General features: G+C 41.6%; 7 protein-coding genes across 7 annotated transcripts; 3 read left to right on the top strand and 4 right to left on the bottom strand.

The window, feature by feature from the left end:
• Window positions 1-8,785: 8,785 nt before the first annotated feature.
• On the bottom strand, window positions 8,786-21,030 carry sccpdhb (saccharopine dehydrogenase b). Its single transcript, XM_080453429.1, has 12 exons — window positions 20,761-21,030; window positions 18,481-18,593; window positions 18,121-18,201; window positions 17,723-17,852; window positions 17,422-17,471; window positions 16,976-17,106; window positions 15,113-15,230; window positions 13,408-13,527; window positions 12,770-12,826; window positions 12,277-12,388; window positions 10,709-10,790; window positions 8,786-10,521 (listed from the first exon to the last, which is right to left on the bottom strand). The coding sequence occupies exons 1-12, from the start codon at window positions 20,954-20,956 to the stop codon at window positions 10,422-10,424; spliced, it is 1,290 nt and encodes a 429-aa protein (XP_080309555.1). The 5' UTR covers window positions 20,957-21,030; the 3' UTR covers window positions 8,786-10,421.
• Window positions 21,031-23,967: 2,937 nt separating this feature from the next.
• Window positions 23,968-29,969, bottom strand: LOC308103774 (cytosolic 5'-nucleotidase 1A-like). Its single transcript, XM_080453933.1, has 6 exons — window positions 29,777-29,969; window positions 29,088-29,255; window positions 27,772-27,901; window positions 27,240-27,362; window positions 26,470-26,654; window positions 23,968-25,506 (listed from the first exon to the last, which is right to left on the bottom strand). The coding sequence occupies exons 1-6, from the start codon at window positions 29,879-29,881 to the stop codon at window positions 25,141-25,143; spliced, it is 1,077 nt and encodes a 358-aa protein (XP_080310059.1). The 5' UTR covers window positions 29,882-29,969; the 3' UTR covers window positions 23,968-25,140.
• A 13,325-nt stretch (window positions 29,970-43,294) lies between these two features.
• syt14b (synaptotagmin XIVb) lies at window positions 43,295-51,205 on the top strand (the record flags this gene model as incomplete). The annotated part of the gene is made up of 8 exons (XM_080453047.1): window positions 43,295-43,990; window positions 44,697-44,817; window positions 45,364-45,480; window positions 46,951-47,198; window positions 47,707-48,144; window positions 48,716-48,893; window positions 50,388-50,444; window positions 50,886-51,205. The coding sequence occupies 8 exons, from the start codon at window positions 43,295-43,297 to the stop codon at window positions 51,203-51,205; spliced, it is 2,175 nt and encodes a 724-aa protein (XP_080309173.1).
• A 2,365-nt stretch (window positions 51,206-53,570) lies between these two features.
• Window positions 53,571-87,245, bottom strand: extl3 (exostosin-like glycosyltransferase 3). The gene is made up of 6 exons (XM_080452459.1): window positions 87,058-87,245; window positions 61,945-64,554; window positions 60,901-61,028; window positions 58,258-58,402; window positions 57,695-57,823; window positions 53,571-56,781 (listed from the first exon to the last, which is right to left on the bottom strand). Exons 2-6 carry the CDS (start codon window positions 64,084-64,086, stop codon window positions 56,572-56,574), a joined length of 2,754 nt encoding a protein of 917 aa, XP_080308585.1. The 5' UTR covers window positions 64,087-64,554; window positions 87,058-87,245; the 3' UTR covers window positions 53,571-56,571.
• Window positions 87,246-89,558: 2,313 nt separating this feature from the next.
• On the top strand, window positions 89,559-99,241 carry riox1 (ribosomal oxygenase 1). The gene is made up of 15 exons (XM_080452465.1): window positions 89,559-89,687; window positions 90,896-91,045; window positions 91,927-92,066; window positions 92,703-92,802; window positions 93,059-93,172; window positions 93,608-93,714; window positions 94,598-94,705; window positions 95,110-95,144; window positions 96,450-96,628; window positions 97,148-97,252; window positions 97,357-97,498; window positions 97,841-97,961; window positions 98,182-98,281; window positions 98,373-98,456; window positions 98,580-99,241. Exons 1-15 carry the CDS (start codon window positions 89,598-89,600, stop codon window positions 98,637-98,639), a joined length of 1,635 nt encoding a protein of 544 aa, XP_080308591.1. The 5' UTR covers window positions 89,559-89,597; the 3' UTR covers window positions 98,640-99,241.
• A 58-nt stretch (window positions 99,242-99,299) lies between these two features.
• Window positions 99,300-101,635, bottom strand: ndufb1 (NADH:ubiquinone oxidoreductase subunit B1). The gene is made up of 3 exons (XM_080453129.1): window positions 101,569-101,635; window positions 100,172-100,317; window positions 99,300-99,482 (listed from the first exon to the last, which is right to left on the bottom strand). Exons 2-3 carry the CDS (start codon window positions 100,309-100,311, stop codon window positions 99,446-99,448), a joined length of 177 nt encoding a protein of 58 aa, XP_080309255.1. The 5' UTR covers window positions 100,312-100,317; window positions 101,569-101,635; the 3' UTR covers window positions 99,300-99,445.
• A 970-nt stretch (window positions 101,636-102,605) lies between these two features.
• cpsf2 (cleavage and polyadenylation specific factor 2) lies at window positions 102,606-117,226 on the top strand. Its single transcript, XM_080453761.1, has 15 exons — window positions 102,606-102,744; window positions 103,574-103,739; window positions 104,582-104,741; window positions 104,855-104,960; window positions 105,052-105,181; window positions 105,284-105,399; window positions 105,974-106,161; window positions 106,825-107,115; window positions 108,094-108,194; window positions 108,589-108,795; window positions 110,048-110,200; window positions 111,499-111,721; window positions 111,818-112,147; window positions 114,631-114,765; window positions 116,721-117,226. Exons 2-15 carry the CDS (start codon window positions 103,591-103,593, stop codon window positions 116,811-116,813), a joined length of 2,382 nt encoding a protein of 793 aa, XP_080309887.1. The 5' UTR covers window positions 102,606-102,744; window positions 103,574-103,590; the 3' UTR covers window positions 116,814-117,226.
• The last annotated feature ends 7,038 nt before the right edge of the window (window positions 117,227-124,264 follow it).

Raw genomic sequence — 124,264 nt, 5'->3', positions numbered from 1 at the left:
TCACACCGATAATGTGGCGTGTTGGTCCATTGCATTACTTATTCTCAACTGGTTTCCCACTGGGACCAGATAATTGTGCATTGTGTTTTATGAAGTCATAGATTAAGCACTCCCACTATTGAAAAGAGACGAATACATAGTTTAAGATAAGGCTACAGTATAACTGTTTCATTGAGTAATAATAAAAGGCTCTTTAAATGCAATCTTGGAATTGTATTAGTGTAGTGGAATTACATTTTTAATCTATATAGACAATCAACACGATGAGATTTAGTTATCTTGGTATACAGTCAGTACATAAATATTTACTAAAGGTATTACTTAGACATTGGGAATAATTATACATTTGTTTTAGAATTTTCTTTTAAATGGAATCAGAAAAAACTTCTTTAGCATTTGATCGAGTTTCTCCATCACTCTCCATCACTCCATAAAAATAGATAAATCTGTGGATGACCTCGTAATTGAGATACCTTGTCTGTCCTCCACACTGACTCAAATTCTGATTGTGTTGACAACAACGCACGCACGCGCACACGCACACGCACACGCACACGCACACGCACACACAGTCCAGTACAATCTATCATAGTTTATCAGTATGCTGGAGCAGTGTAAAGGAACAGGCCGAGCTTGTATATTAGGCTTCCTCAGCTACTGTCTTCTCCACTGGGACCAACATAGAACTAGTAGAGCTGTAGCACCATCCATACCTATAGCATCTGGCCTCATGCTACTGTTTGAGGCATTCTGCATAAAAAGGCTTTGGATATACTAGCAACATGGTGCTGTAGTTTGCTATGAATTTTATAAAATTATGGTATTATGGTCTTCCACCCCTACCCTACAATCCCTATTCCGGGTATGTCATAAAATAATAGGCAAACATTCAGCAATAATAACATTCAGCAATGATAACATTCAGCAAAAATAGTACCGTGGCTATTTTCGGAAAGAGATTTGGTGTAAAGGGAAAAAAGGAGGGGACCAAGTATAGACCACTGGGGAACCCCTGTCAATTAAGTATATACTGTAGTAGGGATTAAGTGGTTAAAGTCATACAAGTCAATATACATCTAAATTATACAGTTTGCACTACTCACTGTATTGTAAGGTGCTCTGCATAAAGGTGTCGACTGTAAAACATGCTTTTGTTAAACAGAATTACTTTTGTATCTATTCTGTTTATATTATGAAGGAACAGATTTAGGTTTCTGTGAGTATTCACTGCCCTGTCCAATAACAACAAAGCCTGTTCTCTATCTGTACAGTATATACACATCATAATGGCGCAGACATTCGATAAATTCATTCTGAAAGATCTACTATACATTATTCATTTATGTCTAGAGATAACAGCTGTATCTTTCTAAGTATGGATCTGTATGTGTTGCTTGTCAGTGTAGTGTAAATAGAGGATCATCATGATAAATGATGTGATATATGGATCAGTGCATCGACTTGAGTACTCACCGATACACGATCCAACATGTTACGGAGTATCAGAGCCATTTCCGATACTGGAATAAGCATTGCGATGTTTCAATCAGTATATTGTCTGAATTTCTACAACTGACAGTTTTGTGCTGTGGAGCTAAGCTGTTTTCATGATGCTGTTATTTATGGCATGTAAATTAAAACATTCTGCCATTTCCCCATCAACTACGGGTAAAGAAAACAACTAACTATGATTTGAGGTATTCATTCAGCAAAATGACAATCTTAAAAGACAAAACAAAAATCTTTTAGAATATAAGTTGAGGAATAGTGTGTTATTGTGCCATCACTGTTGCATTATAATTTCGGTACTTCGGGGGGTTCCAAAAGGTCTTGAGGACCAAAATCTTCCAGCGTTGATTAACTAGAGCCAACTTGCCTCAGAGGAGGCCAGTGCTACTGCATGAGACAATTCTGTAGCAAAGAGTGCGAGGGAGCCATTGGTGCAAACAAGTGCTGCAATACCATGCAATCACCAAACATCTCTCCCTATCGCCCTCTCCTCCCATTTACTGTTCTATAGTTCTCTTGCTCTCCCCTACTTAACTCTATCTTTCTCTCTATCTTTCACCATCTCTCTCTCTCACACACACACACACACACACACACACACACACACACACACACACACACACACACACACACACACACACACACACACACACACACACACACACACACACACACACACACACACACACACACACACACACACACACAGTAATAAATTATTCAGCAGGATAACAAATAAAAAACACTACTTGAAGCTGAGGATAGGATATTATGGGAATACTACAGATGTATCCTGTTCTTCTGTGTTATCATCACATCATCTCCTCTCATTACAACCTGTGTCTGTGGAGACGTATTGTGTTCATGCCATCTGTTTGGTCTGTCCGTACACTATATCTTCTCAACTGTCCAAAACAGAGCCATGAAATCTGAATCATCAGTTAACAGTTACCAAAGCATTTCAAACACACACACATACACACACACAGTTAATATAATATTCTGCAGATAAGTGGTGATTGGTGACATGACCCCCATCAGTCACATGCATGTGACTGACTGAAACACACACGCACGCACGCACACACACACACACACACACACACACACACACACACACACACACACACACACACACACACACACACACACACACACACACACACACACACACACACACACACACACACACACACACACACACACACACACACACACACACACACACACACACACGATCTATGAAATGGGTGTATTTGTCAGGGTATGTATACAAGTAAGACGCGCGAACGCGGTAAGCGAACGCAAAAAAAGAAAAAAAAGAATGAAAAAAAATATTTAAAAAAAAGTAACCAATAAATTTTTTTTTTTTTTTTTTTTTAAATCTGCGTTAAAAGGAGCATCTTAGAAAAATACAAATTCACAAAAAAAAAACTTGGAATGTTTTTGAACAATTCAACAAAGTGTTTGAAGTGCCTGTTTCACCCACTTCCGGGGGGCGGAGCCAAAATCCGAGCCCGATGTATTTGTTCGTAGACCCCCACTTAGGGGGGGTAGAAAAAGTTTGGGAGCGATTCGGGCACTTTTCATTTAACATGGGGTTTGAATGGGGAGTTTTTAGGAGCCTTCTCCGGGGCGTGGCTTCCGGGGGAAGGGGCGGGCTTAAACGCAACCTTGACAGGTGTGTTCAGTTTTCAAAGACCTTTCATTTGATGTATGGTACGTGTAAATTGGACATTTACTTATCTCAGAGGAGCTGCACACAGGCAGTGCACACAGAGAGACAGACAGAGACACAACCCAAGCAGGGTTACATAGTAAGCTCCACTTGGTCGGAGGCGCGGCTTCGCCGCGCCTCCTCCCGCGTTCGCAAACATCTGTAGGCCATTATCTATGACCATGTGTTGAGGACAGTAGATAAGGAAGTGAAACTGCATCAATTTGATTGCTCAGACGGAGAAGGGGAGAGGGGGGGGGGACACCAGAGTATTAGTGCACTATCAGCATATTTATGTACATGCTAATGACTTTCTTAATTCCCTGTCTTAATAATCCTTGCTAATGCCGTATGTGTATTGAGTCCACTATGTGAATTATTATAAGCCAGATATCTCTGTCTCACTGCTCTACAATATAATTTTATTTTATTTAATCAGGGATGGTCTACAAAGCCCAGTGGATGCAGCAACATCCTGCTTCACACATACAGTCCCACCTGACCCCAGGTTAGACTGAATAATGTACTTCCTTTACCTTTTAACCTAATTTCTAACCTAATTTTGATCTCATCTTAGTTGTATTATTTTTATTCATAATATTTGATTCCATTACAATCCAGAATAATCTCTATTATTATCTTGTTGTATATTGACTTGCCGACCATGCCACACCACGCTGTAGGCACCTGTATGTGAATGACAAATAAATCCTTATTGGTTCTTGATTTTCTCTCATTAAAAGCTGCAAGCTGCAGAGTAAAACCAGTGTTCAATTATGTCTGAGGGTGTAACCAAGTGGATGGTCCATTTGGTTACGCTTGTACACACTCAGAGTTACTACTGGATACATAAATATTGAGGATTTTACTAGGTGCTATTGATAATCTGAAAAGCCCATTTCTTTAGCCAGTCCACCCAGGAGGACATCCAGGTACGTGCAGAGGCTCTGGCAGGTGAGGTTTTATTATTTAATATTTTTTAAGGACACACATGGCAAACTACTGATCTTGATTAGAGTCAAGATTAGAATTACAGTCCCTGCCAGGTCTATTGTTGCCATCTGCTTGAGAAGTCCAACTTGAGTTGAACCAACAACCTTCTGAACACAAAGCAGGGTTTTTAACCATTAAGACTTTTCCCTAGGCTAACCTAATAATGGAAAGGAGTATTTTCTGGTCCCTGGGGGAGTGGAAATTGCTATGACAGCTTCACCCAGAAGGTGGCTGCTCAAATGAGCACACAGGGGGGGGAGCTGTTGTCTTGCTCAGGGACACTTCAACACAGGCAGTAGATTGGATGAATCCCAGGCAGCCTCTCTACCCACTCAGCTGAGAACCAAATCAATGTAGCATAGGTTCAGGTAGTGCAGATTTATAGTAGACAAACTAATAGAGAACTGGCAATAATGTGAAAATGTGAAATTTGCAGAAATGGCAACAGCGGTGTGTGTGTGTGTGTGTGTGTGTGTGTGTGTGTGTGTGTGTGTGTGTGTGTGTGTGTGTGTGTGTGTGTGTGTGTGTGTGTGTGTGTGTGTGTGTGTGTGTGTGTGTGTGTGTGTGTGTGTGTGTGTGCGTGCGCGCGTGGTGTGTGTGTGTGTGTGTGTTCGCACATGCGCGTGCGTGTTTACCTCCCACTTTAGTCTTTCATTTCTTTACTCACCTATTTTGTCAGTTCCTTCCCTATCTGTATTACAACCCACACTCTCTGCTTGTCTGCTCTCTTTCCAGCGCTCAGTTCCATTGTTATTAGTCTGCTCTCCCCATCCATCCTCCAGACACTGCTGCTTTCACTTTCTCCACTCACCAGCCCTCCCTCTCATTCTCTCTCTCTCTCTAGTGCTTACTTGTGTCTGCTGTCTGCCTCTCTCTATTGCTGACACAGTCTGGAAGCCAATTTGTTAAGAGTCAGCATATGACGCCTGGAGGAATAACACCCTCCCGCCATAAGTACACACACACACACACACACACACACACACACACACACACACACACACACACACACACACACACACACACACACACACACACACACACACACACACACACACACACACACACACACACACACACACACACACACACACACACACACAGCCACATGCCCAATCACACAAGCGAATGAACAAAACTCAATTAACAAAACAAATTCTCTCTCTCTCTCACTCACACATAATTAATAACAAGCTAGGCTTGCATCCATTGTAAATGCATTCATACTGTATTCATACTCCCTCCTCAGCCCACGGCTTAGATCACACCACTCAGAATCTGACTCAATGGCTATTCATGTGTGTGTGGGGGGGGGGGGTGTATTTGCGTGTCCATTGGATATGTGTGTGTGTGTGTGTGTGTGTGTGTGTGTGTGTGTGTGTATTCTCATGTTAAGTACTCAACAGCATCTCTGGGTTCACATGCTCTTCCACGCAGGCTCAGGTGAACAGACCTAGTGTCTGCACACACTAACATGTATGTATGTATGCTACTGTGTGCTGGTCTCTACGTGCAAAAGGCACTTTCCTCTACTATGCTGGTTATATATCATGTTATTCCAACTTAGTGAGGGAGGGGCAGAAAGAGAAGGAGGAAAGGAGAGAGAGAGAGAGAGAGAGAGAGAGAGAGAGAGAGAGAGAGAGAGAGAGAGAGAGAGAGAGAGAGAGAGAAGGGGGGAGGGAAGGAATCTTATGTAAGGCTATGCTCTGTTATGTGAACATGAAGCAAGCTCATCCACACTGGAAAACTCTTGAGTGTAAATGCACCTTTACATGTCCATTTTTGCACTCTCAGAGTTGAATTAACCCTCTGGACTTTTGCAATGGAGAGAGGAGAAAACAGCACCGTGCCACATACACCGAATGAAGGAGAGGACAGAGAATGAGAATGAGAATGAGAATGAGAATGAGAGCGAGAGAAACATACACACATGATAAAATAACTACAGCGGGAGGATGGTCAACCGATCAAAAGAAGACAGAGAGGGCCAAAAAGAGAGGGATGAACAGAACTGAGAGGCAGGGGAGAGAGAAACAGAGGATGCTTAATGGAGATAAAGGAGATGAGTGGAGGGAGTGATGGATATCGAGGGTGGGGGAGAGAGAGGGCTGTCAGGGGGCTCGCTCTGCAGCCGACTCTAAATATCCTGTGATGCGCTGACCTACGGGGCGGACTTTGTTTACTGGACTGGGTCAGTGGGGAAAGGAGACTCACGAGGAGGAGGGGGGGACGCCAAAAGATAGAGGAGGGAGGGAGCGAGGAAGAGAGGGAGAGAGTAAGGGAGCATGGCGGAGGAGAGGGCAGGTGAGTGGGGTGCGTGTGCGTGTGCGTGTGCGTGTGTCTGTGTGTGCGTGAATAACGGCACACCCACAATGGTGTGCGAGAAGACAAGGCGCAGGGTAGCAGAGAGGGGTGGGGCTGCTCCCTCCTACGCACAGGGAAACCACTGCAATCTCTCCCTTCCTCTTCCTCAGTCTCTCTGGGTTCTGTCTCCCTCCCAGCACCATCTGTCTCGCTCTCTCTCTCTCCCTCTTCCCATGTTTTTCCACTCCTCATAAGCTCTCTCCTTGTCATTCTCAGGTACAAACACTCCGGGAAAAAACGCCCCCCTTGAAGAGCTTATCCACATGCATGTACTCGAGAGCCACTTAACATAGAAACTCCCCCACTGTCATTTTCTGTAAACAAACCTGTTCTCGTTGCGCACACACCGAGCTTGAGCCAGGTTACTACAGGTGAACCATGTTGCTTAAATCTAAGGAATTGTACTGAGTGTCAAGTGTTTGTCAAACATTTCTGATGCCTGTAGCTGTAGGGTGCAAAACATAATTTCCTGACGGATGAATAAAATAATCTATCAGGTCTGCGTGTGCATGTGACGTACGTGTGTGTTATTGTGGCATTTTCACCCCTTGGGAGCCGTTTTATTGGAGCGGTGGTGACAACTGGGGGAGGGGAAACAACTAAGATACATAGAATGCAGGGTGGATTGAGAGGGGGGGGGAGAACAAACAAAGGGAGGACTGAGTCACAATGGGATAAAGAGGGAGGGAAAGAGAGATTACAGCCGCCAGGTATTTCTAACCTTGGCCTCCTATTTACAGATTCACAGAGCCAAAGTGTCTGCTAACCCCTGATAACCTTGCTGTGATCACCTTGCCTGTTTGTTCTAGCTTGAAACGTGTATGGATGGTTCTTTAATTAGGGCTAAACAAGGCCTCTTACAGGCTGATGACCTCTACTGTCATCCTCATCTGTGCCATAAACATGGGCTAAGCAGCTATGTCAACAGTGACACTTGGTGGTGGAAATGAGGTACTGCAGCACATAGTTATATAGCAGGCATTATCTGCTTTCATTGGTTTGACAAACTACTACATCTTCGAGTGGAAAGATAATTATTAACATTATATGTTTTCACTCATGTAGAAATGTAGTCATAGTAGGGTTAGGATTAGGGTCCCCCCCCCAGGAGTAGATGTAATTTCCAGTATTCTGGTGGATTTTGGGAGTTTGACACTTTTATCAGGCTTTACTTACATAGGATCCATTAAAAAGTTAAAAGTAGCAATAAAAGAGCCATATTTAATAATAACATTTTGCTGGGGACCCCCTGGAACCCCCCCAAGGACCCCTGGGGGTCCCCGGACCCACTTTGAGAACCAATGCTTAACGCTTTTTGAAAGTCCTGAAAAAAAAAACAAGACTCGCGCAACAAAAATCGGCAAGACACACCATCTCCGGTTTACTTCCCGTATCTGCATAGTCTCGTGTCTCGCGTAGCTATCTGCGTGAAGTGGGCGGACGCCTTTTTAGGAGACCGGAAGCAGGTTGGCGTCCGCCCACTTCACGCAGATAGCTATGCGAGACACGAGACTATGCAGATACGGGAAGTAAACCGGAGATGGTGTCTTGCCAAATTATGTTGCGCGAGTCTTGTTTTTTTGTTTGTCGATCTGATGTTTTTGCTATTTTAAAATGTTTATACTGAAAAGTAACAGTTTGGGCCATAATGAGGTTTCCGCCTGATAGACAATATATTAATATTTATATTGTACATGCAAAATTGCTGCTATACGAAAACGTATTTTTATTTTCATTTGTAATAAAATGTCACTGACATCACAAGGTATTCTTCATTTTACGTATGGTCCAGTATATTATTAATTCATATCAGTCACTGTATTCCAGTGGGGCAAGGCAGCCTACTGTAAGTCTACAAAATATATAAAACATAACCTTAACCCTTAACAGTAGGATAAAATCAATATGGTAACGTCTTATGAAAATGAGCCATGCGGTCGAATGTAAACAAATCGCTAGTGCAGTCTGGGTCTGTTATGACCATCATGGATGAACTTCAACCTGGTGTTTGCACTTTCTCCATTTTTTACCCGTTCATTCACCTACAGTACATAAACGTTCGGATTTCAAATATAAAGGTTGCTGGACAATATATAGAGGATGAAATGCATAATTTATTAAATAATATAAAGGTAATATCGAATACATTGTAAAAAATGTGAAAAAGAGACATGACGCTTTATTAGCAAGACAGTCTTTTATTATATTATTCCTCATTTTGCTGGTTTCCCCTGAAACCCCTTTACTGTTACAGAGTAGAACTGCCTTAGAATCTCTGCTGATGATGTGGCCATAGCTGAATGGTTAGAGAGCCTATCCGGCAAACCATAAATCCCAAGTTCGATCCCAGGCCTCAACAAAGTGTCAAAGTGTCCCTAAACAAGACCGTTAAAAGAATAGTCCACCCAAAAAATACTTATTTTCTATCAATTACACACTCCATGAAGCCTTGAATTCATGGAGATTTTTTTTGTTTTTGTGTCAAATAACAGGAGTCTCCTGGTGAAAACAGGAGAGTTGGCAGGTATGATCACACTCACTGTTCTAAAATGGACAGTTTACTTTAGTAGGTCAGTTTTGTTTTATTCTTCTGAAAAAGGTTTAATCGCCATAATGTGATAAAATTCCATGTGGGACAAAACAATTACATAACAAATGGTATATTAATGTTTGTAGTAGCACCACTATTTTTGATTAAACTAGTAAAAATGAATGAAGTGGTTACACTACAACAAAAATAACCTGCTGCTGTGAAATCTCTGTATTATGCTCTTGTCAATAAAATCCATAACCTTTGTGGATTTTCGTTTTACATTTTTAAGTTAAATTAAAATGACTGTCCAGACAGTATAATGCTATGACTGAAAGCACACTTTACTTCCTGGACAGATTTGATGGTACCTGTGGGGTAACCAAGGGCTTGTTGAAGTGGTGAATGTATCATACCATCTGACTCTGCTGCAGGATAGATATACTGTATGTAGGGTAGAGGGTATTATCCAAAGTCCAACACCGTGTTAAGTAAGGCATAATGAACAGCGAAGCGGTCATTATAGAGAAATTAATCCTGGTTGATGCAAGACCCCAACATGAAGTAGGGGGCAAGCACACTAAAGGACGCTTATTACACAGCTACTAGAAATAAATGTATTTACACAAAAGGTACAACAAAAACAATTGTATTGATTTAAAAATGATTAAATTGTTTCTGGTAGAGATCCGTTCAGCACAACATGGCCAGCTCCCGAAACATACGTAGATCAAACTATCAATCTAGGCAGTGCTGATCAAATATTTGTAAGTATTGCCCATTTCTGGCCTCAAATATTTTCAGAAGCATACTTTGGTGTACCGTTTAGATGTCAAATGTGATTGTTACTTGGGCACCCTGCTGGATATGGCGGTGCAAAAACCAGTCTGTTGATCAGAATGACGTTCATAGCAGCAGTCTGCTATCAAGAAATAACAGACCATAGAATGGCCTGGCGTGACTGACCAAACAGAATCGATTATTCAACCAAGCCCTGTAATAATGCAGGATAAATTCAGGGTGGAGGGACTTCAACAATGGTTACCACTGTACAAAATACCAGCATTGTATCGATACAAAGGCTCGACACTTCAACAATGACCACCACTGTACGCAATAAAAATAATAGAGGACAGATGGAGAGTTGGGTTGACTTCTACAATGGCCCACCTACCTTTATATTCAGTGCTAATGCAGACAATGCTGAGAGAGGTGAGGGGCAGGGGGATATTTTGGCAATCATACAGTGGTGCTAATGCAAGATGGATGCAGGGCGGTGGGACTTCTAAAATGGTTGCCGCTGGAGGCCTATGGGTAGCTCCTGACTGAGAACTTAATGCCGTGGTTATTGAGGCGGTCGATGAGGCTGGTTTTACAGAACGCAGCACCTGGAGTATACACTCCTCCCCTGTAAATGGTGAAAGAGAGAAAGAGAGAGAGACAGAGAGATGAGAGAGGGTAAGAAAGACAGGAAGAGAAACAGTCTCCCAATTCCTGGCAAATGCTGATAAAGATGTACTGTAAAAGTGTGTGCGGTATGAAAAGCTAGCAGACTAAGAGTGTCAGACAGAAAGACTTCAAGACAGTCATCTAACCTTCTTGGGAGTGAATGCACTTCATTCAACAAGGTCACGGCTGCCTGGACCATAGCCGTTGGTGTGGCAACATAGCCAGGCTCTGTCAGCAAAGACCAATACAAGCAAAGAATTACAGAAAGACACTTGAAGGACTTGTTTAGCCCATTGCCTATGTCTCTCAATACACTTGACATTATTAGTGCCAACCACTTTCCAAAGCATACCATCATTTGTTTGAGATTCAAGGAAGCCACATTGGATGCCATACATTTCAGTACAATATGAAAAGCAACTTGCAGACACTTGAAACTTTCTTCAGATAGGTAATACAACACAAAATTGTGTAATAGCAGTTAGGTTTAATCAAATCATGTCAATTATCAGTGCTTCTCGAATATTTGATTAATCCAAAAAGTAATTAATAGTAAAATCACTAAGAAAACTAGAAAAAGTGCTCCTCGGAGCACAGGTCTCCGCCAGGTCATGTAGGTTATTGTGGCCTCCTGGTGGCGCTATAATAGGCCAATGTGAAAAGGGTGCCATTTCTTCTTAGGCCTTGCACGGCAATCGGACACTGCATTCATGATTTGAGGCATTTTGATCAAAACATTTGTTTTGCTAAATTAGACCTGCTGGTGGCGCTATAACAGGCCAATGTTAAAAGGGTGGCATTTGCTCCTCAACATAGTGTGAATGTGCGTGAAAAGTTAGACCGCAATCGGATGCTGCGTTCATGATTTGTGGCATTTTGTTCAAAACAAGCCACTACTGCAAACTTTAGATGTGAAACTTAGCCAATGAGGATGGAATATGAAAAATAAAACACATCCGTCTTGATCACATGACTATAGAGATCATGTGTACCGATTGGCGTGAAATTTGGATAAAATCGGAAGGAGTAATATTTAAAAAATTGTTTTACATAAGTCGGTCTCCTGGTGGCGCTATAAAAGGCAAATGTGAAAAATGCAGGGCAAAGGTTTTTCCTTGACCTCTAGGGAGTGCGCTTACAAAGTTTTACACAGATCGGTGCAGTTATAGGTAAAAACACGAATCGGCCTGTTATAGCGCCACCATGAGGCTGATTTGAACATTTTCAAGTGGCATTTCTTCCTCGGCATAGTGGAAATATGCGTGCAAAATTTCAAGGAAATGTCATGCTGTGTTCATGATTTGAGGCATTTTGTTCAAAACGGAGCACTCCTGCAAACTTTGGAAGCCATTTTTAGCCAATCAGGATGGAATATGAAAAATCTGAAAGACCTGTTTCGTTTAATGACTACAGAGATACTGTGTACGGATTTGCAGGATGTTTGGACAAAATCTGTATGTGAAATCCCATGTGAAAAATTTGGGGCAGAGGTTCTGCTGTGGCATCCAGGGAGTGTGTGTGCACAGTTTCACTGCGAGCAAGCCAACGGTGCCGGAGATTAGCTGTACACAGACAGAATGACGGACACACGGACGGACAGACGGACGGACGGACGGACGGACAGGGGGCAAAACATACTCTCTCGCCATGCCTTTCGGCCTGGCGGAGACAATAATAGATAGTTGCAGCACTACAGGGTGTGGCTCTTTTTTACCTGCTCCTATGACCTGAGTGCAGATCTTGGCGTTGGGGTGACCCTGTGAGGTGTCTTGTCCCTCTGAGTAGCCCTCGCCAAAAAACGTCAGGCTGAAACACGTGTCCTCCATCTGAAAGAGAGATAAGCAAGAGAGATAAGCAAGGAAGGAGACCAAAAGGACGGGAGGCTTTCAGTGAGGAAGTAAGTCCGCCAATGAGTGTGAGGAGATGAGATGAGATATACTTTATCAATCGCCGAAGGGCAATTGAGGCGTTACAGCAGCATAATGTGATAAAATAAGTACAAAGACAAACAAAAACACATCAGACACACATGGACATAATCACGGATGAAAAAGGCCGACACAGAACCACATGCATTTAGTAACAGGGAGAGAGTTCTCATGCATTGTACATGTGCCTTTGTTACTTGAATGAGTGACTGAGTTTCAAACAGGCAAAGAAAACACAATATATCCAGAACAAAACTCTGAAGTAGTATGCATTCTGACCTGCTTCATCGTTGGACCAGTCTTGGAAAACAAGCCAAAGGAGAAGAACGATGGAAACTGTGGACCCAAATAACAACGTATTACCGCACAGTACAATCTTGAGTGTTCATTTAACAGTAATAACCGACCCTAACAGGTCTCAGAGTAAAATATTAAGATTTTACTGTGCATTTTACTTACAGTTACTTATTATGTAATTAAAATTACTCATTATTACATAGTTATTAACTGCTTATAACATATAATCAAACCTTTTATCAGCAAAACTGAACATAAAAATAATTCAATCTACTTTAATTTACAAAAGTTTATAATTCCATAATGTAAAATTGTATAGCATGTTGGTATGTCCATGCAAATACTTGCAGTACTGATATATTCCACCGTTTACGCCTATAGGCGAAACGTAATCTAAAAATCTACATGTAACCTAGCGTTCATGCAGGCATTACATTACAATTCTTTATGCGTTTCCCTTTTACAAATATTTTACTGTCCTCAAGCCACCACCAATCTCAAGGGTTTCAGATGAGCTGCCTCCTTCTAGTCAGCATGTTGGAATATACCGTATTTCATGGCAATAGTAGTGAAATGCCTGTGATAAGGGGATGACATGGTGAGTTATAACTTATGCCTACCATAGTGAGGAGTTTCCTGCCCAGGCTGAATTTGACCATGAGCCAAAAGATCAGACCTCCGCTGAAAATTTTAACAAGTGCGAACAGCCCACCAACGCCAACATAGGCACTGTACTGAACCTGGAGAGGAGAGGAGAGGAGGGAGGGAGGGAGGAAGATGGGAGGGGATGAGGAGAGGTATGGGAAGAGGAGGGAAAGATGAGGGAGGCAACAGAGATGGTTTCAGAGTAATAGGGAAAGTGGGAATTGGATGAAGGAATGATGGGACACAGGAGGAAATAAAATAGAGAGAGGGGAAGAGCAAAGGAGATAAGAGAGGAAATGGGTAGGTGGAAGGGAGTAGAAGGGGAAAGGGGGAGGAAGTGAAACAAGAGAGGAAATAGAGAAGCAAAGAGAAAGGAGAAAGAGGGAGGGAGAGGGAAATAGTAGAAAGGAAACAAAAAAGGAAGTAATTGGGGAGACAGAGATAGAGAGATGAGACTTCAAACAAAATAATGAACAGTGGAGAAGTGATGACTCACTACATGTGACTCATCATATTTCCACTCCACTGGTCTAAACAACGCAATCACAAGGTTTCATTAAGGCCAGTTTCCTCTAGATGACAATAAAGTACTGACAGCAGCTGGAATAGCTGACCTAGTCTCTCTCTCACACACACACACAAACTTGAATAACACCAAACCGTACAGGGCAGAACGGTGAGAACAAGACGATAGGCTGAGGAAGATGGAGGAGAGTTAAGGTGTGGGTGTGTGTGTGTGTGTGTGTGTGTGTGTGTGTGTGTGTGTGTGTGTGTGTGTGTGTGTGTGTGTGTGTGTGTGTGTGTGTGTGTGTGTGTGTGTGTGTGTGTGTGAGAAATAGACAGACAGATTACAGACATGACCACAGCCAGTTGGATAAATTCTGCTTAAGTTACAACTTCTCCTAAAAACTGCATAGGTTTGACTGTCAGCTCCACTGGATAAGGAGTGTTATAATATGAAAAAACAGGAACGTTAATATGATAAAAATGTATTCAATTGATCACTTGAACCCTAGCGTCCCTATCCTGGGGTGAACATTCAGCAACAATAGCAGATCTTCAAGCTCACACAACGCGTTTTGAGCTTGTAGATTGTCTATTTACGGAAAAGGGGAGGAGACCAAGCATAGAGTCCCGAGGGACCCCGGTCAACGAAGTATAAAAGATTTAAGTGGGACTGTATGTGATAAAACAAATTATCACCTGGAATTCCTCATAAACCTTGTTATCTAGCGCCAGGCAGGCGTATCATCCCATGTCAGTATGCCTTGTTTGGATAAACTCACACAATGACAAATGCCAGGGTGATCATCTATACGGGATATATTTAAAATTAGATCATATTTTTTATTTAAAAAAAATTGGCTTAAGGGAGGACCGGCCGGCCGGCGAAGCCCTGACATCATTGACTCAAGACATGACCATAAACAAACCTGATATACTAATGACATCAGCGATCTCCATATATGGGCATAAAAGGACACAGGTAGACAGAAAGATACAGAGATCTCCATATATGGGCACAAAAGGGACACAGACGCATAGCGGCCCGAACTTTAGATGTGAGGGGCGCGTAGCGGCCCGAACCTCTAGTATTATTTCATATCATTTGAGATGTTTTGCAAATGTTCTGCAACAAATACAGAGCAAAAGCTGTGTTGTACTGTTATAGGGTCTTACTGGTGAATGGTCTTCTTCTTCATAAAGATACCGCTGGGTTCTCTTAACAACAGAGGGGTCGGAGCCCATGAAAGGGATGGCATACTGATGAATCTCCTTGCTGAAGAACACAGAGCCCCTGGACACACACACACACACACACACACACACACACAAGAAGTCAAGACACCTCTAGACGTAATCATTCCACCCCTTGGCTTACAGCGTGAACACAGCACTGTTCAGCACTAGCTCATTTCATCCACTGATAGTCTTTTAAATCCGCTCTACAACTACTGAACAGTTTCCAATAAAATCTCATTACTCTGAATGGGAACCAGTTCACCAGACAATGATAGCCTGCAAATTGCTGGTTTCTGCAGGAAACCAGCAATTTGCAGGTGTCCTTAAGATTAACATTGTGTAAAGCACCTTTGTTACAAAGTGCTTTACACATGAAGCAGAATACACATGTGGAAACAACAAAAGACAGTTAAATATGATAAATAAATAAAAATTAGGAGGAGTTAGTACTAAAAGCTAATCTATATGTGAGTTTTAAGCAGGGATTTAAAACAAGGTATCGACTCAGCGAGCCTATTCTGCAGGGGCAGGGCATTCTTAAGTGTAGGGGATCTGATAGCAAAAGCCTGGTCGCCTTTAATCTTTAACCTGCACTTTGGAATACTTAGAAGTGCTTTGGCTAACGATCTAAAACTACACGTTTGCACATAGGGGGAGAGCAAATCAGAGATGTAAGACGTAGCGAGACCTGACCTGGCTTTGTACGTCATGAGAAAAATGTTAAATCAATTCTGAAAGTGATTGGCAGCCAGCCCAGCGTAGGGAAGCTAAAATGGGAAACATGATCAAATAGTTTGGACCCAGTTTAAAGGTTAGCTGCAGCATTCTGAACTAATTGGATGAACAAACTTTTTTGTAAGGCAAGAGTACACAGAGTTGCAGTACTACTCAGGCGTGAAAAGATAAACGCATTAACCTTTGTCAGATCAGGGATGGACAGGAATGACTTGATTTTAGAAATGAAAGGATTGAATGACGTTCTTGACATGGTGTTGAAGGTTAAGGTCGGGGTCAAAAGTGTTTTTTAATGGTAGGCTTAAGATTTGAGGATATTGGGCCGAGGTCCTTTTCTATTTGGGCACTGGCGAGAGGAGGGCCAAACACTAAAACCTCTGATTTCATGTCTGGTGCATGAAAACTAAATGATGCTTGCCCACGTTTATTTTTGGTTTTAGGGACAGAAAGCAGACCTTTCCCAGATGACTTGAGAGATCTGGATGGTTCATGATATTGTACAAGAGCAGAAATGTATTTTGGCCAAAAAACATTCAAAGCTTTATAGACCAACAGTAGCATTTTGAAATCAATTCTTTGACACACAGGGAGCTAGTGTAAGTACTGTATTAAAAAGTGATATGCTCCACTTTCTTGGTATTAGTAAGGACTCGAGCAGCAGCGTTCTGAATCAACTGCAGTCATGTGATTTTTTTAGGGAGACCTGTAAAGACACTGTTACAGTAGTGAAGCCTATTGAATATGAATGCATGGACAAGTTTTTCTAGATCCTAGTGAGACATAAGTCATTTAACCTGTACTGTATTTTTTCAGTAGGCTGACTTTGTGATTGTGTTAATGTAGCTGTTTAAATTCTGGTCTGAGTCAATGACTACACCAAGGTTTTTTGACTTGGCTAGAGGTTTTTAACAGGCAGGGTTTGCGCCGCAGGTGCATTTGTATTATCATTGGAACACCCCTTACCCCTATACCTGCCAAGCCTTGACAGACCAATTAAAATGTCATCACTCCAAATAGGAGTGAACTTGTCAGACAGTAACCCCACTCTGAGACCTATTACAGCACCTCTTTTTAACTCTGGCTCCCACCACAGGCATGGGTTTGTGGCCAAACTTCTTCCTCAGTTGGCGTAGAGAGTGGCTGTCTGAGAAGCCGTAGATGGCAGACTGCCAGGTGGCATCGTGGCCAACGCCGCCCTGCAAGGAACGGAAGGACACCAGCGCTGACTTCACCTCAGTTCCCATTCAATTCAATTGCTCTTCTCTAACAAGAACAGTGAAGAATGACAGGAATGAGATGCAACATGAGCCATGGACTGGGCTGATGCCACAAACAGCCTGAGATACCAAGATGATACCGAGATGTACCAAGCATTAAAAACCTCTGCTTTGAGAGGACTGTCATACCTTAACACGTTTATCAAGGTTTACGTACATAATTTTAAACTTTTAACACTTTCCTCTTCTGGAAACACTTTATTCTTGAAGTCAGGAAAAGATAAGATAGTCTACCTCAGGTCCAGTGGTAACGGTGAAGAAGCTCTCCACTGCTGTCAGTGTTCCTGAAAACATACGTATGTACCTAAACTTAAATTAAGTAAAAAAAAATTATTTTCTTCTTTTTTATGGTTTGTTTTACAGTTTATTACATTTCTGACAGGACTGAAATACAGCAAAGTGTTTAACTATTCATTGTGTTCAATGAATAAGTATTATTATTATTATTATTAATAATAATAGCAACAATAATAATAATCTATTCATACATGATTTAGATCTTGTTTCTATACCAGGTGAGCTGAGCGTTGCGTACCTTTGAATTGCTTCTGGGTATAGAGAATGCCCATGTCTGCTGGGATGGAGTCAAACCCGCAACTGCCAATCACATACACCCCCTTGTCCAAGGCCTTACTGTGATACACCAGCTGCATACGCTCCAGAAACTGTGGAGGAAGGACACACACGTTCATTAATATTTGCATGCATGAACGCACACACACACACAAGCGTGCACACTTAAAAACAAATTAACATGTGCATTCAAGTGTACAAGGGCATGCACACAGAGGCACACACAGCATTGAACACACACACACACACTCGCTGCAGTCGTTTTTAGTGACTCAGCACTAAAACAAATATCAATCCATAAAAAGCACATTAACAACAACGGTAACAGTCATAAAAGGTGGCATTTAAATTACAACCTACCTGAGGTTCCCCACTGATGTCTATGCAGTGAGCTCCATTCTCAATGCAGGCTTTCACCACAGGCTCTCCATAAAATCTGTACTGAAAAGGGACAAAAGGGACACAGTCAGAAATACACACGCACGCCTTTTGTGTGTGTGTGTGTGTGTGTGTGTGTGTGTGTGTGTGTGTGTGTGTGTGTGTGTGTGTGTGTGTGTGTGTGTGTGTGTGTGTTTGATTCATACGTTAGTCAAAAATAAACAATAAAACCTATATGTGAGAGTCACTTTATTCAGGACCTATTCAGAACTTGTTGTCATGACATTGACTCTGATGAAAAGCCCTCCACATCACCACACAGAGACTAAATACATTACTTACTGGTCCCACACAGTTGAGAATGACCTGCCCTTGTTGACACATCATGCCCATTGATTCTTCATTGGACACATCTGCAACAAGTATTTCGATGTCTGTCCGCAACTCTGGCATAGCTAGAAACAGAGATTGGTTAAAGGTTCGATGACATTCATTTTCACTTTTTTAATTTGTTATGTTTTTTTTGGGGTTTTATGACCTCAATTACACCCAAAAAATCTGAACTTTGAACATTCAGTGGATTTTCTGTGGTCTGGGGTTTTCTGAATAATTAGGCTGAAAAGTAATCTGAGCTTGGCCCTTCGACAGTGAGGTCACAGTCGATTAATCCCGCCCACTCTCCTCCTCGCCCCTCCCCTCCCCTATCCTTTCCTTTGGGGGGGGCGGAGCAGAGGCGATGATTGACAGGCAAAATCCCTCACCAGCGACACCCGCAGGCAAAGATTTCTTTTTTCATTGCAGTTGAAAAGGCTTTAGAAATGTGAGACAAAAACACCTACAGTGAATCACTGGAGTGGAATTTTCAGTTAAAACTTTTTGTACACGTTTGAAGGACCAGGACAAAGACTCTGAATGTGGTGTAAACATGAATGTCATGATACCTTTAATATGGATTAATCTACGGATGAATCTCTCAAATTATATTGATTAATCTACAGTGGATATATATATATATATATATATATATATATATATATATATATATATATATATATATATATATATATATATATATATATATATATATACATACCCTACCCTACCCTACCCTACCCTAACCCTAAACTGAGGGAGCATGCATGACCCTGTTAGCCTTGGATCAAGACAGATGTATTTTATCGAGTCTGACTTGATCGATAGATATGCAAATGTGAAAATCTATGATTGTCTTGATCCAAGGCTAGTGTGTAGTTAGTTAGTAGACATGCACATACTGCACACTTGAGGTCAATTAATACGGGACATGTTTTTTATCCATTCAAAGATCATGCTCTAAAAACTGTCCTGGCAAAACAGCAATAACTCTCAAACCACAGCAAAGCCAGCGGAGAATGACAGATTTGACACTGATTTTGTTATTTCCAGTGGTGTAAAGTAACTAATTACATGTACTCAAGTACTGTACTTAAGTACGATTTTGAGGTACTTTTACTTTACTGGAGTATTTCCAATTTTCAGTACTTTTACTTCTACTCCACTACATCTCAGATGAGGCAAATATTGTACTTTTACTACACTACAATTATTTGAAAACTTTAGTTACTAGTCACTTTGTAGATTTTGATTATTATTACAAAACATACATTGCACATTCAGCCCATATACATTTCGGCCATCTGCATTGTGAGCTTTTATGTAGATCTGCTATTTTCTAAAGATTTTTATACATTTGAAAACTTGTGATGGGACATTCTGCATAATGAGTACTTTCTACTTTTTGGTACTTCATTTTGATGCCAACACTTTTGTACTTTTTACTCAAGTACATTTTGAATTCCGGACTTTACTCTAATACTCAGAGTATTTATATATTGCAGTATTGATACTTTAACTTAAGTAAAAAATGTGAGTACCCTACTTTTTCCACCACTGGCAATAACGCTCAAACCACAGCAAAGCCAGCTGAGAATGACATGATCTGACATAGCCCTGAAACATGACTGTCATATCATCATGACAGTCATGGAACCACTTGTTCCTGGTTTGAGAATATTTTACATTTACAACCGCTACATCTACATAAACGTTCAGATGTCAAATATAAAGTGCTTACCCCCAAGCCACGGATGTAACAAGTTAAAGCGGCCCGGTCTAAGTACCCGTATCTTCGGTATTGTTCAATAAAAAACATTTTAAGCCAATCAGCGGCCATTTTCATTTAAAAATAAAAAACATTATAATGTATCAGAGTGTAATACACCTTCCAACCAATAGGGGCAGAGCTGAAAGCATATGGAGAAAATTCGGAGAAAATGGCCACCGATCGGATTAAAATGCTTTTTATTGAACAAAACTTAAGATACGTGTGCTTAGACCAGGCCGCTTTAACTTGTTACATCAGTGGCTTGGGGGTAAGCACTTTATATTTGAAATCTGAACGTTTATTTAGATGTAGCGGTTGTAAATGTAACATATTCTCAAACCAGGAACAAGTGGTTCCATGACGCTTGTGACAGACGAGCGTCATGTGAACCATGGCTAGATCTGACACTGGGACTGATTACGTTATTTCACAGACGGCAAACAAACAACAAAAGCTGCACGCTGTCCAGCAGAACATACACAGCCTCCCGGCAGCTTGGTTCAACACTCCTTCCAGCCGCTCGCGGCTCCTCCCGGCCACGGCCCACTGGAACGACCCACTGGAACCTTCGGCTGCGCATCGGGCGACCTCTTCCACCACAAACTGTCCGGTGAACCCAGAGGCACCGAATATTATAATGTCGTACGGTCTGTTAGAGGTTACTACAGTCGCCATTGTGTTGTCGTGAAGCGGTTACGGCTTATTACAGGACCCGCTGGCGCCTGCGGTGCTGGTTACTATTATGTTACTACGCAGCACTCAAACGTGCCCTTCAGACAGGGAACTGCCATGCGTCTTCCGTGCATATCAAAACCCTCGCCCTAAAACACAGTCAACCGCGGGGCAAATCCGGCGACCTCGGAACGATCCCCAGACAGACTCCCCACCTGCTATTCCTAAACGTAACCTCAGTAGGCCTAAGCTATGGCTAAACTAAACCTAACCTTATTCCTAAACGTAACCTCAGTAAAACGGTGCCAAAACCTAACCTTATTCCTAAACTTAACCTCAGTAAAACTATGCCTAACCCTAAACTTATTTCTAACCTTATCCTCAGTAAAAAACAAATACAAGAACCACGAAAACATGGGGTGAACGTGTTTTGGGGCGAGTCTTTCGGTTACCTCCTCCGTGCGTAGTTTGCTTTCACACATTGACACACCCCTTTTATCAGTGGCGGAAAAAGTACTCAAATGTTTTACTTAAGTAAAAGTATCAATATTGCAATGTAGAAATGCTCTGTTGCAAACTAAAAGACCGGAATTAAAAATTTACTTGAGTAAAAGTACAAAACTATTGGTATCTAAATGTACAAGTACAAAAAGTAGAAAGTAGTAAGGCTTCTCATGAATGTCCCATTTCACAAGTTTTCAAATGTATAAAAATCTTTGAAAAATAGCAGATCTACAAGCTCACAAGGCGTAGCATCATGATGCATTGTGAAGTGGTTCATGACATGTATGTTTTGTAATAATAATCCAAATCTACAAAGTAACGAGTAGGCTAACTAAAGTTTTAAATAATTGTAGTGTAGTAAAGGTGCAATATTTAGTAAAAGTACTGAAAATTTTAGATACCCCAGTAAAGTAAAAAAAATACCTCAAAATTGTACTTAAGTACAGTACTTGAGTAAATGTACTTAGTTACTTTACACCACTGCCTTTCATTTGGTGCTTTTCCGAAAGTAGACAGTCACCGGCATCGGTAAACTTTTACATCTACTATTACAACTTCATATAATTATCTAATTAATGCTGTAATAAGACACCACTTTAGCGTTTCTCTAGATACGCAGGAAGATGTTGCGCAGCTATGAAACAGAACGCAGCCATGTCTGACTGCAGCAAAACTGCTATGGTGAATTGCATGTGAATGCCTCTTGATTTGTGGTGAAGTGAGACATCTGGTGGTCAGGTTTAAGTATTGCATTTTGAGAAAGGGTGGCTTTAATGTGGATGCTGATGCATTCAATTAACTGTACCTCAGGTCACCGAAGGTTGGCCTTTTTTAAGCATTTCATCAATAGTGGATCGGCTGGAATTAAATTCGGTGCAGGCAAGTATAATACTTTTTATTCAAAGTTGATACTACAATGATAATTGTATTTAATTGTTTTAATCTCCAGCAATTAACTATTTTAGTTCTAGCAAAGACTTTATTCAATTTGCAGCACTCAATGTTCACCAAAACAAAAGTGAATATCTCTGAACACATAGATACTTATGACTTAAGGTTTAAGCGGTTAAGATACATAGACAGAGCTTTGTTGTGTCTAAGAAAATGCACCAGGACATTCTGTCAGAGCAGCAAGACAGGACAGGACAGGAGCAAGAACAGGATCAATCTAAGCTCACATTAAAAACCTCACTGGCAGGTGAGTCAGTGGTAGGAAACAGCAGTAATAATAACACAGAAATGTGTGTGGGGACTCGGGAGGAATCAATTGGCGAACAATGAAATTGTGGAGAAAAAGGGTGTAGAAAGCAAAAATAAAGCAAAATAAACACCAGAATTCTGAATTGATTGCATGCATTTGACTGCAAATGACAGCTCACCAAAAAAGAATTGTTCTCACACAGAAACACCCGCCTATCTAGTACGTCAAGAAGAACAAGTCCCACAATTCTATTTGAAACAGGTCTGGCAGAAAAGCACACTCACTCCCAAATACATGAGCAATCAGCTGCAGAAGTGTTAGACAAAAAGACACAATGACCAGGAAATCATTTTCATGGCCTGAGTGATATCACTGTGCATAACTGGTGTGCCAGTATATAACGTGAGCATGTGAGTGTATGTGTATTTCACTTTCTTACTTTGTATTGTGAAATGATAATAAAGATATGGGAATGAATGTGAGGATGATTGTGCAAATGTCTAGCTGGGATGCATTGGCAGTGGATTTAACTCATGGTCCTGCTCAGAGGTTGTGCTGAAATACACCATGATGGACTGAGTTAGGTCCATAGACTGTAGCCTCTATGTCTTGGGAGTAGAAAGGAGGTAATTATTATGTAATGCAGGTCTTCGCTCATAGATTTTTCTCATATTCCTTCTCTCAGCTGGGTGTCACTCAACTCGATCTCTGTGGCGGGTGAAAACATTGTGGCAGAGGCAATACTTGGGGGACAAGGGGTGAGTCCAGATCAAAAATCTGAAATAACTTTAAAAAAAACACATACCAAGTCAGTGAATGGCTCACATATCATGGCATCACAGTATGCTAATCCCCATGTAAACATTTATTGCTTCAAATGCCTGTACAATTTACATAAAACCCTAAAATCATTCAAAACTAGTGGGTTTAAGATTCACCTTGGTGAGATTCAATGCAGAAAGTATTCATTATATATTGTTTATTCATATGAATCCTCTTCAATTATACCATAAATGTATCTTAAATTACAAAAGATTAAAGGAGCCTTGGCCATTCCCATGTGGATCCTGACCGTAGATCCACATGATTAGATCTTTTTTAGAATTTCCTTTGTTATTGCAGGTGCAACAAAATTGAAATCCCAATCTCCCAATCAGTCCACTTCTAATTAGAAGAAATAGAAAATAAAGAAATTTACAAATCCATTAGCTTATTATGGAAAGATGCTAGGAAGAGTCTAACAACACTTATATGCTGTACAGTTGCAATGTAATATGGCATTTTGACCATTCCAGTAGTAATGTCAGTCTTGTGTTCAACAAATACAAAATTTTAATATAAAAAGTACAGTTTGTGCACATTAGCTTCTAGTCTAAAATGCCAGTAAGTAAAACAGCAGTACAGAAACAGCAGTTCTCCAAATGCAGCAAAGGCTTTCTTTGTATTATTTCTATGTAACATACAGTCATAGCAGGTTATTCAGAATGGAGAATTAAAACCAGACTTGTTGAATTTGGCTGCTGATTAAATTGTTGATTCTATAAGAATGTACACATTTCATGTGTACGTTTGAATGTACTTCCTTCCTATGAAGCACAATGAATTACCTTGCGAAAGAAATGTGCTGTGCAAACACATTGTGACAATTCAGACTTGATCTGTCGAAAAACTTTTTTTTCTACTTCTACATAGGATCCAGGCCACTGTTGATAACAATTCTGGTAATATGTTTAGGATTCACTGCTGTGTCATACAGAACTAAATAATAATAATAAACGTTATTGTATTTGTATAACATACAAAACATGCAGCTCAAAGTACTGTTACGTTTAAATAGAAACATACTGTAGAAGCAAATAAGAAAAACTAAGTGCTTTTCATAAGAAAAGTAAATAAAAATGACTAAAATATAAAAAAACATAAACTACCTTACAAATGTGAGAAATTGTGCTGTAGAAAGGCTAGGTTAAAAATACGTTTTTAAATGTTTAAAGATTTCAACAGAGCCTGCCTCTCTAAAACTTTAGGTAAGGTGTTGAAGAAAGCTGCATCCTAAATTAATTTTGGCTAGGATTATACATACTGTATCTAGCAAGCCTGCAGTAGAGGATCACTTTGTTTATATGATACTTAAAACTCAAATAAGGGTTGTTGCTTCTAGTTTGATCATGGGAATCAGGTTGCCATGTATTTTAAAGAGCACGTCCCTTTTTGCTTTGGTGCGAATAAAAGGTTAACACTGTATACATTTAGTAAATGTCAAGTAAACATGTAAATATGTTACAGTGTCATTATGTGTTAAAAACCCAAGTGACCCTGTGTAAAGTATGAACTGTTATATGTCCATAATGGACTGCAAACTGGATTCTATGCAGTGTCTCTCAAGTCAATAAAGTAACAAAGTAAACCATAAATTATCTTCCACCCTTAAAAAAGGAATTATAGTGTACATCAAAACATGTTCAGGTGATACAGTGTAAGATCACTTCTCTTTCTGTGGCTGCTCAATGAGTTTCCCCTTGTGGTACTTCTGTCCAATCCCATACGGCACGTGTGCAGCGATGGTGCCCAGCTCATTGGCCCCCTCAACGTGGAACATTTGGTCGTCGAAAAATATGTGGGGTTTTATCTTCTCTAAGAGGGGTCCCTTGGGGGCCCCAGCCAGGAAGAGAGCTTCGTCGATCTCTAGGCCCCAGCTCCTTAGTGTTTTCAGAACGCGGGCCCCTGAGCTGGCTGCACTGCGGGCTGTGACCAGGAAAGTGCGGATGGGACAGGTCAAACGCTCATCCTTGGCATAGAACTTCTTCTGGAGTTTCCCCAGGGCCTCCAGAAAACACTTCAGGGGACCCTGAAAGAGTCGACACAACCGTATGCCTAAAATGCTTTTGATGAACAGTTTCTTAACACATTGATTGCCTAGATCGAATATAGGCGTTCTTTTGGGGGGAAATTCCACAAGGGGCGACCTAACACAGCTTTGGAATGATCGATCGTCTCTCAGAGAAGAAAAAAAACACACCCTGTGTGAAGTGGGCGGTGTCTTGCTAGCTAATCACAATACTGAATGGAGTCAACCAATCATGTACAAAAGATAAATACATTTATTGAAACACTCTTTATGATGGACGAAACCATAACTTGAAAAAAAATCACAGCGCAGGATAATTCTACAAATTTCCTGGGCCCAGATCACAGCGCAGGAAAATGTACATTTTTCCAAATCTCACTTATAGGGGCGGTTTCACCGCCCAAAAATGTGGCTGTGACATCATTCCAAAAAACGTCACTTCCACCCGCCCCAATGATGGGATTTTCAGAAAAACGGCTGTATCTCAGTTTATTTTTCTTTCATTGAAAACCACCCGTTTTCAGCGGACCAAAGCTCCAAAATGGCGCCGCGGATCGCGGTTCGAAACTTGCCGTTCCCATGGATACACAGATCCTTCCGCCTAATCACAGGAACCTTTTTTTGTTTTGTTTTTTTACACAATGTCGGTTCCACAGAGTTTCAAATATCATCGGATTTAGGTAATTATACGCCGGCACGGGGATAGAAAACTATGTTTAATATCTTGGCAATCAATGTGTTAATAAAGCACTTTATAGAGTGACAGAGGTAAACAAGTGAGAAACACAATCACAGTTCATGATATGTAGCCAGAGCTTGTGTGTAACTAACTATCGAGATTGAATGTAAGGTAGGATGATTATGCACACCTTTGGCTTATCTGCAATTATGTCTTGTGTTTATTAAAGTTTATAATATAGGTCTTCCCTGTTCCCATGTTAGTCAATCAGGCTTATCGGTTACCTTTGCAAGTGCTTTGTTCTCGAATTGCTTCTCATGCTCAAAGAACTTGTCCAAGCCGCCTTGTTTCACAATGATCTCAGACTCATCCGAGAAGAGCACAGCATCTCCGTCAAATGCCACTCTCAGCTGGGTATCACTCAAATCAACCTCTTTGTTGGCTGAAAACATTGTGGCAGCAGCAATGCCTGCGGGGACAGGGGTTGACAGGTGGAGGGATGGCAGGGTGTCAGTTAAAAAGTCTATTTTTAGTTTACAATTTAGGCATTTAGCAGACGCTCTTATCTAGAGTGACTTACAAGTGCAAGATCAGAGTAAATAAACCCTGGTCAACTGACAGGGTAAATGGCCAAGTAAGTAGAGTGCAAAAAAAAACACTTGATGCTTCAAAGTAACTAGGATACCAGGTAAACACATAGCATCTGTCTAAACAAAAGGCTATCTAAATAGCATTCTTTGCATTTGTGGTCAGGCAAACAGAATATGCCAATAACATAATGTGAACAAGCAACAGGCATATACTGACAACTTACAAGACTACATATCAGGAATGTTCCATGGTGTTTTTGTGAAATGTAAGCAAGATTTGTCACATTTGATAACATTCTCAACACTTTACCAGCAATATTTTAAGCATTACTTATTGAAGTTTATGCCACTTCGTAATCCAAAGTATGTTCTCACCAATAGAAACAATGGAACCAAAAACATCTTCAACTGACACGTCTAAGTGAGAGAAAACGGGATGTAAATCTAACTGCATCATTGCCTACCCTCTTCAATTGCCTCTGCGACTTTCTCAGAGTCCTTGGAGAGGTAAAGGTTGGTCATGTAAGCCTTCAGGTAGCCAATGGGACTCTGCCCTCCAGTCATGCAGAATCTCTCTATGGTCAAATCTGATGGAACAAAGACAATTTGTAAATTTAAAGGAGTAGTTCACCCAAATAAATACTTATTTTCTATCAATTGCACACCCCATGAAGCCTTGAATCCATGGATTTATTTTTGTTTTTGTCGCATTCCTAAGCTAATAATTTGATTCCCGTCTCCTACCGGCTCATGTATCCGGTAGGAGACACAAAGTAGATTATTTGTGTCTCCTACCAGAAATACACCCGGTCATCAAATTATTGGCTTAGGAATGCCACAAAACCCCCCAAAAATCCCTGCATTCAAGGCTTCATGGGGTGTGCAATTGATAGAAAATAAGTATAATATTTTTTGTGTGAACTCCTCCTTTAACATTAAATATACTGCATAGAAAAGTGAACAAGTCCTCTGTGGCTGTTTGGGGATTCAACCTACTGTAATGATTAATGCTGTTTATGAGTCGGACTCCAACTTGGGCATGGTTGTTAGTCATCAGGACGATGTCAAACAACTCCTCACTCTCTGGGTAGAGTTCCCTCAGCCTGGTGTTGACCGTCATCAATGCCTAACAACACAGAAGTTCACATAAATTGTAAATGATGATGCAACAAGTAGGAACTTGTGTCAGACGGCTCAGCCATTCTTGGCATATTACCACACTTGAAATAGGGCACACCTTTCTTTCAGTAATTCCACTGCACACAAGATGTAAAAATAAAGAAACTTTGAACCTTGAACTTAACCTGTTTTCGATATGGTAGGTGGCTGATGTGGAATGCTGTCCATGCAAGTTCCCAGGGTTGGGTCAGATTACTTTGAATTATAGTCAGTTACTGAACACAAATTACATGAGAATTTGTGGTAATTGGTAACGTAATCCCTTGGATTACTTTTTAAAATCCAATCTGAATACTTTGGGATTACTGCTAAATCAAACATTGAAAATATCACACCTTATACTAAAAAATGAATGCAGTTTGAGTTACCTTTCAAACATTTGAGTTTCACAAATATAAAATGTTCTCTTCAAACAGAACAGTTTCACTACAAATAAAACATCTCAGGTGTGGCCTGAGCTTTCAGTGTGGAGGTTGAAATGTGCCATATTTTAAAGACATAATCAAACATGTAATGAAGCTTCCATTACAATGTAACTATAATCTAATTACCAATTTTTCCTCATGTAATGGGTCTATGATTAGTTACTAATCATCTGAATAGATTAAGATTCAAGAGAGGTAGCCTATTATGCAATCCGGGTTAAATGTAGTGAATTACTACCCAACCCTGCCAGAGTGTTCCAAGGGCTTTTAGGCTTAAAGGGGTAGTTCACCCCCAAAATAACTTTTTTTCTATGGATTACTCACCCCATGGAGCCTTGAATTCATGGATATTTTTTTGTTTTAGTCGCATTCCTTCCTTTATTATTTGATTATAATAAATTTGTCCCCATTGATTCCGGTAGGAGACACAAATGCATTTGTGTCTCCTACCGGAATCAATGGGGACAAATTTATTATAATGAAATTATTGGCTTAGGAATGTGACAAAAACTAAAAAATATCTATGAATTCAAGGCTCCATGGGGTGAGTAATCAATAGAAAAAAAGTCATTTTGGGGGTGAACTACCCCTTTAATTACACTTTTTCATAGCAGAGGGGTGATGATGTGAATGTCTCATGTAGGTGGTGAGTGCAAGCACCAACTGTACATTCACTGACAGTAACATGTTAACAGTGCTTATATCTACCTTGACAAATGGAAAAGAAACTCCTGGCATCAGAGGCTCGTTTTCGTGCTCCACCTGATGGGCCACGTACTTCTCCAGTCCTTGTTCCTCATAGATCTTCCTCTCTGCCACCATGTTGAACAAGGTGCGGGAGGAGACGGCTATAGTGACAGCATATTTGGGTTTGGGCTGCCCATGATGACATATGTCAAGGAAAGAAAAGAAGTGTTGCTTTAAATCCCCCACATGCAGTAAAGTAAGTTACTAAGTACATTTACAGTAAATACACAAGTAGTAATCCACTACTCCACTACAATTATTTGAAAACTTAAGTTGCTAGTTACTTTACAGCTTTAGATGATCACAAAACATACATTAACCACTTCAGGACTTCGGCCATTTGAAAATAGCCTATCTACAAGCTCACAATGCTTCGCTATGAGATGCATTGTGAGCTTGTAGATCTGCTATTTTGAAAAGATTTGTATACATTTTGAACTTGTGAAATGGGACATTCTGCACAATGAGTACTTTTACACAAAATGTACTTGTAACAGAGTATTTCTACATTGCAGCATCAGCATGGATACTTTTACTGGAGTAAAGTACTTCTTCCATCACTGCCCAGTGCCCACATATGTTAGCAGTTTTTAGCAGTTTAACAAGCATTTCAACACATTGCAATCCCACCTACAGCAGCCTGTACTTACAGGTCTGGGTGTTTTCGTTTTGAGGTTATCAAAGAAGGCTTTGGCCGCGGCCCAGTCTTTTTCCTCCCCATTGTCATCATTTGCTTCTGTCTTGATTTCACTCATTCTTGCAGATCCTAAAAAAGGCGTAAAATCTACAGTCAGAATCAGTTGAGAATCCTCCGAGGAAACTTTGCGGAAATGTGGTGAGGAGCAGTGTTGCCAGGTTTTGAGAGAAAACCAAGCAACCAGGTCTATGAAAACAAGCCAAAAAGAAGCGACAACTGGACACATGAGCACAATTAAACCTACTATATTGGCTATTTTCAAACAAAACTTGACATGAAAACCACTGGTTTGAACAACGTTTAGGAAAAAAGCCCAAATAAGCAACTAAACTTTAGAAACAAGCCCCAAAAAAACGCAACCCGCAACTACCAATATTTACAAACGACTTTATATAAAAACAAGCCCAAAGTTGCTTATAATAAGTGGACATGGCAACACTAGTGAGGAGAGGAAGGGAAGTAAATGGGCGTGTCTTCTAGTCATGACGCACGCAACTATTGGGAGGCAACCAGAGCGTCACTAATCTCTCAAGAACAGATTCTGCTCTGCGTTTACAAACAGCAGAGGGCGCTGTTTTTCATTCTCATCTTGGCTCTGGGTTCCCAGATTGGAGCGTCACAAACAGTGATGGAAGAAAGTACTCACATTGTTTTACTTAAGTAAAAGTATCAATACTGCAATGTAGAAATACTCTGTTACAAGTAAAAAGTCCGTAATTCAAAATTGACTTGAGTTAAAGTACAAAAGTATTAGCATCAAAATGTAGAACGTAAAGTACTCCATTATGCAGAATGTCCCATTTCACAAGTTTTCAAATGTATAAAAGTCTTTTGAAAATAGCAGATCTACAAGATCAACTTGTAGATCAAGCTCAGCTCAGCTTGTTGATCGGCTATTTTCAAATGGCCGAAATGTATATAAGGCTGAATTGGGTAATGTATGTTTTGTAATAATAATCAAAATCTAAAAAGTAACTAAGAGCTAAAGTTTTCAAATAATATAGTAGTGGAGTAAAAGTACAATATTTGCCTCTGAGATATAGTGGAGTAGAAGTAAAAGTACTGAAAATTGGAAACACTCCAGTAAAGTAAAAAAATAAATCAAAATGATACTTAACTACAGTACTTGAGTAAATGTACTTAGTTACTCTCCACCTCTGCTCCACATAGGCATGACCCAGGAAGAAAGGGTCAACTTTCAGGAGATTTTGGCCCTGGTGGGTCCTTTGTGCGGGCCCATGAGAAAATACTCTCTCTATACATACAGTAAAGAAGCTTTATTTGGGTAAAACAAAATAATTTCGTTTTTGAAAACAAGGCAGGCGTGCGTGTGCTGATAGAAGCAACCGGAGTGAGTTGCATATACTGATATAGGGTGGGGAATCAGATATATATTTCAGACTGAGCTCACTTCCCACCTGGGCCCAGTTCACTTACATCTATCAGGAGTACCATTTAAATAAATTATTAAAGAATCTATAATTTTTTTATTTGACTTCATTACATCCAGTATTATTGCTTTTTCTTATTATCTTGTTGTATTGTTGTGTTGGCATTCTATTCAGAAGGTCCCACCAAGCATTTTGCTGGTTGTACATGTGTATGAGTGACAAATAACACCCTTTTGATTTATTGGCATGGGTTAAAGGTGGGTAAGTGATTTGCAATTATTCAAATAATTGCAAAATGGGTCTATGTTCTGATAGTGCTCGTTACTATAGAGTGTCCTGTCCATATAAAGAGTCTCCATGTCTCTCCAGCTCTTTATAAAACAGAAAATGTATTTTGTAGTTTTTTTTTTTTTTTTTTTAGTTTCATTTCCAATTTTATTCAATCAGGATAGAGAACTCAATCAGGATACAGATTAAACAAGTGAAATTGGAAGTGATGACACTAAGAAATGAGCATGCAAAATTGGAACTGAAAACTATACAAATTAAGCTTAAAAATTGGTACTTTCTCCTGATTGGCTGAGATTTTGACACCTACCGAAAAATGTATTTTCTGTTTATTAAAGAGCTGGAGAGACGGGGAGACTCCTGTTACTGAACAAACACTCTATAGCAATGATTACTATCAGAATATAGTATTTTAACCTTTTAAAAAAATACTTTTTGTTTTAACCAAAAAATATCACTTACCCTACCTTTAATCTGTAGGAAGCATTAAGTTAATTAGTCCTCCAGTTGCTTGATAAATGACACTTCTTGCACACAGGCTTAGTTCTTGCAAGATGTCCATAGCATGGGATGCATCCCATTCTAGTTTGTATATGATGATTATGATTATTAGTAGTGTTATTTTAGTGTAGAATGTATAATCAGTGGTTCTCAGAGTGGGGTCCAGCCCAGGGACCCCCAGGGGTAATGCTGCTGACATGCTGCTGACAAATGGACAGTAAAGAAAAGAAAGACACAAATGAACGTAACAAATGTAATTATTGTGCACATACACCAAAGGTCAAAAATAATAACTAGTGCACATTCAAGAGCATTTCACTGTGTAACTGTACATGTGAGAAATAATAAAACCTTGAAACCATGAAAAAAATTCTATTATTCACATCTTTAGTAGGCTACAAAAAGGTTTCATATTACCGTGGTTTAAAATTATATAAAATCAAACAATATTTCAAAATTCTCATCTGTCCTGCAATCTTATTGTACACAGGCACACATGATGATGATGATGATGATGATGATGATGATGATGATGATGATGATATTATTATGGTTAGTTTTATTAGTAGTCTATAACAGTAGCCTACTCATAGGCTATACGTTTGGATTTTAATATTGTATTTATTTATGTATTTATTTTCACATAATGGGTACAACTTAAAATAATATATAATTAAATGAAGTGGAGAAATAAATAAAAAAATCACAATTCTCAACAAATCTGGATCGAAGCCCATACCTGGCTGCGCCCCTGCACTGGCACTGGAATGATCGCTTCCTACCGTCTTCCCCTCGGATTGGTAGATTCCAGAGGAGCAGAACATCATGGCGATTGATGGTAAGTACACTGTGCTCACATGTGTTCTGTATGGGACTCTATAACTTGCATAGGACAGAAAAAGAATGCTTTAAGCCTTATGTTGTTGTTTTTTGACGCACCACACATTCGCCAGCTATATATAAAACACGCCGTGACTATAGGCTACTGTATAGATGCACACGGCAGTGTTTCGGTGCTGCTGGGATAGTAGATCCTTAAGTGTGCTATCCTATTTCTTTTTCAAGACTTTAAAAAAAATAGCAGATCTACAAGCTTGTAGCCCCGCAGGAAGTGTCCTGCTATGAGCTTGTATATCTGCTATTATGCTAAATAATGGTTATAGCTCAAATCGAAAATGACACAGATGCCTGGATTAATAGGGTAAAGAAATGTTTCAAAAATAAATACCAAAAAATGGCTCAAAAATATACTTAGGAGAAAACCGAGTAAATCGATGAAAATATGTATTATGTATGAGGTCCAAAATATATTTTTGACTTTATTGATTTGCTGTTTAAAAAATATATATTTTCTTAACATTGCCTTAACATGTGAAATATAGCTGCACTGTGGTGGTGCGGTGCGGGGTTGTTTATGTGCCCTCCACGGTGACGGGACGCGCGCGTGCTCCTCTCAGCTGATGCGCGTGGTGCTGAAGTGGACAGCGACACTATTAAAGCAGCGTGCCTTTCATGTGGCATGCAGCGCGGATTATGTCAGGCTGTCAGCCTTCACTATGGGAGAGAAATAGCCTTGGATCAAGACTATCATAGATGTATTTTATCGAGTCTGACTTTTACTTTCGTATTCTACGGTAGTCTTGGCCTGCACCCCCCAGTGCGTCCTGCACGTTCACCAGTAAAGCCCGTACTTCTCCGTACATGTGCAAAAACATATACATAAGGTGCTAACCCGGTTGCCCAAAATATTAACTCGCGCTTTGGAGTCTTTGTGCAATGTATTAGTCGTATTTTTCAATAGATATGTGGTTTAATCCCGTCTGTGGCGGATTCTGTCGGAAGTTCCATGTACTCTTCAATGGGTGGTAGTGACGGGGCGCATCCGGTGAAAGCCGGTATTACACTCAATGTAAACAGGAAGTAAACGAGAGGGGAATGGCGTTCGGCCACAGACGTGATTAAAACACATATCTATTGAAACATATGGACTAATACATTACACAAAGACTCCGAAGCGCGAGTTAACATTTGGGGCAACAGGGTAAGCACCTTATACACATCGTATTGTTGTATTACGGGCTTTACTGGTGAAAGTGCAGGACGCACTGGGGGGTGCAAGCCAAGACAATCGTAGTAGATGCGAAAGTAAAAGTCAGACTCGATAAAAATACATCTATGATAGTCTTGATCCAAGGCTAGGTAATAATAATAGCCTAATAGGCTAGGCTACAATAATATAAATGTAATAATTGCGGCTGTCGATGAGACAGTAACCATCATGCCCGTGTTTTGAGGATGTCAGGCGATGCGATCACGTGTGCTTAATTTATAAGCCATCTCCATCGCCCGAGGGTGTCGCGTGCCAAAAAGGATGCAAAGCTTGTTTGCTTGTAGATCTGTTCTTTGTTTTATTGCCAAGCGACACCGTCGTACTACAGGGTATAATACATTTTTGGCTTCAACCATCAGGCACGCTGCTCGGTATAGTGACACCGTCACTGATGCCGTCACACCTGACAGGGAATCAGGCTGGACAACCAGGGTTGCCATGTCCACTTATTCTAAGCAAACTTGAGCTTCTTTTTCAGTAAAGTTACTTGTAAAATTGGTAGTGGCGGGATGCGTTTTTTTGGGCTTGTGTAGTTGTAGTATAGTTGCTTATTTGGGCTTGTTTCATAATGTTGTTTAAACCAGTGGTTCTCAAACATGTTCATGACAAGGACCCCCAAATTAATGTGTATTTGTCCACGGACCCCCATCTGACAATATTGTTTGTGCCTGGGACCCCAGTACCAGATTTGTGTTGTTAAAATGTTTCAAAAAATATTCCACACTTTTCACATTTTCTTCCAGATTCTTTTGAAAATAGCAAATCTACAAGCTCACAACACAACGTGTTGCGATGTGACGCATTGTGAGCTTGTAGATTGGATATTTTCAAAGGGCTCATGTAGCCTAGTCGCTTCTTTTGGGCTTGTTTTCATAGACCTGGTTGCTTATTTCTCTCGCAAAACCTGGCAACACTGTAAACGGCCCGCAGCTAAAAATGGCCCGGTGCTGGTGATGATGGGAGAGATACAGTACACCGCCAAAGCGCTGGCAGGACAGGTGTACTTAAAAATGAGGTTATAATAACCTATTTTGTGCTACAGTAGTTGTATCTTCTCTTGTAGTCTTTAACTCCTGGCTGCAGAGAAACAAAGGATGTTTGAGTAGTAAAAATAATAATGATAATAATGATGATGATAATAATAATAATGGATTATGTTTATAATGCACTTTACACCTGAAACAAATTTTCAAGTGCTACAGAGTAAAATATTTGCATAAATCACAAAACTATAAAGAAAGAGAAGTTAAAAAAAAGAGAAGTTATCTATTTTTAAACTAGAGCAAGTAAGTAGGCCTAGCTTAACCACTTAAGCTCCAAATGGTTGAGCAGAGTCCCTCAGGGTTCTATGTTAGTGTATTTTCAGTTTTCTGTTATTGTGGGGAAAGCTTTAGCTGAAAATAGTCGATCGGCAAGCTCACAACATGTCGCAGTGCGTTGTGAGCTTGTCGATCTGCTATTTTCAGCAAGCTTGTCGATCTGCTATTTTCAGCGAAAGCTTTCCCCACAATACGGATGATGGGGTTTAAGTGGTTAACATGTGTTTATGGAGTTTGAAAAAAAATATTATTATTGTTTAGGCGTGAACATCTGTCTAGTAATTTGTATCTCAGTATGACCCTCTGTGTTTTCTATGCTCGTCTGACTCTGCTGTGAAGTATACTTTCACGTTCACAGAAGCCATAGTTCACAGTGGTGTATTTGGACCAATGGATCTCAAAGTGTAGTCCTTGAGGGGGTTCCAGGGGGTTCCCAGCTAAATGATTGATAGTTCATCTTCACCACTATTACATGTAAAGTAAATACAACTTCAGAATGGCAATTTTTTTAAATCAGAGTTTCAATGTTATCAACATACCTACATGCACTGCAGTACACATAGACAGTAAAGGACCAAATGACAGACCATGTCGGACCAAATCATGTCTAAAAACAAAGCTTTTCTATTTTCTTACATTGGGGTAGGCCTACCAGAGATAAAAGGGGTCCGTATAGCCTAATGTATATCAAATTGGGGGTCTTTGAATTTAAAAAGTTGAGAATCACTAGACAACTTCACTTCAGACATTTCTGAAAATGGAATGGAAGTAGAATATGCTTCTGTCTCAGGTTGTGATTTTTATCGAAAACATAACAATTGGTAATGTTGTGCCAACTGTATTTATTTATTTATTGTGTGCAGTACTTTATGTGCATGTGCCTGTGTCTGTGCATGTGTGCATGCGTGTGTGTGTGTGTGTGTGTGTGTGTGTGTGTGTGTGTGTGTGTGTGTGTGTGTGTGTGTGTGTGTGTGTGTGTGTGCGTGTGTCATGAAATGTTGACGTTTGTTTCGTCAACATTTTGTTTCTTAGACAGATTACATGTGTACTGGTCACATGGTGCTATATCTTACGCCTCTGTGGACATAGTGGTTTGTGCTAAATATAGTGTTTTGTTCTAAATGCACATGCAATCTACACTCAAATACTCTGCACTTGTCTTATTCAAATTTTATATTTATTATGTAACACTACCATGCCTGGAAAATTAAAGAAACATCTGAATTGTCAGTTAGCTCAGTTGGCTCAAGCTAATTAGGTTGACATCTGCCAGCACTGGCATCTGTCATATCCCCTTGCCTTCTGGGGACGGAACATATGGACAGAACACAGGAAACAATAGAGTTTACATCTGACCCTCAACCTTTCACCCTTTTACCTCAGGAGGGGGGAGGAGCTGTGGCGTGAATGAGCTCATCTGTGCCAGACGAGGTGAGGCGTGTGTGTGTGTGTGAGATCGGGTTGGTGTGTGTGTGTGTGTGTGTGTGTGTGTGTGTGTGCGCGCGTGTTACTCATATTCATTAGTAAGTCTGTAATGTTTGTTGACCTGTTTGACCACTTACTTGGCTGTACACATGTCCATTTGAAAGCTTAAGCATGGTCACATCCCAAAGCACATTATTCACCATCCTTAGTTCCTTGCCGCTCCATGCGCACTGAAGTGTGGTGCACACAGCACAGACACTGTTTCTATGGTTATTGACTTCAGAAAATGCAATGTCTGAGTGTGAATTATGCATGCCATATCAAGTTTTAGTACACTTTGCCAAGAGGAGGGCAGCAGTGTGGTCATGATTTATTCAGAGTGGGGCTTTTGTTTCTCATATGCCATAGGGCCATATGTAAGCAAGACTTTAAGATTACACACCTATGTTTTAACTAAACATGCACTGCAAACCCTGGGTGATTTCAATAGACTTTGGTCAAAAGAAATATTTAATCAAATAGAATATGTCACTGCATAGTTCACAGTGTTCTCCCCATTAGTGTCTCAACAGGCTGGAAAGATGGCTGAAACGTGACTAGGCCAGTGGTTATTGGAGAGACGTTAATTTGAAATAGGACGTTTACATAGCCCGAGCGTCAATTTATTTCAAGTGATTAATTAATGTGTTGTTTTCAGAGTCAGTGGTCAAGCAGTCAGTTTAATCAACTCATCGTGGTTATTACCTGGTTTTACTTCTTACTGTATTGTATTTGTCAGCATGTTATTATAGGTGTGGTTCCCAGTTTTCAAACATTTTGACTTGACAAAGATCCAAGTTGGATCAAAACGTCACTATTTAACTGTTTTGGCAGTTTGACACAAAATGTCTTTACTTAAGTAAAAGTATCAATACTGCAATGTAGAAACACTCTGTTTTCAATTAAAAGTTTGGTCATCAAAATGTACTTGAGGAAAAGTAAAAAAATATTGGTATCAAAATATACTTAAAGTACCAAAAGTAAAAGTACCAAAAGTAAAAGTACTCATTATGCAGGATGTCCCGTTTCACAAGGTATCATTATGTATAAAATGTATTAAAATCTTTTGAAAATAGCAGATCTACAAGCTCACAACACGTCGCATCACTATGCGTTGTGAGCTTATAGATAGGCTTTTTTCAAATAGCCAAAGTTTAAATAGGGCTGAAGTGGTTATAATGTATGTTTTGTAATAATAATTAAAATCTGCAAAGTAACTAGTAACTAAAGTTTTCAAATAATTGCAGTGGAGTAAAAAGTACAATATTTGCCTCTGAGATGTAGAGGAGTAGAAGGAGTAGAAGTATTGAAAATTGGAAACACTCCAGTAAAGTAAACTTACCTCAAAATTGTACTTAAGTACATTACCTGAGTACATGTATGTACTTAGTTACTTTACACCACTGGTAGGTCTTTACACCTTTCATTACCTGGAGAAAAAAACTAACTAAACCTCAGATTCCGGTATGAGTACTGAGGTCCACTTCAGTAACTCAATCTGCTGTAACTAAACCAGATTAATCTACTCTCTCTCTCTCTCTCTCACACACGCACACGCACACGCACGCGCGCACACACACACACACACACACACACACACACACACACACACACACACACACACACACACACACACACACACACACACACACACACACACACACACACACACACACACACACACACACACACACACACACACACACACACACACACACACACACACACACACACACACACACACACACAGAGAGAGAGGTGTGAGAGATGGAGAAAGATAGAGAGAGAGTGAAGACAGAGGTAGTACATGCTGATCTGCTCTGCTGTTTCGAGTCTTTAGTTTTGACACACATCTTAGGTCACTTAGCCTATCAACGTGGTTGTTATGAATCGATGTGACTTCACGGGTCACCACTAATCCTCAGTGAGTTGCTAGGCAGCGAGGATAGGCTCTGAAAGGCAGGCAAGCTACTGTTCCCCTCGATGGTGTGCACGAGGGACGGATCCACTTACCAAAGATATCTACATTATTCATGTGCAGTTGACAAGTACAGAACAGGGCCATGGGCCATGCATGAGTTGTCACCACCTTTTGAGAAAACAGGGTCATAAGCTACAATACTTATTTGGACATGAGGCTACGCGCCCCCATTGGTTCATTCAACGGAGCTGTCACCTGTGAGATTTGAAAGGTAACCATAGTTGTATCAGTTGAACCGCTGGACTGGATTAAGCACAGAAGGGATTTATTGCAGGCCAAGTTACCATTTTGTTTTTTGTTCTTCCCCTATGATGGAGTTATACCTGGTAATGTGCTAGTAGTGTATTCTCTGCACTTGTGTTTTTTGGGGGAATGGAGATCTATAAAAGAGAACGGTCATGCAAAGATTGGGTAAGTTTTTCCTTACACATCTGCATTCATCATTTTTTACATTGTGCAGCAGACAGCTCTAGTTGTTGGACTCTGGCTGTCTTCTCTGCATGCTATCGTGTCGAGAACAGCCTGTCCTCAAGAATAAGTTCAGGCTATATTCAGCATGGGCAGGTTAGATAAAGTATACATTCTCCATTCTGGCTTTGTTAGCCTCCTGGGGCCTGAGTGTTTGTGTGGTGGAGCAGCCTGGCATACGAATGGTCCACCAATGACCTATAATAATGGTTGAGTTCACATCTATTTGTAGGATTAGGAAAAACTACCACCTAACAACATTAATGCTGCTTACTGTATATTGTAGCTGTTGGGACTTTTTCACACCATATTTTGGGGACTTGCATGGCTGGTAAAATGTTGCATGAGGTAACATTTTAACCGTACCCTATTAACCACTGTGGCTGGTAGTTTCAAGTTTCCCTGTGGTTGTTGTGTGGTTCACTTGATCTGATCGGTCTAGTGTACTGTCGTCTTAACACTGTCTTGCTGATGGTTTTATTGTCTTGCATCGCAGTTAGATACAGGTCCTCTGCGACACTAATAAAAATAGCGCATCAGCAACGCTGGGCTGCATATTTACATGAAGTATTGCTGGCCTACTTAGAGGGCTGTAGATTACATCTGTTATGTCTTTGAAGTGAAACAAGGAAAAGAAGGAAAGAACCTAGCAATGTTAATGTTGCAGGATATCTAATTCTATTCCCCAAATATAGGATAGGTGTTTTATTCCAATATTAGCAAAATAATATAATAATATTATACATATACTTATACACACATACTATATATATATATATATATATATATATATATATATATATATAGTATACTGTATATACATTATTTAAATTACATACTTATTACAGTTGATGTGAACATAAAACGTCATAAAATGCAAAACATAAAGACGTAATTGAAATAACCTAGCGTCTTGCAGAACTACGCTGTAAAAATAAAGATTTTCTTTTTCTTTCTTTCCTATGATGAAACCCATCATATTCACTGTCATCTCTAATGCTCAACCTTCCCCATCTCCCTTCTTCTTCTTCTCTCTCGATCCTTCTCTTCAGTCTCTCCCGAGCTCCTCGGCGTCCTCTCCTCTATCGCCGTCTTCATGGCGCTGATGGCTCTCTGTTTTCTTTACTTCAGCAACAAACTGTCTGTGGAGAGAACCAGCGATCTGTCTCGTCTCGATGGCCATAAGGACCAGCCAGGTAAAAACATGTGTGTTCAGTTCACCACCACAGCCCATACTGTATATGTGCAGGCACACGTTAAAGGGAAACTTAGCCGATTGTAACCTGATTGTAACCAATCAGAATCTGTTTTATGAAATCTGTAATCTGTTTATTTTAGTCTGAATATATATCTATTTATTGGCCCAGTATTTTCACCTGCAAGGGATTTGACTTGGTCTAGGCACATAACAAAAAAATATATACTGTAGCAGATGAGAAAAAAAGAAAAAAAATAATATAAAAAAAGAAAGAAAGAAAAGAAGTATAAAATGGAAGTAAAAATAAGTATTAAAGTAACAATAGGAATATAATCCGTATAGTGCGGTCAGACCAAGTGCGAGCAGTGTGAACAGTATGGGAAGTGTATGTGATGACATAGCACACACACACACACACACACACACACACACACACACACACACACACACACACACACACACACACACACACACACACACACACAACTGCTGTACTGCCCTATATTGCAAAAGAAATGCGCAATGTTGTTCTACAATATTCTACATCATTATTGTGTATAATAGATATAGCTCATATTGGACATATTAAATATTATAGAATAGATTGCACTTGGTGTGTGCATGAGTGCAAATAGCAAGAATCCTAAATTCTGTGTTTGGGGGCTGCCAACACACAAAACAGTGGCAAGTGTTATGTCAGATTTGCACATATCCTGTTCACAATAGAACGATAGGATTCAGGTTCAAAATCGGCAAAGAAGCCCTTTAAAGGAATAGTTCACCCAAAACATTACTTATTTTTTAATAAACCGGAGACTCCGCCGGTCATCAAGTTATTGGCATTGGAATGTGACAAAAACGGAAAAAATATCCATTAATTCAAGGCTTCATGGGGTGTGTAATTGACAGGAAATAAGTAATTTTTTGGGTGAACTATACTCGTTTAAGCTAATTTCATTTAAAGGAGAATTCCGGACATTTTAAGTGTTATCTTTGATGTGTCGTTACTCACCTACCGACGTAAACAGTGGCATTGTTTATTTCCAGATATTCCCCTGTCGTCATATTTTCAACCTCCTCCGTTGTCATAATGGGAGCGCGTGTCATAGGGAAATTCGTCTATTATAACCGATGCAAAGTTATTTTTTTCTCTACTACTACTCATTGTGGAGTCTGATGATAGTCAAACATGCAGTGAAAGTTCCTGAGAGGCTACCGCTAATGACGAACGAGCTAACGCTAGTTGCTTGTTTCTCAACATGGCAACACCAAGTTGCCAGGTTCTGGGAGAGAAACAAGCAACTAGCGTTAGCTCGTTCGTCATTAGCGGTAGCCTCTCAGGAACTTTCACTGCATGTTTGACTATCATCAGACTCCACAATGAGTAGTAGTAGAGAAAAAAATAACTTTGCATCGGTTATAATAGACGAATTTCCCTATGACACGCGCTCCCATTATGACAACGGAGGAGGTTGAAAATATGACGACAGGGGAATATCTGGAAATAAACAATGCCACTGTTTACGTCGGTAGGTGAGTAACGACACATCAAAGATAACACTTAAAATGTCCGGAATTCTCCTTTAAGTAAGAGAATACCGGTATTTACATTAAAAGGAGTAGCTATAAATTCACATTGTTAGATATTATTTCACCAGACCGTTGTTACATACAGTACATTAAGCTGACACATTTTCTGCATTAGAGCTTTGACTGAAAACCACCTTCACTGTTAGCAGTCCTCAGTCAAATTAATGGGTGCTACACATTAGATTGTGATCTTGGCACAAGATGTCTACTTTATTTTAAAATGTAAAGTACTGTAGCTAACAATGCTCAAAAGGGTTTGGTTTTTTGTTGCTGTCGGCCAAATGATGAAAGGCTTTGAAAGGATTTGTCCCCTAATGTTTCAAATGAGTGATGAAAAAAATATATCAGCCAAAATAAAAAAAAATGTCAGAATATCCCTATTTGCATAATGGTCAACAAAAGAATGTTCCATGAATCCATTATTTCATTATTCTACTCTCCATAGAGTCCATACATGTATATGGAGACTAGAATATATTTATTTTGTATAGCACTCAATCTAATTGTAATTTAACTTTACTAAGTTCACCATTGCTTATAGTGAAGGCTTGTTTCTACATGTGTAACTGTACACCTCGTCCACACTGTAGCTTAATTGTACTATGTCCAAGAACCGTTGAATAATGCCCTCAATATTCATTCACAAGACAGTAGTCCTGTTTATCTTGATCACAGCATATTCAACATGGGGGGGGGTCATATAAGGTCAGTGCATGTCATTATTAGATGTCACAAGGTCAGAATACAGGACATATGAATTTGAAACACACATTTTCAAATCACTCAAAATCTATAACGTTGTATTTCAGTGTTTGCTGCCTGCCCCCCCTTCCCCCTTCACGCACGCACTCACACAGACACGCACGCACGCACGCACGCACGCACGCACGCACGCACGCACGCACGCACACACACACACACACACACACACACACACACACACACACACACACACACACACACACACACACACACACACACACACACACACACACACACACACACACACACACACACACACACACACACACACACACACACACACACACACACACAGCAAATTGCAGGCTGTAACAAACGTTCATAATCACATGTCCATCCGTGTTCAGTGCCCGTGTTGAGCTAACCTGTAGCGGAGTGAGGAGTGGTGACGGCAGAGACATGGCGTTCTTCAAGAGCTTCCAGAGCCAACTCCCTTCTGTCAACATCTCCTCCATGTTTGAATCAGTCACCACCGGCGTGGGCGAACTGGCAAGTGCCGTCAGCGACGCCACGACCGCGGTCAGCGACCAGGTGTCCGAACAGGTCACCACCATCATTAGCAAGGCGGATGAAAGCGAGGCCGAGGGCAACCAGGATGAGTCCGCGGAGGCCACGGAGAGCTCTGCCAGCCAACAGGAGTGGGAGTGGAGGGACGGAGGCTGGAGGGTGAAGAGGACGGAGGCCGAGTTGGAGGAGGAGGAGCGGAAGAAGCAGGAGGCGAGGGAGTGGGAGGAGAAGCGCGAGGAGAAGAGGAGGGAGAAAAGAGAGAGGCAGCTGGAGAGGGAAGCCCAGGAGGCCGCGCGGCGCAAGGAGATGGGCCAGGACGACCCGGAGGAGGCCGCAGAGGACCAGGAGGACAAAGCTTTGGAGAAGGGACACGATGGCGGTGGGAAGGAGGACACACATGTAGAGGAGGAGCCCACCGAAGAGCAGCAGGGTGACGAATCTGACGAGGACGCCCCGCCGCCACCCGCACCCGTGGCGAGAACCGGGGCGTCAGGGAAGGACAAGGAAAAAGAGGGAGCGAGTCCAGAGAAAGAGGGAAAGGTCACGCCACCCTCGCCAACGAAGGAGAAAATTCCAGAAAAGAAGAAGGTCAAGTGTACTTTAGTGTAATAGATAATAGTCAATAAAAAAACATAGCACTTTTGCATTTTAATTCTTACAGTTTATTTTTTAAGTGATCATGTTGACAATGTTGAATGTATAATCAAATTATCTTATGTTTAATATGTTTCACAGTGGTGGAAATTAATTAAATTTTCTCAAGTACTTTACTCTATTTCTTGATACTTTAAGCTTCTACTCTCAGAGCCAAATATTGTAAATTTTACTTCTTTACAGTTATTTGACAGCTCTAGTTACTTTGCAGATTTAGATTATTAATACAAAGCATACATAATTGATAAATGATGATGTATTAATATAAGTTAAGCTACCCAGCAGCGCATAAAGTAATTAAACTCAGTACCAACTGCAACGTTAAAGTGATAAACACATTAAAGCATTACTACTGTAATTACAATCCAATAACATGATTGTGAAATGGGTCACTCTGCATAGTAAGTGCTATACGTTTGGTGCTGTAAGTATATATTGATGCCAATACTACATTTTGAATACAGGACTTTTATTCTCAACAGATTATGAAAGTATTTCTACATCATGGTATTGCTAATTTACTAGTACTTACTAATACTTCTTCCACCACTGATATGTTATATGGGAAGCAACTGTGTAGCTTTGTGCCCAAGACAAATTTCCCCTCGGGGCCAATAAAGTTGAACCTTGAACCTTGAAGGCAGCGAAAGACAACGCAAAGAAGTCGAAGAAAGACAAAGAAAAAAAGGAGCCGAAGACAGACACAGAAAAAAAGAAAAAGAAGAAGAGCAAGAAAGGCAAAAAGAAGAAATCCAGCAAAGGTCAGAGCGGTGTGCTGTTTGTCTTTCACTGCTGCTCTCCTTTATTTCTTCATTTCCAGTCCTGCTGTATAGCCTTTGCTGCTGACCTTTCAGCCTGGAATTGACTGTCTGTAGAAATAGCCTTTAGTAGAACAAAAACAAAAAACCTTTTTCGATCGTTCTCGCTCGAATGTTGTGTGCAAATCTACCCAATGACCCGTCTTTCTTCACCTCTGTTCAAGGGGAATTTTGGACCACGGTTTTCTTACCTTTTCTATGATGTTATGATATCCTAGGATGAATGGTACAGTAGAAAAATGTCATAACTCCATCCCGGGTCCGCCACAGCCAGAAACGCACGCCAATAGGCCTTGCGCTTTTATTTTTTTTGTGAGATCTGTGGCGGACCCGGGATGGAGTTATGAAATTTTTCTACCTACCTTTTCTACCATCATAGAAAAGGTAAGAAAACCGTGGTCCAAAATTCCACTTTAAATGTGCTATAAAATGTTGATAAAACTGTCCATGATACGATGTTGTAATGGGACTGCCTTGTGTCCTGCTCAGAGGGGGGTTCATCAGAGAGTGAGGAGGAGAAGGTTCCAGACTCAGGGTCTGTGTGGAACAACAGACAGAAACACACTACTGAGCAAGAGGGCTACAGCAGTGATGCCTCCATCCAGGGTGAGTGACAGCAATGTTGAATACATTTTCTGTGTAATATTATGTTATTATTTATATGTTATATGTTATAGCGATACAGTATAATCTATGTGATGAATCCAATTGTAATGGCAGCACTCCCAAAACACTGCATTCTCAAACATTACACAAACGAGGAGCGCTCCTGGGCGTATATATATACTAGATGTTAGAGGCCCGAACATCTAGAGTTTGGGCCGCTATGCGACCCTCACACCTACGTTGCACCACCGACCAATATGCCCATATCTGCAGATCTCTGTATCCGTCAGTCCTTGTCCTTTTTATGCCCATATATGGAGATCGCTGATGTCATCAGTATATGCCCATATATGGGCATGCCCCCTTTTGTGCCCATAAATGGAGCTGACCGATTTGTTTGCGCCTGACGCCATGAGACACATTGAGGTTAGACAACACACTCCATATTTGGGGCGTAGCTGCATTGGGAACTCCTTATATGGTTATGGCTGAATTATAGTGACATGAGTGTGACGACCCCAGATGAACTCCTCGTTCATGTTTCTAAGAAGCTTAACTATATACAGGTATTCACCTGTTTCCTAGGCTGTGTGTTTTCCACTTCCTGTCGATTTCATTGGATATCATTGGTCATCTGACCAGTTTCATTGGATTTCATTGGATCAAATTGACAGGAAGTGGAAAACACACAGCCTAGGAAACAGGTGAATATATACGGTGTATATATATATATAAATTACATATATATATATATAAATTGTATATATATATAAATTACATATACTAGATGTCAGGGCCGCTTCGCAGCCCTCACATCTAGGCCCGATCCGAGGTTGGTCCAGACAGCACTGGCCGAGTCACTCTGCACACAGGTCATGCGATGTCCGGCCCCACTGGCCTCTCCTCTCCTCTCGGCTCCTCTCCTCTCCTCTCTCCCCGCTTTGCTTTGCGGCCCTAATAGCCCTCATGTGATAAAGAGGTCAGACTTCCTGTATCTGGTTGCTATGGCAACCTGCCAGATCAGGCTGAGGGTCTGATAGGCAAATCAGAGAATCAATCAAACCGAGAGTCTTATCACTGATCGAGGTGAGGTAAGATGCCTAAAACATAGCCAGAGCTCTGATCAACAGTCTGTGGCGGGTCTTGGAGGCATGTGGAGTGATCCTGTGCTTGCGAATCCCGGACGAACTTTCTGAGCTTTTGTCAATTATATAGTAGTAAGTAAGATAAGATAAGATAAGATATATATATATATATATATATATATATATATATATATATATATATATATATATATATATATATATATATATATATATACTACATAATACTCTACATACTATATGTATGTATGTATACACACCCTTCCAGTACAGTTCTCATGTAACATATACTGTGAGTCTCCAGTAACTTACACCACCACACCCACCATATTGTGTTACCTTCTCCCTCTCTCTTTTGTTGAGACAGCCAACAATATCCAGCGGATAAAGCGAGATCATTCTCTGAATGAGCTCCAGCCTCCCCCATATCAGGACGAGGACACCTTGGCGCGCGTCTCACGCTCCCGATCGGGCCGGGCGGTCAGGAGGGGCTCGTCTCCAGAGCGTTCCAAGGGCTCCAGTGAGGCCAGTGTGGACCAGGACACTGAGAGCTACCTCAACAAAGGCTATGAAGAGGACGTACCCAGTGACAGCACCGCTGTGCTGGGAGCAGAGGTCAGATGACCCTGATTTACACACACACTCCCTCTTGGGTCCCCTCCCAAGCGAGCATTTAACGTTTATTATCTCATTATCCCATAAAACAAGCCTTTGGCTCTCTTCCTCTCCCATGATGACTTTATAGAAGTCAGAGCTAGGCCAAGAGGTATTGGCAAACTTTGTGGTTTGTTTACTTTTGCTTGACACACAGGGCCACACAATAGGCTAAGTGCAACATAGTAGAGATTATCACTGGAAAGTGTGTGTTACTCAATTCATTACGTTTGTGACTGATTTACCTGACGCTGTTTGAATGAAGCTGATGTAGAGCTCACATATTTGACCTGCAGGTAAGTTGGAGATAACAGACTGAACACGACTCACTGACTCATGACCATCTGACTGGAAACATCTGGAATCACAGGAATATGCTAATCCTAACTCTTTCCAACCCTCCCTCTCTCTTTGTGACACGCGTATTTATCTCTCTTTAATTCTTCTCTCTCTCCTCTCCCTCTCTCAGGACGGCTCTGGTCCTATGCTTCCCTCTGCCTACGAGCCGGAGCCCATGGCCAAGTATGGCACGCTGGACGTGGCCTTCGAGTATGACTCAGGCGAGCAATGGTTGGCCGTCACCGTCACGGCGGCCACGGACATCCCCGCTCCCAAACAGACGGGCAACATCGCCTGGCAGGTGCACCTGGTGCTGCTGCCCACCAAGAAACAGCGAGCCAAGACGGGGGTCCAGAAGGGTCCGTGTCCTGTCTTCACGGAGACCTTCAGGTTTTCGCGGGTGGAGCAGGAGGCCCTGGGGAACTACGCCGTGCGCTTCCGTCTCTACAGTGTCCGACGCATGAAGAAGGAGAAGGTCCTGGGGGAGAAGATCTTCTACCTGACCAAACTCAACCTGCAGGGCAAGATGGCGCTGCCCGTGACCCTGGAGCCAGGTTCTGAGCTCACGGTGAGAGGCTTTCTGACTCTGGAGAGCTCATTTAACTCAGAGAGTGTGACATTCATCTGTATTCATATTTTAATACTGACTCTTATTATCCAAACATATCTGATGCTTCTTAAAAGGACGACTTCAGCCATTTTCAACCTATCTTCATATACTTGGTCCTCACGCTCATGATAAAATGGTACCATTTTCCTACTCGGTCTGTGTCTCATAGGAGGAATGTGGACACTTCAGAAACCCGCCTACCAGTGACATCATCATTAGGCAGATTTTCTTTTCTTTTTCAAACAAGATTAGATTTATTTTTAGATTTGTATTAATGAGAGAACAATGGCTTCCATTATAGCATGCTAACTTTCCAGTGATAGAAAGCCTGCTGGTCACTGGTAGGTGGGTTTCTGAACTGTCCACAGCCCTCCTCTGAGACACAAGAGTGAGTAGACAAAAATGGTACCATGTTATAATGAGCATTTGTGAGAACAAATTATATGAAGATACGGTAGGCTGAAAATGGCTGAAGTCGTCCTTTACGCAGATGATTGACAGTAACCTCCATGGTGTTTGGTCTTGGCAGGGCTGTGGCTCTCTGGTGAGCGTGTCTCGCAGCGCCGGAGCACTGTCCTACCGATCAAGTGGAGACTCCTTACCGGAGATCCTCCTGGGTCTCATCTACAACGCGACCACGGGTCGCCTGTCTGCTGAGGTCATCCAGGGAAGCCACTTTAGAACCACGGCCTCTGACAAACCTACAAGTGAGTGGGGATGGGACAGTAACTGCATTACCGCGGTCATGTGATGCATACCGTGGGGGTTGAGTTAATTACCGTCATAATAATAATAATGATAATTTCTTACAATAGCTTACCATAAACACTAATCATTGTTTAGTTATCATCATTGACTTTCTTCAATCCTATGTTCAAGGGCTTGTGGAGAAACAAAACGTATCGCTTGTTACTTCAGAAGCAGAAGTGAAACGGAAGCAACAAAGTAAACATTAGATTGAACGTGCCTATAGAGAACTCTCTTCTCTATGGGTTTTGTTCAGACTGTAGGCACATCTGTTTTGTTTCTCAAATACGATCTTTAGTACTTACTGTCCTGTGTCCACACTGGTATTTGCAAGTGATCAAACCGGATTTGCGTATTCCGACACCGTCGACCTGCATTGGTTGCTGTGGTAATGATGGCATGATGTCCATCAGCTCATAAAATGGGCAACTATTTCGTCCTGCCCCGCTTTCGTCGTTTCTATCTCTTATCTCCTTATATTTAGAGTTTTATTTTTTTATTTTCCTCTGGCACTGCAGCCATGTCCTTCTATGTCTTGATATATGGTCTTGTTCCTGTACATTCCTTCAAGCTTCGCTTAAACTGAGGCATCCCCCCAAGTGCTAGCAGAAAGGTAATATCTTCCTCTGTCCAGGGGCTATTGTTCTCAATGTCTTCCATAACGCTACCACTCACATGTTAATAACTTATGTAAAAATCCTTCACGTGTCATGTGGTGAGTGACATAAAGGATAGTTTGTTATTCACTGTGAGTGGCCAGAGCGTCCAGACTGAGACATATCTTTAGAAACCAGATTTTGATCACATTTCAAACCATCTATGAACATGGTACAAAATTGGTTAGTTTCCATTTTTTTTGGTGCTGTTTACACTTAATAAATCAATCTGGTTCCAATCTGGATATGCCAAAAACAGATTTGAAAGACAGGGTTACAGCTTATTATAGCGATAAGCAATACATTTTTAAATGGAAAAGAAGTTTCCGCTGGGATACGTTGCTTTTTCACTGCGGTAATACAGATTCCATACCGTCACAGCCCTTCAAGTGAGTACAAAGCTGCCTCTGCAGATGTCCTTGGCTTTTGGCTATTTCCTCTTTCTAACACAAAGATCTTTCTACAATGGATGGTGAGCCTTTCTACACAGCAAGATGATGAATGTTCAGGATTTTGCTGTGTAGATATGGGAATTATACATGCAATCCCTGCTAGAGATACACATGGCAGTCATTTCTGCAGTGCAAACTGGCATTACTCTAAGCAACATGCAATAATGTTAGAAATTACATATTTCAATGTGATTAAAGCAATATTGCTGAACAACTTCTTCCGTTGTTCAGCAAAGTTTCTTGAGAAACTTTTCTTGTGTATCTCTACCTTCTAGTCTTCACGTCTTGTTTCTTCTCTGACTTTTTCCTCTTTCCATCTCTGTGTGTGCTGTGCTGTGCGTCACAGATGGTCTGTTTTGTTGTATAAAACACTTCGTAGGAGGACAGCTTTATATCATGAGAGGTGAGTCAGCTCTCACTGACCTTTTGGCCACCTTCATGTCGGATCATGTAATTACTTATTATGATTAATTATGATGATCTGATCTGTGGTAATGCTGGAAAGAAACAAATATGTCTTCCTTTGTGAGTTTGTTTTCCCCCTCAAATATTGTCTCTTGACTTCTCTCTATTCGCAAACGTTCATCACAGAAAACAGTCTAAAACCTAGCCCAGTTGTCAAAGTGTTTTGACATGTTGTGCAAAACTACTCGGGTAAAGAATGTTTCAGAAGCATCCTCCACACATCCACACATTTCTAGAATAATGATCATCCATCAAATACAAAAAAGAAAAAAAAAACACAAATTCCCACAGAGCGACATTATCTCCTGCATTACCAACATGCAACCACAAGATGTCAGTCTCACTCACACCAAACTGTCTCTCTCACACCTCTGGTCAGACACCTATGTCAAGCTGACCATGCTGGACTCCAAGGGGAAGGAGATGTCCAAGTGCAAGACGGTTGTGTGCCGAGGACAGCCCAACCCCACCTACAAGGAGACCTTCGTGTTCCAGGTGGCGCTGTTCCAGTTGTCCGAGGTCTCCCTGGTGGTGTCCGTGTTCTGCTGCAGGAGCAGCATGAAGCCCAGGGAGAGGCTGGGCTGGGTCTCCCTGGGGCACAGCAGCAGCGGCGAGGACCAGCAGGCCCACTGGGCTGAGATGAAGGAGGCCGAAGGACAGCAGCAGGTGTGCCACTGGCACACACTCTCAGACACGTAGAACGAGGAGGCGAGAGGGAAGAGGAAGTTGAAGGAAGATGTTCTTGAAATTGATGAAATTATTTAACCTATAGGGTCACACCGTGGCTGAGAATCCCCCACAGAGAAGGGATAGGGGGGATGTGTTTGTGTGTGCGCGGCCTGCCCGGTGCTGGTAGTGATGTGGTGGGTGTGTGTTGGTTTGTAAAGTAAGTGGGAGGACTGGCGAAGATTTCTGGTCTTCAGCCCCAAAGATTGTTTGAATTATCCTTTAATACCCGTCAACCAGCCATGGCAAGGCAGATTGGCTGGATTAGTGGAAGAAGTCTGAGACGCAGATTTAAGGCCCATCACTGACAGAAAACGAAAGCTGACCGGTTCATTTTTTGAATCCGAGTGGTTGATCCGTCAAATGAAATCTATTGGACATGCATAGGATAGGAACAGAATGGGACCGTTATTGTAATTTTCCAATAATTCTCCCCACAGAGGCATTGCATGCTACAGTTTACAGGACATGATAAAGACACTTCCATACCCTGATAAGTGACAGGAATTTATGCTTTTGGTTTTCTTCATCTCGGACCAAAGAGCTAGGTCCTGGAGAAGCGACGCTCCTCCCGGTATCTCCTGGACCTCACCTGACTTCCACCAGCATACCAGACATTTCTCTACCAAGACGTAGCCAATGGCCAATGGGATGCTATTTGAAAGACTGTTAACAAGACGGCCTGTTACATGCTGCAATTATGCTGACACGCTATGCTTTGCTCAGTTTGTTTACATGCATGCATGTGGCATTATGCAGTACCTACAGCATTGGTTAATGTTCTTATGTTTTGGGCTTTATACGTCATAATGGTGTACCGTTCCTATTCTCTGCAGGGCATGTGTTACACAAATGCAAGCTCAATTTAGTTTTTTTTATAACGGTCTTATATCATCCAAAACACTATGCATTTTTCATCATTTTAAATAAGATAACACAACGTGTTTTGTGGTCACTGGGCCTGGTTTTTGTTTTTGTTTGTGCTGAGCACAGCACTTGTGTGGCAATTACCGACAGCAACTTCACTGTCCTGTGTGTTCCATCAAGACTAAGCCTATTTCACCATCCAGCCTTTGGACAACTTTCAGAATGCATGATTCTCCGCTGAGACGGAACCTCCAACATATTTTTGTCTCTGAGGTATAGGGGTGATGACAGACTGTAATGTTGCTTGTCGCTGTCAAATTACTCGGTGCGCTGCAGGTACAGCATTCAGTGAGAAGCAGAGAGATGTAATCAGGAACACAAAAATTCAGGTAAGAAAAAAAAGAGAGAAAGAAATAGAATATCACAGCATTAGTCAATGCATGCGTACAGTTGCATCCAATACATAGCAGAGGAGATATTATAGACGTCATTTGTTGACAGTGTCTGCATACACTCCCGATGCTAATGAAAGCCACACTCTGACACGTAATCTCCCAGTAGACATGAATAGAAGCTGCATGTTCAAACCGCCCCAGTCCTGAAAAGGCCCACAAAAATCACATCACATACTGTAGTACCACACCCTTGTTGGACCAGAACGATAGCAGCCCCCCCCCCCCCCCGCCCCTCCCTCCAGGCTGGAGCCGAGGGGTGTGGGATACATTCTTTATCCCTCTGCCTGTGATGTCAAAGTTGACCTAATGCCTCTGGGTCAGGGCTAATGCAGGCCATTTTATCGCCCAGAAAGGAAATTAATTCGTCCTCATGACAGATCACACAAATATTTGTCTTTTTTCACATTTATTTAGGTCCCAGTGTTCGTTCCTTTTGAAACTGGAGAAACCCTGTTTTAAATATTAGCTTGTTTTCACATACAACAACCTATGTCAATATAGATGCATGGCAGGATTGGTTTCAAGCTTTTTTAAGATTTGTGAGAACAGGTTGTTTATATACATATATTAAAAGGGTGGCTTTAACAGCATATAAAGGGGGACAGGGCTTTGCGATTATTATCTATAAGAAAGTTGCAGTAATAAAGATAAATAATAAAGATATGAAATTGAAAAAAAATACGTAGAGTACCATACACCAGAAGGCATTGGCGAACCATATTTGACAAATGACTTGCTCCAAGTCTATGAATGAACAATAAAATGTACTTAGAAACTACAATTGGAACATTCATATTTTTTGTAAAAGGAGCACCATATCCACTTTTTCCTCATTAAGGGAGTATTAAGAAATCTGTCAATTTGAAAAAAAAGGGGACAATGACACTTTTTTGCATAAAAAAAACCTGTGGGCTTCTGTGTCCGAGCATGCATCTACCTCGACATTGGTGTGGGACTGGCCCACAGCTCTCCCATTTCCACATCAGACAGACAAGCTAATCAGGACACCAGTCAAGTGTTTTTAAACAACGTAGAGAGTTTATTTCCATTCATCTGGCCTTCAACGGTACGTTTGACGCTGTCGTCAGTTTCAGTCTGGTACGGTGCAGGTGTCTGGAGCCGCTCCCAGAGTTCTGGAACAGACTCCCAAGGAGCACATAGTTTCACAACTCCTTAATACCTAGCAGAGTGACTGTGTCCCCCTCTGGGGGGCCTCTCCTGCTCCCGAGCTGTAGGAAACCAGCTGTGCCACTGTTCCCTGGAGGGGGAAATAACATGGAGGGGAGGAATTGGGGATATTACTTCCAAACAGCCGCCTGGGACAACCAGCTGACCCATTCCTGCCCCGGGGACAGGTTTGTAGTCAGGCAGGTAATTAATGAGGCCCCTGGAGCTCCAATAAAAAGCACAGAAATCGGCGGTTGGGTTATTGCACGACAAAGCTAGACTTGACAGACGCCCGGCTGGCTTTTGAGCTCATGTGGAACACAAACACAATGAATATGTCTATTAATAAAAAATAAAATACAAATATTTGGGGCACTTAATCGCACAGTGGAATTGTTAATTAGTTTTTTTTTCCAAATGCTCCTCTGAGACTCATCTAGATGGATGCCATACAGAGGCAGCGCATTGTTCAGAAGGTTGCTCAAGGACACTTCAGTCTTCTGCAGAAGGGGTCAAATGTATGACATTTTGATTGAGGGGTTGGACACACCATGCCTTACTGCCACCTACAGAATGTTTCCCTCCCTGCATGCTGCTGCAGTATTTCACCTCATGCCTAATTTATACCTGGGGCCACGTTGTGCGCCGAAAATAGCAGATCTTCAAGCTCACAACATGTCACACTGTGCCACGTTGTGAGCTTGTAGATTGGCTATTTTAGGTGTGCGACACTGGCGTGCAACAAAGTATAACGGGGCTTTCAGGCATTCAGTGGCACACGCTGGTTTTCCTTCATTTATTGATGAGTGCTGTCAGTCAGGGTACGGTGGCGTTGCTCATTGCAATAATGCACCCCAAGGCCCAACTCATTTTTATTGCATGTGTGTTTACCATTTTAAAAGTTATTCTCCTTGAGAAGAGAGCTTCGGTTCTTCAAATTTCTTTTTTTTAATAATATATTTAATAAATATACAGAAACCATGGGCTCATGAGATTTCCTTCCATAAAAGCAGAAAGAAAATAATCCTATCATCTGATAACACGGTTACCATCTCTTGAGTATCTTTTGTTTTGTTGAAGTAAATCCACTGGTCAAATTAAAGGAACAACAGACGACATTAAAGAGGGGAACCTGGACATGGAACTTGTATGGACTGACACTTTGTCAAGTACCATGCAGAATGGAGAGTAAACCCGACTGCATCCCTTTAACAAGAATTCACATTGAGCACCTTGCAAAACTATGCTGCAGATCAGCAGAGATCGTACCTACAGTATTTGGCAAAGAAACATTCATCAAGCATATGGTAAAAAAAAAATATGGTGAAACCAACACAGTGGTAAGGTGGCTTTTCTGTTAGAAGTTGGCAGGTTCTGTGCAGAGACTGCAGACATGTTTAAGAATAAAGATAAGACCATAGCAGCGGGGGGTGGGTGGGTGTGGGGTGTTCCTACAACACTGAAGACTTGATATTTTGTTTGTAGGTTATTACTTTCTGGCCCGCTACAAAACTGAACTACTCATAACTTTCACCTACAAAATACATTATTAATCAAACCTTAGCCTTAAAACTGACAGGAGCCAGCGAGTCTAACCCGAACATTAAATACAGATTAAAAAAACAATGTTATTAATGACTTTTGAAGATGCAGATGATTTAGACTTTGTGGCTTGGCCAGAAAGTGACAACCATATTTACAAGCATTTCATTAACATAACAATTGGGGATACTATAACTGGTCAATGACCAATATTATTCCAGTCAAGCATCCATATTGGTCATAATGCATTACATAATAGTGTAAAGCAAAAAAGAAAAGACAATTTTTACTGACTTACTCCTTGACAGTGTAGCCCTCTGTAACATAAAACAAAAACAAAAATGTCTGATAGTGTTTCTTCCACCATGAGGTTTGAGGTGAGGTTTGAGGCGTTATGGTGACCTATTAAGTGACCGTTAAGTGATCTTTCAGTCACTTAATATTCAAATTAATGTATGTTCGGGCCTACTTGTGGATATACTAGTGTGCTGTTTCATTGATTTGATGTCAGATCTCCCAAGGACAGAGTTTATGGAACATGGTCATTCCACATAGATTTACAATTTTAAACAACATTAATTAAAAAAAAGATATTGTTCAATAAAATACTTCTGACCGTCAGTGCTTCTCTCATGTTTCATATACAAGATTCGTACAAGATCGTAAATGTAAAATGGAACCCAAAAACAATAATAAAAGAGTGCAATGGCGACCACGTGCCTTTGACACTTTTGTTCTCCCAATGACGAACCGTTCTCGTCAGTTAGTCGGCCCGGCCGGCTCCCATGCCCCGCCCATTGTGGCGGTGCTCATCCAGTAACCGACAGCAACCGGTATCAGTCAAGAGTTTGGCTTAGAAAGTCGCTACCGAGCAGTGTACAAGCTAGCCTCTCTCTTCTCAGCAGGCATGTTAAGTGGTGAAAATGAGATCCATAGTGGTTGCTGATGGAACATGTTTGAAGGACAAGAAACAGGGTGGAAAGTGGGGTAGCATCCATTGGCGAGGCTTCCTTGCTGGCAACCGTACTCTGTTTCCACACCCAGGGTTTCCAGTTACGCTCAGCCAACAGCTTCTAACATGTCCATCCCTTGGTCGAGCCCAAAACCCCCGCGCACATTTAACTTGCCCCGCATTCGGTGCATTCATCTGGCCGTCAGTCTGTTCAACCTTCTATCCATCCATCTATCTATCTATCTGCCCACCGATATCAGCATTAGTAGCAGTAGGAGCTCCTCTGTACAGCCTTTGATCCACTCTGCCTCGTGACTCAGCACAGTATGCTGGGCTGCTGAGCCCGAGGCCGGACACTAGATGAACTTGAAGCACTTGGTCTTATCATGGGGCAAACGAGTCTTAAAGAGCACAGAGTCCACACGAAACTGCGTGTAGAGCAGTGGCATGTAGCCGTACACCTTGACAAAAAAGTTGATGCACTTGTGTCTCTCGTGGAAGTGCGAGTCATCGTGTGAGAGGGCTTGGGGGCAGCCAGGACAGCGGAAGGTCCAGCGAGATGTGACCTGTGTCAGAAATACTTGTATTTATTTATTTCCAAATACCAAGATTGCAGATAATAAGATATAGCACTGTAGCTATAATGTATTAGCTTACCTTTGTTAGTAAAATAAACACATCAACAAAGTTTTTGTTGTCCCCCCTCCCCACCTCCTGACAAATCAATGTTTGTTTTCTCATTGTTGACCATGCATTTGGGAAATTACTTATTACTAATTATAAAAAACTAAATGTATTTTCCAACAGGAATTATGGGATTTGTGATTTGTGAACTTCAGGAAAAAGACAACAATTAAGTTTCAACAAAAGCGGCTGCAGTAGAAATGCAGTTGCAGTCCTCGGTTTAAGTCAGATCTAGCACCCTGTTCATATTCAGTGGTGTTTCAGGGGGGAAGTAGAGACAACCACACTTACATCAGTTTTTTCATCTGACAATAGATACATAAATGACCATTTTGCATAAGTTCCTCGCTCTTGTTAGGATACTATCAAAAAGGCTTATTCCTGACAGGGAACTGCGGTCATGCAGCGCACTCCATCAAACTCATCCTTAATTCCCCTGAAACACCACCGAATATTAACAGCGTGCTAGATCATACTTAAACAAGAGGACTGCAACCGGCTTTCTACTGCAGCTGCTTTCCTGGGCTTGAGTGGTATGATTATTTGTCTGGCCATAAACATGCACTATGGTAATAAACATCCCACCAATAAAAACATAAGGAGGAAATGCAGGCATAGCGATTCTATCCTCTGTTTTGATTTATAATTTGTACAGAATATTGGACGTGTCAGTATGAGTAATGGTGAGGCTAAGTGGATAGAAATATAAAAAAACGCGAGAGCTCTGGGAGATACAATGCCTTAGCGATGCAATGAGCGTGACCAGAATCACACGTTGACGTTGCCGACACTGACCTTGATGGGTGGTTTGCGGGTGATGTGGGACACCAGGAAGTTCATGGCGATGTCCTCGCAGTTGATGTACTCGTCCACCATGTCCCTGATGGCCTGGGGCATCACATAAGAGTACAGGTAGGCGTAGTACTGCAAATACACAGGCGGGGGGGGGGGGGGGGGGGGGGAGTGGATGTGAGTCACAATAACCACGACCGGGAAAGTGGTTACAGCAAAGAGATAGAGATTACAAAAATTATGAATTAGGTTGGGTAAGGCGATGAGCTCAAGTTGTATAAACCCATTAAAACCGCGAAAGCATCCGTGTCATTTTAGATTTTAGCGTTGGCTATTCAAAAACAGCAGATGTACAAGCTCACAGCGCGTCACTTCGTGCCGCGCTGCGAGCTTGTACATCTGCTATTTATGAACATTTTTGAAAAATCTTGAATAATTTTGAATAATTTTGAATTACGAAAAAAGGAACGATTTAGAAGGCATTTGTAGAATCGGCCTCAGGTCTTAATGGGTTAACCTTGAATGCTATGATGTGCGGGGGTGGGTGGGGTTGTCAAGAGTCTGACCTTGTGGAAGAAGGCGGCACCCGTCAGCACCATGGAAAGCTCACAGGAGTAGTTGGAGTTGTACAACCAGGACTGGTGGTTGACATCCCAGGCGTGGAACCTCCCAGGGAAACCCACGATGCGATCTCTGGCCTCACGCCACACTCTGGGGAAACACGACAGACAGAGGAGCGCAGTCAGCACTATTTCTCGTCGTTCACTGGTTTTGGACTGACTGGGTGATTGATGATCGTTTTCCTAGACCATGGATGCAGTTATTTGCTGTGACTTGTAGGTGCGCAGACACTCTTTATGGGTTGGTTGGTTGGTTGTTCATTTTTATTTGGTCATGCAAACTATAGCTGTGGGACGGCCTAGGATAGCAAAATATAGCTGCTAAAGCTTATATTCATATTTACACGTAGGCAGAGCTGTTCTGTGAAAAATAAAGGCAAGAGCCTCTTTTAATCAGATGAGATGCCTGAAATTCCTACCCCTGAAATAGACAGAATAAATCTCAAAAAGCACACCTCAGGACCTCTTATCATGCCGATCTGAGACCAAACACTTAGATGGACACTGTATAATTTCCCTTCTGCGGCGAGAGTGGAGCTAGAGGAAACATTCCTGCATAATTCTGGGGGAGTTGGAGATAATTCATGACAAATGACCCCGCTCGTACAGAGCTGCATTCCACCTGCCTGGACTTGCTGCAACTGTGGCAAGTCTCAGACAGTTAAGAGACGAAGAGATGGGGGGTGCAACAGCACCAACCAGCCGACTTGATGCTGCAATGGTTTTAAATGTGGCCTTTGTGTTCACAAGTTAAAGTGTACACAGGTGTATTCTAATTTGGATGCGAGTTTTCTAGAATAAGTCTCATTATACCATCTTTGATTGACTTACTACTGTTTTTGTTCCAGGATTTGTAAGATTTGTAAGGACTCCTGGATTCTATTTTTAGACACCGTTTCCTCTGTGTTGCCATTCTTGAAGTCACTTCACAGTGAAGTACAGTAAACATCCACACCTACTGTTTGTCTGAGAAACAAGACTCACATCCTAAAATACTGTGTTGACTGCGTAGTGGAAACATTTGCAAATGAATTCTGTTTTTGTTAGCAAATGAAAAGGTCAAAGATCTGGGAACCATATGCATAAAAACCTGTGATGTTCGATTCCAATTCCATGATACTTTCTGACATGTAAAAAGCACCACAACATGGATTCAATTGTCATTACTAACTCTTCCCCCACAAATAATTACAGGAGAAAGCTACAGACAGCTGTAAAAAAGAAAAATTGATATGGCGAGGGAAGCGACCATGCATCAAGCTCTCTACAATGCAGCGAGAGCGAGAGGATGGTACATTGCCTTTTACAAATTTCCAAAACACTATTTTTGGGACTTTACGATTACAGTAAAAAAGTGTAAAGACCCAATAATTGTGTTTAAAAGAGTCTAAGCCTTGGACTCTTGAGATCCTATTCCTTACACAGTGGGGGGTTGTTTTTGTCATGCGGCTGAAAATATGTAATAAAAAAAAAAAAATGCTGATTGTGTCATAGGTAGATTCACAATGCAAATATGATGACATATGTATTCGGAACACGGTCAATTTGTCTGAGCTTCCGCTCTGTATGAAGGAGATATCAATATGAATTCTTGTTCACCAGCAAGAATTTCACATTTTCATTCATCAAGCTCCAGTGTGTAAAGGCCTTTATTGACCTGGCTTCAGCCTGAGGAGCAAAGGGGCGGCAGTAGTGCAGTTGCTAGAGCGGCAGTTTGGGTTAAATCCCTGGAACCTCCTGGCTTTGTGTCAAAGTGTCCTTGAGCAAAATGCTGAAACCCTAACTGCTCCTGGTGAGCAGGTTGGTACCTTGCATGATTGCCTCCGCTGTTGTGCGTGTGAAAGGGTGAATATAATGCACACTGTAAAGCACTTTGGATAAAGGGGGCTATAGACCTTTAATCGGTGTTGTGGTGGGCTCTAGAAGAGAATCTAGTACATCCTTACTCATATCCAGATCTTCTGTACTCTAATCGGCCCATTACTTAGTGTCAACATCATAGGTTTAGCCCCATTGTTTCGCAATTGCTTTCTGTATGTAGGGTGACAGAGAAGAGTGGCTGTCCCTTTGCCGTGAACCCATGCTCCCCAATATTCAATAATGTCAGACTTTTGATTGGTGGCCATCCTATTCAGTTCTCTCGGAGAGAGAAAGACGTTCATACACTGGGGGATTATGTATGGAGACGAACGTTTGCCTTCCTTTCAGGATCTATGTACAGAATTTGATTTACTACATTCCTCCTTTTACTTTTATTTACAGATAGGTCGGCTCTAAAGGCTAGTGGAGTTCCATAGCTAAATCCTCTCACACCACACCCACTTCATAACCTTTTTCACAGCACTAGAGGAACAAGTGCTCTCCAGTGGCCAGACTCTGGGAGATGGTTGGCATTATTAGCCAGGCTTACAGCAGCAACATGTGATCTTATCTCTTGCTCACCATCATTTCCCTTGCTGATATTGTGTGCATTGTTGTTACTGATTACATTACATGTACATAGTACATTGTTCAACTTTCAGCACAACATGTGCCTATCACCCCTCTGTGCTCTTCGGTTCATCCCAGCTGTCTGTCCCCACTACTGACCTGAAGCCAAACATGATCTCATCGTGGCGGAGGTGAGCGTCATCATCGATGGACAGGATGGCCTCGGTCTCCACGGCATCCCAGGGCAGGAAGCGGTTGTTGAGGCTGTTCTTCTCTGTGCGCACAACCTACAAGGGAGGTGATGGTCTTGTCATTGGGTTTTCACAGGTGCAGAGCAGCTAGATACATGATCTACTGTAGTTGTTACAGTGCTTAGTAAATGATATTGTCTCACAGCATGACGTGCATTATGCCTTTGTTGAAAGTAATGACATGGTAAGATATCCATTTCTGAATTTTTGCCAACACTTAAATTTTTTGAGCAGACTGTGAAATGCTAAAATCTTCACAAAAAGTACTTAAAATGCTTTAGGAAGTTATTTATAGCTGAGAATCGGAGACACTCTGAATTCAGTCCTTCGCAGCAGTGGTAGTACTGATGCCTATGAAATTGGAAACTGGAGTCCTTAAAACAAAAACATGAACATATATTTCCCTTTCTTACTTTATCACAAATCACAAAGTAAGTGCAGTGAGAATGCTAACGATAAACCACAGGTATGAAACTGTTAACAAGCCACAAAAAAAAACATAAATGATCTCAACCCCCTCAGTTCACGTGTCACAACCAATTATCTCCACTGAAGCTTCTCTCCCTAGCTTACAGGGTGAATAATACGACTATTTGATTTCTTAGGCTTAATTCAAAATCACAGCTTTACATGTTCCTGGGCATTGTATTTTTTCAAGGATGCTTTAATTTGGCATTGTAATGAAAGGTTCAAACAGAAAACTGATTGAATCAGCTTAATGTAATACACCTACGCACTGCCTCTGAGATGGCAGCATGAAGCCGTTACCCTATTTGCATTTCAGGGAGACAGAGGTAAGGAGAACGGAGAGCTTCAAAGATTATATTCCTTGCTGAAGAACCAGACACCAATGTCAGCAAAACAAATTGCTACATAACTCTTGTAAATTAACAGGGGATGCTGATCTTCAGATACGGTTCTCATCTAATTGGTATACAACAGCAGCACTCACCACAATAGGCAGTCCAATGTCTGGCCACAGCAGGTCTTCTGAGGGAGGCTTGGGAGAGTTCCAAACCACCACCACCTTGTTGAGGTACGGCAGCCCGTTGAGCCTCTCCAAGGAGTTCATCAGCACTTCCTCCCTCTCGTACGTCAGCATGACCACGGTGAACTGCTCCCGGGGCACGTTCCCTCCCAGAGCCGCCTGGAACTCCTTCCCCGAGCCTCCCGTGCCTCCACCGATGGGCCTGAAGCCAGTACCAGAGCCCAGGAACTTGGCCTCGGAGGGCAGAACCGGGTCCAGAGGGGTGTGGGGGAAAAGGTGGAAGGGACCTGGTGCACGGTTCCATGCTCTGTAGGTGTCTGAGGCTGTGTATGTGAAATTGCGGAGGAAGCGTGGTGAGGCATATGGAGGCTCTGTCTCCACAGGACCCAGGTCCAGGTCACCGTTGTCAGCCAGGTTGGCGTCGGTTCCTGCCAACTTCCCGGCCTTGTGGGGAATCTCCTGCGCAGGCTCTTCTCTGATGGGAGCGGCTGGAACTTGGATGCTGGTTCTGATGCTGGCCAGTATTGTGCTGAGGACGTTCTCTGAGGTGGAGAAGTAAGTCTCCCACAGAAAGCGGCCTTGCCGTCTCATGGCCAGCAGGTCATTGTCTGATAGGCTACGAAGCAGGAAGTGGAGCTCTGTGATACGAGGCTTGGGGACTAAAATAGCCGCCTCGCTCCAGCGTATAAGGTGATGGTACGGCAGTCTGGAGTGGTCCCCCAGCACGACCGGGATGGCCCCCACTTCCAGGGCTTCGAACAGCCTCATCCCACACCCTGCTGAGGCCACCAGGTGTCCGTCCCCTGGAGCGATCACCAAGGCAAAAGTGGAAGCCTTGAGAACCTCCAACCTCTCCTCTCTCTCCCCGCACAGGGCCCACTCTGTGGCTAAACTGGGCCGGGGGTTCTTACAGGTGAACTCCACCAGCACCTGGTCCAGGTGGCTGTCCTGCACCGCCTTTAGGGTGCCAATTATGCGGTCGTCGTAGTCAGCCGGCGGGTCCCCTTCCATCTCCTCCTCAAACGACTGAGGCGGGGCTTCCTGCAAGCTGCTCCTCAGTGACTCCACTCTCTCCCCCTGGAAGGTGAACAGGTATTTCCTCTTAACAGGAACCTGTGGGGGCACCTCCAAGAAATTGGGCTCTGACAGGGCATGGACCAGTGGGGACACAACCAGGTCAAAGCCCTCGCGGTACTGCTGCTCCAGGAAGGTAGACTGAGCCACCGCTGCACGTCCCGTGCTTACGTTGTACAGGAAGTTCTGCGTCATAGACTTTCTGGAGAGGTGCACCAGCAGATGGTTGTGGCCATCAGACCTCCAGTAGGGAAGAGCCTTCAGCTGCTTCTCCAGCTCAGAAGGAGATTGGAGCGGGGTGGAGGGGAACTCCTGTAGCTCCCCTACCAGCACCATGTACAGACACGCGACGCTGGGGTTATCGGTTATATAAATGTTACTCTTTACTGCCGCTGTGAAGGCCTGCCTGACAAGCGGGTCGATGTGTTCCCCCCAGGGATAGGAGGCCGGGTCATAGACATACACTGGGAACCCAGAGGTCATCGGGCAGCGGGCATAGTCGAAGCAGGAGCGAAGACGGCAGGAGCGGGCAGACTTGGGCGGGGGCAGCCCAGGGTCGTCCTTGTCTGGTAGCAGCCTGACGGGCAGCGAGAGCTTGGGCTGGTTTTGCGCCATCAGCTCCTTGTAGGAGTGCTCCGTCTGGCTGATGACGTTCTTGAGCTGCAGCAGGTCCTGCTTGGCGCTGTCGATGCTGCGCTTGCAGGCCTCGATGCGCAGGTTGAGCCGTGCGATCTCCCCGTTCAGCTCCTGCCTCTTGGCCTCCAGCTGCAGCAGCTCCTCGCTGACCGACTCACGGATACGGCAAAGGTCCTGCACGTGCTTGGCCTCGCACAGCTCGCCGCCGGGGCGCGGGCCGAAGATGCGCTTGTCGGGCCCGCCCGCCTCATCGATGGTGGTGAGGTAGTAGTGGGCGATGAGTGGAAAGAAGACCAGGATGAAGAAGAGCATGAAGCTGAGCCAGGTGAGGCGCACACGGCGCAGCACCCACGGCTGCCCGCCGGCCCCCACCCCGCCGCCGTTACGCTGCATCATCCACTCGCTCAATCGGCTCCCAACATCGTCATCCAGGAAGTTTTGCTACGGGGATCAGCAGCAGCCATGGTGCAGCCTCATTGACAAGCTGAAGGGACGCTAAACAATGCCGTCTTGTTGTTCAGGAAAGGTCATCTAATGATTTAAACAGTCTTTACACTGCTCTGGGTGTTGAGTAGGAGTTTGGCCTCACCAGTGCTCTGACAATGTGTCATCATAGTCTAAACAAGCCGATATCGTCTCCAAAGCAAGGTCATACAGTGCTCCAGATCTATGTCTGAATAAGGGCCCACGTCAGGAGAGCGGTGCCCCTCGAGGGCTGGTCCAGAGAGGGCATGGTGGGTCACAGGTCACCGAGAGGCGTTGGTGGCTCAATCTCTTTCATCTGGCCTGTGCTCATGTTCTGAATATTGATAAAAGCTTCTCCCAGAGACTCCAAACTCCCCTTGTTCTTCTCCAGAGAGGGACCTGCAAAAAAGATTCACAGAAACCCATGAGTCAAAGTATAATTCCATGGTGAAATTTATATTCATCACTGAAAATAGAATTCCTGCAAAATACTGTGAATGTGAAATTGAGACATCTGAATCTAATAATTATTAATCAAAGTGGGTGTTTCATGTTGCTTGGACCAAGTTTCAGGTCTTTGTGTGGCCTACGTATTTTATATTTTAGTATAATTTATTTCAGTACTGTTGAATAGGATAGAGCAATTGTCTGAACAGAAAAACAGTATTTAAAAAGGCTGCAGTGTGTGAGCTGTATATTAAAAAAATGTTCTCAATATTTACAGACATAAATTTTAACTATGCATAGAATGGTGAAGCCTGGAAGCATCAATGGTGAAAATCTGAATCGAAAGCATCAGCAACAATAGGATGTCTGGAAAAGTAAGCACAATTTGTTTGTTTCCACTCAAATAACAACTCTAAAATTCCCATTTTGCATTGCTCTACACTAGCCTCAAAAGCATCACACCCTAATTACCAACTGGTCTAACACATCCACACACCGGCTCAAACACAATTGGCTGAACATTTCAGAGCATAAAATCGATATGGGTTCAAGTTCAAAATCTAATTCAAGTGAGTAGGTAGGATGAAATATATATATGATGCAGGTATGCAAAAGTGAAATAAAACTATACTTCCTCCAAATCAGTCAAATAAGTAACTCATGTTTTACCTAGAAAACCAAGACTTGGAAAATGCATTTTTATTTTTACAATTGAAGTTATTGGAACGTGGGACTTTATCATACTTATCTTCAAATGTTAGGAATGTCAGAGAAACATTATGAAGCTCTTAAGAGTTTCATTACCAATCAGCAGATATTATTAGATTAATACATTAGCAGATGGGCAGAGGCATCATTATTTTAGAAGTTGGCTCATCTCAAACAATGGCACAATTACCAAGGCAAATCCTCACACCGGCAGCCAAAACCTTTGGTTTTATACATTTCTTAGCAGCTCACTTCAACTTCAGAAACAGCCATGCTGCTTTTTGCACTCAAGTTATCACGCTACAATACTTGCCCTGAGGATGTCACCAGACAGGCATAGAGCCAAACAGGCCTTATCAAATACACAACTAAACCATAACAGAGAGGCTTGATAAACCCGAAGCAACATAGCCGGGTTGAGCTGCAATTTAACTTGGCAGCAGCAGAGCTTACTTGATCAGCCAGAAATTCTGTGTTGGGATGAGATTATAATTAATTGGGCTACTGGTACTCTGCAGGAGCGGCACTCTCACTGCTGCGTGTTTAGAACATATCCTGGTGTGACATGCTGTCTGATACAAGCAGGGATGGGCAAAAATACATCAAAATGCAGTATGCTGTTATAAAATACAAAATACCCCCAAAACAACTATCAAAATACAATAAAGAAATACCAATGTAAAAGAATACATCTCTACTGTCAGGCAGAAATCAGCTAACTCCAAAATGTAAATTTTTCAGTAAATGAAAAAACGAAATAATTATTTTTCAGGAAATTAAGAAAACCTTATATATTTAAAACAAAGCAATACTGCCTCATCATCAAAGTTGGTATTGTGACTTTATATATTCTCAGATACTTGCATGCGTCATTATATTATCACCACTTTACCCAAATCCAGCTCAAGTGGTTTGTCCATCATTGATAAGAGCAGCTGACAATGGATCTCCAAGCTCACAATGCATCACAACGCCTGATGCTTCATGACACTGCTTAAATAGGCCTACAATAATAAGCAGGACTTTAAATATTACAATAACTTCTGCAAAGAGGGGTTCACGGAGTTGCAGTTTCAGTAGAACTAGTGAGAGAAATGCTATATGAACTGTGACATTGCTCTCCTCAGAAAACACTACATAGATTTTGAGAAATAGAATTAATTGTTTTCATAACATTAGCGTCAGTGCAAAAAAATAACACTGTACTTGGCTGTGGGCCCCCTGCAGGTGCAGCCAGTCGCATCCTCTGCACCCCCTGGATTTATGCCACTGATGCTGCATGTACTCAATGCACTCAGCTGGATGTCGTCAGGCGATGTGAACTGGGTATATTTTCTAAGCAGCCCAGAACTTCCTTGGGGAAGAACAAAAATAAGGTAATTCATTTTGTATATTTCGAAAATAAGACAATACTGTTCTCAGAAGTACCGTATATTGTTACAATTTACATTATGCATTTCTTTCAGGCCTGACAAATACAAATTAAAAAAATACTCCACAGTAATGGAAATACGCATCTCAAACAAGGTGTAAAAGAAATACTACCCATCTCTCGATAGTATGACAAAAAACAGCCTGCAATATTTCACCGTCGGGTGCCAGGAAGAACAGGAATTCTCCCTGCTGATTCCATCTGACTGGCCAGGCCAACATGCAGAGATTACTAGCAGCCTTGTGGCGATTTGGAGTCAGATTCAGCATCCAAAGGATGAGTGGGCAGAGAATGCAGCTCTTCCTAATCCGAGCATCTTGCCGTATTGCTCATACACCTGCTTCCCCGCTCAGAGGTAGGACACGAGAGCGAAGAGGTGCAGCTCTGCCTCATAATAACATTGGCTGTTAGACCACACACTGTATAGGAGCAACTCTCACCAACAGGTCACCTGACAGTCGTAGGGACTCACGTAGTCTTTAACTAGCATCCAATGGGGATTATTAAAAAAAAATGAATCCTTAAAATAGCATTTCGTTTTTTTGCGAACTGCAGAATATTTACACAGAGCTTTATATATATATATATATATATATATATATATATATATATATATATATATATATAATTTTGAATTTCTTAACACAAATCTTCTCCGAAACATTTTCAGATGGCAGGTCCGTGGCCGAATATATATCAATTTGGGGCTCCTTGGCACGAAAAAGTGTGAGAAGACATTTGTAGAATCGGCCTCAGGTCTTAATGGGTAAAAAAATAAAAAGGGAAATGGATGCTAATGGTTACGACTAACCCAGCTTTTTCCTTGTAATCCCGCTTGACATTTACGTCATCTCAGCCTTGTCCGGTACATTTGTATTAATCATCAGTCCAGCAGACAGATTTGTATTAATCATCAGTCCAGCAGACGGATTCTTTAAAGGCCTGATTATACTTGACCGTCCATGCAGCCGTGACCGTGAGGGTCTGCAGAAGCGGACATGGTTCTGTGCATACTACAATTTGGTGTCTGTAGACGATGCATACAGAAAAAGCTACATGGGTTGCACCCATAAGGCACAACCTAATGACCTTCTTCCAGACAAAGGAATTGTGACATGGCAGAAGAGGCCATTGTGAGAAGAGGTCTACTGTCCTAGTTTAACTCTATCTTGCATTTCTGTGCATTCCTGTTATCCTCTGAAGGCCTCAGATGTTAATAAATTCCTTCAGCAAAGCTTCGAGAAGTCCTTTTCAGTCTGGTTTTCATTCTGTTCTAGACTCTAGAGGCTGTGCTGCTCCTTAAAGACAAGCCCATAAGAAAAAAACAGTTTTTCACCCTTTTAGAGCATATCCGCGGTTATAACGCGGACAACGCTGCTGCTTTTTGTTGCATACTCTAAATATGTGAGAACTCCCATTGAAAACAATTCAAAGCATAAACTTGGCTTAGGAAAATGCTTCACACACGGCCTCATCAACAAGGATGCATCAAGACAACCTGCGTACAGCATGGAACACTTCCATGTGAAACTGTGACATCATGGCCCAAACCCTGAAAGGCGAGGTGGTCGGGGACTCGGGGGGTAATGCATGCACAAAAATATTAAACACATTTACAGATTAGGAAAATATTCGGAGGGTGTCTTCCTTAGGCTACTTACAGCATGCACAAAATGTTTGGTGCTGATGATAATTGGTGCAATTGTAAATTCTGGCATATGGGTGTTACTAGAGCTGGGGTTTTCAACTGATTGTGAACCAGGGACCACGTACCACCCTGACTAAGAATCAACCTGGGGACCAATGTTGTGTTGGGTGGGGAGGGGATATGGGCTAAGATTTGTTCCGTTTTTTTTTATTGTGACACTTGCTAATATGCATCCCATGTATATAATGCATTATAAATATACTTATAATGCATTATAAACTGCTTATATAACGCTGTAGTAATAAGAACTCATACTGCTTTATAACACGGTTTCTCAACCACGTATAATTACAGGTGGTCCTGTATGTAAATAAAGAAATTGTACCTTTGTTAAATGTATGTATATGTCTAAATAATATTACGTAAGTCCATCAAATGTAATAAAATATTTGAAATAATAGGTGTGATGTGGGGGGAAAAGCTTGAAATTAAATAAATGTCATTCGTTTGTTGTAGTAGTATCGCACACCGAAAACAGCTGATCTACAAGTTTACATCACATCACACTGCAATGCGTTGTAAGCTTGTAGATTATTATTTTTTGTGGTGCATAACTAAGTATAAAGCCAGCTTTAAGATCATTAATGTTAACTATTTATTAAAAAAATCACACCCTGTGTGAAGTGGGCGGTGTCTTGCTAGCTAATCACAATACTGAATGGAGTCGATCAATCATGTACAAAGGATAAATACATTTATTGAAACACTCTTTATGATGGACAAAACCATAACTTGAAAAAAACCAAATTTTGGTTTTTTTCAAGTTATGGTTGCTTATATAGGGCTATGCACATGTGTCATGTGACACTGGCCAATCACAGTCCTGAATAGGCTGTGATTGGCCAATCACAGCGCAGGATAATTCTACTAATTTCCTGGGCCCAGATCACAGCGCAGGAAAATGTACATTTTTCCAAATCTCACTTATAGGGGCGGTTTCACCGCCCAAAAATTAAGGTGGGGAGGGGGGCTCTTCAGGATTGCTTGAAATATGCTAGTGGTCCAGATCTCATAAAAGGTTGAGAAACACTGATCTATTCCTATCATATCCCATGGTTAACCTTCCATATTAAACTTATGTTATTTGTAACTTATGTATGACAGACACATGCCATTAAATGGGCACATTTCCTGCTAATGATGACTCCAGGCAATCCGGTACAATTCCCCTTCTTGAAATTCTTTCTAACCCCCTTTTCTGTGGAATTAATTGACCTCTGACTTCCCAGTAATTGACTACTGTAGTGTACATTGACGCATCATCTTAGGTCACTGGATCATTTAGAGCATGTTTCTCAACTAGAGGTCCACGGACCACTAGTGGTCCATCCATGGCATGATTAGAGGTGGTCCATGTGTGTCTCTTCTTGATTATAGTGGTGGACAGAGTCTCATGTCATTTTCTGGCTCCAACCATGTCCTGTACATATTCTTCAGGTATGCCAGTGTGGAAACACCACTCTCACAGACATATGTACTTACAAAAGGTAAAATATGTTTTTACTGTAAGCACTGGGAATTCTGCCTGACAACTCATCCAGAACTTTACAAGGGACTGTGTTTCACACACCTCATGACAGAGTCTGTGGACATGTCAATGATCTGATCCTCTTTTATAGTAGTTCAGCTTGAATACTTTTGGAATTGAAGCACAAGCCTCCTCAAATGACCACTGATAATGATCATAATGTCTTTAATTCCTCTGTCTTCATATCAAACAAATACCAAATTACAGTTAGTTTCTTTTTTAAAAAAATCTTCACTTTCCTAACTGAATGCATTGTCAGGGACCGTCACCACATGCAATACCTTCACGGACCACCTGCTGAAAACCCCTGGCCTGTACTAGAGGAAAGGCCATAGGTCACCAAAATCAAAAGGGGTCATCAAATGAAGGTGCACATCAAACTCAATGGCCAAACTCCAGTCGAGCTAGTAGTAAGCTGTTTGGGATCGCTGGATGGACTGAAGGACAATGCCATCCTTGAGAGAGACGCTGTTTAGCGGGGCCAACAAGATGACCAAGGTTATCTCTGATTGAAGCAAGTTAATGTATTAACATTTTAGAAAAGGTGGCTTCCCTTTGTTTGTATGCTTCATCAAAGTGACAGGTGACCCTGTGACCAATAGCTCTCACGCTGCACTGTACCTTCATGCTGCAGACAGACAGAAAGCCATCACAACGATCACATTAATTGCTGCAGGCCTGTCAGCATCCCAAGGGTAATGGGAGACAGATGCTGGCACACGCCACCACTAGGTCTAATCTGGGACCATAAACACACCCATTTAGAGTTCTGCTCATGTCAGCGGCCCATGGGAAGGAGAACAAAACAGACAATCTCTCTCTCTCGCACACTACCCTGGTTGCAGCCCTCTAATCTGCCGAGTGTCCTCTTTTCACCAGACTGAATTGAATCTGGAGTGTGTGTACGTGTGTCTCTGTCTGTCTGTCAGTCTGTCTGAGAGTGAGTTTGTGTGGAAGTATACAGTGCACAAGCGAGCATCGATCCCACCAGACCCACTTCATGGGGGTCAATGATAATGCTATAATTGGCTACCAAACCGTTTCATGTTAAGCAACTAAAAGGCTGGCATGGTATCCATTTACAATGTATACTTTGGTGAAAAGTAGCACAGGATGACAGAGTGGGAGGGATAACAAGTGCATTGCCCCGCACACACACACACCGCGAGCATGCACGAACACGCACGCACACACACACACGATCTGAGATGCCCGTCCTTGCCTTGACCTTAAACTGCCTGCATCAACAATAAAATATGAAACTGCTGGGCAACACCGTGAGAGAACTTGAGCCCACCATTTCAGGGCATGGCTGCAAGATATGGACAGTATGTAGTATGCCATTATTTCAAGTGTTGCAATTGCAGTATGCAGGGTGACATTTTTCTATTTTATGGTTATTTGATGTGTTTGTTAGAATATCTTCTTACTCATAATGGTCTCCTTGTACTCTAGACTCATCGATTGTGGGGAAAAAATCCTGTACACTACATTGTGAGTCCTTATCGACGACGGCCTTGAGAATAAACACAGCTGAGACCAAACAGGCAGAGCTCTATGTACCAGTCCAGAATGAGTGCAGACAGCTAGCAGGCAATTGTGCTCTGCAGTCACAGTCAGTATTAAGACGCAGTCAGACAGTAAATGGTCCAGGCAGCAAATGAATGGTTCTATTCCTTTGTGCAAAGGACATGCATGGATTTTCATTACCAATGTAACAGGCCAATTACATACTAGTGAACAAAGTGACAACGCTAACAAAGTGTCCGCCAAATGATTATCATTTGAGTACTGTATCCCAGACACCTCAAGTCACCTGGAACTTGAGGTTGATTGTGGGTGTTAGTGCACCAAATGGCAGATCAGTTTATAACAAATTGCGCAGCAACATATTGCGAGCTTGTAAATCTGTGGTATAAAAGGCTTTAGTCTTCCGCAAATGAACACCCAACTCCCACACTCCTGGGCTGCAAGGACAATCTCCCCATAACCATGCAATAAGGTATTTTCTTGTTTTCCAAAACATAACATTTTAGAGAAACCTCTCCTGCCCCTAGATTACATTTTTATTGGGTGGGTGACCTGACGTACAGCTAACATCCTGGACCTCTAGTCTAGGCTATTTCAATTGGGTGTTAATCTGTCAATATCAACCAGGAGGCTACTATTATGTAATGTTATATGTAGTTACAATCATTTGATATCATGGTTCAAACACATTCTTCTAGTTATGTAATAGATCCTACCCCCCAAGAGTCACACAGTCACTCACACACACACACACACACACACACACACACACACAGTCACACACACGGGGACTATTTGACACAAACAAAGAAGATTCTGCAGAGGCAGCATTGGGGTGGAATAAATGGCTCATTCACTTAACCCATTGAGACCTGAGGCAGATTCTAAAAACGTTTTCTGAAAAACTTCAAATATGTATAATTTTTTTTGAAAACAATTATGTTGCTATATACTGTACATAGCAACAGGAACCCCAAAAGGGGTTCCCGTCTTGAAAGGTACTATAGTTACAAATAGGGGTTCCTGCCCAAAATTGGTTAAAGAGGTACAGAAGAAAGGCCATGGGGTCATCATCAATAATAGGATTCATCCTGTAATCCACCCACACTACATTTGAAGATATCTTGTGTGCGAGTGGACATGTCAGCCTAAGGATGGCGCGGCTAGAAGAAAAGGCCACAAGTCACCAAAATCAGTAGGGTTCATACTCCAGGAAGCATGAAAGTGTTGCATGTTTATTTTTGGCATATTTTGGCCTGAGAGTGGTGCTACAGGAAAGGCCATGGACTTGGCCAAATCAGTAGGGGTCATCCTTCATGGAGCATGACGGTGCCCAGCAAACTCCACGCTATTCACGCCCGTTGATTACGATTTAATTTGTTTGTTATCAAAGTGGTGAACAGACTGACCTCGCCACCCTTGGAGTCCCGCTGCCAACAGGACAAAAAGTGGATTTATATTATAATTTCGTACTGCAATGTCAGTATGAATGTGACATATTGTTCCGCCCTATTCCATCCGGAGGGCGAAATTCTGCAACATTTTCAAATTGGACGGTTTTGGCTTGAGGTGGGTGCATAGCACAGCTGATGACCCAGATAGACATTTTTGTACTACATGGTGAGCGAGCAGCACTAAGTCAGCCAGAACATTGAACTTATGTGTGAACAAAGCAGCTTCAGTGGTCTCAGTTAATTTGATTTGGAGAAATATACAACATGCCATACATGTTAAATTTTACCAAATTAGACAGGGTTTCAACAGGAATGCACAAATGCTGTGTGTCTGTTCAGGTGTCTGTCCAGGCCTAGATCAAAGAGCTGAGGGCGTCAAGATAGCGTTGTTCCAGCATTTTAGCACCAACAGGTCTGGGCGAGGGACCTTCACGACGTCACCTGACCTCAGTAGGTGCTGTGTTCAGAGCTCGGCCTCTGGCTAGCCAGACTGTCAAGACTGAGAGTTGCTGAATCAGCAGTGTGGACAAGCCTCCTCTTTCCAGTTCCCACACTCTCCAAACAAAAAAACGAAATACCACAGGGCAAGTGACAAGTGTCTCTATAGATGTTTGAACAGCCTCCCTTTGCTCTGCACACTGGCAGACTCCATGGCAGAGGGATATTTAAGAGTCCTGAAAGTCTCTGAAAGCAGCAGACAACCCGAGGAGAGCGTTGACAACATATCCGACAACTGCAATGACTTGTCTGGGATCAACTACACTCCAGGGCAACCGGCCCTGGAGTGTGGGGGGGGGGTATTTATTAGTGGAAGGCAGTGGATGCCAGATAACAAAACCTGCTGCTTCAGAGTTCACAGTGAAGCAGCTTGCCGTTTTATCTACCAGCCCATGAAGCATCAGACTGAGCTTTTGACAGAAAGCGAGATGGACAGCGGGATTTGAGGGCAGAGCGAGGGGGAGATCACACAGCTTGTATTTTTTAATAGGCAAGGCTCCAGTTATGGAGCTGCTGGAGCAAGTGAAACATTCAGCAGGTGGCCCATTGAGTTTCCTTTTTTTTTGGTATTCCTGCACACCACAGCCGATGAACTTCAAGCGGGAGGGGGGTGGGGGCCGGGGTAGACTACATTTCTGGACAGATACTTGCAAAACCGGTCTTCAATAGACAATATCTTTCAGGTAGGGCTGCCCAATTGTAAAATATATTGTTGTGACTTTCCTACACAAACCATACAGCATAAGCTGGACCTGTGTGTTTTGTAAATTGAAATAAAATGCATTGCCACCCGTTGCTGTCACTGCAATGCTAGCAAATCGAAACAGTGAGAAAGAAAATGTATTTTCATGATGATCATGGGTGGGCTAAAGCCTGATTTATATTTAGTTAGTTGTGTGCCTGTGTCGCGCACCGGAAATAGTTATGCCATGTTTTGAGCTTGATTGTAGATCGGCTATTTTCGGCTATATAAGTATAACTCAGGTTAGCGCACTGTTCCAGTAGAGTGCTTGCTAATGCAGTAACTGGAACAGGCCTCCAGTGGAGATCAAGTTGTTGAGCAGCTGTACCTCAGCTGCACTTTCAGAATTCAAGTCATCATCATCGTCACCGATTCTGCCACCTGATGGCCCTCTGCTTCAGCATGCTCAAATTGTTGATTAATTGTAATTTCATGGTTGAGACAGAGGTGGGCTATTCTCTGCGGAGGTGTGGAGAGAACAAACGGAGGGCTGGGCAGCTGCAGGGGAGGGCGCAGTCAGAGGGCTATGTGAGGAGAGCAGCTGCTCCCGCCATGGTTCATAGCTCATATGCAGACTGCTCACTGAACTGCCCTGAGGGCCTCTCTCCCTGCTGCAGTGGAGAGAGAAGCATTGCCATCAAAAAAACCCTACCCATCAACGTCCTATTGAGTTTCAATCTTGGGTTTCAAAAATGTATCTCAAACTAATGCATCACATTAACCCATTTAGACCCGAGGCAGATCATAAAAACGCCTTCTAAATCCTGACCTAAGTTTTCTGGAAAACTTTATTTATTCAAAAAGTTAAAAAAAAATTATGTTGCTATACTGTACATAGCAACAACAACCCTAAAAGGGGTTCACGGATTGAAAGGTATAGTTACGTATAGGGGTTCCCGGTCTAAATGTGTTAAAACCAAATGTCTGTGACTTAACGGTGGAGTTCACAAAGTACAAACCAGACTAGATAGCTGGGTGTAATGCAACAGCCAAATAGTGAATCACTTTACTAAGAATATAACTAATTTAAATATTCTGATATCTCTCCAGCAGTCTCCCGCATTGAGACTTAAAGCTCAGCTGTGCTAGATTGTTGTTTCACTGGGTGGTATTTATGCAACATGGGAAAGGCTAGAGGACCGTCCCCCTAATAACAATGCTATTAACTCTTATCGACCCTCTTTAGACGATAAAACCCCTACCTGCTCATTTATTGCTAGTCGTTTGGGATGACAGTGTCAGCTGAATGCAAAGTAGCGGAAAAAAACAGATATCATAACGGCCCAATACGGTATAAATCTATATCGTGCTGCCCTTCTAATGCTGTCATTTAAAGCAGATTGCTTTGCAACTAATGACAATGAGGCTTGTTATGATGGGCAGGCTTTGCATGATTATAACCCAGCGCACAAGCAATTAGAGGGCTCTGCATGCCAACTACTTTCTACTCACCATAGAATCAGTGTGTGTGTGTGTGTGTGTGTGTGTGTGTGTGTGTGTGTGTGTGTGTGTGTGTCAGACAGACGTGAAATAAGGATTTAGAGTTAGATACGAGTGCAAGTAAAAAAATAAAAAGGATGCACTCTCAATGACAGATGGGCCTTGGGCGCCTTTCAAAACCCAAAGCTCCCTCAGTGTGATACAGCTCACCCAGGAGGACGATTCACAAATGAACATGTCCTTGTGGGACTGCACACGTGTGCCAGTCAAAGGACACAAACCAAGGTGAAAATCTAGTCCAAAACGCAGGTAAACTAACTAAACTGTGAAATGTGTGATTAGCGTGGTAATAGGGGGCAGGTGGTGAGTAAAGCATATCAGTAGTCCTCAAACTTTTAAATGTCAAGGACCCCCCTTAACTCTGACAGTATTCCAATGGAACCAACCGGACCCGTTAGGGTCAATTTAGAAAACCCTCAAGGATCCCTGAGAGTCCCTGGACCCCACACTGAGAAACACTGGCATACGTGGTAAAAAAATATTTGCTGTGTGGTGACGGTATCTGTCATCTCCTGGGTAATAGGTTTGTAGGGGCTGCAAGGATGATGGACAAAATGCACCGTGCTGGCATGACAACCAGTGGTAGGTATTCTGACAGACACGCCAACGCTTTGACTGCATTACGGGCTGTGGCATAAACTGCCACTCCAGAGTGAGGCTTCACACTTTCCACATGCTGAGATGACAATTAGACTGGACAAGCATCTATCATCGATCCCATATTTTTTCAGAGTACAGAAAAGCTCCACAACCTTGTCTAGTTAGCTTCATCTGACTAAATAAATATAGATAGCATTATCTATATTAAATAATAAATTTGTTGCACATTTTCCATCACTGACTACTACATTTTCTACATCCTGTCCTTTACTTACTCTAAACTCCTTTTTTCTTTCTTTTCACTGGAAAGGGTTAGCTGAACAGTAGGGATGGGCGATATAGACATCACAATATTTATGAGAAATTATGACCAAAAATAGCTATTTTGGTTATTTTTTAAGATTCTTGAAGAAATGGAAATGCTTAAGTACAAATCCAGAAAAAGGCAACACTTATGCCATATCATGATATCCAAGATCCCAGACAATGTCTCATATCACGATATGAATGGAATATTGATAAATTGCCCCGCCATACCATGTGGTGTTCTACTTGATTTCAGTGTGAATTATAAACACATCTAAGAACGTTTTTAGGTCCATTGCACCTGAAGAGAAACTTCACCCCAAGTGTTCTGGTGTGTTCATGTGGCAATGTAAAGCGCCTTCTTCATTGTCTGTCATCATGTCATCTTCACCGGGCATTCCTGAGTTAGCTGGATAGCTGATTGGCATTTGACCCTTTCATTACCAAAAATGACCCTTTTCATTACCAAAAATCTAATTACAGGCTGCCACACGGTACTCATCTAACCCTCTAAGTGTGCATAACTAGGTTACTCGGAAAGGAAAGTGGGATTGAAGAGTCTAAGAGAGGAAGTCATTTTTGGGATACAAAAACGTCTCTATACCGAGATTCTGCCCTGAATGATAAAAAAAAAAAAATAACCCAAAAGAAAAAGTGTTGCTGACACAAACAACTTCAAGCCAGGTAAAACTCAACACCAGCTCTTCCACACATTATGTCGAAGAGCGTGTTACGTAGAGCCTTGCTTCAACTTTAGCCAGAGGCAAAAAACACAGCAAATGAGCCGATAGTCTAGACACTGGCTGAGAGAGGAAATGTAAGCTCAAAATATGACACTATTCTGTCTATTTTGACAAAGTTTTGACTAAAAATAAGAAAATTGTTATAACAGGTAGCTACAGTGAGGATATGATTACTTGGCTTGCTCTATCTACCTATTAAAAAATATTCTTGCCTCAATTCAACTGGAGCTGAAGCCCACAGCAGAGGATCTGCAAGAGAAAGAAAATCCCCTGATACAGAAAGGACTGGTTCCAGTCCATTTCTCACTAGAATATTTATGGAGGGAAAACCTGCCAACACTTTGTGTTAATAAACACATGCTTCATGCCCTGTTAGCTTGCGAGCTACAGTCACATCCGTTACACAGAGCTGCTCCAGATAGTGTCTGTACATTTCAGCAGGAGAATCAAGGCCACTGTATGACAGAGGACATGACAATGAAATGGAATGAAATGAACTGCGTTGGTCCTCCGCCCTGCAGCTGCATTCCAATCACAGCCCTCTCTCTCACAGACTTGTGCATTCCGTTAACAGCACTGCTTGCCATGAGCATCATGGATTTAAGGCTTAACGCATAATGCAACAATGTTCGTGCATTGCCTGAATTTGCCCCACACGCACTCACTCTCACAACAGCTGCAACCATACTGTATTCTAATACTTCTCAAGCATTATGCACTATTTAACGTATGGGTGCATGTCAGTGGTGTGTTCTACATTTTTGTAGCGAAGCGTAGCCCTCTACTAACCATTTCATCCATTGAAAACGCACTAGCTTATCTCCACGACCACGCACATGTCGTGCAGGGAATGATTACCGTATGGTGGTGCATGTACAGTCAGTGTTACCTATCCATAGTAGTGTGGCTCACTCTGGGCCCCATTCTCAGGCCAATAATTCCCCGTTAAATCGGGATAATGGACCTGCGCCGCCCCAATAGGTTATTCTAGGACCTGCTCTACCCGTCACCATTATGCCGACGCCGTTATTTGCGCGTGGAGGTGTGCCTGTGGGCGTGTTGTTGCTATATCCCCCACATTGCAATTCTACAGACACACATGGGTACGGCTTGGGGACGGGGGATAGTGGATTCTAGAAGCACCCGCTGGTTTATAAAATCACCCGTCAAGTGCACACAGACACTACAATGGCTTTGTGCGTTGGACCATGAGCCGTGTTGCCAGCCTTGGAGAGAAATAAGCAACGCAGTCGCAGGTCTATGAAAACAAAAAGAAGCAACTCTAAGGCCACATGAGCACTTCAAACTACTAACTAGAGCTTTCATATCCCCTAAATATTTCAGCCTGGCTCGACTAATAATTGACAAATTAGACCCAGCCCAGCCCGTCAGTCATTTTTCTAAAGAAGCCTTATTTCTCATTAAATCTTGGTAATTCGTTAAGAACAGGAGTCATTCTACCCTAACAGTCTATATTTTATTTAAAAAACAGCTTGGAGCAAATAGGGCTATATAAATATATACACTGCCCCATAACCATTTTAAAAATGATTATGGTTATTCTATGAAATATATGTTTTCATAGAATAACCGTAATCATTTTTGCAATGGAGAAATCACATCAAATGTTACCTTCTGGCCGCTGCCTGTGCTTTCATTTGAAGAAATAATCCAACATTTATTTTGAGGTGAAAAAGACATGAAGAAAGTTCTGAAGATCCATTATTTATGTCATGTTATGGTTTTTAAACTTTAAAGGGAGCTCTCTACTGCTGCGTCATGACAAGACAGTGATTGATTTGACCTAGGCTACTTTAGCGTTGCGCTGCCCTGTTGATTAATTATTTGGCATCAGCTGTGTAGGAATATATAACTATTTTAAATGGCTTTCATATACTCTTGGGGATCTGACTAATATGACAAGTTGCTTATTGTGAACACAATAGCCTACGCTACAAATTAATTAATATGTGAATTTATTTGGATGTAAAAAAAACTTAGACCCGGCTCAGCCGGTGCCGACGGGCCGGGTCGGGTCCCGTTGGGTTTGGGCTAAAATCTTAAGCACTTACATTTTTTATAAGATGATCGGATCATAGTGTGATTTTCATTTTGGCTGCTGTCTCATTAAACCCCTGCTGCGGGACGTGCGGGTCAATATTATATTATAGCCTATATTATATATATTAGCCTATATTATTATTATATTCCCCGCGTAAACGCTACGTTCATGACCCCCCAAAATAACCATATTTGAACTGGGGACCCCCCCATTTTGTTTGACTCGGTTCCACAGATAAATATTGTGAAAATAGCAGATCTACAAGCTCGCCAAGCGTTGGGTGCTCCATTGTGGTCTCGACCCACAGGTTGAGAACCACTGCATTAAGCTCCAAGCAAGTTACATGTCTAGTATGTTGTTGACCACGTAATGTAATGTTTTTGGTTTAGTGATAGGCTACTCCGTGGCGCGCGCGCGCCTCATTGTATGCTGTCCAAAATAACAGATCTGTAGCTGTCGACACGACATGACGCAGCGCCGTTGATAGCTTGTATGTCTGTTATTTTGGGTAGGCGACGCACATACGCATCGCAGCAATGTGTCTGGGTTTGAGAGGCTTTGATTGATGTAAACTTAAAGTTTAGCTCTGTTCGGGATTACTGAACAAAGGTGGATGATGAAAGATAACGGGGACAATATGGATGTAAGTTAACTTTAAAACTGCGTCACTTCAGAGGAAACTATGGAGCAACTTCAGAGATGTTTACACACCCCTGGAATCCATTAGAACGGTGGAAATAGAACGATAACAGCCAACGTGAGTACATAGGCTATAGTATAGACCTTTCCTAAAACTGTCCAATTTATTATACCCATGTGCTACTGTTTGTCTGTGTACCACGTAGGAGCGTTGTCGCAACATGATGTAATTAATTATTTGGGAGCAGCCAGTGTGTACCAATAGTATACATATTTTAAATGGCTTTCATATACTATTCCGGATCTGACTAATATGACAAGCTTATTGTGAACACAATAGGCTACAAATTAATATAAAAATGTATTTGGATTAAAAAAAAAGAAGGAAAACAAGCCCAACGTGGCTTATAATAATCAGACCAGGCAACAGTGCAGACAGGTAGATAGGCTAGAGCATATATTGGATCGGGATGACGGCTAGCGCAGTCTTCTCTTAAAGGCAATGGCTTCTGGCACGGTGATTGGTTTTATCATTGTAACGCCCAAACCACACCTATGCATAATGTAACGGGTAGCTCAGGTGTTTGGCGGGTGAGGGGGGTGCCATAGAATACCGAATTTTGCGGGGAAACGCCTCTTGCCTAGTCCGAAATCCCTAATTAGTGGTTTGTTCAAATCTGGCTCTGAATAGAGCCCTCTGTCTCTTTGCCCGTGTGGTGTCCATTGTCCTTGCACCCCATGTGTCAGTGTGTAAGTTGTAAATAAAAATATCCCTGTGTTTGCGCCAATGTCACAATAACAAATTGTTTATTGTTGTATTTGGTAATTCAAGAGATTTTGGTGTCACTGCTGTTGGCCCCTAAACTGGACACTACCCCCCCCCCTCTCCCAGATGCAATGCAAAGTAACTAACAAGCTGTGCTACCATTGTGCTGTGCTAAATGAAAACACTACCCCACCACAATTAATCAGGAGCTGGGGATGTCGCACAGGCGTTCACTATGCAATTTTCAAGGGCAGGGCGACCTTAATTAGTCCGCTGAGCTGTAATTGTGCATTATCAGTGGAAAAGGGAATCCAGCCGTCACAAAACAAGCGAGCACTTCAACAGCTTTAGCATTACCACAGTACCTACGAGACAGCAAGAAGCAGGGGTGAGCCTTTTTGAAGTGTATATTTATATCACTTCTTGTTGCCCCTTTTGATAGATCCCAATTATACTAAGCAGATGTATGTTCATGGTTACTTGTTCACATGTTCTTTATGTAGATATACTGTATATTGCTTGCTTGCCACAAATGATAGGAGCTTATTTAGATAGCATGTTTTTTACACAGATACTAGGATTGTAAACATGATGTTTACCTGCTATCCTAGTTACATTGTAGCACTTGATTGTTTTGTTTTCTTTGCACTCTATTTAAGTGACCATTTGTCCTGCCGTTTGTTGACGATGGCTCATGCCACTTACTCCTATATAGCACATGGTAAGTCACTCTGGATTAGAGTGTCTGTCTGCTATGTCTACATTTTATTCCAGAGTAGAGGCTTGCTTCAGTGATTTAATAAAATAAAAAGTGTCAAAGGAAATCTTGCTCGCATGTTACGTGCTGCAGTGGATTCTCTTGCTCCCTCTCTCTCCCCATTGCTGTTTAACTGTAGCAATGTCCATGGTGAGAGTGATGTGGCAGAGGCCCACCTCTGTATTAACCACTTTCAACCTACAGTGGTGTTCCCGTTTTGGGCATCATCATAGGTGAAAATCTTCACACACACAAAAATAAAAAACAAGCTCTCAACGCATCGTGGTGCATTGTAAGCTTGTAGAGCTTGATATTCTCATACAATACATTGAGGCTTAAGTGTATGTAATGTAGGAAGTTAGGAACGGAGAGGGGGTGCAACTCAAGCAGCCTGTATTGGAGGTAAGGACTATTGCCAATAAAAACCTGGCCCCTCTACATCTCCTTTTATGGAATTGACTCAACGTCCTAAGACAAATTCAATGAGTACATATTTGATATTGACGGAAGGCAGGCGCTCTCAGAATATGCACAGCAGCAGCAAGTGGGGTACTTTGAACTCATCCAGGAACTGGTAAACTGATGGCAAACTAAGGTTTTATTCGACTCCCCCCTTCAAATAAACTGTAGCACAAGTTTATTTATCTAAATTAACTGTGTTCTCAAATATTAATTGCACTCAGTCTCAACAAGTGAATCGAATTCAGAGGTCCCTACCAATCTCTGTTCATAGTGTTCCCAGTTCCCACCTCTCTGTGTCAACTTTGCCAAGCGCTGCAAACTCAACACACTTTGGCTGAAGCCATAAATAGGACCAGCCTGTGAGCCATGATATTCACAGAAAGACATAGGATAGTCAAAGTCTAGATGAAACTCATGAGCCATTAAAATGTGTGGAACACTGTCCTTGTTCTGCAGTAGGCCAATTTAAACTCAACCCACTTTGCAGCTCTGGCAGCAAGGTTCTCTTTATGTTAAACTGCCACCAATTTGTCCTTTGAGATGTGCAAAAGACAAAGTTTATTTTAGTATCCACAGCACAACTGTTCAAATTGTCAGTAAGCTTGCTCCAAAAAAGAATAATTAATTAGATTTGAACTTGTTTTGACATAAAGGGTTTTATAGAGTATACAATTATTCTTTATTAAACCAAAGATACCTGTCCAAACACCCCTGCATTATTTCAACAGCCCGGCTCCATGTGCTTCATGTGAATCAACATTATAATTCCCCTTTTTTGGTTCCATCTACAGTAAATTTGACCCTTGTCATTTCTTTACTCTGGGGCATCCTTTAGCCATGCATGGTCCAAACAGGTTTGGTTGCAAGCATCCAGGGGAGAAACAGTTAGTGTTAACACAGAACAATTAATAGACGTGCCCATCTAAGCCAGTCCTAACAAATAAATCCCCTTGTTATCTCACTACAGCTGTGGCAGCAACCCCACTTGCTGTTGCTTCTTGAAAGCATTTTCCTCCCCTCCAAAGCCCATGCTAGCAGGCCGAGACCATAACAGATTGACTCAGGCCCTTGACAACAGCTGCCAGTCCCCCTGACATACTTTGTCCTCCAGACACTGATGGCTTTAGGGAGGTAAACCAGACTGATTAGCCCCAGCCATGGTGTGCCACCCCTCAAAAGAGATTGTGCCTCAGAGTAAGGGCTGGCACTGATTAACACTGCTAAGTAACTCGAGGTGGATAATATAATTTTCAGCAGAGACAATATTGTGATATATGCAAGCGCAATAGGTAACCCTAACCCTTACAAATGATGCAATGCATGACGAATTTGGACCATGTTATGCTTAAAGTATTTACTGCTTGATAGCAAACACAAACTGGCAATGGTTCAAATTTTTCATGAGTCATCATGACTTGTATTGAAGTTTGTTCTAGTCCATCTGAACATAATTGAGCTAGTCTGGTTTAATGACTTGTTGTAGTGGGTGGAATTTTGCATGTAAACTTTCAATGAGTATGAGTATAATCACCTGCTATGGTGATTATAAACAGTATATAACAAAAACATAGCAAAGTAAAACATTTTCAAAATCATTTACGCCTACTGTTCAGTGTTAGACAAATGAGCCGAAGACGAGCCACGCCATCAGTTACAACAGCTGGGACTGCTGCATGGAGACATTGATCCATCTTCATCAGAGTAACTAGTGCTCCAAGGAACATAAAAGCAAATGAAACAGTGGTGCTTGGTGTTGTAAAAATCTGACTCACTGACAACTGCTGTCAGAAATGCTTTTATTTTTTTCCCATGGGACGCCAGGTTCAGCTTCTGCGTTTGCTTTAATAGAACGGGCTGGCATTCAAATATTTACTTTGCCCTGTAACAAGATGTTTATTTTTAACAGCTTTCATCTTTACACATAGCCTTGAGTTTGACATGCTGTAACTAATGTCCACTGACTGCAGCTGGGAAAAATAGGAATTTTATTTGAGGAAAACTGAGAAATGGATTGGAGAAATCCTTTGAGAAATCTTATCCCCATACAACACGACAATAGTATGTGTGTGCTGCTCTGCCTAATGTCGCCATCTCTCCCCAACATTCTCTCCCACACTGCTAAGAGTTCCCGCTACATCTGTTCATTAATCTTTCTCCTGCCTTGTACAAAAAGACATCACGCTGTCATTTAGCACCACAGAGAAAAAAAACTGTCCTTGGTTAATATAGCCTTGTATAACACAAAACAGGTGTTCATTAATCTAGAGTAGACAAGTAGTGCCAGTTCTTATCACAGAGCAGGTCAGGTCATAACAGAAAGCTTGGTCAACAACTCTGTTCTGGGATTCATTCAAAACCCATATCGAGAGGACTATTACAGCCCAAGCATCATTCTAAGTCCCCCGACAAATTTGATCTGGTTACATTTTCATGAACTATAGCTTATGAAAAGCTGCTCGTGAACAATAGGAAGAGGGTCATGGGAATGCCAAAGAAAGTAGTGAGATTCAATTAGAAGAGTCAATTTGGCACAGTACTACTCACAGTTACTAATTGGATTTTGAGATAATTAACCAATTCATGAACCTAAAGTATAGGTGTTTCAAAATCTTACAGGGGTTTAAAATAAATCAAACATCTTTAAATGCCGCTTAAGATTGTTCACTGAGAACGCCAGTCCCTAACACACACGCACACACACACACACACACACACACACATCACCTATGTGAAAAATCCTCCATTATCAAGTTCAACATTGATCCTAGAATATGCCCACACACACAAATAAATATTGTCGAAGTGTTTCTTTGCGCACACAGTATTCCGATTCGGAATACGTAATATTGCAGCCTAAGCATGTGTCTCGTAGCATTTACTGAGCGAGGCACATGCCGATGCAGTCTTGTCAAATAATAGAAGCCTGATTATGTTATGCCCGCTGGCAGCAGTTAGGGATCATTACTTGTTGACCACGAGAAAAGAAAAGTCATTCCAAGAGGTAGAGGTCCAACCAATCAAGGTACAACGGAAAGGATCAATATCCTTGTCCACAGTTTTGTTCCACAAGTTCCATATTAATGAGTGCTAAGGTCCAAACAGACTGTAAAACATCACTTCCCTGGTTGTCTAGGGCAATTTCCATGAATAGAAATAGATGATTATACATGGCAGAATCTAAATAACACATTCTAAAAAGGTATGACTTTTCAATACAAATAAATGAAAAAAGATGAACCCATAACAACTCAAAATACAAATCAGAAATGTAAATCAAAATGAAAACACAATGCTGACTCATTGTGAGCTTATAGTTTGCTTATTTTCAGTGAGCAACACTGGTACACAACTAAGTATAAACCACCCTTAAGACAATAATACATTTGGGTGGATACTAAATGTGATCCACCCAAAAAATCCTTATTCAAATTAATACGTACTTTAATTTTTATATTTCATCAGCTCAGTTGATCAAATATTACCATCAGTGGCATTCAAGCAATTATAGGTCGTAGTGAAATAAATGAATGCAATGAATTTAACTAATTGAATTGTCTTCTGTAACTTCTGTTTGGTGACCCAATTGTTCCATTTCCATAGTCTGTCACTAGCATCCAAAATTAGTTAACAGCTTATTGTGTACTCACAGCTAATACTATTTTTATCGCCATATTTTGTTAAAATATAAACGCACTTACAAAATGCAACTTGACCAGTCAAATAAAACAATAAACAGATTAAGGGAGGTAATGATTGTGTAACCATTCAGTTACCTGACTGATACCTCATGGAACATACACTGACAAGGTGCTTCCCACCAACTACCCCGTTAATCAATAACCAGCTTTGAACACAGTACTTCGTATTACAAGGAAAATAAGTATTCAGTATGATTAATTCAATGTACAAGTGGCCATGGTGGGTGAATGGGATGGGATTGTGTCAGACTCCACTCTCTTGATTCTGCAAAGACAGTTATCTGATTTATCTAAACAACAGGGATTGTATGACATTTTCAAATGTTATTATATTTAAAAATCCACAAGAAAAACAGCACTACCAAACTGACCAAATAATTGTTAAAACAATGATCACCCAAAGCAAAACAATTAAATAAATACAAAAAGATAGTTGGTTGCTCAAAGAGGTAGTTGGTTACTCTATCAATCAGAGCAAGTTCATGATGAATCACTGAGGGAAAAAAACTCCTAGTAAACACCGTTTGGGGAAGTGAAATATATTCCAAAACAGACACTTCTTCCTTCTCTCTCTCATTCAGCCAGTCACAGAGAGAGAGAGAGATAAAGTACCGGCTTATGACCAGAGGAGGCTGTGTATGTAACAACCTCGGAGTGGGTCAGAATGGAGCCCCCCCCCAAAAAAATCACTTTTAATGGGGTGACTACTAGCAGTAGGGTACCAATCCCACTTAGGGTCCACAGTGCTATGTGGCTCAATGGGACCGATGGATGGATGTGACTGAGGCCCCCTTGAAAAACCTAAACACCGAACACAGAGCGACGTCGCACCTACACTACTACTACTGTACTGTACCACCACCACCACGCCACCACCACCAACCCGGGTGCAAGCCTGCAAGGTTGACGTGGTGCTATAGTACCCAGTGTGTGAGATCAAAGCAAACCCCTGTCGTGTCGTGTCGACGTTCTTCAGCAGCAGCTCCAATGAGGAACACACAGCACAGACAAGCACACACACAACAAACTGACCCAAAGTCTCTGCTTAAATCCAACTACCTCCCTTCCACATCTGATGCTCCTTTTAGGGGGGTGGTGGGGGATACCGTTGACGTTAACACCCGCATCACATAAAAAAGGGGATAGAAATAAACAGGGGGAAGACAAGAGGGTCCGAGAGGAGGAGGGGGGGGCATAGAAAGGGGGGGGAATATGTCTCATCTGGCCAATTAGCTACTAGCCTGTTAGCCAGCAGCACTAGTCTAGTGGTCACAACACCACAAGCTGCATTCTGCTTCATGTTAGCTTCCATAGCTACTCACCCCTCAGTCTCAGTCCACACAATGTCCCCGCATTGAAGACACAACAACACACAAGTAGACGTCCGGGAGGTTTTGTTCGCACCACGTACGGCGGCGAGGTGCGTGCGCTGGCGTGGTGTGCGTGTGTGTCTGTGAGTATGTGCGCGCGTTAATACATTCCTACTGGCAGCAGCAGCAGCACGATTAAAAGCTGCATTGTTGGAGAGAGAGAGAGAGATGGCTGGAGCGAATAGCAAACACCAAAGCATTCTGGGAGGAGGTGTTGATTAAACCGTGGTTCAGGAATGTGGGGACATTGCCCCATCTGGTGGCCAGAGGACGTACTGCATCTTTTACTAAGTGATTTTATTATACACTCGTCATTACATTATTACACACGTGGACAGTGGTGAAAAAGTACTCACATGTTTTACTTAGGTGAAAGTATCAATACTGCAATGTAGAAATACTTACTTATAAGTAAAAGTCCGGAATTAAAAATGTACTTGAGTAAAAGTACAAAAGTATTGGCATCAAAATGTACTTAAAGTACTACAATGTTTGAAAATAGCAGATCTTGTAGATGGGTTATTTGAATAATAATATTTTTTGATAAAATAGGGCTAAAGTGGTTAATTAATGTTTTAGAATAGAACAATTTGTATCTGCAAAGTAACTAGTAAGTAACTAAAGTTTTTAAATAATTGTAGTGGAGTAAAAGTACAATATTTGCCTCTCAGATGTAGTGGAGTAGGAGATAAAGTACTGAAAACTGGAAATACTCAAGTGAAGTATAAAATACCTCAAAATCTTACTTAAGTACAGTGCTTGAGTAAATGTAGGCTACTAGTTACTTTCCACCACTGCTCATAACACTACTACACACATGGACACAATCAGTGGTTATAAAACCATTACATTTTAAGGACAACCTTAACTCTGAGAGTGTAGAAATGGAACTATTTGAACACTCTCAGAGTTACACAGACCTGTAAGGGTCCATTTGGGACCCTCCCGGACCCCCCTCAAGGAACCCTGAGGGTCCCTGGAGTGGATAAAATGATTCAAGACATTCAAGGGGGATTTATTTGTCTCTCACTCATGCAGTGCAATGTTGGTGTGGCATGCTCCACAGACTTGCAATAACAATATAACAACAAGTTAATAATGCTGGATTTAAACAAAAACGAATTAAAGTATTAAAGAAATAAAATAATAAGCACAGTTTAAAGCCAAGGTAGGGAAACATGGCACAACCAACGACAACTTCAGATATTTACACACGTCCACACAGCTATATAGAATAATATCAGTTGATGTTTGAAAAATAATCATAATGGAAATGACTTAAAATGAGAAAAGTTCTCCATAACTGCTGAAAAAGCAGATTTCCAGGTATGAAGAATCATGACATCAGACATGAGTGGACGACTGTACTTATATAATATTGACCCAAGTGTACTTAGTGTAGACATTGTAAATGTCTGGCATTCAAAACAGCTGTACTTACAATGCTCTGGCATCATTTCCACTGTTAAATTTGAAATAAAATGTAGGATGATATAAGAACCCTTGTATTTGTTTATCTACGGAGCTTGTTCAAACACCAATTTCCAGAACTGATATATTCATATTTATTGTTTGACAATGCAAAATTATAACATGTAGGCCTAGCATTTAAAATGATATGTTGCCCTGTCTTTAAAAAGAAACATGCATGGGTAAAACCTTTTAGATTTATAGTAATAGTATAGTAATAGTATATATTAATAGTAGGCTAGTGAAGGCAAGGGGGGTTATGTCCCAAAACCAAAGAGAAATGTTTGCCAGTGTGTGTTATGATCAACAAGGTGTTTGCAGATTGAAGGCAGTGATTTATTTATTTACATACTTACAGTGGTGGAAAGTAACTAAGTACATTAGTTAAGTACAAGTACTGTAAGAACAATTTTGAGGTATTTGTACTTTACTTGAGTATTTCCAATTTCCAATACTTTTAATATTGTACTAATGTACTTTTACTACACTACATTTATTTGAAAACTCTAGTTACTTTGTAGATTTTGATTATTATTACAAAACACACAAACCACATTTCGACCATTTGAAAATTGCCAATCTCCAAGCTCACAATGCGTCATGATGTGACGCATTGTGAGCTTATAGATCTGCTAGTTTTCAAAAGATTGTTATACATTTGAATACTTGTGTGAAATGGGACATTCTGCATAATGACTACTTTTACTTTTGGTACTTTAAAGTGATGCAGATGATACTTTTGTACTTTTACTCAAGTACATTTTGAATACGGGACTTCTACTTGTAACAGAGTATATCTACATTGCTGAATTGATACTTTTACTGAGGTAAAACATGTGAGTAGGCCTACTTCTTCCATCACTGCTTATTTATGTGTTTAAATTGTGTGCTCTTGAGAGCCTCAAGGAAAGAACTCCTGCTGAGTCTCATCGTGGCCAGTATGTGGCGGTAGGGGGCAGTAGAGGGACATAAAGAGATGACGCACGCACACAGTCGCAGGCTGATGACGCTTCCAGTGGAACATGGAGAGGAAACACATGTCAGCGTTTGAACTGTATCAATCATTACAACCAGAATGTTCTCCTCCTGCAGCCAAGAAGCGTAATTTGCAGGTAAAATATATACACTTTTATTTATTACAGATTAGGAGGTTAACTGGCCCAGTGTCTGGTTCTCTTTAGTATCGTGGCAAACGCGTCAGAGCAAAGAGGGGTCCTCCTCATCCTACTGCTGTTGTTCAGTGGTGGTAAAATTACTCAAATGTTTTACTTAAGTAAAAGTATCAATACTGCAATGTAAAAGTATTGGCATCAAAATGTACTCAAAGTACCTATTATGCAGAATGTCCCATTTCACAGGTTTAAAATGTATAATAATCTTTAGAAAATAGAAGAGTAAAAGTACAAACAAATTGGAAAGTAAAAGTACCTCAAATTGAATACTACACAAGTAAATGTACTCAGTTACTTTACACCACTGCTGCTGTTGACTCTTTAAAAAAGTACAATATTTCTGTCTGAAATGTAGTGAAAACGAGTAGAAGTATAAAGTAGCATGAAGTGGGAATACTCAGGGAAAGTACAAGTACCTCTAAATTGTACTTTTTAGGAAAGGAAAGGGAGACCTTTGTTAAATTCAGCTTCACCCAGCTGATGGCTGCTTAGATGGAAACAAGCCCTCAGGGCTTTTTGTGTTATCCTTTTGGCATCATTGTATAATCGTACCACTGTACTTTTTGCAAACTCTGTTAATAAAGTATATAATCAATCAAAATGGTTATTGAATCATCATAACCATCTGAGCATAACATCATAACTAATGATGATGATGAGCACGGGGGGAGCAGTTAAAGGACCACTTCACCCATCTTCACCCCTTTTCAACCCATCTTCATATAATCGAAGAAGATTTCAAACTTTTTTTGATTCTTTTTTATTAATGTACGAACAATGGCTTCTATTTCAACATGCTAACTTTCCAGTAAAGAGAGAGGCTGTAGTTTCTATTAGCCATCGGTGATGTCATTGGTAGGCAGGTTTCTGAACTGTCCATAGCCCACCAATGAGATGCAAAGTGAGTAGATGAAAATTGTGCCATCTGAGGACCAATGAAGATGAGGTTAAAAATGGGTGAAGTTGAAGTAAGTGTCTTGCTCAGGGACTGGGGCCGGGAGGTGAACCGGGGACATTCTGTTTCCCAGATGGCCTCTCTCCCCTGCCTGGCCCATCAAGCTGTGGCCGTCCTCAAGTAACAGTACTTGAGTACATGCACTAGCTACATTCCACCACTGCTTACTTGTTAACTTGTATCTGCTTCACAGGTGATGGCCAAGAAGAAAAAGAGAAGGGAGAATGCAGTTGAAACCACCAAAGTCATTCCAAAAGCCAGCACAAAGGCTAAGAACAAAATGCGAAAGAAGCTCTCTAAACCTCCACAAATAGAGGAGCGTACTTCAAACGGTGTTCCAGAGGTAAGTCCTCGAGTGAGAGTGAGATTCCACAATTTATGAAGGTCTCTTGGGTACCGGGAGTCAAGACCAAGACGGAATCATTTTTAAACCTCCTGATTGAGTATTGAGTAAAATATTAAAGAGGTAATCATTTTGTATTTTGAGATAAATATCTGAGAATTTACCCAATTTTGGGGGGAACAAGTCTCCAAAAATAATGGTGTCGACAGGAAAACAGCGTCAGAGTATAGTTGTAACTTAAAGGGGTACTTCACTCTCGGGCCGGGGACACATTTAAAAAAAATATTAAAAATAAATGAAAAAAGTTATGGAAAATTCATGGCCCCCTCACGACACGCAGTGTCCTACTAATGTGTGAGGGGGCCATGAATTTTCCATAACTTTTTTCATTTATTTTTAATATTTTTTTTAAATGTGTCCCCGGCCCGAGAGTGAAGTACCCCTTTAAGTCCGTTTCACTTAGACTAGAGGGTTTAAGTGGTTATAGCTGCAGTAGCCAACTTTGGAGAAAAAGCAGAGAGTCCTCTGGTCCGAGATGGAGTGAAGTCAGAGTAAAATGACAAGCGAGACTGAGATGAAACCGAAAACATCAAAATAGGGTTTTGAGAGAGAGACCTGTCTCTGAGTACTACAGCCGTAGTGTTATGAGCTTGTAGATCGGTTATTTTTGCCATGTGACAACGTCGTACAACGTTTTAAATCAGGCTTAACAGTGCTGATGTATTACTTAGTGAGTTGAGTTTGGTGAGTTTATTAGGATCCCCATTAGCTGATGCATAACATCTGCTAATCTTCCTGGTGGTCCACACATAACATAAAAACATTGACAACAAATAAGACGGGTGCAGACAACCATTGTTATATTCTTTCTTTCAATACAGGAAGAGCCGAGTGTGAATAATTTTGGTGAATCCCTCGACACTTTTCTGGCTGACTTGACAAAAGTGAACAACAGTAGGGAGAGAGCGAGTAAACTGTTCCAGTGGCTCATCAACCCGGTCCCTGCCAAGGCCTTCTTCAGGTACTACTGATGATGACCATTTGCGTATAGAATCTGTGCTGTGATCATAGATGGGGTTCACATAGGTGCGGGAAGTCATTGAATTTGCCTAAATTTATAATTGTTTTGTTTAAACGGGGTTGCGCTTGAATTGTGAATAATGGAAAATTATAGACTTGATGTAGGTGTGTAGACAATGGGTCGCATTCTCAAAATGTTTCTGAATTTCTCCTTACTTTTGTTCTTTAGAAAAGCGCCTGCGAAAAACCAACGTATGGATTACCTTGATTTTATGCCCCTTTTGTACCAGATGATGAATGCAAATTGTTCCTAAATGGGATGTGCGTGTCTGTGCCTGTTGATTTGCATAGCATAAAAGGCAAGCCGGCTTAGGGTCATGTGCTAATTAGCCATGATGAAAAGCTTTTCATGCTCTGAAATAGAAGTTTATTGTCGTGTGTGGCTGAAGAAAGAAACGTTAATTTTCAACGGTGTATGGGGCCAAACGTAATCTAATGCTTTACAATGTTATAATAACAACATGGCTTTAAACTGGATCAGACTGGATTTCTGACCTTTAAAAACCTGTACAAAACCCCGTATATTGATCGGAATGCTCACTGGATGATTTCTTTCTATTGTTTTTTTTTCTCTAAGGGATACCTGGGAAAGTAAACCTATTATCGTCAGACGTAACAATCCAGATTACTACAAGGGACTATTCTCCACTGCAGAGTTTGATCACATATTGAAAAATGTGAGAGAGACACACACACACACACACACACACACACACACACACACACACACACACACACACACACACACACACACACACACACACACACACACACACACACACCTCATTATTTATCCATCTTGCTACATTTGTCCCACTGATGTTTGAACCCTTTCACCATTGAGAGTGTACAAATTGGTTATATTTGTTAAATTACATTTGTACACTCTCAGAGCTAAATTAACAGATCTGACATTTAAATGTCTCGTATCAGGATGATGTTCAGTATGGAGTGAACTTGGACGTTACCAGCTACACAAAAGGCAAGAGGACGACACACAATCCTCCTGGGAGAGCTCTGCCGTACACTGTATGGGACTTCTATGAGGTATGGTGTAGGGGCGCAACAATTAATCAAATCGAATAAAAAATAGCCGCTCTACATGCTCACAACGCATCACGATGCAACGCATTGATGGGCTATTTTAGTTTTGTGCGGCATCGTTCTACTACAAACTTATAAATAGGGCGATATTTTGTATTGCATCAAATAATAAAGAACACGCTGCAGAGATCGTTTACTGTTTCCATAGCATTTCACCCTGTTGTATTGTATATTGTGTACTCATCTTGTATAAATATATGAAATGGCTTTCCTTTCCCCCATTCACTCGCTCTGTCTTTGGATGCAGAACGCTGAAATGTGAAGTCATTTAGGCTATTTCATTCCATTTGGACCCCAAATGATGGCGGGTTGACAGGTTTATGAAAATTGGACAGCAATCTCATATACTATGGTACTTGTTTTCTGATCTCTTCCCAGAGTGGCTGCTCCCTCCGCATGCTGAATCCACAGGCGTTTTCCTCCACTGTGTGGAATTTTCTGTCCATCCTTCAAGAGCAGTTTGGCAGCATGGCAGGAGCCAATGTGTGAGTATTAAACCACCCTATTTGAAAATATAGCAGGTCTACATGCTATTTTTATAAACTTAAGAAAAAAATGTTTTGCGTATAATGACATGCCTAAAATAGGGCCACCAGGTTGAAAGTGGTTAACACCTTTACCGCCGGGCCCGTAGTTCTACGGGCCGTTAAATCCAACGGTTAAGCGCCGAGCCCGTAGTCCTACGGGCTGCGGTCTTTTCGCGCATGCGCGGTCCGGGTGCACTTTCGGATTTTTTTTGATCCACTTCCGTTTCCGGTTTGATGACAGGAAATAGAATTATTTGGGATCCGGTTTCGACGATCACGCCCGCTCCCATTCTACAGACGAAACTGAAACTCAATTCTCTTCCTGTAGTTTTTTCTCCTCGCATTTCACTGTTTAACGTAATCCGCTCTAACTACAACATGGATGCCCCGTTTGACACGCGATCTTCACTGGGAGATACAGGGAGATCTCGCGGATGTAAACAGACCGTTCACGGCTCAATCTTAAGGATTTTAACAAGATCTATGGCGACATGAAAAAAACAAAAAAACAACAAAAACACCTTGGCACTGGTGAGTACATTATGAGATTAACCTCTGGCGGTGGATGTGTTAAGGGCCATCCAGCCCAAGCAATATAACTATAAACTATATTCTTCACCACTGTCGTCATTATAGTTGTGGTGTGGACTCTGTCATCCACTTGAGTTAGTAAGTATTTAGGTATGTAGTAAGTAACTAATGAGTTAGAATTATTTATCAAATGTTGGTGTGGACGGCCCTTTACAATGAGAAAAGTAATTTGATCGAGGACGCCCAATGGTCTCGGTGTGAAATGTACATTTAAATTTGGCCAACTAATTAGTCAAATGTTTTCATCCAGTTATCTGACGCCACCCGGAACACAGGGTTTTGCTCCACATTATGATGACATCGAGGCCTTTGTGGTTCAGCTAGAGGGGAAGAAGCATTGGAGAGTTTACAACCCGAGGTGAGTTCGGAAACATAACTGTTATACTTAAACACAAGAACTTTATAACAAACAAGACTAATTGATTGTTATACCTTTTTATTTAATACAACTTTTCTGGATAGGTTGGTGAATCAGTTGGACTCAAGTAGCCATTTTAATATATATATATATATATATATATATATATATATATATATATATATATATTATTTGGTTGGAAAGTTTACTTTGACTTGTTAGAGCATCTGGTACAATAGATTTACATAACAATGACACAATTCTTATTAGCCAATATCCATTATGATTCCATATGTTTTATTATGGTATTTGTTACATTTCATTTCCCATTCATGTTATAAACCGTCTTTTGACAATGCTTAGAGGGGAAAAAAATCACTTCAAAGATGTTTTGTTTTTATCAGGACTGAAGATGAAGTCTTGCCAGTGCTGTCAAGTCGTGAGTATTAAAATGTTATATTGACCTACAGTGTACTTACAAACTGTTTTCATCATAGACCAAGATCAAATAGTGATTTTAAATAAGTAGAGGTTATACGGCCCCTAACACCTACGTCGCACCGCCGATCTGTCCGAGTTATTATCCATTGTGAGAATATGATCGAAGCTCTCCATGATATTAATATTCTGTCTATAAATGTCTCACTTAAAAATGCTGATTTTGAAAACTAGAGGCCCGAACACATAGAGTTCACACCTACGTCATACCGCCGATCTCACCAATATAATATGTCTGAGTCATAGTGTTAAGGGCTTTGTCAGAGTACCTGTTGTACCCGTCAGTCTGTGTCCCTTTTGTGCCCATACATGGAGATCCCTGATGTCATTAGTATATGCCCATACCCTGTATATTGGCATGCCTATATATGGGCAATTGGGCATATTGTTTGGCTCTTGCGGTTCTGGACAACTGGATATCCATATCGGTCGGATCGGCGCTTCCGGACAGCCGCATATCCAAACAACTCTGCGGCGGGCACCGCACTCCCTCGAGTCCTTCGGGTATCGAGTTTCGGGTTTGTTTAAGGTTCTGTCTGAGTCAGAGGGATGTGGCTGTGATCCTGCCTATATATGGGCGTATGGGGTTTGTTGATGTTTATTTCTGAGTCAGAGTGACGTGGTCCGCCCTCCGCCGGCCGGCCGGTCCTCCCTTAAGCCAATTTTAATATAGGATTATTTCTGTTTTAAATCTGCCTAATGCACCAGGTGGTACTGTATCAGAACATTTCTGATGGTGTAATTTAGTTTAGTTGTCAAGTCATTACATTGTATAATATTGACAATCTAAATACTTTCTGTCATCGTTTTATATGACAAACTCCTCAATCTGTCAGTTAAATGGATCATATTTTATCTTAAAGCGCTTGTGTTTCTGTGAGTAGTCAGTCTGATTCATCATTCGTCTTAGCTGAAGACATTTGTATGTGCCAGGAAACATGAATGAAGGCAATTAAAATGCCTTATTCTTTATGTGAAATAAATTACAGTAGTGCCCAACAGTCAAATGGAGAAAAAAGATCTATTGCTCTTTTTTGAAGTAAGGATGCATACAGTAACTGGGCTTATAGACATGATGCAAATTCTAAACAATTTTTAGCAGGGCTACACTAAAATATAGTAGAAATGTAAGAAGAATTTCATGGATGTATTTTTTTGTATAATTGCGGCGGGATGCACTTGAAATCATAGGTAATGCTGTTTGAACCCATCTTGTCTCACTGGCCATTTTGCTTTTGTCCTCCAGCTAACTTCGATCAGAAGGACATCGGTAAGCCCATCCTGGAAGTGATCCTAGAGGCCGGGGACCTCCTCTACTTCCCTCGGGGCTTCATCCACCAAGGAGATTGCCTCCCAGACGCCCACTCCCTGCACATCACCATCTCCTCATACCAGAAGAACAGCTGGGGAGATCTGCTCATGAAGGTTCTGCTCTCCCTTTTCCTTGTGTCGAAACTGCTTGATGTCAGGGAGGGATCGTAAGGGACATTGTAATGACAATTCCAAGATATTAGCTGAAAATAACAATTCATTACGTGTTTAAATGCATGTTGGGGGATTTTTTAAATCAGTTATTTTGATAATTACGGTAGATATACTTTTATTGTTCAAGTTAAAATGTAGTTAAAAAGTTCCTACAGACATACTAAATACAAGACATTTAAATTAAAATTACAAGGGGCCTACAAGACATTGGTAAGCCTGCTATCCTAGTTACTTAGTAGCACATAATTGTTTTCCAACACTCAAATTACTCGACCACTTACCCTTTACTAGGGTTCACCCTGCTTACTCCTATGTTGCATTTTGTAAATCATTCTGGAAAAGAGTGTCTGCTACATGCCTAGATTGTAATTAGAAATGATATATCGTATATTACGCATCAAGGTTGTGTTTAAATAGTTTTCACCTATCAGCTGCTGATTGCTCTCTTTTGATGGCCAGATGGTCCCAGCAGCATTGGAAACAGCAATGGAGGAGGACGTGGAGTTCAGACACGGTTTGCCCCTAGACTACCTGACATACATGGGGGTACAAAATTCCGACAAGGTACGACTTTTTATTCTGTTTAACTGTCTCTTCTTGCAACCATCGCCGTCCCCTCTGTTCTTACCAGTTCTTATCCACTGATGAGAGGATGTGTCGTTATATAGGATGACCCACGCAGGGCAGAGTTCATGTCTCACATCGGGAGCCTGATGAAGAAGCTGAGTAGCTATGCCCCTGTGGATGCTTCCGTGGATCAGAAGGCCAGGGGGTTTCTCCATGACTGTCTGCCACCCATGCTTACTCCAGGTACCTAGTAGCTTTCTAGTTTTATGATCGCTCATAGCACTGTGCAATGTATGCCTCACATTCACCCACATCATCCACACACCAATGGCAGAGGCAGCCATTCAAGTTGCCAAGCCACTTGAATAGGAGTTCAGTGCCTTCCTAAAGGACACTTAAATGGTGCATTTAACCTTGGCAGATCTTTAATTCTGATTTATATTGGCTATAATAAAATGTTAATAACCCACCACAAGTTTTTGTTATTGAAGATTATTCATTTAGGCTGTGATGATTTAACACAGCAAAGCTTAAAGTCATACCTTCTGCTTGAGTAACAGATGTAGTGTTGTCTGTCTCCCACAGAGGAACTTGTTACCAGTGTGCAGGGCGCCCCTGCCAGGTGGGGAGATGGAGAAACTGTAGGTGTGGGTGCTAAGTTCAAAAGCCAGACGCAGGTTCGACTCATTCGTGCCGGCTGTGCCAGGTAATACAACACAGTATTAAGAGTTGCAACACAAACTACTCAATAACTGACCCAACAAAATCGCATGGGTATAAGTTGGACTCGTACTTCTTTATTGCATGTGAACTCTTCCTTGCTCCCCCTATCTTGCCATTCTCTATCAAATAAAGCAAAAATATAATTGATTGAAGTTGAAGACTTTCAATTTAGTTGTTTTACGTAAATGTGCTCTTCTTTCCAGGCTATGCAGCGAAGGAGAGACTGTTCATGTATACTATACGACAGAAAACTCCAGAGTGTACCACAAAGATGAAGTCAAGAGCTTTGGAATAAAAGCAGAAGTAGGAATTCTTAAAATCCCTAATTATGTTGTCCATATTTTGATTTAAAATGTGGTAATGTTAACCCCTCCCCCCCTCCCCCTCTTTACAGTATACTGATGCCATGGAGTTTCTGATCCATTCATATCCTAAATTTGTGACGGTGGGCAGCTTACCCTGCGATGCAGAAGACGGGGTACAGTATATTTTTTAAATAAATTATACAAGCTCTGTCCTTAAACAGGATACCACATGTTCAATCCATTCGATTGATTCATTGTTAGTGAACCAGCCCTCATCAAACACTCTTTTATTCCAGATCGAATTGGTTGAGCTGCTATTTGAGAGGGGGATTATCCACACTGCAAAACGCCTCTAGAGGTCATACACTATGTTCATAGTTCTGGTGACTGCACAACTGGACTGAAATTGTATTTGTACATTGAAGTAACAACTTGATTGCAAACTAATTTACATTATGCTTGGTCTGTTGGAGCGGATGTGGTGGACAGCATTTATGAATACCTTTTTTTCCTTCTTTCTTCCTCAGTGTTACTAAAGAGGTTGAGAAGCCACTTGAATGCAAGATATAAACCTTTACTGATCCCATGAGGGACATTCACTTGTCATGGCACAACTGCAGTATGGAAAAATACTAACATTTGATACTGGTGGTAGTGCTAAACAAAGTGCATTAAATTAACACAAAATAGGCTTGGAATTATGCTACGAATGAATTATCCCTCTTACTCTGGCAGCATTGGAACCAAGTACTGTGGCTGTATTCCAAGCCTAATTTGTGTTAAATCAGCGCTTTTATGCACTTAAGTGCTACTATTAGCAAAGAAATAACTATTAGTTTGCATCTAAACAGCTTCCCAACCTTGTCCCTATTAGTTCTGTGTGGCCTTTTGGGAGCCTCTTCTCACCATTGTTTCTTAAGGATGTCCGGTATATAAAATAAATCATTTTTTTGTAAAATGTTTCACCTTATGTCATTGTAATGTCAAACAGCAAACGCATACTGATGAAGGACAAATTATTTGGATTAGAAAGGGACATGTTTTATTGGTTGATACAACTCGGACAGGAAATCTTATTTAAATAATATGATTTAAGGGCTGCCAAACAAACAATCGTACAGAGGGTGAAGCTTGAGGACAGTACATTTCAGCGCCGACCCTTCTACTTCCAGGTGTATTCCTCTCCAGGCTTCAGTTCCCTATTGAGACAAGCAAGATGAGGTTAGAACGACCCAAACTACAGCCACTATAAAAAAGAGCAACCTGGAGGTGTACAATGTTAAGCTGTGAATGCTAAACTTCCTTATCTTAAGCACCTAAGAAACTCAATGCAGGAAAATGAAAAGGTTTTATGCAAGCTTTCAAATGTAACCAGTCTCATCCTTCTATGATAAATGGGAGTCATATACAATAATGTGTTCATAGCCTTGTGCTGTGATTTGATGTTTTGAATCATTGTGGACAGTGACACAAACAGCCTAATTACTAGTTTCACAAATGCTTTGCAGCTCTAAATACACAACTCAAATTTGTTCAATTAAATATATAGGTATACAAAAAAGAATGTAACTTACATATTATAATTTTACACCAACAGAATTTAACCCTTACTCTGCTGCAAGCAAACTGACCTCCACTAGCTCAGAGATTGGGATAGGATTAGTGTAATGCTGTATTTCAAAAGAATATATTTGATAGGTCAGTATTGCACCCTTTTGGATCTATGTGCTTCATTGCTGAGCTACAAAGCTGTGACAGTAATTGCATGACAAGTGCATAGTTTAGGATTTGAAGATCAAAGAATGTGTATTGCATTTCTTTGAAATGTAATTTGGTGTCTTATGACTGGTGACCCAATACTGTCTTGACACGCTACCGTTATTCTTACCTGCTGTACAAAACACTTTTGTTCCTGAAAGCCGTTAGCTTTTGGTCCTGCTGTTTATCCATGTACCATCCCATAACGAAGCCCATGGGCACCAGAATGTTCGCCCAGTGTTCACGTGCTAGTGCTATAAAGTTCACCATGGTTACCTACCGATTAAAAACAACACATGCAATGCCAAATTAGTTTGTCTCTTAGTGACGAAGGCTACAGTTGAAACATTGGTCACATAATGTATACTTAGGTGATTTCTCTTTTGTAATTAGACCTCTATTAACATCAAGGCAGGGACACAGATTCTGCCCCCTGTACATTTTCTATATACAGTAAATTTCATTTCTACAGTAATGGTAGCACATGACCGGTCATTATGGCACATGCCATGTTAGGAGACTGGAATCAGCTGGAGTAATTGAAATACTGAAGAATCTTGCATGTACAGTAGCTATAGTTTGAGATTGATCTGATTAGTGTTTTACGTTTTCTGCAAGAAATTATAATTTTTGCATGAATGACATTTGTCAAACTATACATTTTATACATTTCCACAGCAAGAAAATACACGTTTTGTCTCCTCTGCCTATCCTTACAGGGGATAAATTATTCATTTGTCCACTTCTTCCTCCTGACTTGGAAGATATGCTGCAAAATTCATACACCACTTATTTTAATACAATCCATTAAATCCAATGGGTCCCAAGTTGATCAGCGGCACGTAGTGATGTTTTTAAAATATAATATTCAGCAAAACAATTTGACCACGCGAATTGCACAGAACAGCATAGATGATCATTGGTAGTATTCCCAGGTGAATGTTTTCTTGCAGGTTTCATTCATCAAACGAGGTTAAATCCAGTGGTAGAAAGTAACTAAGTACATTTACTTAAGTACTGTACTTCAGTACAATTCTGAGGTATTTGTACTTTACTTGAGTGTTTCCAATTTACTTTTTGATGCCAATACTGTTTGTACTTTTACTCAAGTAAATTTGTAATACCAGACTTTTACTTGTAACAGAGTATTTCTACATTGCAATATTGATACTTTTACTTAGGTAAAACAATTTAGTACTTCTTCCATCAGGGGTAAATCTGCTGCTACCACCAATGGAAACAAGCCATAGCGCTTTCATATAATCCTCTTAGCAGACCTTGTATTGAAATGTACTTTCCTGTGCTTATTTTTTTTGCAAACTGCTAAAAAGTAATCAAACTACTATAGTGATTGTGCCTGCAGTAAAAACATAGCAGATTAGCATTAGCAAAGATAACCTGGCATTTATTTGAGGGTTACGAGATAAATAGCGATGTTGCTGCATGACCGCGGCATTAGCCCTAACGTAGTAGCATATAGAAGAAAAAAATAAACACATGTACAACGATAGAACATATAAATATTACCTGATATTTACGTTAAGACGAGGCCTTATCGTTCCTCAGTCACCAGGCAGACAGAGGACATTGGGACATACCACATGCCTTAATACAGCAGGGTTCTTATGAATAATATTAACAAAAACATTGAACATTTGTTATGTCTGTTGTGTAAAAAAAAATATATATACCCCCCAAAAAATCAACTGCACCAAAACGATGTATTTTTAAATGGCATGTCATATGTGAGCATATTTAACATAAAATCTAAAAACATTAAATATTTGGTCCAAGGTGGTACGTTCTGTTGACCTTTCACACATGACGTACGGCAAACCTATGGTAAAATACCAAGGATTCGACAGTGATGTCACTCGTTTTATTTATTTATTTTACACATGATGTTCTGCACAGATGCTATCACACGTTTTCTTGTATTAATTTGGCTATTTGTATACATATTTTATTCCAAACATTACATTTTTACAATACTTTATTAGTTTAGGTGATTTTGAACCAGAAACAGACATTTAGCCCCTTTCAGAACCCTTTATACCTTTTTTGTATTTGGATTCTGAAAGGGGCTAAACTAACCAGACCCTGCTGACACTTCTTTTTTTGTACCTTATGCATTTTTATAATTTAGTATTTGTTGCTATACCCTGTATCTAATTTTTCCATTCTGACCTAGCCTGGGATTTCTGATCCGGTCAGAGCGGAAGTAGCTTCACGTCATCAGGTGGCCAGAACCCACAACCGGAACCTCCAGTGGCGTGCACTTCCAAAATGATTCCCCTAGTTTAAAATGTGTTTAGTTTGGTATAATTGTTTAGTTTATTTTGGTATAATAATGGTTTGGTATGTCCATCTTTTATTCTAACTCGTAGCGTGACTAGCGAGGCATTATGTGGGGAACAAAAACAATGCGACGCCAACCAGAACCCACCACCGGAACACGATAGTTATTTTCTTTCTTTCTAAACAGGATCACATGGGCCGGTTTACGCTTCCGTTTGCGCACGTATCTGTCGCATCCTTGGCATCTCTACCTAGTGGCAGTACTACTAGCGGCAAACAGTCCTGTTGAGAGTGCATTGATTCCTAAACGCTGGTCGAAATGTCTTGATAGTGTTATTACAGACCGTTCAGTTGGTTCTAGTTCTATTGGAATAGACGTGAACTTATATAATTTAATAATTAATGGTACGTTACACGTGTTTGTCATAATAATAATAATAAAAAAAGGCAAACCCACTTATTGGTACACTAGTAGCTAGCACGCTATGCTAACTAGCCAGACAATGCAGTGCATGCAAGCTAGCATGCTAGTTGTATGTCACTGTAACATTTACCAGGTTTCCTTTAACAACATAAAGTATTCTTGCCAAGTATTATTATCTTGCCAAGTAAGCTGTCATGTATGTAACTGTTATTTGCGTAGGAGGTTAATTTGACTGGACTGTTGATTTCATAATGTTAATTTTTTACTTATTTTTAGTTCATTTGAGTATTGTATTTTCTTTGTTCAGGACCCCAGGAAGATAATTAATAAACATAAATTATTCTGTTACTCAGATACCATGTCCCAACATGTTTATTGAACCAATTACATTATTATTATTCATTTACTTAGTTGGCTTTGGTGAACTTAACTTAAGCTATTCGAAACGTATTGCTATATTGCTTTAAGGGTGCTGAAGGTAGTTGGTTCAAATTGCATGGGTTTTTTAATGTGTTTTGTGTGTGCACTTTATTTTCAGACGTTTTCTTGTATGAAAATAGCCCATCTACAAGCTCACAATGCCACGCGCTGTGAGCTTGTAGATCTGCTATTTTCCCCCAAAATCTTGGAAGTCATTTTTTAAAATGTGGAATATTTGAAACATTTTAACAACACAAATCTTGTATGGGGGGGGGTCCCTGGCATGAAATGTTTTCAGATGGGGCTCTGCAGACAAATATATATTAATCTGGGGGTCCTTGACTTGAAAATGAAACACTGGTTTAAACAACACGTTTTCTTTTGTTGCAGCGTGACAGCCGAGCACGATGACGTCCATCATAAAGCTGACAGCGGTGTCGGGGGTGCAGGAGGAGTCGGCCCTCTGCTACCTGCTGCAGGTGGATGAGTTCCGCTTCCTGCTGGACTGTGGATGGGACGAGTGCTTCTCCATGGACATCATTGATGCCATGAAAAAGTAACTAACTCCATTAGGTCACACTGCTTACTTTAACCCATTAAGACCTGAGGCCGATTCTAGAAATGCCTTCTAGATAAGTAATTCTCACACTTTAACCCATTAAGACCTGAGGCGATTCTTTAAAAAAAATCTAAATCCTAACAGTTTTTTGAAAAAAAGATAAAAAATATTTTTTCACGATTTTTCAAAAATAGCAGATCTACAAGCTCGTAGCGCGGCACTCGGTGCCGCGCTATGAGCTTGTATATCTGCTATTTTTGAATAGCCAAAGGCATCTAAAGTGACACAGAAGCGTTCCAGGTATCAATGGGTTAAAGAGAAAAATTGCAGATGTAAGCTCTCAGCTCGGCACGAAGTGACGCGCTGTGAGCTTGCAGATCTGCTGTTTTTGAATAGCCAACGCTAAAATCTTTAATGACACACGCTTTCCCGGTTTTAACGGGTTAAGGTAAAATCCACTGATTTCCAACCTGAATCCTGTCATTCTGTTGTGGAGGAGGATATATGTGAATATCTGACGTCTTCCATTGCGTTCTTTGTCTTGATAGAGCAACTTTATTTGAAGCGCTTTATAATGTGTATTACATCATCCACCCATACATTCACACACATCGAAGGCAGAAAACCATGCAAGGCTCATCGGGAGAAGTTAGGGGGTCCGTGTCTTACTCAAGGAAACGTCAATGCGCAGCCAGAAGCCGGGCTTCGAACCAGGAACCAGCAGAATGATTGGATTCAGCTTACAAATCTGCAAAGGTGGCCCTATAAGGTCACAAACAGATCACAGTGCATAGAAACAAGCGTATAATTGATGGTTTTGGTGTTTGTCCGTACCTCAGATATGTTCATCAGGTTGATGCTGTACTCCTGTCTCACCCTGACCCCTTACATCTGGGAGCTCTGCCGTATGCTGTTGGAAAGCTGGGTCTAAACTGCACCATCTACGCCACTATCCCCGTCTACAAGATGGGCCAGATGTTCATGTATGATCTGTTCCAGGTGAGCAGGGGCAGCTTGAGATATTCTAATCTGCCCACATGCTGAGGTCTCATTTAGAAAAGGACTGCATGATTGTTAAGTGTTTCCTTAATAATTTCTGCCTCTCATGTTAGTCTCGAAACAACAGTGAGGACTTCACTCTGTTTACCTTGGATGATGTGGACTGTGCGTTTGACAAAATCCAGCAGTTGAAATATTCCCAGATTGTCAATTTGAAAGGTCAGTGAGTTGCAGATTATGATTCAACTTTATCATATGTTAAAAACACATTAATGGACTAAATCGTAGCCTTTTTTGTTTTACCTTATAGGGAAAGGACATGGTCTGTCCATCACTCCACTTCCAGCTGGTCACATGATTGGAGGCACAATTTGGAAAATTGTGAAGGATGGGGAGGAGGAGATTGTTTATGCGGTGGACTTCAACCACAAAAGAGAGATGTGAGCAGAGAGAAAAACAGACTTCGAAGTGAAACCTTTGTTTTTTTTCACATGATGAAGATATTCTTTCATAACCTGCCATTTCACTCTGTTCTGTTCCAGCCACCTGAACGGTTGTACACTGGAAAGCCTAAGTCGTCCATCCCTCCTCATTACAGACTCCTTCAATGCTACATATGTTCAGCCCCGTCGCAAACAAAGGGACGAGCAGCTACTCAGTAAGTCACCTTTCACTGTGTTCTCTTAAGGCCTCTACATACTGAACCAAGTCGACCCTGGGTCTTCGGGGTGTCGATAAGCGCCTGTGGCCGAAAAATCGATTGTTGAGTGTTCAGTGTGTACACAGCCGCCGGTCATTCACTCTACTCTCTAGCTCAATCGGTGTCGCCCGTGAAACAGCAGGGGGTGGAGAGTGGGGGGGGGGGTGTTTGTGTGTGTGTGTATGTGTCATGTGAGAGACCAAACTGAAGAGTGTTTGGGATACTTTTTATGTTTTCAAAATTTCTGGAGAAAATATGACTATCTTCTTATATCAATGTTCTTGAGATGATCAGTCTTCTGATATTGAGTGAAACCTAGCAGACAGTTAGTGCTTTACGATCCCTGCATTGTGAATCATTTGACCTCTGCCCTGTTGAAGCTCAATTTTCAAGCTTGAATTGTTGTCAGTTGTGATCCTGTTCATTATTTGTTTATGCATCTTTCATTCTCTCCGTCAAATGTACCCCCCCCCATAACAACACTGTAGAAAATAGGCCAGTGATGATCTTTTTCCTTTCTTTTTTTACACAGCCAATGTAATGGAGACCCTCCGCGGTGATGGTAACGTTCTTATTGCCGTGGATACGGCCGGCCGTGTGCTGGAGTTAGCTCAGCTCCTGGACCAGATTTGGAGAACGAAGGATGCTGGACTGGGGGTCTACTCTCTAGCTCTGCTCAACAATGTCAGCTACAATGTTGTGGAGTTCTCCAAGTCACAGGTCTCAGCCACATATGTTTCACCCCACTTAATAATATTTGTGTAATAAAGGTTAAAGGTAAAGTTGTACTTGACCCATCCTAACTACTTGGTTAAGGGCAATGGCAGGACTATGTGCCTATAATGCTTGTCTTTTGGTGTGGGAGGAAACACAACACAAACACAGTGAGAACATGCAAACTCTACACAGAAAGGCCACCCCTGCTGGGCAGGGCAAATTATTAGTGCTAACCACTGTGCCACCCACATGAAATGCATAATTAATTTCTCATTCACCTTGACATTTGATTTTGGAATTATAATCGCTCCTTTTTGCCAAATACAGTAATGGACAGAAATCTGGCACTGCGATGTAACAACAATATGCATAGTGGCAGTGCTTACTGGCAACGGGATCTCTCACACCAAGGGATTCAAGGGGACAGAGATGTGCAATGGATAATCGTCACACGCCGGGCCATTTCACGCTTTCTTCATACTAACCTACCTCCGAGTATGGACGAAGTATGCGCAAAATGGCCACCGTGTGAAAGAATATGGTCATTAGATAAGTTAAAACATTTGTTTCTTTTGTTGATATTCACAGCTGTTCTTTTGTGAGCTATACTGACCCAAGTTCACCGTCAGCATTGTACTTAGCTGTGACATCCATCTCCCCATGCAGGTGGAGTGGATGAGTGACAAACTCATGAGGTGCTTTGAGGACAAACGAAACAACCCCTTCCAATTCCGCCACCTGTCCCTGTGCCACAGCTTGGCGGACCTGGCACGGGTGCCCAGCCCAAAGGTGGTGCTGTGCAGCCAGCCAGATCTGGAGTCTGGTTTCTCCAGAGAGCTGTTCATCCAGTGGTGCCCGGATCCCAAGAACTCCATCATCCTCACCTACCGCACCACGCCCGGGACCCTGGGTCGTTACCTCATCGACAACCCGGGAGAGACGCGGCTGGACCTGGAGGTGAGGAGCAGTGGTGTAAAATAACGAAGTACATTTACTCAAGTACTGTACTTAAGTACAATTTTGAGGTGTTTGTACTTTACTTGAGTATTTCCAATTTCCAATACTCTTAGTTGTACTCCACTACATCTCAGAGGCAAATTTTGTACTTTTACTGCACAACAATTATTTGAAATCTTTTGTTACTTTGCAGATTTGATTATTATTACAAAACATACATCAACCACTTCAGCCCTGTATACATTTCGGCCATTTGAAAATAGCCGATCTACAAGCTCACAATCCGCGCCGCATTGTGAGCTTGTAGATCCGCTATTTTCAAAAGATGTTTATACATTTGAAAACTTGAAATGGGACATCCTGCATAATGAGTACCTTCTACTTTTGGTACTTTACGTACATTTTGATACCAATACTTTTGCACTTTTACTGAAGTAAATTTACTTTTAACGGAGTATTTCTACATTGCAGTATTGATACTTTTTTACTTAAGTAAAGAATTTGAATACTTTTTCCACCACTGGTGAGGAGCATCCACCACGGTGCTTGCTCGCTGCAGCAGAGTGGATCGGGGGGGGAGGGACTTATCTCTTCGCGCAGCGTGTCCCTTGGGCTATTGCTGTCTCATACATTTCTCCCCCCGACGAGGAAGCAGCTTGATGTGTCACTCCAGTGTTAACCCGTTCAATCCGGGAAACGCATCTATTTGTAACTCAAATCTTTGCTTCTGGGGGTCCCTGGAACAAAATATTTGACAAATGGTTTGCTTTAAAAAATATACATTTAAATATTTGCACACATTTTCATGATAAAAAAAAAAAAGCAGATCTACAAGCTCATGTGCACTCGGTGCCGCACACTATGAGCTTGTATATCTGCTATTTTTGAATAGCCAAAAAAAAAATCTAAATTGACAGAGATGCGTTCCTGGGTTGAATGTGTTAACACCCTTTCACATTTTCTCTGTTCTTATGACAGGTTAGGAAACGAGTGAAGCTGGAAGGCAAGGAGCTGGAGGAATACCTTGAAAAAGACAAAATGAAAAAAGAGGCTGCCAAAAAAATTGAACAAGCAAAGGAGTAAGTCCCTGTAGACACGTGATTCACCTGGGTTGGTGCAGGGAGCTGCTAACTAGCTAGTGACACCACGTTATATTTGTTTTATTGTTCCTTTTAAAGTCTTGACAGCAAAATATGTAAAGCATGACATGGCTTATTATGAAATTGACATTTTTGTTTGGTTAACGCTACATCTAAATATAGGTGCTAATGGAAGGTGTGGAAGGAAAAATATTTTCTCATCTTTGCCCTGATTCTTTCCATACTTGTGTTACAGTCTGGGCCCAAATGGGTGACATTGACATTGTGTTTTTGTTTTTTCACGGTTGAGCAGAAATCTCTTGGACGTTTGCCCTTTAGAAAATGAAACCGTTGTGCATTTGGTGCGTGTTTGATTTGACGTGCTCGTGTGCAGGGTAGATGTTGACTCCAGCGATGAGAGTGACATGGAGGACGACTTGGACCAGCCAGCGACTGTGTCGAAAAGCAAACACCATGACCTGATGATGAAGGGAGAGGGGAACCGTAAGGGCAGTTTCTTCAAACAGGCCAAGAAATCCTACGTCATGTTCCCCACACATGAGGAGAGGATCAAATGGGACGAATACGGGGAAATCATCAGGTACTTAAAACACATCAACTTGTTGTTTTCATTGTCTGCATGAAGGATTAAAGAGAGACAGACGGTAACATAACCAACACACTGTGTGACTTATTTTAGTAATCCAAACCCTCTCTGAGACCTGTGTTAAGCGATGTGCGCAGTGACTAATTTCACTGACGATTAAATTATGACCTTGTAACCGACTCCATCTAGTCTAAAATTAAGGTTACACTTAGAAAAAAATTCTATCTATATGGCAAACATTTCATATAATCTGATAAGTAAATCTGCTTGTAAATGCCACTGAGGAATTAGGGAATTTTGCCGCCATCATGCATTATGCTCATTGTTATTGTACAAATAGAAGTTGTTGATTCAGCTAAATGGTTTCATTCAGATTCATTCATTATCTTTCTCACGTGAAATCCAAACGGGGAAAACCATGGTTAACTGCTGCATGGAAGTGTACTTCAGCGAACATTCTGACCCATTATCCATGCTGGTATGTTTACATTGGGGAAGATAGTATTTTGTCCCTGCAGCCACTACATTACAGTGCTGAAAACGGCATGATTGCTTAAAATAACTCGCTGAAAATAAGTTACCGTGAGCACTTTAGGAAGTTGATGGAGAGCTGCTTCTACAGCAGTGGGATTTTAATTTCAAAACGATTTATTTTTTCAGAGTACATTTTACTAGTACTTTATAAACTTAGTAGGGACGTTTAAAGGTAGGGTAAGTGAGTGGTTAAAACAAAACGTTTTTTGTTAAAAGGTTAAAGCACTGTATTTTGTTAGTAATCGTTGCTATAGAGTGTTTGTTCAGTAACAGGAGTCTCCCCGTCTCTCCAGCTCTTTATTAAACAGAAAATACATTTTCAGGTAGGTGACAAAATCTCAGCCAATCAGGAGAAAGTACCCATTTATCAGCTTAATTGTTATAGTGTTCCAGTTCCAATTTTGTCTGCTCATTTCTTAGTGTCATCACTTCCAATGTCACTTGTTTAATCTGTATCCTGACTGAGTTCTCTATCCTGATTGGATAACATTGGAAATGAAACTGAAACTGAACTGAAAATGCATTTTCTGTTTAATAAAGAGATGGAGAGACAAGGAGACTCCTGTTACTGAACAAACACACTATAGCAATGAGTACTATCAGAATATAGAGCTATTTAACACTTAGTTATTTTAACCAAAGAAAATCACTTACCCTACCATTAAATGAATGGACTGGCTGGGCACATTCCATTGATGTGTGGTGTTTATAGGCCAGAGGACTTTCTGGTTCCTGAGCTGCAGGCCACAGAGGAGGAGAAAAACAAGTTGGAAGGTGGGATGGCCAACGGTGACGAGCCCATGGACCAGGACCTCTCTGTGGTTCCCACCAAATGCACCTCTAGTGTAGAAAATATAGAGATCAGGTGAGTGAGTGTGCAATGTTCCCTAAAAAGTTTCATCAGTCTGAGCAAACACTCCAACCCTCTTAGCGTAACTTGAGCAACATCTGACTTGTGCACTGTAGTCATGTCAAGTTATGGCTTATTCAAATCTAATTATAGAAGTAATAGTGGTTGGATTACTCTTAATAAAGTTAGGTCAGTTAAATTGACATATCCATTATTATTCAGTATTATATGTGAACACGTGTAGAGTAATAAATGTTTACAAAATGTTGTCTGCATAAATAGGCTACAATGGGATAGTTGTTTTTCAGGCGATGGAAAACATTTGTTGTGATTTTCATCTTGCAGCATGTCCAATCGGATAGCTACACTATTAGCAGCATGTGGGCTAAGCTCCCTCTGTTTACTGTGTGTGAGTGTGTGATGATGAAGTAGGTGAAGACCTATAGTTTATGCAAAGCGGGAGTATGGGCAGGCAGACAGAGTAACACAAAAGAATCAAACCAGTCGGCAACTAATATAATACACAAATCTGTTAAGGTGCGCTACACAGATTCGTTTTGCGTGGCACATTCCTGAGCCGTGCACGCACAAGTGCACGTTAGAGGGAACGTTGTGTGTGTGTGTGTGTGTCTGTTTTTCCAGAGCTAATCTCACAAACCGCTGGACTGATCAGCACCAAATTGTGCACACTGCCACTGGGCTATTGTAGAACCACACTTAATTTGTTTTCACATACTGTATGTTAAATACTTTTTGAAATATTTAACTTAAATTTTATAATGGATATTGGGCCGATAGTTTGAAAACCGCTGGTCTATAGGTTGCTGTTTTTGTCTACTGGAATTCTGGAAAGCATTTGGGGTCAACTGCAGTTGTTTTTAAATATGCTATATAAATAAACATGACATGACTTGAAAGAGCGATACAAAGCATTACAAAAATGAAGTTATGAAGACAAGGTCACAAAAGCGTACAACTTTACTGCATGGTCGCGTCGACATGCATGCATGTGAAACCATGGTGCTCCTGCTAATCACAAAGATGTATACATTGACTACACAAACCCGTCCCGTTATCACTCAACTTAAAAAGTCCTAACCGCACTCACCAATAAATAATTTGTCGCCGTGACCTGTGATTTATTACCAATTTACCGGCCAACTGAGCAATCAACGTTATGAAGGATTATTCTAAAGTGCCTATTGGTGTGCAGTGCACTGTGCAGTATGAAATCATTCTTGTTAAAGAATGAGTTTGTGCAATGCCGCAAAGGCGGTTAATAGTAAATGATCTTTCCTGTTGACCCTTCACAGAGCCAGAGTAACATACATAGACTATGAGGGTCGCTCTGATGGAGATTCCATAAAGAAAATTATTAACCAGATGAAGCCCAGGCAGCTGGTCATAGTCCATGGGCCCCCCGAGGCCAGCCTGGAACTTGCCGAGTCCTGCAAGGCCTTCACAAAGGACATCAAGATCTACACGCCCAAACTACAGGAGACCGTAGACTGCACCAGCGAGACACATATCTACCAGGTTAGCCACGCTAGTTGCTTTGTTTTAACAGAAAATACATTGTTCATGGACACACTGTGAATAGACAATGTCACATTTTGACCTCCCGCTTTGCAGGTGCGCTTGAAAGACTCCCTGGTGAGCTCGCTGCAGTTCTGCAAGGCTAAGGACACAGAGCTGGCATGGATTGATGGCGTGCTGGACATGCGAGTGGTGAAGGTGGACACTGGTGTGCTGCCGGAGGAGGGCATCAAGGAGGAGACCGAGGAGGGCGAACTGCCCATGGAGGTCGCGGCCGACCCGGAGGCCGACCCAAGCGCCACCGCTTTGGTCACCGCAGCGGTAGCTGCACAGCGCGCAATGAAGAGCCTATTCGGGGAGGATGAGCGGGAGCCATCGGAGGAGAGCGACATTATCCCCACGCTGGAGCCCCTGCCACCACATGAGGTGAGGGCATACAATGCACAGTGTGCTTTATTTATATTTATTTTCTTATTATTATTAATTAAAATACAATTACAATTATTTAAAGTAGAAAATATTTTGTAGTAGAATGAGGAATGGCATGCTTTATGTAATTCAGCTCATTCAGAAATGCTGAGCAAAAGAAAAGGATAGTAGACTAAACAAACATTGGGCAAAAGCCAAATTCTGGAAATGTTTGGCTGCAGCTTATGAATTTGTCTGCCGGTAATCTTGGCTGGTCATCAAACATAGCAGAGGTTCATCCAGCATTATGACAGTTAGGTTGGTGGGGAGAAGTAGACGTTGCAGGTAACACCTTTATGCCCCAGGTGCAGTGGCGTAACTGCATAGTGGCCATCCTAAATAGCCTGAACTTTAGCTAAACCTGTAACTACATTACGCCACTGCCCAAGTGCCCCAGGAGAGATCCTTTGTTCGCACTGAGAACAGGAGCCAGCCCCAGGTACGTCCAAGACAAGGGAGCAGATCCCAGGGCAGCTAACCTTGATATTCACGTACTAGCCAGAGGGGTCTACGAGTGGACATTACACTGAACCAGAGGAAGCCGTGAGGGAGTATAGTCTTAAACCAGTTTGAGAAAAAAAAAATGGAGCCAGGCACAGAAGCAATTCCTTTGGGCTAAAGCTGATATTTGGCCATCTCCACTGTGTTGAATAGTGTTCTTATTTTCGACAATAGTAATAATTATTATTTTTGTTTTAGTGACCCTTTGCCAAAATGTGACGTGTGCGGAACAAATAATGTCAAAGACTTCCATTGCTTTTAAGATATGACAACTTTCTTTGCTTTATGCTTTACCAAAGATGCTCCATTCAATGTTTTTTTGTAAAATGATATCAAACAAAAAACCTAGGTTCATTTCTGTGCACTTCCCCAATTAGCAGCAACTGTAAATATCCCTTGTGGTTCTTTTAAAGTCCCTTAAAATTGTATGTTTAACACTTTTAGAACATATCCTCTATGATATTGTGCACCATTTTAACAATACGTGCCAATTGTTTAAACATAATGTTTTTATATAAATAAATCATGACTTCTTCCTGTAAAAGAAAATATGACTTACTGGATTACTGGAATAGATTGTTATGAAAGGGTGCTGTAGTGCACAAAAATAGGCACTTCAGAATAATCCTTCATAACGTTGAATGGCTCAGTTGGCCAGCAATAAATCTAAATATACTCACAGGTCATGGCAACAGAAGATTTAGTATGTGAATACACGTACCCTTTGGGACAGTTGATTAAGCTTTTGCGGAGATCTGTTCAGTCTCCTCTCCTCAAAGAGCCTTTCAATTTGAGTGGCAATAATTTCATGGGATGGGCCGTTTATACTGTGTATTATTCCATACACGGTTGTCAACACAACGATAAGACCCCACAGTGAACTAGTAATGGACAGTTGGATGCTTCATCTTCTAATGCTAAGTTGGTGTTGCATTACACAGCTTGCATTTGACCTTGTTTTCATTCATGCTTTAGCAATGCTGCATAGATGATCTGTCAGAAGATGCTTTTTATCAAGTTGAGAACCGAAACGGCTCGATTGGGGAGACAATCATTGCGAATGAGAAGCAGGGTTTCTCCATGTGGGCACTTGTGTGCGTGTGTGTGTGTGTGAGAGAGAGAGATAGTGTATGCCAGCAGCCTCTCTTCTACTCTAAAAGTTTAAATTTAATTTCTGACAACTGACAATAAATCACTGGCCATTTACTGTACACATTAGTATTAGCTTATATTTTGGTTGTAACTGAACCATTCATTAAAACACAGACAAAACGCACACACACATCTATAAAATCTCGAATAAGAAAAACTAATTTGGAGAATAGCATGAATATTCAGAAATTTTAATGTTCATTCCCATCCTTAATTTCAACAAATAACATTATGACATGAGATCGTTGATTAATCTTCCGTACAGAGCTAAGATTCATCATGCTACAGACACCAGAGGGTGGTTCTACATGCAGTGAAGAACTGAGTTGGCTGGTGCTTGGTTTTTGACTACCATTTCTTTTCCAACATGGCGGCTGCGTCAAAAACAATCTAATTTTAGAGCTAAATGGTACTCTAAATTATGTTTATGAAAACATATGATGTCCCGCCTCACCTGTTTCACTCGGAAATACATCACAATATTCCCTAGTGTGGTGAGGTCAGATATTTCAGCTCGACATTCTGTACCGATATCTGCACATGCCCCAGTATTAATGTTGCCCCCCCGGTGCTCAGAGTTTTATGTGAAGATAAAACAAATAAAATGGCTCCTGCCGTTATGCAAAGGTAAAACTAATTAACACCAACAACAATAATACAAGAGCAATGGAAAAACAACATAGTACAGTAGTGCTGCAGTAAGCGGCATTGGGAGATGGACACTACCGGGTTAAATAGAAGTCATTCTCTGATTGTGACACTCATATCTTGTGGTTTCCCCCCGGCAGACCCCAGGCCATCAGTCGGTGTTCATCAACGAGCCGCGCCTGTCCGACTTCAAGCAGGTCCTGCTGAGGGAGGGCATCCAAGCTGAGTTTGTGGGCGGAGTGCTGGTCTGCAACAACTTGGTGGCCGTCCGCAGGGTAGGTGTCCGTCCTCGCAGCACGATGAGCATGCTGTCCATAACCGTGAATGGACAGGCCTCCACCCACCTGACTTGGAACGACAGCCCAGCAGGCAACAGGCAACGCCATGTTTTTCCACCCAAAACATCGAGATGCTTAGCAGCTCTTTATTATTAGCTCATCATTATGATATTCAGTAATATTTCAATGTAGGTAAATTATGCACCTTCAATGTGTGTGCATATGTGTGTAGTCTTATAATTGTTCTAAAATATTTAAGTGTCTCTAAGCTTTGTAATGATTTGAGAGGAATTTCTAAATGAGGCTTCTTTATGAAAAGGCCCTGTCATCACAGAGCACTGCTTTGCCTGCATACAAAGCCTAGAAAGCCTGCTGTCTAGACCAGATAACAAAACAAAAAAAAAGCAGCTTAAAAGCCAAACTCGAGCATAATTTTGCATGCAGCTCCTTGCCAACAGGAGTTTGCTGCACGACCGGGAGAAAAAGAAAGAAAACCAAACACTGGCGTCTTTCACATGCACGCTTCTGTGTCCTCCTCACTGCTGCACATTCCATTCGCCATTGTATTCTTGCATGTATGGAAAAACAGCTTACACAGACACACTGCTCACTTGACATGCATAATCCATCTTTGCTGAACAGAAGCAGAGAATGACTGTATCAGACATTACTCAGTGTTCTTTGGCTTCAGTTTGCTCTTTCTCTGACTACTGTCAGCCATCAGAATTGAATAGTGTGCTGCTGACAGAAGTCTCAATAATACTTGGTAGTATTTACAGTTAAAGAAGTAATTAGATGTTGATGGGGTATTTGCTACTGTACATCTGCACATACATACAGGTACGTAAAATTTGCCGTCTGCATTTACCTAGCATTAATATTAAGAGCAGTGGCTGCCATTAACACATTAACCGCCAAGAACGTAGTCCTACGGTCCGTTAAATCCAACTGTTAAGCGCCGAGACCGTAGCCCTACGGTCCACGGTCTTTTCGCGCTATTCACTTCCGGGTTCACTTTCGGAATTTTTTTGATCCGTTTCCGGTTTGATGACCGGAAATAGAATTATTTGGGATCCGGTTTTGACGATCACGCCCGCTCCCATTCTACAGACGAAACTGAAACTCAATTCTCTTCCTGTAGTTTTTTCTCCTCGCATTTCACTGTTTAACGTAATCCGCTCTAACTACAACATGGATGCCCCGTTTGACACGCGATCTTCACTGGGAGATACAGGGAGATCTCGCGGATGTAAACAGACCGTGTAGAGCTCAATCTTAAGGATTTTAACAAGATCTATGGCGACATGAAAAAAACAAAAAAACAACAAAAACACCTTGGCACTGGTGAGTACATTATGAGATTAACCTCTGGCGGTCGATGTGTTAATATGGCACCGGGGGAGCAGTTAGGGGTTAAGTGTCTTGCTCAGGGACACATAGACTGAGTGAGTCTGGGCGAAGCGGTGACCTTCTGATTCCCAGATGGCCTCTCTACCCACTCAGCAATATGGATGATTATTCCTTTCAAGCAAGCGAGCCAAGGTGTTTAAATATACCTTGGGAGAGATTCAAGTGTAGAGCGACACGGTCATGTGACGCGCACAGACACTTGAATGTGCAACCACTCTCCTGACGCTGGATAATGATAAAGTTGAAGAATGTGACCATGCTTTAAATTAATAAATTCCTAATGCATGGAAAAGTAGCTAATCATTGTCTACGATTGACAAACAAATTTTGGATTTTTGGATTTTTTTATACCATTTGCCCGTAATTACCTTCAACAATGTGTGGGCGGAAGCTTGGGGCCTATTTCTTAGAAAAAAACACAAGTCTGTGAACAGCCATGTTGGGCTATGTGCTACTGTGAAGGTGGTATGAGGACCTTGGTGACATGTGCATTTCTGTCCCTTTCCACTCTCTCTCTCTCTCTCTCTCTCGTGTCCGTGCAGACAGAGGCCGGGCGCATCGGTCTGGAAGGCTGCCTGTGTGATGACTACTATAAGATCAGAGAGCTGCTGTATCAGCAGTACGCCGTCGTGTAGGAGCACCAGCATAGGAGCACACGCCGCATTGGAGCAGGCGCCATGACCACAACAGAGACAACATTCCCTTGTTCCGAGGACTTTACCCAGAGGAAAAGAGCGTACCGCACTCTGGCCCCATGGGCGGCTCCAGCTGTTGGAGCTTTTTTGTTGTTTACTTTGTGTTTTTATTTTGTATTATTATTGTTAGTTTACCTCCCTCCGGTGAACGGCAGATGCTTTCTCATGACTACGGGAAGCTCTTTGCAACACCGGGGGGGTGTCTCGTGCTCAAAAGCTTCCTGCGGTGTAGGCCAGCCTCGCGGTCCAACGTCATCCTTTTACATGGGGCAGATGAAAAGGGATGTGAGAGCTATGTTCTTTTTTTTCTGCCAGTCTGTGATTAAAACAGTCTCTTATTTTCGTTTCCAAAATATGGTCTGTGTTGTAAAATCTCTGTCTCCTGTGTCCTGACATGGATGAAAAAGATGTGTGATGTTTTTTTACATGTGCTATTTGTAGCGCTGGCACTGTGTAAATCTCGCTGCCTGCCGGGCCCCACCAGTTAGTACGATAACAGCAGATGGAGCCATTTTTCAGCCGTGGCCGCCCGCCTCTGAATGCCCATATCAAACATGTCCCCCACAGGATGGGGCTGTCTGTAATTCTGGGCAGAAATGACATTGTCCCCTGAAGTGATAGCTAGGATTTAATTCAGCCTTCCGTGAAAATAATGAGTGGGGATTAATATTTCAGGTAACCATCCAAACCCATTTGGCCTCACCTTCAGTCTGTTTTTTTTTTTTCACAGGTAAAAAAAATATATAATAATGTAACGTTCCAGTGGGTTTCCTGTCTTATCTTTTCTGGACGCATTGATATTCAGAGGCACATGGTATATAACTGGTGATAAGAGAGAGTGTTACTGGCGTGAGACTGGGGATGGGATAGATTGTAACGTGAATATGTCGTCTCTCGGCTCAGCGGGGTGTAATTGCCGAAGCGATGTGTATCTGCAGCAGCGGTGGTGGTGGCGGCAGCACAGTCGCCCCGGCTGATTACAGTGTCGTGTGAATCCCCCCCATGGGGTAGGTCCTGCTGATGTAGGGAGGCAGCTGTGGAGGGCTGCAGCACTGGCTTAACCCATTAAAACCGGGAGCGCATCTGTGTAAGCACTTATTTTATACTTTGGCTATTCAAAACTAGTAGATATACAAGCTCATAGCGCAGCACCGAGGGCCCGCGGCCAAACGCATATCATTTTGGGGGCCCTTGACATGAAAAAGTTTGAGAACCACTGATTATAGCAACATGGAAGACATTTGTAGAATCCCCAGAGCAAAGATTTGAGTTACAAATGTTTGCTTTAAAAAAAAACGATATTGAAAGATTTGCACACATCTTCAAGATTTAAAAAAAAATAGCAGATTACAAGCTCATTGCGTGCTATGAGCTTGTTTATCTCCTAAGTGTAAGATACAGTAGGTGGCCAGTGACTGCATGGAGCGCATGAACCGAGATGATGTTGGTTCGAATCCAGCACACGTCACCAATGGTTTTCATAATGTGGATTGTGGAAGTTAAATGGTGGATTTGTGGATAGGACTATATATTATGAACAAACTTCGCATTTGAACGCATCGCATTCTGTTTGTGTGACATGCATGATGCAAAGGTTTTGAAAGTGAAACTGGCCAAAGTCACTGGCCACCTACTGTAATGGTTATAATCTAAAATGAGAAATGACAGATGCTTTCCCGGTCTTAATGGGTTAACATACCAAAGAAAAACAGAACAAATACCCCCACCTGATTCAACCTTGATTGGTCAGGTGCCAAGAGCGTGACATCACATTGGATCATACAGTCTCTGCCCACCCACCACTAGCCTGGTAGGGAGTCACAAAAACCGACACACCCCACCCACAAGCAGTGTGTGTGGTAGTGTTGGTCATGCACTTGGAAGAGTTGGGCATAGATGCTGCCTAACATGCAAGTTTTCTTTTCTTTTTTTCTTTCATACAGTTGCATAACATACAGTTTTGCACTTTAGAAACATAAAAATGTAAATGCTCTATTTGAATCCATGGCTCTCACACAGACCTAAAAAAATATAACAAAATTGCACCAATAACGCCTTTGGTTATTTATTTTCCAGTGCTGATACCCTTGATACCCTGTGAAGAGAAAGGTTGAGCGACGGAGTGAGGGAACTGGAGATAAGGAGGAGAGTTACTCCTCTGTGCCATAGGGGCATGCCAACCCTGCCCAGTTGCTGCTTTTCATTTTGATAATTGACCGGGAACGCCACAAATGTCCATCAACTAATCCTCTTAGCTTTCATAATGCTGACTGTCACAGAAGCCCTTGTTTTAATGTAACGAGCAGATAAGCCCAGAGCAATGGACAGAGTTACCCTAGTGCAGCAAAGGCCACGCTGCCCCCTGGAGGCCATTGGGAGTACCCCCCCAAGTGTGCACACAGCTCAACAAGTGTACCAGCACAGACCCTTGTGTCACATCACATCCCATTTTTAATCTATATACACTGGCTCTGAGTAGTGTACACTTTTTTAATAACACGCTCATTGGCAAGGTCTGACAGCTGTAACATATTACAGCAATGATCATGTTTCAGTATAACCATTTATTTTTGTGGAGTAGAGGATACATTCATTTAATCCCAACCCCCTTGAGTTCCTAAACAGACCACTTGACTTGACACGCCAATGACATGAATGTAATAATTTGAAAGTGGACAGTCTGTACACGTTTCTTTGAAATACCAGATTATTCAAACATAGCCAAGTCAAAAATATCCCACAATATTCAGCTCAATGCTAAAATCCACTGAAAATAGACGTGGGTTGACATTTTAGCAAAAGTGGGCATTTTCTTTATATTTACCAAGCTTTTTCTGATTGTTCAATGCACATTAATCACAAGTTCTCAAGATTAATCTAAACAATCCTGTGACATGAAATTGCAATCGCCTGAGACGGATGACAGGAAATCCATGCCCCATACCTAGTAAATACCATCTACATTTCATTCTAGAATTTCAGATGCTCACTATATATACAGTAAATGACTCTTTAGGAAAACATCCATTGAAATGTAATAACTCAAATAACTCACTAGTGTTTGGAAATTACGGGGAAACATTTGCAGAATGACGACCACTGATCTTCATTTCTATGTAACGGGCATCTCGGCTGAAATCAACTGTTGAGTTGCCACTTAATCATCATAGAAACACTGACTGAATCTGAAATAGACTATCTTCATTTGACCACACTCCAACTTATCTTTTCATATACTCTCCTTCAACATCTCTAATTCTTCTCCAATTCCCATCATGGGTAGTCCCTGTTGTGCCAGCCTCTTCCTGCAGTAATGGTCCTCAGAGGGGCAACCAGACGTGCCTGCCCACACTTAAGATACATGCAAAAAAGGCTGGGTTGAGCAGGAATCCTCCTTGGTGATCCTTTCATACAAACTACAAACAGACATACGTTTAAAGTCAATACTGGGGCTTCCATATTGCTGTTTGTGATATATTTTTTTGCAATGCTTTTTGTTAGCTTGAGTTCAGTGCTGGAACCAGGTCTGACTGTCTCTCTGACAGGGCATGTGAATTACTTAGTGAGTGGGTGGGTCGGTGTGTGTGCGGCCAGATCACAAGAATACATACAAAAGACACATCTCACTCACTCCAGGTCAGGTCAAAACCAGCCTGAGCGCGGTGTCTTTCTGTCACCTGAGGCGACAGGACACAGGGAACACATTCCTGGATGTGGGCAGAATTAGCCCCGTGGCAAACTGCACTCAGGTTGTCATTTGGTTCCAGCAAGTCAGCAGAATAGAACCTGGCTGGCCTGCTCTCTCTGTACGGCAGCATCAGTGGGAATCGGGGCTTATCTGATGTGACACGGCTGACACTACCTTGAGAGCTGAGAGGAGAGACCCTGCCGATGATTAATTCAAGCTCAGCGACATGATGAGGATTAGCTTACTTTGTTTACCCCTCCAGAAGTCTGCACGTCGTGCACAACATAGCAGCTCCATGGGGGAATGAGAGGAGTTTGCCCATAAGCCTAATTTTATTCACTGTGTATTAAGGGTGTTTTAAAACGAGAAAACAGTGTGAGGAGTGTGACTTCATTTGGCATAGTGTTACAACCACTTGTCTTGCAGTTAAGATTTGAATGGGACATCATCATATTTGCTAATATTTCAGTGTTTTTAACTAGCTGGAGCACAGGTTGGTTGCAGTTTACAGCATCAGGGCAATTAGCCGCTGTCCTAACTCGATGTCAGTTATCCTAACGAATATTTGTTGAAGAATACTGTAATACATGCCGAGCACGTGCTCCGACATGACCTTGGCACAGCGCACCTCACTCCCCATCCACCATAATGTAACTCGTTCACAGAGTTTTGGAGGGTGATGAAATCACACAGCAAGAAATTCTACCGGCTCTGGTTTTATTGGCACAGGCAAGCCTCTCAGCATGAACTATACTTAAATAGAACTCACCCTCATTTGTTCTATCTGTTCCATAGAATAGCAAGCTGCATCATATCTGTGACTCTGATGCTATCTGCCCAGAATAAATGGGCTGTGGGGTTCTGTTGGCATAATCTCAGTGATCTGTCTCAATGGGACTACACCATACTACGCAAGGGGAAATGATGCTCTTACCTTGACTGTCCTTTTTTATGCTCTGCATACAAAAGAGTGACGTTATTTATGTGCATGCTGATTATGAATGTTACATCACAGCTCAGTGCCACTGATGGTAAAGGCTTCTTCCAATTTCATTGTGTCCTTAAGTTTTGGCCCAAATGAATCAAACCCTTCAAAAACATGGTCAATGGCTGTTATTGGGCCCCAGGGATGGAGGTGATAGGCTGATGTTCTAGGTAAAGAGTCAAGCTGCCCCAGAGGTAGTGTGCTTTCAGTGCTATAATGAATTGACCCTGGCAGCACCTGTCTGTGTGGCTTGAGATTTGCATCAAAGGTCCCCTATGGCGGTTCTCCAAGGACTAGTTGAATGACTGGAATGTTGCCATTTCACTGAATTTATAGGTTTAACATGTTAATCCACAAATCATCAAACATTTCAAATGGTGTGTTTTGGTTCCAGTCAAGTTAGTCAAATGTTACAAAGACCACCCAGGTCCCAGGGCTTCGTACTGTGACAAAGAACATATTTGTAGTGGTGAAAAACTAAAGCCATATCTAGACCTGGATATTAATATTCAATGAGACCAGATTGTTAAGGAAGATACCCGTCTGTATTTTGAGCACAGTACAAACATCAATGTATCTGTTGTACAAGTGGGTACACTATAGATACTTGATGCGATATGTGATGTTCTTGGACTTATGGTCCTCCATGTGTTGAGATGGCTGGAAATGAATGGGCGAGTGCATTCAGTCCAGGCAATGAAGTCACTAGTACAGGAAGTGATTGTTGGCTCCAGAACACAGATTAGGCTCGCTGTGGCTCCTTTCTGCCCTGTTTACTCTTCACACCTGAGCAGGCATACAAATAAACCTCTGGTGCTGCGACGGAAAGCTCAACGCCGATGATGAATATTTCATTTTTTCCTGCAGCTGACTGAGGGGCTTTTGCAAGGAGTAAAATCAGCAGGTCTCTGGGGACATTCCCTGTTTGCATGCACCAAGCTGTAGTGTACTGCCCATGGCATCCATTTGTAAAGTGGTAAAGCGTAGGGATATCTGGGGGGACAGTCCTCTGCATTATGCTATTAACAGAACGGGAGATGAAGACCTCTTATGCTTCCCCCCACCAACTTCAAAACAAATCGTGTAATATTAGTCACAATGCCAGAGGTGCATTGACACAAGATGTCAGCCTTTAGTCTTTCACCTCACCAGTGAGTCACCCAGTCATCCCACACTCCAGGGAGGAACACACACACACACACACACACACACACACACACACACACACACACACACACACACACACACACACACACACACACACACACACACACACACACACACACACACACACACACACACACACACACACACACACACACACACACACAGCAGAATGAGTACCTATTTATGCATGGGATATCCCAGCTCTCAGTCTAGCTACTATGCTGCTGCAAATGTGTAACACTGCAAAAGGACATGCTGTACTGCTGGGGTCCTTTTCTCCTCTTCAGATCAGATGGCCATACCAGAGAGACTTCATAGTTAAAATTTCATTTTTTTTAAATGAATGCAAGCATTAAAAATGTAGCTGATTTCGCTTTTGTTTTTGAAGGCGACTAGTTGTAGATGGAAAATAAGCTCCTAGGAAACTCCATAACCACTCATAACTCAAAATGCAGGTATACTTTAGTTAAGTTTTTCCCTGTAAAAGTCAACTTTACAATTCATTTCAGCATGGAAAATGTCTGCCATGCATTAAATAACTATCATGTAAACAAAGCTGCAGCTATGCACTACCACAGTTATGGTTTGGGCCTCTACAGATACAAGCAAACACTGCCAAATTAGAATAGTAGCTGAACTGCATGAATCATCGCAGCAATAATAGAAGTGTTCAAGTAAACACTGCTTACTTGAACACGGTAATTGTTGAGTGTCACAGTCCATTGTCAACACAATGTCCTTGACATTAAGTCATCATGGATGTGCTGTGAATGACGTGAGACATGCTTGGCATTTATGTCAAAACCTGAAAACCTAATGCCTAATGCTGCATACAGCTGTTTCTTTTGAAATCTCCCCTATTAAAACACGCTGATGAGGCTAATCTCTCTGACACTCTCTTTCACAGTCTCTACAGATAATTCACACACATTATCGCCTGATTGTCGTTGCAATCAGTGGCCATGCACCAGGACCTGTGAAACGCAAGGGAAGCCGTGTGCGTGTTTGAGCAAACAAGGGAGTGTAAAGCAGTGGATAAATCTCGGTAAGCAGCCCCTGGCACTCGTCCCTGATTGCCTGCCTGCTCTGTGGGCAGGGGCCTGCGGGGGACTAATCCCTTGGCATGGGCATGGGTCACACATGTTGATTGTGTGTGTGTGTGTGTGTGTGTGTGTGTGTGTGTGTGTGTGTGTGTGTGTGTGTGTGTGTGTGTGTGTGTGTGTGTGTGTGTGTGTGTGTGTGTGTGTGTGTGTGTGTGTCCCACTGCACCAGTGGGAACTGTACTGATGTTATATAACCTGGGTCTACAGGAGCTTGTGGAGTGACTGTGCTGACCCTTGCCCCATGCATTCTGCCCTGTGTTTTTGCAAAGAGTGCAGTCGGGGAGTAGCGGGCGGTTGACAAGCTGTTACAGACTCATCAACAACCTGTCCCTGCAGATTGCTACATAAGAGCTGCTGCTCTTATGTCTGTTATATTGGCAGTTAAGGTGACCTTAGGGAGCATGGGCCCGGAGGGAGTGAAACAGTCCCAACTCTACCGCCTCGTCAT

The sequence above is a fragment of the Gymnoscopelus braueri genome, assembly GCF_963280865.1.
Source record: "Gymnoscopelus braueri genome assembly, chromosome: 16".
Lineage (NCBI taxonomy): Eukaryota > Metazoa > Chordata > Actinopteri > Myctophiformes > Myctophidae > Gymnoscopelus > Gymnoscopelus braueri.
The sequence above is the reverse complement of the archived record's forward strand: the minus strand, read 5'-3'. Positions and strand labels throughout refer to the sequence as shown.

What these genes read in the sequence shown, in the direction of transcription:
- sccpdhb (XM_080453429.1), bottom strand. Translation starts at nt 20,956, where the DNA reads ATGGCGACTGTAGTAACCTCTAACAGACCGTACGACATTATAATATTC. An exon ending in TTCTCAACTGTGTGGGACCA is followed by an intron (nt 18,202 to 18,480) that starts GTAAGTAATGTA and finishes GTCCCTTTTCAG; the next exon opens with TACAGATTTTATGGAGAGCC. An exon ending in TACCCAGAAGCAATTCAAAG is followed by an intron (nt 17,472 to 17,722) that starts GTACGCAACGCT and finishes GTATGTTTTCAG; the next exon opens with GAACACTGACAGCAGTGGAG.
- LOC308103774 (XM_080453933.1), bottom strand. Translation starts at nt 29,881, where the DNA reads ATGAGTGAAATCAAGACAGAAGCAAATGATGACAATGGGGAGGAAAAA. An exon ending in TTTCTTTTCCATTTGTCAAG is followed by an intron (nt 27,902 to 29,087) that starts GTAGATATAAGC and finishes CTGTGTTGTTAG; the next exon opens with GCATTGATGACGGTCAACAC. An exon ending in AAACAGCATTAATCATTACA is followed by an intron (nt 27,363 to 27,771) that starts GTAGGTTGAATC and finishes TTGTTCCATCAG; the next exon opens with ATTTGACCATAGAGAGATTC.
- extl3 (XM_080452459.1), bottom strand. Translation starts at nt 64,086, where the DNA reads ATGATGCAGCGTAACGGCGGCGGGGTGGGGGCCGGCGGGCAGCCGTGG. An exon ending in GTGCCGCCTTCTTCCACAAG is followed by an intron (nt 57,824 to 58,257) that starts GTCAGACTCTTG and finishes GTGTATTTGCAG; the next exon opens with TACTACGCCTACCTGTACTC. An exon ending in CCCGCAAACCACCCATCAAG is followed by an intron (nt 56,782 to 57,694) that starts GTCAGTGTCGGC and finishes TTTCTGACACAG; the next exon opens with GTCACATCTCGCTGGACCTT.
- riox1 (XM_080452465.1), top strand. Translation starts at nt 89,598, where the DNA reads ATGGAGAGGAAACACATGTCAGCGTTTGAACTGTATCAATCATTACAA. An exon ending in GGGGAGATCTGCTCATGAAG is followed by an intron (nt 96,629 to 97,147) that starts GTTCTGCTCTCC and finishes TTTGATGGCCAG; the next exon opens with ATGGTCCCAGCAGCATTGGA. An exon ending in GCTTTGGAATAAAAGCAGAA is followed by an intron (nt 98,282 to 98,372) that starts GTAGGAATTCTT and finishes CCCTCTTTACAG; the next exon opens with TATACTGATGCCATGGAGTT.
- ndufb1 (XM_080453129.1), bottom strand. Translation starts at nt 100,311, where the DNA reads ATGGTGAACTTTATAGCACTAGCACGTGAACACTGGGCGAACATTCTG. An exon ending in AAAAGTGTTTTGTACAGCAG is followed by an intron (nt 99,483 to 100,171) that starts GTAAGAATAACG and finishes TTGTCTCAATAG; the next exon opens with GGAACTGAAGCCTGGAGAGG.
- cpsf2 (XM_080453761.1), top strand. Translation starts at nt 103,591, where the DNA reads ATGACGTCCATCATAAAGCTGACAGCGGTGTCGGGGGTGCAGGAGGAG. An exon ending in CCAGATTGTCAATTTGAAAG is followed by an intron (nt 104,961 to 105,051) that starts GTCAGTGAGTTG and finishes TTTACCTTATAG; the next exon opens with GGAAAGGACATGGTCTGTCC. An exon ending in TTCAACCACAAAAGAGAGAT is followed by an intron (nt 105,182 to 105,283) that starts GTGAGCAGAGAG and finishes GTTCTGTTCCAG; the next exon opens with CCACCTGAACGGTTGTACAC.